The following is a 139,331-nucleotide window of genomic DNA, read 5'->3' as shown; positions in this document are numbered from 1 at the left end:
GCAGGCATGTGGGAAGCTGAAGTACCAGGCCCTTGACTCAGCTGAAGAATTTCAAATAATCATCTGGGGATTAGGATGGAAATACTGGAAAGATGACGGAGAGGGCATCCGCCCTGCAAGGAGTGGAGTTACATGAGGATGTAGCTAGAGGGCTGTCACAGAAGCGAGTTCTCCAACAGTTCTGGGAAACAGGTCTCTGATCCAGGAATCCCTGTGTTATTGGTTGGCCTATGCAAAGATACTGCATTGACCATAGAATCAGCAGAGGGCAAAGCAAGGGAGATAGGGATGGGAGAAGAAAGAGCTGTCTGGAACTGAGCAGGCAAACAGAGCAGTTTTCACCTGCTGGACGTTTTCCTGAAGAAGGTTCCCCAGTATCTCCACAAGGTCGGAGAAAGTCGGTCTCTCCTTGGGATCACCATGCCAGCAGCTCAGCATTATGCGGTAGCTGCCAAGGAGAGATGCTGGTTTTATGCCACAGCAACCCTCTCCTACCCAACTCCACAGCTCCCAACCATGTGGTTCCCACTGGGACAGCCAGTACCTACACTGTGGAGGAAAGCTTGGCACCCCCAGCCAGGTGGACCTAATGGAAGGGTGTTGGTTTGTTATGCACTGAATGCAGCAGGGCACAAGGAGCTTATTCAGATCCCTCTGATACCCTTAAAAGCAGGAAAGCACATTGCCCACTTACAGACCCATCCCAGCATAGGCATGCAAAGGTAACTAGAGAGCTCTGACCCGAACCTATCTGGGTCGCTTTCCAGGCAGCTGCCTAGAGGGAGGGATGTGTTAGTTCATTCCCCACCCTGGTGGAAAGGTCTGCATCCCACAGAGGGGCCTGGCCTACCCTAGGCTGGGATCTGGGAGATTTCTGCCCTCCCACAGAGGGCTTTGCTCTGACCAATGCCAGGATCTGTGAGGTTTCTGACTCACATTTCTGCTGTGGCATACTCTGGGGCTCTCATCCTGGTACCGTCTTTGAGCCTCTGGCAGAACTCCTCATTGATCTGGACTCCAGGATATGGAGATGCCCCTAAAGAAAGTTCAGAGAAGAGTGGGAACATGAAATGTGCCATCAGAAATGAGTCCTTCTGAGACTGCCCTTCCTCTCAAAACACCAGGAGATGTGGTCATTTCTCATACACAGCCCAAATCCTTGGTGCTACCCAAATCAGGATTCTGTGCCTCAGTGAGCTGGAGGGCACTTCTCTGCATGTCCTGCATGCCTGTGTCCCCATCACTGTTCATGGGTGGATATGGCCTCCATATTTTTTTTTTGCCTACATTGATGGAACTTCCCATCAGTCTCTAGGCATGTTTCAGAATGTCAGGGCCTCCGGGACAGACTCACCCACCAAACTGCTACGTGGGTAGAGATGTTCCCCTCAGCAGCATGAGTCCCTCATTAGCACTCACCTAGTGAGAAGATTTCCCAGAGAAGGACCCCAAAGGACCAGACATCACTCTGTGTAGTGTAGACCTTGTCAAAGATGCTTTCTGGAGCCATCCACTTCAGTGGGAGACGGGCCTGCAGGAGGGAGCGGCAAGGCACATATATTTGGTCAGGGATATGACCCTGAACAGCCCTTCTTGTTGCAGTGGGATGAAAGGGATGAAAGGAAATCAGAGCTGATAGCCCTGCTCCTCTCTCCATGGAGGAATGGAGGCTTGGTTAGGTCAGAGAGGGATGGAGACACTGAAAGGGCAATGAAAGAGTATAAAGAAGAGTAAGTTAACGACAGGCTGAGGGGGCAGAGGGAAGGAGACAGAGGTCTGCTGGTGGAGGAGAACAGGACATGCGTCATCAGGCCAACGGCTTCTGGTCCCAGCCATGCAAGTCCACTCCTCATTTTTCATCTTTTTGTCATGGGGGCCTAATCTGTCAAGGGCTTGAGAAGATGGCACTCACACTGCCTTTCCTGACATAGTCAGGGTCCTTGTAGATGTCCCTGGCCAGGCCGAAGTCACAGATCTTCACCACGTTGTTCTCCGACAGCAGGATATTGCGAGCTGCCAGGTCTCTGTGGATGCACTGAGGGCACACGAAGAGGAAGGGGCAAAATCAGAGGGACAGGAATGACCACTAGAAAATGCAGAGCACCCCTCTCCCCATGAGCCTGACCTGGGAAAACGGTGGAAGTGGGAAGGAGCTGAAGATAAATATTTCAAAAGGGGTTAAGGAGAGGTTGAAATACAAGAGGACTAATTTCCCATCTTTGTGTACACTCAGATTTCCTGAGAAGTGTGAGGTAGAACATGGAATCTCTCTCAGTATGTCACCTGTAAAGTGGCTGTAGCCAGGTGTTCTCTCATCAGGCACACAAAGCAGATCAGGTGAGCAAAGGAAAGGCTGAACTCACCTTCCGGGATGCCAGGAACTCCATGCCACGTGCTACCTGGAAGCTGTAGCAGATCAGGTCTTCCATTGTCAAGGGACTTTGCCACAAGTCATCCACTGTTCAGGAGTACAAGAAAATGATAGACAGTGAATGATCTGTTGTCCTGCTTGCCTCTCTCCAGGACTGTGGGGTAAAGCTAGTCTCTTAGTTAGATAGAGCTAGTCCTCAGTGCTAACTGGAGTGATCAGCTCCCTTCTAAGATTTTCTGCTTAGGTGGCAGAAGGCAAATGGCAGGAGCCTGCTCAGGTGTGAGGAGAATGAGTCCAGTCTCCAGCACGTGTCAGTCAGAGAGAATTGTGGGAAATAGGACTGGAAGGGGCTTTAAGCATCAGCTTATCATTCCCATCCTAGAGATGACCCACTGAAATCCCCCTCTATTCTCCTTTCTTTAGGCTGAAAATCCCAAAGGGATTTAATCCTCCCTTCTGGGTTTCTAGAGTCTGTTACAAGAGACAAGAGATGATGTAACAGCCTTGTTCAGGGAATTGCTATGCAATAGTGGTCACCTTCGAGGCTGGGTCCCAGCTGCCCTCTGACATTCCCTACCCATTCCCCAAGCTAGCCAAGTCTGGCATTTTCTTGGTGGTTCAGATGAGGAGCTGCTACCAAGGCTGGAGTATTACCTTCCTGGATTGGCTGTGCTGTCTGGCTCTTGTGCATCAGGAACCGGTGGAAGATGGCGCTGTCGCTGGTCCCAGAACGGCTCCTCCTGTCTGCTCTCACTGCCTCCACGATGGACTGCACCTGAATACGTAGCCTGGGAGACTTCTCCTGGCAAAGGGGACCAAATCACAACCCTCAGCAGGCAACACATGTAACACCCACACCCACGTGCTGCAGTCTTTTCCTGTTTTAAACTGCAATTCTGGCCTGGAAGAACCTCTCTTCCATTGCAGAAAGGAGGACAGAGGGTGTCTTTGTCACACTGTCAGATCATGTGTCAGGCTGCACATCTTCCTTCCCTAGACATGGGACAGGTCCCCAGGGGCAAAGGAAGCTCCTTACCCTGTAAGGACTGAATCCTTCCCGCTTGGTCCGCAGGTAGTTGGAGAGGTTTCCATACTTGCAGAACTCCACAATAACCATGAGTGGACCTGATGAGCAGACACAAAAGGTCGGGGCAAAAGGTAAGGGCTCAAGCTGGTTAGAATTGACCCCAACACACCTCATGTGCAGCTCCACTGAGCTGTGACCCCTGTCGCAAGTGCACACAAACACTGATAACCTCCCCACATGTCCCTGTGATCACACATGTGGCCAGCAAAAAGGACACGGGACAAGCACTGATCCCTGTGAGCAGGCACAGCCTGTTGCCCTGGGATATTTACCATTGGGTTTGGTACAGGCACCCAGCAAATTCACAACGTTGAGGTGATTCCCAATGTGAATGAGGATCTTCAGCTCTGACATCAGCGCCTTGTGCTCGCTCGCGGTAGCTCCCTCTGGAAACACACAGACCATGTCATGACACCTCCTCACAGCTTTTCACTCCCCCTCACCACCCTCCTCTTAGCAGCATGTTCATATGAGTCTTACTGAGGAGGCTGTGACCTCAAAGCCTTGGCACATTTTGTTATTGCATGTTCCCACATGAAATGTCGAGCCTTGCCTGGAGATCCCAGGATCCCTGCTCCAACACGCAGGGTGCTCTCTGCAGGTGCAGGGACCCAGAACAAAGCACAACACAATCTGTGCCCAACAGACTTTTCCTTGTGATCATTGTGCAGTGAAAAAGATCACTTGAGGCTTACAGACAGATGCACTTGTTAGAATTCCTGCCCTTTCAGCCTCCAAACAGAAATAATGAGCCATAAAACAATTTGAAAGAAAATTAGGAACAAAAGACATCTGATTCTTTTTATCACAATTGAAGATAGGAGCTGTCTTAACTCAAACCCAGGTATCTTTTTATGATTCCAACAGCAAAAACAGTGTCATGCCCCTGCCATCTCTCTGTACTGCATCTTCTCTCAAGTGCCCAATTCGCATCAATTCTTGACCCTCTGTTTTACCCTCAGGGTGTGTTCTCTGGTTTTGTGTGCCCTTCCATACTTCTCAACTTCCCTGTATGCATTTTGTCTGACTTGAGAGTTTGTAAATTTAGCTTGAGAGACAGAAGCATCCTTTTGAGCTGCAGCTGATGGGCCAGATGACAGTCATGCCTCAAAGGACTGTAAGGCAATTTTGCATGCCAGGCTTCCCTCTGCATGGCTGTGCAGATCATCTGTACACTTGCAGTGGTAAATACTGCTCAGATGAGCTGTGACTCAGTGTCCATATACAGGCTGCTTCTGACCAGAGACTGCCTCAGAGTTTTGTTTGGTGCCAAATTACGGTATAATGTTTTGGATGCCTGATTGAAAGAATGGCTATAAAATCTTAAAATCTCACTTTGGAGTGACCATGTTTTGGGTGCAAAGACAATTTAATCCTCAGAGCCGGGTAAGAGCTGCAGTCTGCTTCTATATCCAGCTCTGAATCTGACCCATAAACACAAAATACAGGCACATTTGGAAGAAGGCAACTGGGAGCAACACTTTCTTTAGTGACCTGCCAAAGAGAGGCTCTAGATTTTTGTTTGTTCTTCCAGACAAATTTCATTCTTTGCCTTTGCAGACAGATAAATTTCTTTGAAAGCTGAGTTCCCCAAGTCCCTGCTGTCTGTTTTGCCACTTGCTTCCCAGTGCAGCTGAATGGAGCCAGAGCATCCATGAGGGGAAGACAAGAGGATCAACTGTGTTGAGAACAAGAAGCTATTAATTAAACGACAGGCATCTACAGGATGGACATTTCCTGGCAAGTGTTTCATTTGTTGCTGTCTACACATGTTGCATGTTTTGCTTTACTGTCCACGTACCTTTCAGCATTTTGACTGCTACAGTCTCACAGCTGTTACTTTTATTGATCCCAAATGCTGATGCTTCCACCACCTTCCCAAAGGCACCGTGACCCAGGACTTTACCTATGGACAAGGAAAGAGGCAGTGTGAAGAAAGGCAGGTGCGGAACAGGCAGAATAGAATGAAAGAAAACAAAAATCCCAACAGGAAACTCTGGAAAGAAGAAAGAAAAAATATCATAAAGGAAAAGGAAGGAGCAGAACAGGTGCCCTTTCAGGTGGCTGCTTGCTGTGTTGGTGAGAATAAGAGAAAGGATGATGGGAGGAACCGAGACAGAGTTGGCATAGACAAAGCAAAGGAAGGAAATGGCCCTGCAGAAGTAAGGGGCTGTTTGTTGCCCTTCAGCAACAGGTTGTTGTGTGTGGGAAAGGTAAACATGACCCTTTGCAGTAGAGCAGCCAGGACTAATGTCACTGCTCTGTGCCTCAGAGGTAGTCTGCTGCCCTTTAAACTCTGCCAGACAGAGGGAAGAGGCTGCATGTGGGTGTTGAAGCATGAGGATGATAATGCATGCAGCCCTGGTCCTGAACTCGGGGTACCTGCTGTGAACTAGACTGCTCTGTCCAGACTGCCATTTGGAGAATCTGGGGATGTGTTTTAAAGCATGCCCAGGGGTCTCCTGGCCTCAGTGATGCCTGTGTGGGTACACTGAGAGAGTCTGAGCTTGCAGTTGGCTCAGACCTGCCCACAGTCAGACCCAAAGGGATTTCCCAGGCATAGCTGGGCTTTAGGGAAATTGGGGAAGATGGTAAGCCTGAGGCAGAGAGAAAGCATTAAATACACAGAGGTGTGTAAGAAACCTGGAGGGTGAGTTTGAAGGGCTCATGGGAAGTCCTGAGCACAACATGCAGTGGCAGGAAGGGGGTCTGGCTCACCTAGGCGCAGGCGGTCTCGTGGGAACTCCCACTTGCTGGAATCATAGGGCAGGTACTCGCACTGCTCCTCCAAGGGCACCTCACCGGGGTCCATGATGATGGAGAGGTAGCCTGTCTTGATGTCTGCATGGGCAGGCTGCAGGAATTGGCCAACACAAAGGGTGAGGAGGTGCCCTCCCTGCCCTGGGTTCTGAATCCCAGAGTATGTTTGGATTCTTTGCCTGCCTTGACCTGCTTCCCCCTAGCAAAGGCCTGTCACCTTTACCACCGCCCTTATGCACACTGCCCTTGGTAGTGAGAACACTTGAAGCATCACTCAATGACCTCTTCTTTTTAGTGGGTGATGTCTTACAGCTTCACATCACAGCAACCACGTTGCCCCAAGCCCTGCTACGCCACCTCCCCTGCCTGGGACAGTCACGTACCCTTTTGATGTTGCAGAAAATGAGAATAAGGAGGATCCAGAAGAAAACAGCAATAACCCCAGTCCCAATCAGGATGACAATCTCCACATTGGTCCTGTCATCAGAGCCTGTGGGATGGGAGTGAAATTGTAGCCTCAGAGATTCCCATTCTGTGCCCCAGCTCAGCCACCCCTTGTGGTGACTGAGGACCTGTTTGCCTGAGCTAAACATGCTCTGGACTACAGATCCTCGTGTGGGAGCACCACGCTACCATCAAGGCCAAGGGGTTTTCATGGCCTCCCACTGTCACAGGGAAGAGGTGCAGGATCTTGCCCACAACTCCTACTCCATCCCATCACTCCCAGGTGTGCTTTGTCTGTGGTACCTTCCACCGAGACACTGGCCGAGGAGTTCACACAGCCCTTAGCATTGCAGACGCTGCACAGGTAGAGCCCAGCATCCTCCTCCCTCACCCTCTGAATGCTCAGCCTCTGGTTGAAGTCCGCCAGGTCAATCCCTGTAAGGCAAGGAGGGTTGTGGTGGTCACTCACAGGGAGGGAAGACTAGTGCACTGGACTCACTCAGGCTCAAAATAAGACTCCTATTTTTTGGCTGATTCATTTGAGATGTCAGAATGAAATTGCAGCAGCTGGTAGAGGCTCTTTTATGGCCTGATGGCCTCAGAAATACTCCAGAGGGGCCTTCCCCAGGCAATGTATGGAGGGGACAAATCTCCCACCAAGCATGCTGGATAGGAGCAGTGCTCAGGCAGTCCAGCTGGTGTGTCAAGTTCTGCTTCAGCTTCAGGACCGGTTCCTTTCCCTCTGCAACACTCCTGGACCTTTTCCATGTTCCTTCCATGAAATCTTGCTTGGTCCCTGCTTAAGCAGAGATGCCAGGCACTGGGCTGAGAGTAAGAATATGAATGATTTATCTATCTCTGCTCTCTAGCTGAATGTGCACATGAACAGACAGTGCTGAGCCAAGCCCTAGGGCATAGACTTGGCCAGTGAGACTGCATCAAACTGGGACAGAGTGTGATTAAAACAAGAATTTGCCCAATTTAGAGAACGAGTGCTTTTGTCTGGGTACAGCAACTCCCAGAACTCAGCAGCGTTCAGCTCTCCAATGGCTGTACATGATGCCCTGTCTTTGATTCACCCCCCAGTCCACTGTACCTGACACTTCTTCCACCAGTTTCTCATCTTTGTACCAGCTGATTTCAGGAACATGGTTGCCGTCCACCTTACAGCGCATCTCTATGGAGTCGCTGACGTTCACCCAAATGTCTGTCAGGTTCTGCTTGAGGCGAGGGATCTCCAAGGCTGGAGGAGCAGCATAAAGAGGAGGAGGGGAAAACGGGAAACTGATTGATCAAAAGAATATCTGTGTTTTTCCTGGTGGGCTTTGGGTCTCAGACTCCTGCTGAAGGGTGTCTTGAGAACCCAGGTGCCCTGCCTTTGCCACCTTGAGTTTAACTTCCTTGCGTGGCTTCCCCTGGGGGTGGACTGGGAAACTGATGGCAGCAAGAGCACGAGCTCTCCTCTGTCACTCCCGCCAGCCCTGTGGACCCTCACCCTGCACAGAGATGTATTTCTTGTGGCAGTGTTTCTCCCGGGTCTTCCTGTTCTGCACCTCACACACGTAGTCTCCCTCCTCGTTCAGGGAGATGTTGGGGATGGTGAGCAGCAAGGTCGCATCATTGGAGTCGGGCTGGAAGCGCAGCTCCCCCTGCATCTTGGTGGCATAGTGGTGGACGTTCTTACAGTCCAGCACAAGGGGATTGCCCTCTTCATCGTGGAGCTTGGAGAGGTTCAGCCGATACCACTGCAGGTTCTCATAGGTGTAGTTGTCTGCGTTGCAGCTCAACTGTAGGTCCTGCCCCTCTATGGGCTCTTCCGAGGGCTGAGACTCAATCTCAAACCCATCTGGAATGGCTTTCAGGAAGGAAATGAATATGTGAATGAGTTTTCATGGCTGAGCTGCCAGGCACAATGAAATTGACTCCTTGGACTCAGTTCTCTGAGATCTGTCTGTCCTTAGCCAAGGTAAAAAAAAACACTGAAGGGCAGACCTGTGACATGCAAAGTTCTGGCAAGCACAGCTAAGGACAAGGGAGTGTCAAGGGATATGCTAAAGTCCCAGGGTCAAATTAAGATGTGTTCACAAGTGAGCAAGCTAGGGAGGTCTGATTTGGGCTGTTACTGCTCTCAGCTCAGCTGCAGTGTTCTGGTTTGCACACATGCCTGCTTTTACCTGTGCAGGCAGTGACACAGCAGCAGCCTCGACAACTGCACACACAGAGCATTCCTGGAGCAGCAACTGAAGATGTTCATCTGGGTCCACAACAGCTGGTGGATCTGACAGCACAGGTACCACCACGAGGGTCATGAGCCCAGCCTTCTGGAGTCTGTCCAGAAGGTAAACCCCTGCTGTGTTCTGCCAAGTGGACAGGGACAGACTCCTGCCAGCATAGGGTACTGCTGACAGGAGGCTTATGCAGCTCCATATGGGCCACGACTCCAGTCACACCACTGGCTCTGGCTTCTACAGACTCATATCTCTCCCACTACCAAAATCTCATGGGGACCGGTGGGGATTCAGGCCAGCGGGACCCAGCCTGGGAGCGGGTCGGGTGGTGCCACTAGAGGATGCTCTTGGACCAGGCACATCCCCAGCCCAGGGAGCTGCCTGGGCCTGAGCCAGCAGGATGTCCCCAGCCCAGGACCTGCTCAGGCTGCTCCAGGACCTCGGCACAGGCAGCCCCAGCTCACTCCCCACTCTGCCTACCAAACTCAGCCTGTGCTAGTCGCTGCCAGGGCTTCAGGCTTTTACCACCCAGCAGAACTCTGGGGTAGCACTGCTTTCTCTCTGGCTTCCCAGTCACTATTGAAGGTCCTAACTGTGAATGGCAGGACCCAGCAGCTCTGGGGACCTGCCTCTTTCAAGCAGAGAGCTCGGCTGGTGCAGGTGGAGGGGAGGTTTGCAAGTACTCACTGGTCACGTAGAAGTAGATCAGCCGCTCATCTCGACCCACTTTATTAGAGGCAATACACTTGTACATGGCTGAGACATTGGCCTCCTGGATGGCCAGTTTGCTGACTGTCTGATGGGGGAAGAGATCATAAGGAAGAGTTAGGAGGAGAAAGAGGGAAGAGAAGTAGGATCACTGCTGCTCTCTGGTAGACAGTGAAACCCACAGCAAGTCTGGCCCCAGGCACCAGCTGTACCTGGGAAAGAGTTGTGCAAAAATAGCCCCTTATTCAATAGCCCTTTGTGCATTTCAAGCCTTACTGTTGGCTCTAGGAACAACAACAAGACGTTATTCCCAATATTGTCTCCTTTTTATGGAGACCAGTCAGCATAGATGCCTTTTCACAGGAGGAAAGTTCTTGTTAAACCCCTCAGGTCACCATGGGGACAGTTACTGTCCCCCTTGCTGTGCTCAGCAAGGGGGACAGTAACATGATGCAGGTCTGAAGGGATGGCTAAGTTCCTGCCAAGCTTTATTTATAACAGTGGGGAGAAAGGGAAAGGACATAAGGGCTTTGATTCCTCAAGCCCTCTGCAGTTAAGTGACTACTTAGTGTCCCGCATGTTCAGTGGAATTTACGGGTACTTATAGACGTGCCAGCACTCCTTTTATCCACAAAGAGAAATCAAACCTGTGAAAGCATCCCAGCTTTCACCAATTCAGGAAGAGCTGTAATCTTCTTGTTTTAAATTCCAAGTGTACATAGACATGGTCCTAAAATCTTCCTTCACCATCCTTCCAGCAGGACATGACTAAGATTGGGCAAACAGCCAGGCTGCCATCCTGGGAGCATGGACTCAAGAGATGCTGCTCCCAACTAAGCCAAGAAAAGCAGCTGGGGAATAAGGCTGCTCTCCTCCTCCTCCTGACTCACACTGCACATGTGTGAGCTGCTGAATATGTTACAAGCACTCCCCTTAGAGGAGACCTGCAGTTTGAAACTCCAGTTTAAATGACAATCACGTGCAGAAATCCCTCTAATGAGACAATGTTTCAAATGCATAAAAAAACGTGTTCCTGCAGGGAAACTGCTTTGACTCTACTGTTCATCCCATAGACTTTGGAAAGTATTTCCGTTGTAAGTGGCAATGCATTAGCGGTATTAACCAGAAGGAACAGTCGTTCATTCAGTGCATACTCAATGCAGCTGAAGTGACTTTATTACTGGGACTTTTGTGCATTGCCTTTTCCGTTTCTTGGGGTTATTCAGAACAGCTGAAGCACAGCTATTGCTGGCACTTTTGTGTGCTGCCTTTCCTGTTTCTTGGGGATTTTCCTTCTAATCTGCAGTGTTACGTTTGAGTTGGGGCTTCTGGATCTGACATCATCCTGTTGCCTGTAGTGCATGGCTGTGCACTGCACACCCTGTAGGTCATTCCGGCCTTACCAGATACAATAAAAATAAGAAGGATGGTAAGAGAAGACAGACAGAAAGGAGCAGACTGAGTGAAAGATTTGAGAATGTACCATCCCACTGCAAGTGCAAGAGCTCTTTTCTCTTAGAGCTTCTGCACATCCCTGCGACACACATCCTAATTTGAAGCTTTGCAACCAAACAGATGGAATGAGAAGGACACAGTTGAGGAATAGGAGGAAGACGATGAGGAAAACAGGGAAAAATTAAAAAAGGACCAAGATGAGTGTCACATCCAGAGAGCTACACAAGGGCTTCTCACCCAGGACCTTCCACCACCTCTGCTTTCCTCCCTGGGGGACATCAACCCCTGCCTCTCCCTTCGGTTGCCTTGGGAGAAGCATCTGCCCTTGCCACTCTTTTGGCAGAGTGATGAACTCCGTCCAGGCCAGGGGACGGGAAGTGCCTTTAGAGGTGTGTAGGAAAACAGGAAGTGACTTTCGGAAACAGGGGCCCATTTGTTTGTTCTGCATCCCCCTGTGAGCGGCTGGTGCCCGACACCAGTGGGAACAGGAACCCCGTCACGGCGCAGACCTGACACAGCTACCAGAGGCACAGAAGGAGACAGGCAGCAAGCAGGTCATACACTACAGACTGCAGCGAGGGAGAGATGTTCCTTGCAGAAAGGAAATGCTGCGATGGAGAAGGAGGCTCTGTAGGGCACATGTGCTCCCACTCACTGCAGTGGATGGAAGTCACCATCTCCATACCACCCTCACCCCACTGAGTTGAGGACGGCTGGATGAAATGCCCCACCAGAAAACATGCACATTCCCAAGGCCAGAGATTTCCTGGCTGGACTGTGAGCCCTGCTCTCCTGGCCGTGCTGCTCTGTAGGGTTTGGGTCTGCCAAAACAGCCCTTGCTTATGCTCAGAACGGAAGCCCTCACAGCACACCTTCCCCAATGCCCTCGCTAGCTGGATGCCCTGTGTTCAACAGCAATCCATGTAATCCCTCCTGTGCAGCCTGCCCCAGTGGGAGCCTCTCTGGCCACAGTGTCCTTTCTCAGCGATGACAGCACTCCCTTGCCCTGGGGATGCCTTGTACTGGGGAGCCCCAGGGCTGGGAATGGCTGCTGATGGTTCACTGTAGAAGCAGAGGGGTGAAGGCCTCCCCAAATTTGTCTCTGCCAGGCTCCTTTCCAGCTCACTTTTTCTGGCTGATTTCAAAGGACCCCTGTGCCCGTCTCCACCTCCCTGCCCCAGGATGGGTTTGGGATACAGCCTCACCTTGTTCCGTCCCTCCACGAACTCCACCCAGGTGTCAATGCTCTCGATGGGGTTCACTGCATCCTGCTGGGTCACATCTTTCCAATCCTTGCACTCGGGCATCCGGTCCCGCTGATGGCGCCTTGCTGCCCGGTGCCTGCTATTGCTAAACCAGCAGCCGGGGAGAAGCAGGATAAAGAGGAGAGAGATGGACAGGTCAGCTGGGAAAACAAGCAGCAAAAGTAGCTTTATGTCTGAGGACTGATGCTCCTGTCCTATAACTCTGCATAATTTCCTGGGTCTTTCAGTTACACAGTTTTGGTGTGCTTTATGGGGTGCTCTGCAATCACTAGTGAGGCAAAAATCTGTAAACATGAAAATTGAGGCAGGGAACAGATACAGGTGTCCCAGGCAGAGTCTTCACCCCTGGGCAAGGGGCTTCATCTTTCCTTGCTAATGGTGAAGAAAGGCAGAGATGAAATCAGTTGATGTGTGCCTAGGGCAGGTCTTGATGCCACTTTGCTCAACACCAAGGTCTTAAAGCCCTCCTGGGACTGAGAGTCAGGGATGTCACTGACTGGCTGGGTCTGGCCTGGAGAGCAGATGACGCCCAAGGGTGCAGCACCCAGGGATGCTCCTGCTGCCCCTGATTCAACAAAATCCGGAGGGACATATCCCAAGTATAGGTGCTGCTGGTGTCTCACAAGGGGATGGTGGTATCTCTTTGGGCTGAGACAGGTGAGTGGGGAGAAGTGCCCATATCTCTGTGACCCAGGGTGCTGCAGCCTGCAGGGTGCTTCTGGAACGTGGGTCAGGGAGGGAGATGCCAGGGTCTGCCCAAAATCCAGGGTGGAAGGTGTAGAGGGAGAGCTTAGGGTAACAGGGAAGGAAGGGGGAGCTGGGTGCCCAGGAGCAGTGGCAAGGGAGTGTGTGGGGCAGAGCTTGGCAGGGCAAACACACCGGTGAGCTGTGTAAACAACAGGAAGCTAGAAAGAAGCCTCCTGCATCCTCTGGAGCTATGCTAGACAGAAATACGGTGGCCTTGGGAGACAGTGCTCATAATTCATGGGCCCTTCTGCTTCCTGACAGGGCCACAGTGTAATTGCATGCAATGGAAAGCTCTCTGGTGTCCCTAGTTTGGCAATAGCCTGCACAGGGCTGTGGGACTTGGCTTCCTCCAGGCACCCTGACGTCCTCCACCCTGACTGCTCTGGCTACAACTCCCCAGCATCCCTTTTCCTTCTTCCTGTGAGGCTGTCACTAAAAAATGCCACTGAAGCCCTGCTTGGTGCTGCCCCAGAATTCCAGGGCACAGGCAGTGGGCACACACCCTTTGTGCCTACCTATTGGTGCTGCTGGCACAAACACCTCCTGGAAAATCATCCCAGCATCCCAGGTAGAGATCTGGCATTTCCCTAGGATTCAGCAATTCTTCCCCACAAGCAGCAGCTTCCTATGAGCACTTTTGCTTCCATCATTACCCAGGAAAAGACAAAGAACAGAAAAACCACAGGCACTTCATGGCAGGAATGGGGTGAGTCCCAGCTATTGCCTTGGGATCTCACCAAGGGGCAAGTGACAGTTTCTCCTGCAGCCTGCCTCAGTTTGCCCATTAGCACAATGATCACTGGTTTCATTGCAGATACTGTGAGGTGTGGGTGGGCTATGGACATCCAGGGATGTAGATGGCTAAGAGTGCAGAGGACACTGTGGTGTTGGAGTTTGGGACCACCCAGGCTGGGCAAAACTCCCACACGGAGAACAGATGTCTGCACTCTGCCTCCCCATGAGGTGAGCGGGGATACAGGGCTCTGAATCAGTCAGTGCTGTCCTTCTCGTGCCATGTGGTGGCTGGGACAGCAGAAAGGAGATGGGGTCTGGAACACAGCCACAGTCACAAGAAGCCCACAATGCCAAGCTGGTGGCCTGGTGAGACACAGATGTCAGAAGAAATGGCACTTACAGGCTGCGTCGGGAGAACATCCGACAGGGCATCCATGGCCTCCACTGCCACTGGATCACCTCTGGCGCTGGGATGCCATAGACAGTGCAGGTGAGTGCCTGGGGGCTCTTCTTGGAGTAGATGCTTGGAGAAGAGGCTTCCTTCTCATGGATGCGTGGAGGAACTGCAAGGATCAGAGTGACATTGTGAGTGGCTGTGGACTCAGCCATTGCATCCACCAGCACAGCCCTCCCTAGGCCTGTCAATAGAAAGTCTGGGCAATACAGCTCTCCAGCACTCAGGCAGCTTAGGTCTGCAAGGAACAGCAGGTTATACTTTGGCAGATTCAAGTGATATAATTTCTCCTTCCTCTGTGTGGACGTTGCAGGGCTCAAAGCACTGTCTGGCAGCTCCCAGCACAGGGCCACAGAGCTGTGGAGACACATCTCCAAGCAGCAGTGCCCTTCCACCACTTTTTGTTCTGGCATCTGGTTCCTGTATGACAGGGACCAGTTTCTGCTGTGGAAAAATTCCCTAGGAGTTTCCCACCGGAGGAACTACACCAGGTCAAGACTTCATGTATGTGGCAGCTGCCCTGCCCTCAAGTTCACATCATTCAGGATCAGTCTTAGCAACATCTCCAGGTAGAGTCTAGAAGTGGCCCCTGAGCAAGGTCTACCCTGCCCAAAGTGATGGAGCCAGGAACAAAACTGTGCCGTGTCACTCAAGCCAGAAGGAACCAGCTTCACTGTAACCAGAGCATCTCTCAGCAATGGGAGTGGAAGAGATGGTGTAGGTACCAACTGCTTCAGGACAGAAGTAGGGACCTGGTCTTGAAGCACCCCAAAGGCTGGGGCCGTGAGGTCAGGTCTGTCCCCCCAGCCCCAGCCCTGGCCCCCCCTTACCATTGACGATTAACTGGAGGCTGATGTGCTTCTCCAGCCCTGCCAGCCTGTTCCGCAGAACCAGTGTGTATGTCCCAGCATGCTGCTCCGACACATCCTTGATCTGCATTGAAGATTGAGATTGCTTGGGAATTAGCTTTCCATCCTTGTACCTGCGGGGAGGCAGAGAGAAAATGCAGCCATGGGGAGGAAGTGTCCCTGTGGCAGCTGGGCAGGGGTTTACTGGTCCCCATGACAGCACAGTCAAGGCGCCCCTTGTAGCACTGAGGACCTCTCTGGGGAGGCCCCTGGGCCTTCCCTGGACCTGAGTTATGGGTCTGTGTATTGTGTCATATGGATGTGTGTGGGATTGGGGATGCTGTAGCTCTGCCCTGAGCAGTGAGTGGGTGCAAAGCTCCCAGTACCAGCAAGCTCTGGTGGAAGTGCAGCACCATGTTGTGCACAGTCCATCCCACTACCTTGCTCCTCTGGGCAGCAGAGGGACAAGAGGGACACCTCCTGTGGGTGCTCTATTTGGCTATTCCAGACACTGCAGAACTGCCAAGCCAGGCTGTGCAGCTGAGGGCCAGGGCATTTGGGGGAAATTACTCCCATGGATGGAAAAAAGTGACATTTGTGACAATCTTGACCACAGAGGGACATAGTAAGGGGGCCAGGCTAGGCTTTCCCATTTGGCAGAGGAAAGGAGGAGAGGAAAAAGTGGTTCAGGCTAAGAAAGGTGAGTTACCACTGGAAGTCTGGTGGGGGGTAAGCCACGACTTTCACTGGCAGTTTCACAGCTTCGTCTCCTGCAGTGGCTTCTATCACTGGGCCCTTCCTCCACTCCACGTTGATAAAGGGCTTTTCTGCAAGAAAAAAAGTGAGCATGGAGGAAAACACAAAGGGAGGCTGTCACCAAGCTCTGCTGCTCTCCACACAGCCCAACAGCAAGGATCAAGGACAAGGCAGAGTGCTGTGGCAGGGCAGTTGAGGTCCTGACAGATGAAGAGCTGCCTGTGCCTCCCTCTTGGAAGGCACTGTGGGCACAGAGAGACTGGGCTGCCCCATGACTTTCTGCTCTCAGGGAACAACCATCCAGTGGTGATGGTGCTCTGTGCACTCACAGCTGGTGCCTCTCAGACCAGACACACCACAGGGGCCCTGCATCTGCAGCAGGGCCACAGGACCTGTGTGCCCTTCATCCCACTGCATTTGGGTCAATTTGGTGTTGGCACCTCTCTGTCTTGGCACCTTGCTGAATGTGACTGGGTTCCCAGTGTGGTGCTGGGGGGCAGAAGGGCTGAGGGACTGGAGGAAGGCTGGGTCTTACTAAAGCAAAGTGAATGGAGGTGAGCCTTGGGCCAAGCACTGCCCAGGTGGTCTGGGGATGGCTTTGCTGCAGCTTGGCCCTGGTTGTGGCTCTGTGAGGCAGAGGAAGGAGCCGTACCATGCACAATGACATCAGTGCTCTCCTCCAGCATCTGGGCACCATTGGTGGCAGTGCATTTGTACTCTCCCAGGTCCTGCTGGCTGACATTGTGGAGGGTCAGGATGCTGGAGAGCTCCGTGTGTGTCTGCAGGGACCGGCGCTCGGGCTCCACCACGGCTCGCTGTGTCTGTGGGAGACAACAGAGGGAATGGGATGAAAGACTTCAGTGGGATGTGGCTGTGATTCTTGCTGCCCAGCGCTTGCCTCTATCTGAACAGGTTTCTCCACAACTGACTGCCATCCTTAGCTTTGGAATAGCAGCATGTCCTGTGTACTGACTGCCCGAGGCCAGGGTCAGGGCTTAGGAGATGTTTTACTCTTATCTGCAGCCTGGGAAACAGGCTGGGAGCCCTATAGGTATGTGAACAAAGTGATGCCATCAGGAGACTCCCCTGTCTCACCATTCACAAGAGCCAGAGGTTACAAAAGGGGGAAAACACAGTGGGGAAGGGACCACCTCACAGGCTTTTGGTAATGAGGGTTGTGTGACTAGAGTAGCTCCTCTTAAGCCAATTATGTTTGCTCTGTATTTGCACTGGTGGAATGGGAGCCAGTGTTTTCCCAGGAGAGCCCCAGAGCAATAACAGCTTAGCAAGGAGGGAGCTTTCTGCCAGGAAGAGGGGTCTTCCCTCTGTCTGCCTTCTGCTGCAGGAGAGAAAAATGGGAAAACACTCTGACCAAGATGTCCAGGACACAGCATGAGGAGGATCATATAGCAGAGCCCTGTGAATGATGCAAAGAACAATGAAGGGGCAGGAGGGGATGACTCAGAAGGGAATGGTTCAGAGCACAGGGAGCTGCTCTGTTTGCTGGTACCTGTTTGCCAGGGTAAGTCCACTGGAAGCGGACGCCAGAGTTGAACTCAGCCCACACTGTGCAGTTCAAGACCAGCTTCTCTCCCACTAGCAGCTCCATGGCTTTCTTGGGATACAGCTGGATGTCGTACAGCTCACTCCCTGACGCAGAGGAGGCAACAAAAAGACATTTCTGACCTGTTAACTCTTTGACTCAGACTGCAGTTACAGGAGGTTTGAGTATGACCTCCTGCTGTTTGGTGTATGTGTCTGACACACAATAGAGCAGATATAAGCACCATGCAGAGTCTGTGTGGCTAGAGAGGACCATAACAACCCCATGTGCTACACTGATGGACTTCAGAGCCACCCAAACTGCTCCCCTGCACCTTCACAAATATTCACCTGCTATATGGATGATGAAGAAATTGGACTTGAAGACCTTCTTGTCGATGACAGTCTCACACTGAACAAACAAGAAGTCCCTGATCATGTGTGTTGGCACCTGCATTCCTCTCTTGTTGTCCCAGAAAGTGCTTTTCCCGTCAGGATGGATATAGAAATTTTGCTGGAAAAATCAAGATTTTGCCAACTGAAATAAGAGGGTAACAACATCCCCACCCCACTCCTTCCAGGCTTTATACTGGCTAACACATTCCATTTGTGGGAAGGAATGATGCAGCATCTGTGCTGGCCTCCTGCCCTCTCCCCCTGAGGGTTTGTCATCTAGGAATTGCCTCCCCTCTACTCTGAGCAGCCGCATCCTGCGCCACGAGCCTCTCCATCTGCAGAGCAGGCCAGAGACTTCCAGGAATGGAAACTTCTAGAGATAGCTAAGGAAACTGATGCTGATGCCCCAAACATGAGCCCCACTGGGATGAGTGCTGACCTTGGGTAGTGTCCTTCCCGGGCAAGGGAAAGGCCCCTGGCCCCCAGAGTGTCCCTGGAGGCCTTTGTACAATAGTAACACTCATCCTGGAAGGATGTATTTGCATTGTAAAAAAAAAAAAAAAAAAGGGAAAAAAAGGCAAAAGCAAACTGATAACAGAGCTGTTTTTAGTCCCGAGCCCCAGGGCTGCAGCCTCCTCCCTTGTGGGGATGCTGACCACCTAGAGGGGTTGTAGATCACAGAGACCAGGCAAACAGGGGATGCTATGGGGAAATGGGTTTAAAACAAAGTCTTGTTTTGTTTCAGAGCTCCAGGGAGGAGCAGCAAGGTTGGCAGGAAACCTGTGGGGTCTGCCCAAGGGAACTGGACATCACAGCTTCAACCAGCAAATAAAACAAGGAAGCCAGTGGCTTGTACTTTCCATGGAAAATGTATCCCATGCATTTTCCTTTCCTGGCAGTGCCTGTCCTGCTTCCACTCAGGCAACTACAAATGCACTACGTCTCTGTCCAGAGTCTCCCACTGGCCGAGCTCTCACCGAGATCAGTGTGACGTTAAGATCTGGGATGGACACAAGGCATGGTACCCAAGTGTTCTCCTTCTTGCTGATGAGGAGGGTCTCTGGCTTGTTGATAAATGGCTGTTCAAAATCTGAAAGAGAGATTCAAGGAGAACAACTAAACAGAGGCAAGAAAAAACTGGGAAAAGAGATCAACCAGTGGAAAAGGAGGCTTTCTGACTTTCTTTAACACAGCATGAGCTTGCAGAGGGAGTGATGTGGAGCTGGATGGCCCCATCTGCCACATGTGACATTCAGAGGAGACACCTGGAGCTTGGGAATGCAGAGGGAGCCTGGCAGTTCCTCCACATCAGACACGGCACCGGTGCAGTGGCATTTATGTGACGTGTGGGCAGTGCTGGAAATGGCCTCCCCTATCCTGGTCCCCTCAAGGTCTCTGCCTGGGTCTGACCCTTTATGAAATGAGTGCCTCGTGTCCTGGGCTCAGTGCCTGCCCAGCTGGTGAGTGTGGCTGCACAGCAGGGACAGTGTGGGGCTGTGCCGCCCTGGTGCAGCGCGACCTTCCAGGCTGAGGAAGTGATCCCCAGCGGAATGGTATGCAGATGTCATCCTGCAGCCACCCCGGCCGGCAGATAAACAGATGGGCTGAGCTTTCCAGGGCTGCCACCCCACTGCCGCCCAACTGCTGCAGGCACAAATATTGACAGGAAGAGCAAAACCACCCAAAAATAATCACTGAAATGACTTAGCAAGGCCAGGGATGTTACACTGAATTCCGTGCGGAACTAGCATAGAATCACCAGTGACCCAGGCTGACTAAATGGGATGAGGACAAAATTGGAAGAGACAAGGAATTGTGAGGCTGCTTGGTGTACTCCAGCAGAGCCTCCGTGACAGATGATGTAGTATGAGCCCCTGTTTGCCCTTTTCCACAGGGACTTACACCTTGTGGGATGTTCTGAATAGAGGCTGGTCCCTAGTGTCTCCAAGACCTGCTGTTGCCAGCATCTCTCCTCTGTAAGAGTCATGTCTCTGCAAATATTCACCCAGCACAATGTCATTATTGGCTTTATTCATAGAAATTGTCCTCTGGGTGAAGCGGGCTCTATAAGAAGGTAGTGGCCCTCCATCTGGGAAATATGGGGCAGCCCCAGGGACTATCTAGGGGAGATTTTATGGCTTCTGGTATGCTGGAATCAGACTAAATGATCCCAGTGGCCTTTATGTATTTAAAGACTATATTTAGTCTTTATTTGCCTGGCTTTCATCTAAACCATTGATTTCAAAGGACTGTAGCATGAGGACATCTGTTTGTCCAACCCAAGACTTTTCGCCTCTGTTTCTCAACCCTTAAAGATGCCCTCTAAAAGGACAAGTCAAAGATGAACTTGGAAATTATCCCCCTTTGAGGATCATGTTGTTCAAATTACATTGGGCCCAACCCAATCCAACCCAGTGCTCCTGTTGTTAAGTGCATAAAGGAACAGCTTTATTTTATAAAGCTGTTGCTTCAGTGATAGACATGCTACAAAGACCTACTCTGTGTGAAGTTCTTGTTTCTACAGCTTAGGTGAAACCATGGTCCGAAAACTGTACTGGTCAGCTCTTACGAAAACACAGATTGCCCAGAGAGTTCTTATCTGTGTTTCTTGGGTTTTTATGCTACCACAGAATTGATGACTTCTGAAATCACAGATTTGTTTCCCAGTGTGAACATGCTCCTCATTCCTCTTCGGAGCCCTGGGCACCTGAGAGGGAGGAGGTGCACAGCTGCCAGAGGTGAAAGACTATGAAGTCCCCTTCAAGCTTAGATAGCAGCCAAGAACTAACTGATTTACTGGGCTGGTCCTGCTGCCAATGACCTTGTAATTCATGCACTAACTCCCCTCTCTGACCACATTACAAATTTCCTTAAGACTGTCTTAATGGGTCAGATGGGAATAATTTAACATCTTCTTCATTAATATATGCTAAACTTTATGAAATGTGGGCTGTACATATCCTGTTCTATCCTACACTGATGAGGCATTCTGTATGTCTACAGAGCTATCTGTAGTTGTAATAAAATACGCACCTAACCAGACACATGGGAAGGAGAGGCTTGTGTGCAGAGTTCATTTAAGTACTGAGCTGCAGGTAAAATACAGAAGAACCCATTTTTCCAGCCAAGCACAGATATTTAGCTCCTGGCAATTACACCAAGTTCATAACATGAGAAATGAGGTTGATGGATAAAGCTGTGGTCTGATCATGCTGTCTCCAAACATCCCTGACACTTACATCAGCCCTTCCAAGCTCTCCAGGGACAGTTTCACATTGCAGCCCAGTTCAGCAGGAACAGGCAGGGTTTTATCTGGACGTTTTTCAATGGCTGTGGTTACCGTATGCCTGGATTTTCCTGACATGTCCCTTCTCTTGCCTGAAAACCTGTCCTGTCTTGAAAGGCAGATTCTGAGGTTTCCTACATGTTTGATAGCCATAACAGGGGACAGACTGATTGGAATGAGTATGAACATGTGCTGTGTAGCCATGTGCACAGCAATGCTGCGAGGTGCTGGAAGGGTCTGGTGCACACCCACTGTCCACAGGCAGTGAGAGTCCCACGGGCTCTGACAGCATGGGATTTATTGCCCCTAAGCTGCACCATGTGCACACTTATTGCTCTCTGGTAAACAGGAGCTGCAGAGAGGCTGAAGGTGAAAGAAAGTGGATCAAGGGGTAAAGTGGCATTTTCTGGATCACAATGAAAGCCAGGTTCTTGCCAAAGCACTCAAAAGCATGTGCGTTTGATAGGTTGTATTCATGTTCAGTGTGTATAAGAAGCTCTCTGCCTCCATCCTGTTACAGTGCTCTAGGGTGTCTGAACACTCCTGTCCAACTCACAGAGGTCTGCAATCCAGGGAGGGATCCTGTTTTAGTGTGGCAGCAGAGCCCATGAGGAGAGGAGGTAATTGCCCAAACAGAACTCAATTCCTTTCCAGCAGCTGTCCAGCTTTTCTTATTTGCCCCTGCATTTTTCTCTGCATAGTTGCAGAGGCAGATTTGGCATTGCCCTGGGACTTCTGAAAAATGCATCTTATATGTCATGACCTGCCTGGCTCATGACAACTGCACCAACTAATAAATGGGGGCGGAAAGAGGAATAGCTCAGCCAACTGTTTCCAGGGGACAGTGCTCGTTTATCTTGCTGTGAGCAGTGGGGAAGACAGCAGAGGAGGAACCCCTGGGGCACAGAGAGGCTGAGCACTGGCCTCACACTCACTTGCTGAGCTGGGGTTCGAGCCCCAAGCCTGGTGAACATCCCTCCTCCTCCAAAATACATCTCACAGCCCTTCCTGCAGGGACATCCCCTGCACAGTGTGGAGAGGAGTGGATCTGCCACTTTGGAGTGGCTCAGGCCATCAAGCCCAGGGACAGGAGGAGGCTGTGAATGGTGTGTTTGTACCACTCACCTTCTCAGTCTCAACTTTATGGAACACTATTATCTGTAACCACTGGCATCTTAGGGAGCCCCCAGCTGCCCAAAAGATAACTCCTTTTCTTTATTTAGTGGTGAAGCCTCTATGAGACCAGGCTCTCACTCCTTAAATTCCTGCATTCCAGCCTGGCTGGAGCAATGCCCCCAGGATGGGGTGTAATTGAATCCCAGGCGCTGCTGCCATGGACAGATATTGGTTCCCTGGAAATGCAGGGAAGCAGCCTTTGGCCCCCTCCCCAAGCCTGCAGCAGCCACACTCTGCCCTGGGAGGCACGTTGGGATTTTTAATCTTTCGGATATTATGCTGGTGCACTGGCTGCCCCCAACCCTCCTGCCTGCAGGTGCACACTGCTGATGGCTCTTACCTCGCACAAACACGTAGGTGCCAACTGCTGTGGTGCCCTCGATTTTGGCATCAATGTACTTGTAGTAGCAGCGGTAGTAGCCCGTGTCGTTCGCCTGTGTCTCCGTCAGCACCAGGACTTTGCAGTATGGCTTCGTGCCGGTCCCCTCACAGTCTTCCTCCCGGATGGCCCGGCCACTGTTGGGGGCTGCTGAGGTCACCAACTCGGTCTCCTCCTTCCCAGCAGGGTCCACCTTGCCCCCAGGCCACGACCACTCCAAGGGGTGCTGACCCCTAGACATGGGCAAAGAGGAGCATTAGTTTTGAGCCGAGTGTGGTGAAGGTGGTGGTGATTTCATTGCCCTGTGTGACTCTGTGCACTCTTGGGCTGAGGCACAGAGGAACAGCCATCCTCCAAGGGAAAAAACAGGCACAGGGAAATGGCAAGCAGCTTCCCTAATCACTGGGCAAGCAGAGGCTTATCCCCTTCCCCAGGCCAGCTCTCTGGCCATGCTATGCTATGAGATAACAGTCCACTCACAAGTAAGCCCCTCTGTCCCATGACACTGTCCTACTGGTATGAATACCAGGACAGGGAAACACACAGGGCCCTAAGGGAAAGGCTCCATTTATTCTCTGTTCCCTCTCATTATTAAAAGGGTCCAGAGCTATTAGGGAAACACATGGATGTGATGATTTCCCTTGGCTCAGTGTAGCTGCTGGCTGGGGCGCGTGGTGTGATGAATGGAGTGGGAAGGGGAATGAGGGAAGGAGAGCAGACTGGGGAGAAAATGAGAAAGAGAAAGGCAGAAGGGAGTCAGGGATAAAAGACAGCACGGGGAAAACAAGGGGAGGCTCAGCTGACTGCCTTCTGGCCAGCTGCCAGCTGTTTCCTTCCCTGCTGCTGTGGGAAGGGGTTCCCCTGCTCTGCACAGCACTCTGCAGCCCCTCAAAACCACAGCTGGACTCGTGCTGCCACCCCTTCCCACCTCTGCAGACACTGAGCTGCAGACACCTCTTTGAGGGCACGACCACAGAGCCTGTTCAGCAGCCCAAAGACAGACAGACAGACAGAAAAGTCCAGGAACACAAGAAACCCCCGGACAGACTGTGCACGTGCGTATTTATATATAGCCGAGGATCTCCAGAGTCGGAGCTTGCATGTGCACACACGTGCCAGCGTAGCTTGTTATAACTGCACTTGTTTACTACAAACAAAACAAGCTTTTATTCCATGCTGGAAGTTTCCTTCTGTGGAATCAGAGTCCCTTTCAGAGGAAGGCCTAGTCCCCACTTGAAATTTTGCCAGTATAGCTGGAAGTCACTTCAGTACGTGCAAGAAGAAAGAAACGGGAAAAAAGAAGCCATCGTAAGGGACAGCTGTGGGGTAAAAATGGCCTTTTGTCAGCGCCGTTGGTTCTATGAGGGGAAACTGGGTTCATCTATTATGCAAGCTGGGAATAGACAAGCTGGCACACACAGCTCCTCTGCCAGGGCTCTGCTAGGGCAGCTCTGTTGGCAGATGCTTTTAAGCACAGTCAGACTGTGACTGTCACCAATAGCTGGATCCAGACAGCAAGTGACAGCGAGGAGGAAGCAAGATAAGGTGTCATTGGAGGGCACAATGGCTCAGATGCAATAAGGATGGGATTTCTGTCCAAGCATGAGGTAAAGACCTGCCCTTTTGTGTTTGTCTTCAGCAGCTGATTTATCATCCTGCAGACTTTGCTCTTTTCCAGCTCGCTGCAGATGATTTTGGAGACAGTGTGCTACACTCTCCCTGTGTCACCAGGCACAGAAGCTCAGGAGGCAGTGACAAGCCCTTGGGGACAACTCACAGCCCCTCTGACCCAGCTCAAACTTGTGCACTCACTAAAAATGCCACCAGTGCCTGAGGCAGGACTGTAAGTACAGCTCCAAGCAGCTTGTGTCTGTGAAGCACGGGCAGGCTTTCCCAAAGCACCAGAGTCTCATGAACACTTCAATAAAAATAAGAACTGAATTTTGAGTTTTTCCCATCCTGTGCATGCACAGGGAAAATAATAGTAAAGCACTAAACCAGCAACACCCAGTGGCCTCTGCCATGACCATTGCTGCTGTGCCCACAGTCCCTCTGCATCGGCGCAGACCATGGGGCTGCTCTCAGCCCAGAACTGAGAGCTTCAGACCCCAATTGTGCAAAGAAACCCCAAAATCTTTTGCATTTGCTCGGGCATTTTTGGCACTCCACATGATGGAGGGTAATTGTAAAAGTCTCCAGTGTTTCCGCTTTCTGTTTGTTTATCCACTGGGATTTTCACACGTTATCAGATCCGCTTGTCTCATTAACCATGGAGGCTTGCAGTAGCCAAGTGACACTATTTATATAAACATGGATGGGCCAGTGCAAACAGACGTGCCATCCAGCCTGTGGGCAGCTCTATCCAGGCATTCTTTGCATATGTGCTGCTCAGCCAGGCTCAGTGGGGACACAGAGGTGTGGGCATTACTGCGAGTCCAAGTTAGCAACACTGGTGTGTTAAGAGGACCAGAAAAAGGCTGAAATGAGGACAGACAAGGACTGACTTCTTTACCAACCCTCTGCATTTGTGGAAAGGTCCAAGCAGCAGTTTTGGATGATCCCCTCCCTCTTATCTGTCACCTTCAAAGATTTATTCCCAAGTTGTTTTCTTTCATCTTCGTGATAATGTGCCTCTTGGCGGTGGAGCTGGCAGATGCCAGCTGGAAAAAGATGCAGTGTAGGTTTCTCCACAGCTGTTTTCCTCAATCTTTTCAGGGTAAATGCTCTTCAAGGAAGATGTTGCAATTGGCACCACTTTTCTTCAACCCTCTTTGAAGCTCCCATGTGTGGTATGATGGGCAAAGCTGGCTATGGCTTTGTGGCTTAGCTGGGATAAACCCGATCCTCAGCACCACAGAGGATGTTCACAGCAGTCACACACATGTAGGAAAGAGCAGCAGGTGTTGTGTGTCCCTGGACACTGCTCCAGAGCAGTGGTTGTGGGGCACTCCCTCATCCTCAGACTCCTTCGGCCCTGCCACAGTGCTCATTTCCTCCACGGGAGCCAAGAGGGCTCCGGGGTCAAATACTTCCTCTGCCACAGACGAGTTTGTGCATCTGTGAGTTGGCTCTGGTAACAGGTCACTCACTGGGCAGCAAAGGACAACCTTGCACTTCTTTTTCTTGGTTCACTCTCCACCTCAGTGCCCAGCACCTGCAGGATGGGATGGGATGGCACAGTCAGGACACAGATGATCCCTCCAGAGTTTCTTCTGTTGTGCATCTGGCTTCTGTGGGCTCTGCTCCAATATTCATGAGCTGGAACAGCACAAGATCTCTGCTTTTCTCCCTGCACAGGCTGCTGAGGACTTGAATGCAGAGATTTATGATATTCTTTCCTTCCTTCTCAGGATGGGAGCAAATAAAAGCTGCACTGTCCATGTGGGCATCAGACCCTTCCCTGGTTCTGCCACATGCTTAGATCAAAACATCTCTGGGGCTCTCAGCCAGCCCTGGCATGATCTGTATTTTGGGGAATGTTCCTGCACTGGTCCCCTGCTCTGTCTGGGCCTCTCAAGGGTGCATTGTGCTGGGTGACAAGGGAACATGACTGCATGTGATGACATTTGCAAAAGCAAAACCCCAGCATCTGGTGCCTTCTTGTGTGTGTGTTGTGACTTTGGGTCTCTGTTGAGGTTGCCCAGCTCCAGAGACATCGCTCATCCTATGGCCTGGAATGTACTCTGGTCACTGATGAGGCCTGGTGGGCTGTGGAGCAGGAGGGGGGCTGCAGAGCTGTGGATGTCTGAGATCCAGGTTGCTGGGAGGGAGCCTGGGAGCACAGTTGGCTGTGGAACTCTCACGCTCAGTGGGAGAAGCCCGAAAGGTCTCCAGGGAGTCTCACACGGGGGTTTTGAGCTCATCTTTCTGTTGGAGCACTGCTTCAAGCAGGCCTGTACTCCTGGCTCCAGGGCAGCTCGAAGAGCAGCCAGAGGACATTGGTCTCAAGGGAAGGCCAGGGTCAAACCGAAGTCACCTCCAACACGATGCTCAGCAAGAAATCCCTGGATCCTGGATTTGATTTTGTATTTGTTTCTGCCCTACCCTGCCCCACCACCCTCTCTTTTGCCTGTTCTCTTGGTGGTCTGTATGTTTTTCCCTTCAGTTCCCATTAACCCAAGCCAGGTCTTCCCAGGGTGGGCCACAGTCCAGAGAAGAGGTTGGAGAAGCAGCTGGGTGTAATTAGAGATCCAGGGACCAGGAAAGATTTACTTTTGATTCAAATGAAGTAACAGTGTCCCACAGTCAAAGTCCTCTCCTCAAGACAGACAAACACAGGCTTGGAGAACTCAGAGGGAAAAGGGGAGACATTCAGGAGATACCGAGACTTATCTACCTGCAGAAGGTGTGAAGGACACTGCACAGCCCCAAGGAGCACATCTGGGACAGGGGGATACAGAGGGCAGCCAAGGAGCAACACGGGCAGAGGGTTGAATGGGTTTTAGTGCTGCTTGCAGATGGCTTTGCTGCCATTTGTCTGGCCAGTTCAGTCCTGTACAGCACCGGGAGCCAGGGGTAGGGATCTTCTTAGCTCAGCTCTGTCCCTGCCAGTGCACTGTATGGATGTTGTCTAGTGATCCTGAAAGATGAGCCTTGGCTCTGCAGCAGGGAACAGGGAGCTTGTTGCCACTTGGAGTGACTCTGCCGCTTGTATGATGCTCCCTGGAAGGCCAGGCCATGCACAGTCTGCACTGGAAATCAAAGCATTTCTTTTCCACTTCAGTGATTTTCCTTCATATTAACTGATACCTAACGAGTGACCAAGGAAAGGGCAATCCAGGTCCAGGAGGGATACCTGAAAAGAAATGCTTTCCACTTCATGGTATTAAGCAGCTGTGTTCATGCTTGACTGCAGAAGACGCTTTCTTTTACCACACCTCTAGCTACAGCATGTTCTTTAGCCTTGGCTCAATCTACAGATAACAGACTCTTGAAATAACTTTCTGAGTCCCTCCCTGGGCCACTGCTGAGAAAGGCTCTGCCCTGATTATAAGCTTAATCAGAATAACTGCACTGAATCTCCCCTCTTCCGAGGTTTTAACAGAGTGTGTCAGTTCCCACATCCCTCTGTAGAGAGAAGTACTACAGCAGAGCACTGGAGTCCCCAAACTCCCTCCTTTTCATTTATGCCCCAATCAGCAGCTATATGGCTGACCAGTCCTCCAACCTACACATTTCCTACATCCCAGCACACACCACGGCTCCTCAGATCACCAGATGAATGAGCCCACAACCACTCAGCTTCCCAGACCGGCTGAAGTCAGTTCAGTATTGCCATCAACAACCTTTCCTCCATCCCTCTGCCTTGGCTACGAACTGATTCACAAAGGAAAGGCAATGCCATCTGTTCCAGGAAAAGTTAAAAATGTTTGTGACAAGACATGAACACAATGCCAGCCAAGTGTTTGCAGTAATTGCTCCGTGGTTATATATAACACTGAGAAACACCCATTTGAGGCCCACGCTGAATTTAGACCCCCATTGGGCCAGCACTCAGATCCCAAGCAGTGATCTGCTTTCAGCTGCTGAAGGGAAACTCCAGGGGATTTGACCTTGGGCAATTCTCCCACTTGTTTATTTTTTTTACTTTCCTAGATAGGAGGTAGTGCTGAAAACATGTACAGCCAAGTGTCCCAGCATGGATAAATCAGTTCGAGCACATCACCTTCTCAGAGCCAGTCTCCAAAACAAACCAGAGATTCTCCAGCTCCTCTCACAGGATTTTCACCTGGTCTGACTGGGGCTTCTCTTCACCCCAATGAGTACAAGGCAAAGCATTAAATCCCAGTTTCCAATAAAAGCTGGAAGCCTTTCACAGCTACCACTAAGTGCAGCCTTGCCTTCTCCCATGGATATTTCTCAAATATGCCACTAGATTTCGAAACCAGAACTCCAATCCTAGCAGTCCCGAGGAGATGAGAAAAAGCAATGTCAGAGGAAGACAAGGAGAGTCAGGAAGGCCAGTTTCCCCGAAGAGCTTACAACAAAGCTATCAGATCATGCTAATATTTCTCTGTCTTCCTTCTGCCTGCAGGACTGCAGCAGAGGTTGTCCCTGTCTCCTCTGAGATGTCTTCTGCTTCTTTTTCAATTAATTAATTAGATGAATTCACCCCAGGTGAATGTGAAGTATTTCTAGGCAGACATGCTAATCTGCAGGTGTACTGCAGCCAAGGCATCCCTGGAGGGCTCTCCTTGCCTGGTCCTCCAACACTCACCAGGTAAGTGCAGTCTAGACAGAGCCAGGCTTGTTCATGCCTTACCTGCAGGTGATGGTCAGTGTGTCCTTGACGTTGATGACGTGTTCCTCCTCGGTGATGCTGAGAGTAGGGGGGGTCATAGAATAGCTGCTCACCAGATCTGTGGAGGGAAAGGAGAGAGGGGATGATGCAGACATCAATTAGCCTGGCCCCACCACCGTGGGCAGCAACTATCCTGGTATGATAAACTCAGAGAGGGGCAAAGCCTCTTGAAGGAAAAAAGGGTCTGTTCCTACAAGATAATTTAATGCTGGGTCACCAGGACACAAGTCCTTTGTCTGCAGCCCTCCTGGGTCCAGTGAGCAGCTCTTTAGCAACTTTAGGCCCAGGGCGCTGATAGACAGACTAGCACAGATGAGGGCCAGAAAAAGAACGGAAGACCAGAAAGGGGGGAATCCAAGTGTGGCCGTTCCTTACCAGGTGGACGAGACTGAGTTTGCTTGGACTAAGGCTCTGAAAAGGTCCCTTCTGCTAAGGGGAGTGAGTCTGGCAGTAGATTTTTCTAGATACATGTAGTTTTCTGTAATCAGGGGGACAAGTTAGGGATGCCCAGATACGAGAAATGCAAAACCCTTGTGTTTGTACAGAGATGCTCTACGAAGCCAGCAGGCATCCATGGAATGCCCTTCTCCTTTGGTGCACTCTCAGGTACTGTCACCTGAACAGGACCAAACCTTTAGGGATTGCAGCAGCCCTTTTCCCTGCACTACCAGACAGGCATTCCAGGACTGAAATTATCCAGGCTCAAGGACAGGCAGTTAAACATTATCATGCTCTTCTTCCAGCTTTTTTCAGGGAGAGTCCCACTTTTTGTGTGCTTGCATCTCTGGCACGCCAGACACGCACCCTAAGTGAGCTCCTCATGGGCAAAACATCTCGAAGTACCGGTTACCCCCAGAGACTACTGTTGTTTTTCATTAGCACAGTGTTGCTGACTGTCATTACTTCATGATCTTTATCTTAAAACTCCAGCTTCTGGAGATGTGAGATAATTCAAAAGAAAAGTCTCACTGACTGCAAAAACAAGCAAACTAACCAGAAATAGAGGGGGGAAAAATTTAGGAAATGTGAAGTTGTGGCTCAGATAGGTGCTAAATGCTAAGGAAGAAAAGAAGGCAAAAATACATTGCTAGCTTGACTTTCTATAAAAACACCAAGTTTTTCACAACTGTGTTCTGTCCATGTCTGTTTCCTTCCCTTGTAACATTCAAATCCAGGTATGAGAGAGATCTGGCAGGGACAGAGAGGTGTCAAGGACATAAGAGTTTCCACAGGTTTCACAAGCAGAAGGAGTGCTGTGTGACACCTCTTCTCCAAAACTGACCTGAGGAACACGGGTCTCAGAAGCACCATGGTAGAGCCATGTGAGCCTAGGACAGGAGGAAATGGCCTCAGGCTGTGCCAGGGGAGGTTTGGATTGGATATGAGGAAAACATTGTACACTGAAAGGGTGCTCATGCATCGAAACAGGCTGCCCAGAGGAGTGGTGGAGTCACCATCCCTGGTAGTGTTCAAAAGACATGTAGGTGTGGCACCTGGGGACATGGCTTAGTGGTGAACAAGGTGGTACTGGGTTAGCAGCTGGACTTGATGATCTTAGAAGTCTTTTCCAACCTTAAGGATTCAATGATTCTAGGAATGCTTCTCTATGGGGAAACCTGAACCAGGAGACATCAAATGGCCACCAGTCTCTCCAACACCAGCATCTATGGGGTGGCATACGGTGCCAGGCTGGTGGAGAACTGGGGAGCCCAGAGCTCACTGCCACCAGGAGAGGCTGCTGAGGTGCACACGGCAGTGGCAGGACGTGCCGAGCAGCACCACCGGCACTGCCAGGCCAGGGCTGCCGGCCTTCTTCTCCCTGATTGTTCTCCATTTCCTTCCCGCCTGCACGTGGCTCCGAGGGGGTGTCTCCGTGCCTGCCCCCATGGCAACAGCGGGGTGCCAGCCATCTCCCCCATCATTCCTGCCTCCTCTTCCCAGCTGCCCCAGTCCACCTCCTCCTGCAAATATGTCCTGCTGCCCATGGTCTGTCCTACAGACACATCTCTCTCAACAACAACGACAACAGCAGCCACCACTTGTCTCTCAACACGTGGGTCAGTGTCACCATAGTCCCGCTTGGTTCTCGGCCCCATGGAGAACACCCCACCCTGCACCTCCAACCTCCACTTCCCTGCGGAGGGGATCACAGACATCACACACAAAAATGTGTGCCCCCGGGCTGTGAAAATAAATGGCCACATTTTTGTAAAATCCCTTCAAAATATAACAAGGTTTATTAAAAAAAGAACGTGGGGGAGGGAATCTGTCTGCTAAGCTGCATTTCCTATTAATGCCGGACATGGTTATCCCAGTGCAAACACTGTTCTCCAGATGGCCACAGCGTGCCAGTCCATCGCCCCAAGGGGAGTCCAGGGGTGCCTGCCACCCCCTAAGAGCTCAGCCCAAAATTCAGAAGATAATGGCTTGCACAGGGCTGGCTGGGGACAGCAGACCCTCTCATCCTGTCTGTGCTCTGGGGCAGCAAGCAGACAGGTAATCTCCCAAACCCTGGCATAGCCAGCTCCAGAGCTGACTGTGACAGGCACCAAATTAAGTCTCAAAACTCGAGTGGTCCCCTCACTTGAACCGCTAAGTAGTCCAGGGTAACAGGAGCCTCTTGGCTGATGCTGTGCCCCACCACGGGGCCTGGGGGGAGCAGGATAGCAGTCTGCCTCCCTTCATGCACTGCCTGGTGACCTGTTAGCAAAGAACGCCAGGGGGTGGAGGGGAAGAAAGGAAAAGTACGATCTGTGCAGGTTGAGGCTGTGGGATTCCTGCAGATGCATCCTGTCCATGGCCCTCCGTGAGTACAACAGGAAAAGGAACAGTGCACTGCTCACTCCGAAAGCACCGTGGCGCGGGGCTGGGGACGCTCCTGCTGCTGGCAGCCAGTGCTGGGCCAGCACTCATGGCCATCCAGTTTCCTCACCAGCCCTGCATTGCCAGGAATTTTGGGGACTCCCTGCATCAGGCACTGGCTCACACTGGGGACCCACCACTCACCCCAGTGCCCCACACTAAGGCTGGCATCTTGGGATGCCAATGCCCAGAGCCAACTATGCCATCCAGGACAGGCAAAAGGATACATGGACCTATTCCCAGGCTGCAAAACTGTCTTCAAAGCAATCGGCTTTCCCTCCCCAAATTCTCTGTCACTCTCTGTGCTTTACAGACAGACCCAACCCATTGCTGCCCTTGCCCTTTCCCTCCCTGGGGGAGCATGTGCCTTGCCATGACTCTCTCCTGTGTCTTGCTCTCCCAGTACTGAACTTGGTGCAGGGTTTGGCCATTAAATCTCTGCTAACCGACACACAGATGGTTTGTGTCTCTGGCAAATCCCAGGGTGCAAGGGAGACGTCTCCAGAGCATGGAGTGTCTCCTCTTCTCCGAGTCCCTCCTTCCCCACCTCCAACCCCAACCATGCTTTATCTCCTTAGCCCTCTGAGCAGATCCCACTCTCTCCCGCACACCCAACTGTGCCCTTGCACGGGGAGAGCATTAATGTAATTAAAAAGGCATGCAGCAGCCCCGGCAAGCTTTGTTTTTTCAAGATGGTTTCCAAGCAAGTTGGCAGCAGGATATTAAAATAAACAGAGAGGGATTGATGGGATGCAGCAAAAGGAAGCAGGATCCCACAGCCACTCACACCTTGTCTATTTCCAGAGAAGCACATTTCCCAGCGGTTTTCCTAGCCTTGATCTTGCAGCACATGGCTCTGAAAGAGGCCAGGCTGCACCCAGGGCCTTCTCCTTATCACTGGCAGCTCCTTCATTTTCGGGCCCCTCTGCCTCTTTCTGCACTTACATCACTGCTGCTCTCAGCATGGGGGCAGGGGTGCCCACATCATCCTGCATCCAGGGCTCTCCTTGCCTGGTGGGAAAGCCACGCTCACCCTGGAAAGTGCTACCCACCCACCCATCCACCCCAGGGCATCTCACAGCCTCCAGACCTCATCTCTCCACCCTTGGGCATGTTGTGGGAAAGCCTTGCATGGGGCCTGGTTTTCCCTTGCAATGCTGCAGACACTAAATCCCTGCAGAAAAGCGTCTGTGCTGGAGCTGGCACAGTGAGCGATTGCTTTGGGAACACAGCAAAGGCTGCACATGGGAGAAGGTGCAGGTATAGAATGGTACAGTGTGGCACAACACAGGTCCTGCTCTCTGTCTTCTTCCACTCACAGGAAGCCCTGCACCGGATCCTCCCTCTGAGCCCCACACACCACCTCAGCCCCTCTCTGTTTCCCCTTCCCTCCCTCTCTGCTGAGTCGGCCCCGCTGACTGATTAACGGGGCTCTTTTCCTGAGAGGGATTTGTTCACACTCTGTCCTTCTCGCTGACTTCCTTCCCTGGCACTGGGCTGGATCGCTCTGGCACAGCCACTGCTTGTCCCCAGCTAACCGGCACAGCTCACACTCTGCCACCAAACTTACTGCTTTGGAGTTCTGTGACCAGAGCTTCAAGATAACACATGCAAAGGTGCTGCTCCATATGAGGCTGTGTGCTCCTGCTTGTCTCCTTGCACCCAGCCCAACTCAGCCTGCCTATCCCGTGCTATACTGGGGAAAAAGATAGGGTGGAAGGGAAAAAAGAGCATTCTTTCCCCCAACAAAACTCCCTTGACTCTGCTCCTGCCCCATCTGTGCTGTTTTCAGGAAAAAATTCCCAGTCAATGGGGATCTGTCCAACAAAGCACGGCAGGAACCCGAGATATGGATATTTTCTGAAAATGGGAGATTTGTTTGCACCAGTTACTATGTAAGAAAAGCTCTGCTCCTGGACAGGCAACAGTAAAATTCCAGTACCTTTCTGGCCAACAGGGACTGAGCAACCCTTTCTGATGCAGAAGAGCAGCAGTAGCTGGCTCTGGGGGAGAGGAAGGAGAAACCTTGCTCTGCTCTTTCTGCAATCATCTCCTCCAACTTTCCAGGCTGGACCTGTCCAAATTAGCAGCAATTGTTGGTGAAATTGTATGTGCCCCACAAGAACTAACCCCAGCAGTTCAGGTGCCATTTTCCCCCTCTGCTCCAGTTACTCTTCTCCACCTGCCCTGTATTGGTATAACTCCCTGCCCTGGCTGCCCACAGACATGTGAGAAGTCCACGTGCCAGAGGCAGAACTGGGCCAATTCCCGACCTACAGGGCTGAAGTTCCCTTGTAGAGCAACTCCTTGTCATGCACAGGGCAAGCATCCAGCTGTGGGTTGGAGCAGCAAAGCATGAGTGTCACGTCATGCAAGGAGCAGGCAGCTGGCACAGCAGCAGGAGAAATGTGAACAGAGGGTTGTCAGCTCCTCCTCTTCCTCCACCCAGTGCTTGCTAGCAGGGAGGAAGGCTTGTTTCACAGACAGGCGAGATATTGCATGAGGCTGAGAAATAAACAGGCTTCATGAGGAAGGTGTTTTCTCTCCAGCTTCACAGTGGGCAGAGCAAGCCCCAAACCACGGCGGGAATTGACATCAACAAGGTGCAGGTTCTGTCCAGCAGCCCATGTCCAAGGACTGTGAGGGCAGGGTGACAGCCACCCATGGTGAGGCAGGGAGGAAAATGGAGATGGGAACAGGCTGAGGTGTAAACAATGAACAAATGAAAAATTATAATCATAGAAAACTGAAACTGCCCCTCCCCCTCCAAGCTATCCATGCACACAAGATCAAAACAAGCAAGTCCCTTCTTTTATGGATTCATGAAAGATGTTCTCTGTTCTGCAACCCAGGGTTGACCATTGCTTTAGACCTGCCCCAGAAGGGGTTAAACAGAGAGGTTGTGCTCCTCAGTGCAGAATCAGCCCCACTGTGGCCAGTGTTGTGCTACAGCAGCCACACCACCAAACCCACACCAGGTCTGGGACAGCAACTTTCCATTTCTTATAGTGGGCAATGCCAATGGCAAGACAATGCTCCTTTGGTCAAGAAATTTTCATCCATGGACCTCAAAGCCCTGAAACAGCATCAAATCAAAGTGGTGGATCTGCATCCTCACCAGTTTGTGAGGATATTCCCAAAGCACCAAATGTTTTTTTGCTTCAACTAGGACAGGCTGTCCTTTTTCAGGGGACACAAGGGATAAATAATTATAGAAACTCAGTCAATACAAACACAGACGTGACCATCATTACTGGATGTCTGATCCTCCCTGTCCAACACCAGAAGTATAATGAGACATTGTCTTTGCCCTGAAATACCTATAGGCAAGTTGGTGTGGGGAGTCAGGAGCTCCCTGAGCAGGGACCAACATGAGGGCTGAGGAAGAGGCCACAGAGCACCACCTGAGCTGGTGAAAATGCTTTTCTCTTGGCACCAGGCTCAGAGATGCTCCAAGCACCCTGGGCCTGCAGTGATGCCAGATGAGGAGGAAGGATGTGTGTCCAAACAGACAGGGCATCTGGGGAGTGAAGAAACAGAGCCTTTCTCCAGCTCAGCACCTGCAGCCAGGGGAGACCCCAGTAAAAACATCCCCTGCCTGACAACCAAGGCTGGAGTGGGATGGGGTGGGCAGAGATGTGAGACATGAGCAACATATTACATGACAGCAGCAGCAGGTTACTACGCCAGGCAAAGCCACAGCCAGAACAGCAGCACCACAGGCTGGGCATTCCATTCTGCTTCCCTAGCCCCTGGCCCTCCAGGGCTGCACATCCAGTGCCCACAGGTCTGGCCAAACAGCCCCATGGCCTCAGTCCAAAAGGCTGCCTGGCTTCAGTGCATGCACCCCAACGGGTCTGTTTAGCCACTCATGGCTGATAAACTTCAATTAACTGGTTCTTTTCTGACATCTCATAACCACCTGCACTGATGGGGAATGAGGCAAAGAAAGTCAGAAGCTCTCTGAGCTCCTTCAACTTTTCGACTTCCAAGCTGGAAGTCCATCAGGGGACAGAAGCAGAGGACCTCAAAAGAGGGAGCCATCGTCAAGAGAGACAGGCTGTCCCCAGGAGCAAAATTATCTATGTATCTTCATTCTTAGTCCCCTGGTGCCTCCAGGCAGGTATTTATATCAGGGTTCTTCCCAAGTCAGCTGCCCTGGACAACAGAGCATGGCTACACCCAGTGCCTGACCATCCTCTCACCTGTTTTTAGGACTCTGCTCTGCCCCAGGGACCTGCCACCATGTCATCCCAAAGCATCCCAAGGAGGGGTCAGTGAGTGCCTGTCTGGGAGTGTTTATCTGTCTGCCTTTCTCCCTCGGCAGGAAGCACTATCTCACCATCGCCCTGCTCGCTCCAGCCTGGTTTCCTGCTCCATCCTGCCAGGTTTACCCTGCTTTTTCCTCCTCCCCTCCCCCTGCCCCACGGCTGTCAGGCCATGTTTGCATTTCTGTCTCCTGCCGTCTTTCCTCTCCCTACTCACTCCCCCCGCGCTCACTCCCTACTCCATCCTCCCCGAGAGGCTCCGTCCTGAGCCAAAGTTAGCCTGTGTCAGGTAGCCACATGTCCGGCCTGGGGCAGGGGGTCAGCCGGGGCCACCCTGCAGACCTCCTCCAGGATCTCTGCTGTCAGCAGCCTCCCCAGGCCCCAGGGGAGCGGCTGTTTGCTGCCCTCGCTCCGGCGAGGGATGCTCGGCACATCAGAGAGCTGGTTTCCCCTCGGTGGCCGCCGGCCCACCCCTTTCTGCAGCGGGCCAGGGCTGGCCAGACACCGTTTTGTTTGGTCCCCCATTCCCCGAACCGCTCCGGGTTTGCTGGCTGCCTGCTCTTGCCCGGAGAATCCTTTTCCTGCCTTTGAGATAGAGGATGCTCGAGCCATCTGTGTGTTTTATTTCCTTGTAGAAACTAACAAGCCAAGGATTGCTTCCTCTCCCTGACATTTCAGAGGGCAGCTCCAGCTCAGCGGGATGCGCAGGGAGGGGAGAGGGAGCCCAGGACAGGACCTACTCTGTCCACAGGGTTCACTCCCTAAGGGGCAGAAATCCTCAGACCTGCCCAACTGCAGTGGCTCTGCAGTGGCCCAGGGAGAGCTGTCCTGCTCAGCATACACAGCCAGCCCTCTTCCAGTGGCCCCTATTAACTGCATGGCTAAACCCTTGCAAAACTCAATTAAAATTATCCTCCCACATCTTAAGGATTGTCAGGTTGCTTCTCTGACTGTTTTAATTTACTTCTTTCAAAACCTTGCCCTGCTCACATTCTCTGACCCCGCAGGATGTGATTAACAGGGTGTAGAAAGAGCAGAGGGATCAAGTGGCTTTAGGGGACTGATAAGAGCAATTAGCACTGTTCATTACATCCCTAACCTGAACGGATGAAAGGGATGGTCCACAGCTCCTGTGAAATGAGTGTTGGTCCAAGTCTGGTACCTGGCATACAGGCACTGCCAGCACAAGTGGATGGACAGCATGGGCCAGCGACATCCCCCTGTGGCCCAGGAGGTCTGGGACTTTTGGGTAAGTGGCTTGGGAAAGGCTTGTACTGCTGCTCTCTCCAGTTCACCTATTTGGGATTGCTCAGGAGTTGCCTGACCATTGCAGGATTCAGAGGTTAATTCCACCCCATGACTATCCAGGTAAAACCCCAGGGGCCTTGCTGGGCTGAGGTAACTCTGACAGCAGTGGGTACAAAGCCATTTGGCCACTGAGAAGAAATGGCAGCCCATCAGTGGCAAAGGAAACTTCTATCCACTGCTTTTCACACCATACCTGAGGGTATGAGGCATAAAACAAAGTACCTTTTCATGCAACTCACCTAAACTGTGGATTTGGCCACTGTGGGATTCCTTCATGGAGATTCCAAAGGAGAGATAAGCTCCAAGAAGATAAGTCACTATCTGCTCTTACATGCAGTGATCCAGGTGAGACATTCAGGTCCAGGAGTCCCTAAATCATCTGTTGCCATAACAGATTGGGTACGTTAAGGCAGGATCCCACTGCCCTCAACAGGACATTGTCCCCTTTCCTGGAGTCACAGTTGCCCACACTGAGACTGGTGACAGCCTAGGCAGAGCCAGGACCAGTTCCAGGACCTGGGCAGGGGCTTCCACCCACAGCACCAGGACACTGGAACAGAGGAAGGGAAAAGTCGGCAAAACAGCAAAGACCCTTAGATTCAACATCATCAACCACAGCTCCATCATGAGCCATTCCCAGAGGCTCAAATGAACTCCTGTTGAAGAAAACTGCAGGTGTGATGTTGGAGGAAGATGGAGTTCAAGCTATGCAAGGCCTCTGCAGGTCCCACTGGCGTGGGATATCTCCCACTCTTGCTCGGAGATGAGGAGGCAGAGGCAGCTGACTGGGAAGTCAGATGGAGCCTGAGGGTCGGCACTCAGCATGGAGAGAAAAGGGCAGCAGCATTTGGAAAGAAAAAAGCAAGTCACAGGTTTGTTTTTCCCTTGATGTGTGTGTGGGCTAAATTGCTGGCCTTTGAAGTTTAACCCTTCCCAAGACTTTTGGCTTGTGGACAGGCTAAGCAGGACACTGAAGAAACCCCTGTACCCCACTCAGGGCAAGTTTCCCTCATGTGAGCAAGGCATGGGGCCCTACCCGCCTCCTGCCCAGCCTGCTGTGCCAGGCTGACTGTGTTGGGTTTTTTCAGGGGTCTGCAAGCCATGCAGCTGGGCTGGGTGGCACTGCACCAAGTGGAGAAGACTTGCTCCTCCATCTTCTTGTCCCTGGAGTCCACATCCAGATGTTTGCTACTTAGCTATGAACTGAAATCAACTCGGGGCCTTCAAACCAAACAGCTGCCCTGGAGCTGGCAGTGCCTGTACTCTGCATCACAACCCACCCTCAAGCTAATCTCCAGCTGTGGAGTGCAAGAGAAGCTGATTGATGAACAGGGTAAGAGGGGAAAAATAGTTTTGCCATTAGATGATTATGTTGGCCTTGGAAAACCTGGACTCAACTTCCCATTTGCTCCAGGGTCCCTGCAAGTCCATCTTGCAGCTTCCTTTTACCTTCATCCCTGCCTGAGCCACAGGGGTGCTTTCACTTGGAAAAACACACACTTGTGCAAGAAAAGTGGAATCCTTATTCCTTCTAATAAAGATAACAGGCAACAAAGAAAATTATTTTGTCCCAGAGTCAATGCAACATGAAAAAGCTACATTAGACTTGGGTGAGTCCAGAAAGTAGGAAGCACAATCAAAATGCAGGAGGAATTTAAACTTCCTGATTACCGAAATGGGGGTTTCAAGCACCAAGCATAACCTAAAAATAATAATAAAGCACAGGGAGGAGTGGTCACAGGCATAGAGAGCGAGCTCCTGCCTGGGGAGCACGAGCCCTCCTCCAGCTTCTCACATGCACACCTGCACGTGCACACACAGAGTCTGCACGACCCCTCTGTCGGCCCTGACGAAGTGGGCACGAGGGGAGGCAGGAAGATCACAGGCACATGCTCTTCAAAGGAGCATTAGTCATCAGAGGTAGCGGCAGAGGAAGGAAGGCTCAGGTACAAGGTCAGATGTGCACAAGCAGAGAGAGTTGACGGAAGAGTTCTGAGCATTCACTGCAGATCTAAGAGCCCTCCTGGCATCTGCATGAGCAGGACAGGAGGCGGAATCCCTGGAGTAAAAGCACCTACAGCACGTAGGAGATAAAAAATTTCAACCCTCCTGGAAAACACTGCACAGCTTGGCTTTCTGCCATTCTTGAAAGCAGCTGAGCTGCCCAAACCCAGAGCCTTCCCTAATGTGGTTGATAAAAATCTTACTCTGTTCTCTGAAGAATCCCCAAGAGGGATGGGCTCTGAAGAGCACAGCAAAGCTCTCCCCCCACATAGGGCTTTGCTCCTCACCCCCAGGTCAGCAATCCCATCCGCTCCCTGCTAGGCAAAGACACTTGAAGACGGAGAGACTCTGGGCAGTGGGAAAAGATCTGGCCCTGTGGGGCTGTCCAAGGCATTGACGGCAAGTTACAGATGCATATGCTCTCAGTTTCTCTTGGCACAGAGCTGTGACCACAAGCCAGGACCCGCTGCAGCAGGAGATGATAATCATCATCTCTGAGAGCCAAAGTGTATCGGGGCATTCGCGTCACTTGAGATTAGCTGGCTGTTTAACATCTGCACCGATTTGTCTCTCCACCTCCACATAACACCCCTTGTGCAGCTATGAAACTAATTTAATTCCCTTCCAAGAAAGGCTGAGTTGGAAATGTCACACTTTGTATATCATAGCACAATTCCTACAATGAAACGCCCAGCCTAAATGGCAGTGTTGGACTCTGGCACTATTTGAAGGCCAGTAAGCTAAACCTCCTTCTGCTGCTTTTTAAAAATAGCTTACAACAAGTTTCATAAACACCCAGTTACTCTTGTGAGTACGCAGAGAGTGACTGTTTTTTCCCGTTCAAAGGTGCTTCCCTTGCCACGCAGCGCAGTGGGAAGAGCACGCAAGCGGACGCGAGGGGAAGGAAGCGTTTACACATGCTAATGACTTCCACCCAAGGAGCACAAGTACCAACAGGGAAATGGTGCTAAAGAAACAACACGCCACTTCCTCGGCTGTCCCTATTTGGTCACCATGAGGTAGCTGGTGCTCAGAGCCATGGGGTGAGGCTGGGGATGGCCTTCCCAGCCCAATGGGAATCCAAGGTGCGAGTGAAGGGAAAACATGTTGGCTTGGACCACGAAGGCCAGAGAAGCTGTTTGGCAGTGGGGCTGTTTTGGCACCACACTGGACCAAGGAGCTGGGGACAGATACTGACCCTTTCCTGCTCTCAGCAATGTGAGTCCAGAGATCAGAGTCCTTCCAGGTGCCATTCAGGTAGGTCATTTCACCATGTGCATCTCTCTTCATGCCAGAACAGGTTTCCTAAGTTCATGTGGGGCCCTGTTTATTTTTCTTTTTTTTTTTCCTTTTTTTCTTTTTTTTTAATCCACTATTGTATTAACAGTGTTTTTCTTTTGGCAAAGGTTACCATGGGGCCAGTGCTGTGTGGAGTCTCCTGCCTTCCATCACCGCAATAACCCCTTGAGCCAGAGCTCAGCCCGGCCAGCGTCACTTATCTCCAATGAAGGCAGGCTTGGATTTCCCCTGCTGTATAAAAAATAGATCCAGGCACTCCCCCTCTCCCTCAGTGCATTCTTTGAAATGCCACCCAGGCCTTGTTATTGCTGGGAGGCTGAAAAGCCAGGGATTAACTGCCTCAAGCTGCACCAGGCTTTATTTGTCTAAGCAGCAGAGGGTGAGGAGCAGCCATAAATACTGTGAATTGCTGATCAGTGTGGAAGGGCAACACTGGGCAATGCAGACACCTTGGCAGCAGGGACTGCATCTTGGGCTGAGTGAAATCCTGGTGTAGTTGGAAAGGTTCCTGCCTCCCTACAACACAGGGCCTTTGAGGAATATCAAACTCCATCATCATGTGTTCAAACTGGGGGTGCCAAGCTACCCCCAGTATAGCACTAACAGTGGTGCCTCTGTGAGTCTTTGTAGCACAGGAGTAACTAAACAAGGTGGTGAAAATCCCACTGCAATACTCTAACCCAAGGGGACACATACTGGGTGTGAGCCTGATTGTCCTGAACAGCCAGGTCCCCTTCTCTTGCACACTGGGATGTCATAGCACAGAGGGAAGATGAAGACCAGGACATGCCCTGATCCCATCCCAGCACTAGAAGTACTGCCAGAGCCAGCACTTACAGCTCAGGAACTGTCAATTCTGGTGTTATGGCAAGAGCCAACAAACCCAAGGAGGAGCCATCAGGCCCAGACATACACTCCGTCAGCTAAACCACTTCACAAGGCATTGCTGGGTAACTCCATTTGGAAGCAAGGGAGTTGCTTCCCCCATGCATCATCCCAGCACAAGGACCGTGCACCACCTGCCCAGTGGTGCTGGGATTTGCTTGGAGTGAACATGTGCATATCCTGTGGGAGCATCCCACTCTACAGCTGGCTGCCACACTTCTGGGACATGCCATTAAACCTCTGCCCTTTGCTTCCCAAGGGCCAGAGCCTGCAGTATGGTGAAGGGATGATGGCCACTTAGACCCAATTACATCTCACTGGGGACTCTGCTCCGGCTGGGACAGCCCACTGCAGCAGTGATGGATTTCTGCAGGCGCTGGATGCCGTCACCTCTGCTGGGTGTGATTTCGCTCGCTGCCATCACTCTGAGCTGGCAGTTTCCAAATCTGAATATAAACCACAATTTGTGCCCAGCGTTCTTAGCTCAGTAAATGTCAGGATTTACTGTCATTCATGGAAAACACCGACTTGACCTGCACTTCTGTCAGTATTTATTTTTTTAGGTCACTACATCTACCATCTATCTCAGTGGATGCCAGTATTTCAGAAATGGGGAAAACAAGTCACAGATGGAGGGCCAAGCCTGGAGTTGAACCTCGCTGTCAGCATACATGTGTGTGTCTATGCAGACATGTACACACTGCCCCCAGCCAACATGTGACCTTCCATATACAGGGAAACCAGTGGAGAGGTTTCCAGACTCTGCTACACAGCCTTGTACTTTTTGAAGCAAATAAATGAAACCAGTAAACTTTTTACAGGTGTTCCTGCAGCATGGAGAGCTCATGCGCCTCCATAACTCAAAAAGATGATAGAGGACCCCAAAACCCTCCACGGGTCTTCTGGGTCTTGTGAAGGTGCAGACAGACCTATACAAACCTGTGGAGCCACTGCCCAATTCAGGACACTTGGCTGTGTCCCATGGGATCTCTCAAGCCCCGGTAAGCCTGGCCAGCAGCTGAAATGGTGAACCCACTGCAGGATGGGGAAGGATCCCAGAGAGGAAGGGGACAGTGACCTATGGGGGAGGCCTGGCTGCCAGGGTTGCTGGCTACTGCTATCCACTCAGCAAAGCCATCATGAGCTTGCAAATTCTGTGTAAACTTCCCATGAGACACAATTACTCAGGGGCCAGATCCTGGAGCCCTTTCTTCTCTCTTTATTCAGACTGGTCTCCACTGAAGTCATTGAGCCATTGGCCTAAATACAACTGAAGGAGCTCAGGATTTGGCCCAGTAATAAAAACTTCCTTCCTTTGTCTACTGCTCATTCCACATGATCCCACTACCTCCCAGTCTCCTCCTGGCCATGTCTCCTGAGGCTGGGGCTGTCAGTTTTTGGGTTGATGCTGCTCTTCTGTTTTACCTTCAGCCAGACAGTGCCTGTGCCCTCAGGCAGCTGTGAGCTGTTGAGGTGGGGGGAGCCAGGGTGGCCAGGGAGGAAGAGGATGGATTATGGGGTTACATGCAACTTGGCAGAGGGACAGTGCCAGTCCTCGGGACATGGATGCATGAGGACACTGTGCAGGCTGGGAGCAGTCGCAGCCTTCGCATCCCCAAAGGCAAATCCTTCAGCAGCTCACTGAGGATGGGTTGGATCATCTCCAAAAAAACCTTTCTCCTGCCCTGCTGAACATAGAGCAAGTGCCTTGGGCTCCACACCAAACTTGTATGAGAGGGGCTGGGTGAGATGACTCCTCTCCAGGAAGGGGTAGCAGGAAGTTAACTCATCTCGCGCAATGGCATCTGTACATCACACTAGGAAGTGACACCATAAGAAACACATATAATTTTTAACAACTAGCAATATGAATCTTGCTGCTTTTTCTGCCTCAGAATAGCCAGGAGGATGCAAAGCCCTGTCATCTCCCACAGGTGCCTCATCCACAAGCACAACTACCTGAAACACGTACTGAGGTTTGGGGCAGGAGCTCCTGCATCCTTCCCATGTTCACCAGCCCTGCACACAGCTGTGACACAGACAGAGCAGTAAATGACCACACATGAACTGATACAGCAATTTCCTTCACACCAGTCTCCCTCCTTATGCTGCTTGATGACAGAAAGCAAACACAAAAGGAAATTGAACTTGGCTGAAGGGAGAAGCATTTGGTCCAGAAGTACCAGCACATTTGGATGGCCTAAACCTCCAACTCACAGATGCTTATGTGGGTGACCTGGTCACATTGTGGATCACCCAGAGAGCACCAAAATAACCCCTGTGAGTTTCTGCTGAGGTCTTACATCTTGCAATGAGACTTTTAACACATCTCAGCTAAAACTGAAATGGTCAGAGATGCGCTTTGAAGCATGAAACTCTAATCACCCCAGGGAACACATAGCTCTGAGCAGCAGAGGACTGGTGATCTCAGAGTGCAAGGCTGTGGAGCTGCCTTTGCCCAAGTCTGACGGAGTCCTGTGCCTTCCATCCCAGATGAGCCAGCTCACCATGTCCTGTATCCCAACATAGAGCACAGCAATGACAACCTGGGCATTCCACAGACCAAGAGTCCAATGCCCTGTCCAGTGACAAGGGCTGCTTTGCTTAGGGCTTGTTCTTGAAAAAATACAGCCTCACTGTAGATTCTGCCCTTTTTAAATACATTAACTGCCATGGAAACAATGCTGGTTTTGGTATGGGAGCAGCCTGGTGGCCTCCACAGATGCAAGATAAAAATCAATGGATACATTGACATACGAGCTGTATTTCAAGACCTTTTGTGGTTTTGAGGCTGGTCACCATGGGCACATATGAAAGAATGGCTCAGACACTAACAGGATGCCATCTTCCATAGAGAGAAAGCTGGGGACAATAAAATATACAGCAACATCTCCTTTGCAGTGTTTATCTGCTTGGGCAGACCACTCTTGTATGGGAGCTGCTCCCAGTGCTGAGGTGTATGCTCAGCTCTTGGCGCTGGTCACCACTCCCAGCTCCTGCTGAAGCATCACAGCCCTGGCTGCCCTTCACATCCTTGCTGCCAGTGAGAAAAAAGTCTCACCTGGTCTCAGACCTTTGTAGGGTGGCTTTGCTCCATGCCTCCTCTCTCTCCACCCATGGCCCTTCCCACCAGTTTAGATGTCTCTCCAAAAAAGAAGAAAAAAGAAAGAAAAGCCAATTAAATAGCACAGAGGGGGTTTGTATACAAATCAACACAAAGGGAAAGGCTGTGAGTGCCCTTCCTGCCCTGCCCACAGCTGCCCCCAAGAACCTGGTGGAAAGGGCAGCCCTGGCTGTCCCCTCCTGGCAAGGGGAGTGCTGCCCTGTTCCCTGCCGTGCCGCCCATCATAAAGGGGTCCCTGAGCTGTTATCAGGCAGTGACAGTTTCCGCCATCAGATTCCTCCTGTCCGTCAGGAAAGCTAAATAAGGAACATCGTTCAGGCGGCTGCAGGAAGAGGGGAAATGCAGGGACATCCGGCCCAGCTGCCAATTTTTCCTTTCCCATGAACCACCACTGACCTCCACCAAGGGAGAACCTGGACACCCAGCCTGGCATCGGCACTGCTCCTCTTTGCTTAACCCTTCCCTAAGGGAAGCCCTGATCCCTGGAGCCTTGCCGTGCCGGGCGGTGTGGCCATGGTGTGATGGTGCCTGGATGCTGCGTCACCAGCACTGGCACCACAGAGTGAGGCGAGCAGACCTGGTGCATGGGCTGGCATTTGCCCATCCAACTGGAGCCATAGTCAGGAGAAGGCTTAACCCCTCCACATCTGCACTTAGGTAGGCAGCTACACCTTGCATGGCAGCATCAGGTCCCAAAAGTATCACTGAGCTACTTGACCACTTCCCTTTTTACATGCACTGAGACCAGGAGCAGAGTTGAGCTTATTCTCTTGCTTATGCCTCTGAAACAGAACTGTGGTTTTCCAGGCTTTCCCAAGAGTTGCAATCAGCTCTGGGCTGGCTGCTGTAAACAGGTAAAATCTCATCTCTTTCTCTGTGCTCACTCTAAGGCTCTGCCCCTCAGTAACAGGGACCAGGACAGTCTGCAATCCATTCATCCCTTTCTCATGATCCATCCTGAGGACAGCCCTGGGCTCCACGCTGCCTTTCACTGCAGGGGAGGAGGAGCAGGGGCCTGGTTATTATGGGCTTAGATAAGGGGAGACCACAACACTTGCTTGGAGTATCTCCTGCCTTTCCCCACCACTCTGTTCACTGTTTGCCCAGTTTGAAGTCTTTTCCTGACCCCCTAAACTGATCCTCCCTCATTAGCACATGACGTCCGTCCCACGGCACCTCCAGGCTTGGCCGCAAAGCCTGTGAGAGGAACCCTTGCCCTGGATGGAGGGCGCAGAAACACAGCAAGAAAAACAATTCACATGTGGGAGAAGTTGTAAGGTGAAATACAAGTCACTAGCTGAAACCTGTTTCTGCTACCTCAGCAGGGAAACAACTCCAGGAGAGACTCCAAGACTCCCCGCTTAATATCCTCAGCTTGTAAAACTTAGTGGGAGTTTCAGCACTGGCTGCTGCAGGGCCGGATTTTCACTCTCCTTCTGCTGAACTTGCACCTAGAGATGGAGTGCTCTGCCCTCGGCCACTCAACAAGATGAGTGGCCACACTGGGCTCGAGGGCTCGCGCCCCATCGCCGACTTGACCACTGGCCATCTCCGCTTCCACTGTTCTGTGTTAACAATGAGGCACCGCAGATGGGCAATAACGCTGTGTGCCGAAAACATCACAACCATTCTGACCAGAGAGAAAAAGCTCCCCTGGGACCTGGCTAACCCCCTCTTTTAACAACGTGTAACAAGAAACAAAGGTCTGGGATAGCCAGAGGCAATAAAAACCCTGGAATTCATTTAACCAGTCACTAGATGCCAGTGCAGCTGCAGCAGTATTTCTTTTCCTAAAGAAGGACAAAACATAATACCAGCTCTGGCCCAGGGCAAGGTTCAGCTCTGGTCCCCCCAGCAGACCCTGGCATGCACCAGGTAGTCATGGTCCTCCCATGGGACCCAGCTGGTGTAAGACCCAGCTGGTCTAGGACATGTACCTGGCTGCCTGCTGCCCCTCACCAAGCTGGAGATTTGCAGGAGCTGCAGGGGTATCTGGGGCAGGTCAAGGTGAAACAGTCCAGGGTGGGAAAGGGGGCTTTCAGCTTTAACTAACCACCTGTGGAATTTTTCCTTGCAAACTCATCTGTTTTTCCATGCACAACAGCCCATGGACCCAGATAAACCTTTCACATCTACAAGGTCCCATGGTGATGGGCTCCATTGCTGTGCTGTGTGCAACAAGCCACCAACCTCCCACCACACCCCACATCCTCCCAGCACGGGAACCCACCAGGAACTGCCTTCTCCAGGCAAGCTGTGATTTTGCAGCCCTCAGTCGCAACGCCCCAGCCTGTCTTTCCCAGCGGAAGAGCCCTGTGACGTTTAGTCATTCCTCACACGGAAACCACCACGACTGCTGGCTCCCCACCCTCTGTGGGCAGCGCAGCCTGTGGGGTCCAGCCATTGCAGAGCTTTATCCCTCTCCCCACAACTGCAGGACCTCCTGGGATCCCCATCACTACTGGCTGAATGCAGTTTCCCCCCTGCCACTGGTTTAAATACACAGTTCTCCCAAACTGGGAGTGACGCAGCGTCCCCACCTTGCCCTCATTACTTGAGACTGTTTCAGTCCAGCAGGCTGAATGTGGAGATGCCCTGTTTATTTGGAAATGCCTCTGCTGTGCCAGCTGGAGGGGCAGGGAAGAAGGTGGGGGAAGTGGGTGCTATCTCCATGGCTCACCTTGATCCCCAAAAGCTGAACTGGGCAGACTTAGGGACCCACTGAGAGCCCTCTCCTGCTCTACAAGGCAACCTCCTGAGTGCTGTGGATGTCCCATACGGCATTGGAGAAACTGCTGTCTGGCCATGGCCTTGTCCTGATGCCGTTCCCGTGGGATCCCACTCTCCCTTTCCCTCCCCAGGAACTGCCTTGGGACTCTGGGAACAGCCTGTTCCCTCCTGGCCGGCTGGGAGCACCTGCCCTTCCCACGCCTGCCCTGGAAAACACCGCACCAACACGGGGCCAAGGGAAACCCTGGGGACAGTAAGCCTGCATGGAGCAAGCCCATAGGAGAGAGGCAACAGAGAGGAATGGGACATGCTGGAGGAGGCCCCCTCCGCACTGCCTGCACTGGCTGGGGACATTGTGCTGCTGGGGGAGTGTCCCCCTGACCAGAAGTCAATTAGAGCTCTGTAACTAACACCCCGGTGGGTGTGTGTGCAGGCAGTGATCTGTGGGCTCGCGTGCCCATGCCAAATCCCAGGATGCTGCTTGCAGCCCACTCTTCCAAAATCATCCTTAAGCAGACAGCAGAGCACAAGAGCTGTGCCTGCCCCCTCCCTGGCAGCCCCCCGGGGGCCATTGGCTGCATCCCTCCCATCACCCACCTCCCCTTGGAGGCCCTGGCTCTGCCTCTTCACTGACAGCGGCTGTGTTGAGCCCGAGCAGGCTCTCCTGTGCACTCGTGGCTGTTGCATGAAAGGGTGTCGTTGAAACAGCCCATGTTTATTACTTGCAGTTAAGCGACTGCTTCAAATCCCAGCTGCACAGGCAACTATTGCTGCTGGCACGGTCAGCGCGGGGCTGTCCGAGCTCCCGGCCGGGGGGTCTGTGTGATCCTAGAGGGGGGCAGGCAGCTGCAGCCAACGCAGTCGGCTCAGGTCCTACACAAGCACAGGCCCTTCCCTCGTGCAAAGGGCATACGCTCTTGAAGAGGCAAGACAGTGTCCCCAGTGGGATTATTTGGCTGTGGGGTGCTCAGCACTGCTCTGTGTCCAGAGGATGCTGGCTCAAGAAACACACACTCATCACCATCCACAAAAGTGTTACCCCAAGATGCCTTCGGATGTTTAGGCTGAACCCCCACTTGCTCCCCACATCTCACTGCCTGCACAGGGCACATCCCCAGCTCCACTCTATCCTGGGAGCACTGTGGAGCTGGAATGTGTAAGAGCTGTGTGCTCTTGCTGGAGCACTTAACCAGGCACTGGGGTGCAGGAAAAGCAGGACACAGTGCCAGAACAGACCTTTCATGATCCCAAGATGAGTATTTCATCATTTCCAGGTGGAACAGTCTCACACCTCCATCCCTGCTTTCAAGGCGTGCAAATATTTGCACCCACTTAGGACTATGGTTAATGAGGAATTTGTGGGTTCTTTACACGCTGACAAATTGATCTTGGATAGAATGGAGAAAGAGGAAGAAAATTCCCAGGGCACAATCCCCCAGCTGAGCTTCACATTGCCCTTCGTTGCTGCACTAATCAGGCAGCACCGAGAGCTTCAAAGCTCTGCACAGCCCTGCACTGACGAGGCCACACAGCACGCAGCCAGGCTGGCCAGAGCCTTCCAGGCACTGTTCCCGCACCTCCAGGAGATGAAAGGACCCCGGAACAGCTACACGATGCTTTACAAATTACTAGCAGGAAGGCTTTGAATAGTTGCAGCTCCCACTGTGACGCCACCAGGAGCAGGTCCTTTTCTGTCCTGCCTCCTGGAGCTCCTGCTGAGCTCCAGAAGCCCGCTGGGTCGTTCAGCCCCATGGTACCAGAGCTATCAACAGCATTTTGGGCAGAGCAGGTTGATAGTGACGCTGCTAGTGATGCTGTCCATGCAGCACCTCTGCAGTCAAACCTGGAGCCCTCCCGTGAGTTCACAGCAGCAAATGCCACCAGTGACAGTGAGTCACTGAGCTGAGGCTACAGAAAATTCTATTTACGCTCCCAATATTCATCTCCCTATGCTGGACGCTTCCACCGTTACTAAATTCCTTTTGGTCTTGCTCTGATCTGTACTTTAAATGGTTTACTCGTGCAAGCAGGAGTTCCTCTGAGGGTAGATGTTGGGGTGCCCTGTCCCTGCTGCCCTGGCAGTGCCCATCCAGCTCTGCCCTGTCCCACAGTCTCTGCTCTCTGGAAGGGTGTTGCAGCCTCATCCCTCCAATGGTCTGACACCCACATGGCCCAAGCCACGACCCAGGGTTTGAGTCTCTGCCGAACAGCCTTTTGCCCCAGCAGCGCTATGGGAAGGGGAAGCATTTTGCTGAGATCTGCCTTGGGTCACTTCCCAGGTGGACTAGAACTGGGACAGGCAGGCTGAACAGCATTGCAAGGACCACCCGTCTCCTCGCGCCTTCCTCCCCAAGGCTGCTGCCCGACACACACAAATTAATGACTCTATGCGTGAAAAAATAAATAAACAGAGCCCGGACTGGCCTCCAGCCTGTCCTCTGACCGGGCACGTCCCCGCGCAGGGACATCCCTTCCGCGAGGTTCGCTTGGGGTTTCTTCCCTACTCGCAGCGAGATATCCGCGGCACAGGCACGGCGTGGGCTCCCCGCGGCCCCGGATCCCGCGGGGACCGCAGCAGGGTCCTCCCGTCCCGTCCTCTGGCTGCGGGCACGCTGTCACCATCATCGGAGACACTTGGGTGGGCACCGCGGCGCGCCTCGGTCGAGTATGGGCGACCCCGCGGCGGGCAGCGCCAGTCAGGAATGGGGAACCCCGGGACGGATTGTGCCGGTCCCCGTCTGGGATGGGAGAGCCCGGAAAGGGCAGCGCCCGTCTCCGTCGGGGATAGGAGACGCCGGGGTCGGGCGGAGCATCGGTCCCTGCCGGGGATGGGGGAGCCCGGGACGGCAAGCGCCGGGGCACGGCACATCCCAGTCTGGGGTGAGGGACGCCGTGGCGGACAGTGCAGGTCCCTGTGGGGTCTGGGAACACGCGAGCGGCAGCGCCGAGTCCCGTTCCGTCCTGCCGGAGCAGCCCCGTCCCCAGCGTGCCCGCAGGTGAGGGGCGGGTAGCAGAGCGGGCAGGGCAGCCCGCAGCCCCGGCAGCTCACCTGCCTCCGAGACAATGCCGAGCCAGAGCCAGAGGGGCAGCGTGCAAACTCTCCTCATCTCCGGGGCTGCCGGCAGGTCCGTGCGATGCGGAGCGGTGCGAGCGCCCCGCGCCCGAGCTCTGCTCCCGCCGCGCCCCAGCTGCGGCGACGCGCGGCGGCGGCGGGCGGGGAGCACCGGGGCAGCTTCCTTTTCCTCCGCCCGCCCGGGCCACCCGCCGCCCTCCGCCGAGCCTCGGGGCGCTGGGCGGGCGGGGCGGGACGGGGAGGGGCGGCCGGGGGCGCAGAGAGAGTTGCGGAGTGGGCGCACCTGCGGCTCCGGGTATCGGCAGGGGGTGTGTGCATCCCTTCGCACTTGGGTGTCCCCACATGTGTGCGTTGGTCTGCCTCCCCTGCAGCTGGCGGCAAGTGTGTCACCCACCTGCGTGTGTGAGTCTGTATCATCTCTGCCCCATGGGCACATGAGCACCCCTACACCTGCGTCTGTATTCACACCTGTGTGCATCCCTGTGTGTGCCCCTGCACCTGTGTGTGAGTGCCTGCACATAGCCTGCTTTCTTGTCTTTTCCTCCGTGCACATCCCGGCCTCTCAGAGCAGAGGGAATGCACACTAACACCCTCTCACCACACTGCACACACACATCGTGAACGAACACATCTCACACCTGCCCGCACACACACCTTCATGCCTGTGCAGCCCTTCAGTTCCACACCTCACACCTGTACGCACATTCCCAGGCACACAGTACTGCACACAGCACTTGAGTCCCCTTCCTCCTGCACCCCCGAGACACAACAAGACGCACACGCACTTGGTGTGAGCACACTTGCACCCCTATTAATTGGGGCCCTCACCCGTGCCATCCGCCCGTGCACAGTGCCAGCAGCGTGGGGCAGGCGCGTGGCCCCCAGCACCGCTCCATGTGGCACGCGCACCCTCTCTGGCAGGTGTGCACCGAAACCCACACACACGACTGTGGTTTTGGCAGCCGAGTGGTGCCGCCCCACCCGTGCCAGCGGCGCTGCCCCCGCACCGCTGTCCCTGCCAGCGACAGCGGCTCCGGCTCGGAGCGAACCGGCTGCGAACGGAAGCGATGGCAGAGCTTTGGGAGCACAGCCCTGGCCAGTTGCCTGTGCACCCAAGGAGTGCTGAACGGATAAATTAACACGGCCCGGCGCTGCGCCCCAGGGGTTATTAATTTTGCTCGCTTGTAGTCAGTGAAGAGCGAGCCATGTGCTCACGGCTTTGAAAAGGCATGAAAACTTCTGGTGGGCTCAAGTGCTTGCCCTGTCAAACCTGTGGAAGAAAAACACCCTTTCGCTTTCCTGGAGCCCTCAGACAGACATCAAGCCACAGAAAATTTTTTAACCAACTCACCCCATCCCAATTAGTGACTTTTTAATGCTGACAGTGCTGGCTGCATCACTCTTCAGCAAATTCAGTTTGGATCACCTCCCTCCTTGATGCCAATGGAGCAGAAAATAGTGGTGTCTCTTCATCCCAGGTGGGTATCCAAACCTCTGCAAATTTCTGGAGATAGATTTTTAAAACTCTCAACGATGGGGAGAGCTGCGGACAGCACAGAGGCAGCACTGCTCACCATTGCAGAGTGAAGAGCTGAGATTGCGGGATCCGACCACTTTCCACTGCCGGGGACCGTGATCAGAGACAGGACAGCCATGGGGCTCCCCGTCATCGCAGTGTCGCCGTGCGTGCATCAGGTGTCATTGTGCCCCTGAGAGATGAGCAGGGAGGTGGTAAGGTGTGGACAGTGATGAGGGGATGAATCACATCGCACTGCCGCTGGACAAAACGCACAGTCAGAGAGGGTTGCCTGGAGAGGCTGAGAATGAGAGGAGCAGAGGGTCTGACCCAGAACTGAGGAGAGGGGAATCCTCTGGCACTCCAAAAATCAAGGCATTTTGGTATCCTCCATCCATTGCAGTTCAAAGGTGGCACCGTACAGGCGGCGGTGGCAAGGACCAGCCCGTCCGTGCTGCCATCTAACGGCAGGACACTGGGGAGGGCTCGCCCTCGCGACGGCGGGGAATTTTCCATCACAAACACTGGGCGACTGTGGGACCGATGGGACCTTTCCATTGTTGCCGCCCTGGGAAACAAAAGGATCTTATTTTAAAATCTTGTCCCCCTTCCAGCACGTGCGGGGACCCGAGGAAGCAAAGGCTTTCCCAAAGCACATGATAAAGAAGCAGAGAGGTCACAGCAGCAGTACCAGGGCAGAAGCTGCTGGACACTGCCCAGCCTCAGCATAGGTATGGGAGAGGTACACTGGGGTAGCTCTGGGGACACCCAGAGAAAAAGTAAAGAGGTGACCCACAAGGAAAAGACAACCTGGAGGCAAGAGCCAACCCTGGCAGATGCCGAATGTGAATGCTGCAGCAGAGGGGTGCTTCACCCCCATGATGCCCACTCTCCCATTCCCAAGTTGAAATCAGGTCCAGGCCCAGCTGGTCACTGTATTCAGGCCTGTAGTTCTGACTCCACGTTGCTCTGGTTTGTCAGTGAAATGAGTTTTTCAGCAGCATTTAGTGGCGGGCAGCACTTCCTCACTGGGCTAACTGCACAGCAGCTCCAAACACTATTTTTCCCAGCATGTAGGAGCCACCATACGCTCTGCCCACCCCACCCCTGACCTGCCAGCAGGGCCAGGCAAGGTCATTGTATTCCAAAATGTGGCTCTGCCTGGGTGCAGCACACCATGGCCACCACGCACAGCCCAGCAGAAGGAGAACGAAGGATGTGCTTCTGTAGGAGCCTGCTCAGCCCAGGGGGTTTGGGAGAAGCAGGTTTGGCTGCTCTCCAGCTCTGCCTTTGGTATGAGGGAGGTGTGGGAGGTGGCAGCGATGGCAGTGGCACACATCGCAGCCTGTGCCACACTGGCCCACGTGGCAGACAGCGGAGCGGGAGCTGGCGGACAACAAAGCCTGGCTGTGCTCACCGCCTGCCACTGCCTGGGGCATCTGCTTCCCCTCACACCTTGGGGATGCTGCCTGCTACTGCCCAGCCTTACCTGCTTGCAGGCTGGGGGCAGGTGGGGAGCCAACAGCTCTTTCTTCTCCACTCTTACTTCAGCTCAGGCCACGGGGCAGGGAGAGGAGGAAGCAGGAGCTGGGAGAGGAGGCTTAGTCCAGCCCAGGGGCTCAGCAGGGAAGGAGCAATCTCACTCACTGGCTGAAGGCCTACCGAGGGCCAAGATGGGCCATAAACCCCTGGCATGCTCTCCAAGCACACCTGACTCCTAAGCAAGCCTGCATGGAGCAGTGGCTTTCCAATAACTGGGTTCCTTCTGCACCCACCTGCACCCCACGTGAAAGAGGCCCAGATGCTCAGTGTTCCTGCACAGGAGGACACATCTGTCTGCACCCTGCATGGAACATCATCCTCTCTGGCTTCTTCTCCTGCCCTGGCACAGGCATTAAGGCACCCCCCACCGTGGCACACTGCAGCAGGGGTGCACATGAATGTGAATGTTCCCTGTGGCACCATGGGGGGACAGGGTCCCTGTGCCATCTCCCCTGGACAGGTAGATGGCCACCAAAGGACTTGCTTTGGCAAGTGCCCCTTTGCCCAGTTGTGGGAGCTGGAAAGCCTCACACCTGACCCTTCCCATACTGCAAAGCCAAGTCTCTGCCAGAGGTGGCTGAAGGCTCCAGCCAGCACTGGGGGCTACACAGGATTGGGGGAGCTTTTGCTTCTGCTTTGATGCTGGAATGCACTTGGGTGGGATAAACATGGCATTTTCACCCATCCCAGGCACTGCCATCCTCCCTCCCACCCATCACTTCCGCCAGCCAGGCTTGGACTAACCCCAGCACCTTCACTGAGTCATGAGTGAAGCTGTGACTCTGTCAGCACCCCCTGGGCACAAACTGCAGCTGCCAAACCCCCTTGACTTGCCCCCACAGAAGCCCCAGGCTACCCTGCTGTGGGGCCACGGGAGATTGAAACGCAAAGGGGGACTGGCCAGTGAATTTGGCACAAAATGCGACTTTGCATTTTTCATATGCATAAATCCTTAAGACCCAGCCAGGCCAGAAGTGGCCAAAACTTAAAACTCTGTAGCCCAAGGCCAGGGGTGTGTTCTGAAGATCTCCCTCCCTTGTTCTCAAATAAGCAAATAATGAAGAGCCACTGCAAGATGTGCAGGGAGTACGCCAAGGCAAGAGAGTGAAAGCAGACACAGAGTGCAGCCAGCACTGGAGCAGGTGTCAAGGAGTTGCTGTGTCCCCAGTCTGTTCTACACCCCAGTGCAGGACATGTCCCCCAGCACGAAATTTCCGACCCCGAGCAGGCTCAGCAGACACCAGTGTCTCTCTAACGAGCTTTAATAGTGATCGAGTGGAGGAGAACCAGCGCCGTATTCCCCGGGCTGCAGCAGGTCCCACGCTGGGCACGGAGCTCCCTCTGCTGCCGGCCCTAAGCCCTTCCCGGGAAGCTTTTCCAGCAGGGGAAGCCCAAGGCCAGAATGCGGAGTGTCAAGGGCCATCCGATAGTGCTCTGGGACTGCGACCCTCCTCCATGGGGCATATGGGTGGGCATGAGGGGGCAGAAGGTGCCAGAAGCCACTACAGACCCCTGGTTGCTGCTACTGTACTGTGCTATGCTCAGGCATGGGAGATTGTTCTTTCAATGGGTGCCAGGAACCTCCGGGAATGCCTCATGGCAGCCAAAGCCCAGGCAGAAGGAAGAGATGGCCAATGTGAGCTGCAAAGAGACTCATTCCTCTCCTTCCTCCCAAAAGGGAAACCAAAACAGCCCCTTCAACACCCATCACACTATCCAACAGGTCTGTGTGTGCAGAACTGGCCTCCAGCACAGCCCCAGGCAGGAGCCAGGCTGGTGCCTCGTCCCTTACAGGGCCAGGTGGCAGAGACGCATGGGCTCCATATTGTCCCTCCCATCGCTGAAGCAGGTGCTGAAGAAGGGGCAGTATCTCTCTGCAGAGACCTGGTGGAAGGTGAAGAGGTGGGACATGTCCCCAGCATTGAAGAAGGCCACAGTGCCCTCCTCACAGTCCAGGAAGACTCCCACTTTCCGAGGGGGCTGGCGGGGAGTCAGGCGGACCCAGGGCGTGGCGGTGGCCCAGTATTCTGTCCTGTTCCGCAGGCGGAGTGTCCAGTAGCCGTTCTCTGGGCACAGCTTGACCTTCACTGCCCGGTCTACAGTCTCAGCAGCCACCCCCAGGTCCCACTTGGTTTTGCTGCCCACCCAGACCTCCCAGTAGTGCCGGCCGCTGTCGAAGGCCTGCGAGCCCAGGACGTTGACACACTGACGAAAGCGCCGGGGGCTGCTGGGGACAGGCTGGGCTTGATTCCTCTCTGTCACTGCTGTCAGGTCTCTGGAGAAGATGAGGTTGGGGTGGGCTGACTCAGGGTCAAAGGTGAGTGGGGCAGGAGCTGTGGAGACATCAACCATGGCATTTATCAGCTGCACATTCTCTCTGCAGAGCATCCCTGGCCCACCACCATCCACGACACCCATCCCTCACACCTATGCTCACCGGGGCAGATGGAGCGCAGCATCTGTCTCCAGAAGATGTACTGCAAGGGGCCACTGTGGGTGTCCCTGTAAAGCTGCAGGTCCAAGGCAGGTTGGGGCTCCACACGCACAGAGGGCCTGAGGCAGAGAGTAGCAGTCAGCCCCTCTGCTGAACTGCTGCTGAGGCACATGGGGAGAGCATGGGCAGGGCTGCTGCACGGGACAGATTTGGTAAAGATGGGACACAAACCTCCCTGGCAGCTGCTTGCTCTGTCCAATGCAGCTCTGCCTCCACCACAGGAAGTGGCTCAGGACAGAGGTGTTGGACACAGACCTGGCAGCACTGCTCATGGAGCAGTGATTCCCAACAGACCCTCACCCAGCACACCCAACGGGACTCCTGCATGGGTGAACAGGCCAGGCCAGCAGAGCTGGGCTGCATCCCAGGGAGGGAGGGAGGGAACAGGGACACGCTCCACTATGGCAGTTCTGGTCCTCAGCTACTCCCAGCCTCAAACAAAAAGGTCAGTTTTGCAGCCTTGTGAGTAGTAAGAAGCACAGAAAGGGCAGGGAGAAGCTGAAGCACCCAAAGTCTGTTGCATCAGCCTTGTTCCCTCTTGCAACACACTTGGCTCTCGCACCCATTCCAAACCAACATATCTCCTCTACGTACTCTTCCAGCCCAACCATCTCAACACACATGGCGTTCCCTGGGAGGAGCATCCAATGTGTGCTGGGGACCAGTCTCCACCTTGCACAGTACCAGTAGCTTCCTGAGCAATGTGTGATGCTTTAAAAACTTGAGATAAGATACCTCTCCCATTTGGTCCCAGCCAGGGACAGATAAGCTCCCGAAAATGGAATCAGCTTCTTTCATGCCAGACACGTACCTGATATCCAGGCTCTCCACCTGCAGTGAGAAGCACAGAGAATTAGCAGTCACTGTCTGTAATTCATGCAGCTGCACAAATAAGCTTCCTGTCCTCCCTCCTGCTGTCACACCGCACAGACAGAGAGGAAACCAAACCACTAGGACCCCCACTCTTGGGAAAACTGACAGGTATTATGATAGAGAAGGAATAAGGCTTCTAAGAGCCCACCACATCAGTGAACACCACATCCCTTGTGCTTAAAGCCTCCAGACTCCAAGGGATTGGGTAGATAATCCAGAGGGATGGCAGTGAGAATGACTCCCAGGTACAACTTAATGCTGTCATTTAGGACTTTCTCCATCCCAAATTCAGATCCTGAAACATCCCTCAGCCTCCTGCCAGGGTCGGCCAAGTATTCTCACCTCCAGCAATGACACTTCTTCCATCTTGCTCAGGGTCTGCTCAACGTGCTCGATGTCCCTCCGCAGCACTGACATCCCCTCCTCCAGCTGCCTGACGTGCCCCTGCAGCCGTGCCAGCAACTGCTCCTCCTTCTCGCCCAGCTCTGCCAGCACAGCTCTCTCCTCTTCCTCCAGGATCTGATGAAGGCGAGCAAACTCGGCCCGAATCTTGAAGTTCAGCTCCCCAGACACCTTCTGAGCAGTGGGAAGAGGCAGAAGATAAGCCCAAAAGCTAAAACACAACTAGGGGCACAGGATGGCTCGGCCTGTCACTCTGCTTACAGAGCCCTGGAAATCTGAGTGTCTTAGACAGAGCCACAACTTTTTTGGATAGAGAACAGGACACAAGGAGAAGTTTCAAGGCTGCAGAGCCAAAGGGAAAAAAATCCCCAAAACTAACCCAAAAAACCAGCTCTTGCCAAAGGCTTAGTCACTTTAACTAGCCTGCACACAGCCACAGCCCTCCCCCTCACCACCAGGAATTTGCCTGTGGGCAAGACTGGAGCTCTTTAACTTTTCTGGAGCCGCAGACTCAGCTGTTCAGGTTAGTTTGGATTTATTCCATATCATTTGACTGTGGGCAGAGGTGCCTGACACTGGTAACTTGCTCTTTTTCCCCATGGCTCTGTCTCTCAGGGCTCCAGTGAGACTGGGGAGCTGCACAAACTAATCTCAGTCATTAAGGCTGATAAAATCTCATTTGGCTATTTTCAGAGGTCACTTTTTTCCAGTTGTTTACTCAGTCAGCCAACCTTATGGTGCTTTTGCTGCCTCCCTGATTGTTTACAAGAGACAGCCAATGACTTTTTATTTTCCCAATCTTTAAGCTTTTAATCTCCACGTACAACCTTAGCCCTCATTTTCTCAAGGAGCGCTTCCTGAAACGTACATCCCTTTGTCCCCACAGGAAGCCCATCTCACTCAAAATACATCTGAAGCTTCAGCAGACTCCCTTTGCTCCAGCAGGTGCTTGTGTTGACACATCAGAACCAAAGTGGATGTGCAGGGTCTCCCTGTTCAGATCAGCAATTCGCTCCTTTACTCAAGACACCTCTTAGTTTGCGTGGCAATGGGACAACACATGAGTATTTGCTAATCCTTCTTCACTAACTTCAAAGGTCTATTCCACATCTGGCAAGTGGGACAGAGGGATGAAACGGTGAGGGCTGGGGGTTCAGAGGCTCCAAGCAGAGGACAGTCTCCCATCAGTTTTATCTCACCTCTAAACTACATCCTTTTTCCTTAAACTCACCTTCTTTGGCTTTTAATGCTTTTATGCCACCAAAGAAGGAAGCACTGTCAGCCTGTGGCTGTTCTTGCATCACTGATCTGTACAAGAGCACTCAGGCTCCTCGCATCACCTCAGAGCTTCGAAGTGAATCCAAACACAGTCCTTGGGACAAGGCCACCACTTGTGCAGTGCCAACACTGCCACTGACCCAGCTCCTTCAGCTTTGCTGCTAGCCCTTCAGACACACAAGAGGATTCTAAAGCTGCCAAGAATTAACACTCTCCCAACGTGGCACTGCTGCAGGGCCAGAACAGGCTGCTCAGCCCACAGCTCTGATCTCAGCTATGCTGCACCGTGCACTTTGTAAACACTGCACTAATGAGGGCTTAATGCCCTTTCCAAAGCCTCTGCTGAATATACAGCAGTGATGGGCTTTGGGCTGTGTGCAGGGGAGTTTGTGCAGATTCCCACTAGTTACTGATCTAGATTTTTACAGAAAGCTGAGCTAAACCCAGATCCTCTATGAACACTGACTCAGAGGCTCCCACAGGGCACTACCGTCAGGCCACAGATCTCCTCCTGCACCACACGCTTCCTCTGCAAGAAGTTCTCCATCTCCTTCTGACGAGCTTGCAAAGCATCTTCCAGGTGCTTCTGCAGGAGGAAAAGAAGGTAAGGAGGCCATTTCATTACTCTGCTGTGAATGAGGAGCAATCCCAATTCCTAAGGTCAGCATTAGGAGGCTGCAATAGGATTTCATATAAAGGATGTAAGGAGAAGCAGGCACCTGATGCACAGGGTTGAGAATTATGTATGTGTGCATGTAATGAATCCCATTTGTTTTTAAGACTGGGAGCTCCAGCCTGGGAAACCTGTTTGTAGAAGCTTTAAATCCTCTGTAATGTGAATTGAGTTGTGCAGGGACTGTTCCCTCAAGCAGTGCACCTGGCACAAGTGGCCTTCACCCCTTGCTGAGAAACAAGGCTGTGGTGGGAATCAGGCACAGCAGTGATGGAAACAAATGCAAGAGTAGGAAGCGTTGTTCAAAAGGCAGACTGCTAAAAGGAAACAGGGAGAGGGAATGAATGAGGAAGAGACACAAATGTCATTGCACTTGGGTCAAGTAAAGCATCACAGTGAGGGAACTGCCTGTGGGAGGAGGGTGTGGTGGGCTTGTGGCAGCTGCACAGGAAGGCTCATGTGGTACCTGCCCCCTGCTCCCCAGCCTGGCAGGAACCACTCACCTGCATCTTGCGCTGGTGCTCTGCGGAGCCGCAGCGCCGCACCTTCTCCACCAGCCCCGCGAGCAGGTAGTGCGAGCGGAATGCCCGTCCGGGGAACTCGCGGCGGCACTGGGGGCAGGAGGGGACGCGGGCACAGCTGTCCCAGTAGCCCTGGATGCAGCCCTTGCAGAAGTGGTGCATGCAGTCCAGCATGACGGGCTCGCTGAAGAGCTCGCAGCAGATGGCACATGTCAGCTCCTCCCGCAGGCTCCGGTCCTGGCTCCTGCCCGCCATTCCTGCTGGCACACAGGTCCCACCCTGACTTTCCTGCCACCACCCCCGCCAAAGCCCCTTCCCTTTGGGCTGGAGAGGACTTCTGCCTCCCCTGCGCTCCGGGGTAGGGTTTGGCCACCAGCCCTGGGGTGGGAGGCACAGGACCTGCCAAGGCGTCGCACTGGGTGTATCCAGCGCCGGAAAGCCTAACTGTGGGAATTAAGAGAGCAGCCCTGGCCGAGTTCAGTCCCTTTGCAGAGGAACAACTTTCTGTTTCCCGTCACTTCAGCCAAAGTTCTCACAGCGCCTGACAGAGCCCGACTGCGTGTCCCCACAGGGCCTCAGGGAAGGGGTCACCCGGCCCTCACCCACACCGCGGGGAGCGCCGGGGCCAGCTCCGCACCGGCACTGCCGTGTGTCGCACCCTCGCAGCCCGAGTCCCGCAGCGCGCCCCAGCCGCTCTCCTGGGCCCTCCGCGATCCCGGGGACCCGATCCTGCCCCGCTCACACCGTCCCGTCCCGTCCCGTCCCGTCCCGTCCCGTCCCGCCGTTCCCGCAGCACCTCCGAGCTTCCAACTTGCAATCTCCGCCCCGCCCCGCGCGCGGATTGACGTCCCACTCGACCAATCACCGCGAGGAAGAGCAGAGTGTCCGCCCGCTCATTGGGTGGAATCTGTAGAGGGGGCGGGACGTGGCATGTGATGCGGTCACGTGCGCGCGTTCCGGGGCTGGGGTTTCACGCGCCGCCCGCGGGAAGGAACGCGCGGGATGAGACGGGACCGGAATGGATTGGATTGGACAGGGATGGCAGGCAATGCAATGCCCTGCAGTGCCCCTTCATTGCCCCCGCACTGCACAGCTCCTGCCCCACTGCCCCATTCAACCCATTGAGACCAGAAATGAGCTCCAGGCAAACGCCTCTCCCTCTCTGCCCTGCTCACAGCTCCAGCCAACGCTTTGGAGTCGCAGCTTTGGGTCAGCTCAGAAATCACAAGGGCTTGGGGAAACAGAAAGAAGGAACAGCTTTCACCCTTGTGTGGTCACCTGATGATGGGCCCTGGGAAGTTGTAGAAAGTGGCAGACACTGGTGGACATGTGAGAAACGTCACAAGAACTTTTAATACTGAAACTGAAAGCAAATAAAGCTGAAAAGAGGGGGGCACAGGGACTCGAAAGAGTTGTGCTCACCACTTGTCTCCTATCCACTGTTATGATCAGAGCATGTCCACAAAAGAGCGATGTCCACAAAAGATGCTGTCCATCCACTGCCCTCCTCCTCCTGGTGCTCTGCCTTCTCATCATTAGAGCAGTGGAATTAGTGCACAAAATACTCTGCCCATCTTCATTTGCTTGTCAGAGTGATTTTCCCAGGCTTTCTCTTACACTGGGCGTGCTTGGTCACTGGCATGTGGCCACAGCAGCCCTGCCTGCAGGGATTGGCCTCTCCCTTGTCCTCAGCAGCCCCTCAGGGTCGCACTCAGCCACAGTCCTGCACTGATGTTTGGACTTTGAGCGTCGCTGAGCGCAGGAGGAGCAATCACTCCCTGGGGATGCTGGCCATGGGCAAGCAAGGTGCACCCCTTGCCCTCTGGGTGGCCAAGCAAGTGGCATCCACAGACAGCAACAAGGTCAGGCCATGGCCAAAAAGGTTTTGAGCTCACACAGAGTTATTCTGAGGGCTCAGGACCTGCTCCAGCTCCCTGAGTGAAGTGAGGGTTGGCTGCACCCTCCTGCTCCAGTACCTGTGTTGGCAGTGGGACAGGAGTACTCAATCTCTGCTGCTCACAGGGCACTGGAGGACAAGAAGCACTCACTGGGCAGAAATTGTTTCCAGCAGGCTGAACCTGCTCCCATTGCAGCCCTTTTACCCTTTCCCCTGCCCAACTCGGCAGAGTCCCCTGGGAATATCACTAGGATGGTGACACTGAGATCCAGGGATGCCTGAACCACCTCCTTTTGGCTGTGACAATGCAGCAAAACATCACTCTCCGCATTTACACTTCTGTGCTTCCACTAGGCTGCCTCTCACCATGTGAACAGGCCAGGGCTTGCAGGGAGCAGTGCCAGTGCCAGCCCAACACAGTGGGACAGCGGCGGGCATTACACCCCATCCTCCTGCCATGTGCCAGCAATCCTGAGGAACAGCTGGCTTTGAACTCATGGATTTTGGATGGGACCTGAATCATCTTAGATGCATGCTTTTGAGAGGGAAATGGCTTTGTCTTCTGTGTCCAGCCTCCAATCTCCTGGCTTTGCCACCGTTCCTCCAGCAGGTATTACAGACTGTGCACAGACACACAGATGATCAGATAAGATGCCAGCACAGGACAAGCAGCCCTGTGTGAGCCAGGATGCTGCTCCCTGACCTGCTGCAGCACCATGGTCTGTTATTTGTGTGGCTCTGCATAGGGGTCAAATCATCAATAACTGCTTTTCAGGAGAAATCTGGAATGTGTTGTGAAGTGTTGTTTTCCTGCAGCCTGGGAGATGCCTCTATGAATCAGTATCTGTGCTCTGTTCAGAGAGCTCATCCCTCTCCCTGGGGATGGTTATGGAGCCCAGGGAGGTGACTGCATGCCTGGGGCAGCTGTAGACCCATTGTTTGGAGACATGAGTCTTTCTGTAGCCAGATAACTGAAACTTCATCCGAAAAGAGCAGAATTTGGGATAGCTCAGCTGATGTTGAGCTTCCCTGTGAGCTGCCCTATTAGCCCAGGTGGAGCCTAGTCCTGGTCCCTCTGTGCAGTGTGAACAGCAGGAGCATCCCCTTGGCATGGCACTGGTGCCAGTGGATACCCTCCCTCAGGGGCTGGCACAGGACTGTGGGATGCTGCTCTCATGGAAGCGATGCTCTGCACCAGGCCATGCACCTGCCAGCTTGGATTCAGGTTCTGCAAGACATTCTGCAACACCCAACAGAGTCCTGGACCCCCCTGATGTCTTGGCTTTCCCAAATAATTCCCCTTGCTGCTGACAGGACCTATTGCCCCTGTAAAATCACTTATTTCCATCTTTGTATGTTTGAGCTGCAAGCGCAGATTTCGGAGCCAAAAGAGGAGTGGCACCATTTTAGCATGCACTGCACTAATCCATCAATCCAAAAAGAAAGTTTAATACAGATGAGATGTCCTCGTCATGGCCATTTCACTTTCTGGGACATCAACTACGAGGTGTAAAACTAGCAGTGAGTGTCAGTCATTTCCCAGTGAACACGTCTCCCCTCTGTGGATTGAAAACACACACCCGAGCGTCCCCCAGTCTCGGATTCCTGTTTAAGTGCTCCTGGCATCTCTTTCCTTTCAGCACTCGCTTCAGTTGGCAATGTAATGTTTTTCTTTCTTTTTTTAGCATATCCCTCTCGGGAGGCTCCAAGCTCTGGGCTGGGACCTGAGAACGCTGTGTTTGGAGAGTTTGATTATGCACTGGGGAGATGAAGGATAACATGGATTGGGAAGGGTTTGGCTGAAAGTACATGGATTGAGTCCAAAACCCTTTACCATTCTCTGCTCCATGCAGTAAACATGTATTCTTGGAGATGGGTGTCAGAGGAATTGTTTGGCCTTGCAGAAGGAGGGGATAAAGTGGGAAGTGCAGAGGGCATCACTGGGCTCTCAGTGATAACACAAGTGGAAGGGGAAAAAAACTGCTGGTGCACAGTGTCAGTCTCCAAACACAAGCAGGGAAGTTACACACGGGACAAGAAGCTTTGCATTTTGATTTCCCTGTTTCACTTTGGTTTCAGTACAAATACACACTGAGGACTTTGATTCCTCTGGATCATGCTCTCCCCTGTGGCTCTGCCTGAGCAGTGCCCAGCTGTGGGGCAGGGGAGGGACAGAGGGGTGAATTGGGCCTTATCTTTTCCATGTGCTGACCTGGACAAGCCCCAGGGGAAGGACTCTGTTTTGATGAGGATGGGGAAGGGTGTGAGGGTGGGGCAGCCTGGAGCCAGCCCTTCCCACTGCCCATGGAATCTCTGGCCAGGAGGAAATGGGGTGCTGCCAGACAAGGAGAAATCCCCAGAGTGCCCATGTCCCCAGAATCAGGCTGCATGCCAGGAGGCTTTGCTTCTGAGAGCTTCTGCCAGTTTTCCCGCTCTGAGACCAGGAGGGGGAAGAAATGGAAAGAAAGGGATTACTGCAAACAGAAATAAGATTGAAAGAAGAAGGGATGAGGTGAATCAAGGTAAGAGCTGCATCACCGTTAATGGATATTACCCATCCCTCCGTGAGCTCAGCTGCAGGAACATGATTTAAAGGCTTCGGTTAGAAAAGTGAGCAGGAAATGAAGCAATGCTCCGAGATATGGTATCTTTGGATAAATAGCTGCAGAAGGAAGGTGACCAAAGGGTAGGCCATTATTTGCCAATATTTTCTTCCAAGGGCCAAATGACACAGCTGTTTTGCTAAAGCCAGAGCCTTGAAGGCTCTGGAGCCTCTGAAGGTGTCTGACCAGCCCCAAATACCTCCATGAACTGGCAGCCATGGTCCAGGCAAGAGACTGGTGAAGGTGGCAAGAGGTGTTAAGTTCAAGCCATGCCAAATATGCAATGAAAGGACCCAGGTCAACTAAGAGCAGGAGTTTAAATGTTTATGTCATTTTGTCTCTCATGTGTCCAGGAGAAGGATTGAGGATCAGCATGGATAAATCCATCTCCTACTGCATGGACTGAGGGAGCTTGTACCAGGGGCCTGAGGCTCTTCTGAGCCCTTGGATGCTGCATATCTCTGGGGGCACTGGGGCTGTGGGAGATGACTGATGCTGGCATGTAGGAAACAGGTTCTGGAACAGGCACAGCAGGATGACCACTGCTTAATCATGACTTTTTTTTTCCCCACAGGGATGCTCAGATAACTCAGTGCCAAGAGACCAGTTTCATTTACTGCTGAACTTCTCAGCCCAGTTTCCCTCCCAAGGATTCCTGGTGTAAAGCACCAAGAGCAGGCCTGTCAGGCAGTCTGTCATGCTGACATGTGAGATTCTCCATGCTGGTCCTCCGTGCAGCCAGGAATCCACCACGTTTGCATTCCACCAGCATCCTTCAGCGCCCCACACCCAGGCGCCAAAACCAGGAGATTTCTGCAAATATTAACATTTCTGGCTGCTGCTTGTTTGCCTGTTTACTCTGAGCTGTGCATGAAACCACTGTGATACTTCACACACAGCGTGGGCTTGGCCAGAACAGCTTTGTCCTCTCAGCTTTCCATGGGTCATGAGTCAGTCTCCAGCCAACTCACTGGGTGCAGAATGCCCTGGAACATTCTTCTCCTGCACTTGGATGTCTCGTTCATGATGAGGCTGCTGAGCATTCACAGATGTGTTGAGCTGCCTGTGCAGAGCCTGAAACATGTGAGGGATTTGGTTTCTATGTATTTTTATATATCTCACCTCAGCTCTATGGGTAAGGTCTTCATGAACTCATCTTACAAAAATGGGCTGGACAGGCTTGGCTGCTCAAGGTGCTGGAGTCCTGTGCATGAGCATCTCTATATATTCCTTGGTCAGAATACAGAAGCCATGAAATACAGGCATGTGGTCGCATCACATCCCCAGATTGCTTTCTCCTGGCTGGTGTGAGGCTGTTTGCTATATTCATTACTTGCATTAAAGACAGGTACAGATCCCAGTTCTCTGCAGGATGCCACATATAAAAGTCTTTGGTGGAGATGGAGAGAATTCATTTACCATCATGCAGCCTTCAAAAGCTAAGGGATGTTTCTGAAGAAGATTCCACAAGTGTCTCAGTGTATCATTTCATGCACAGCACAGGTTATTGGTCATAAATGTCCCTCCTTGCTGTTTACTTTGCACTTTGCTATCTGAGAAAGATGCAGATGTGCCCCACAGTCTCATTCATTTTGGAGAAACTCAGACTCCACACTGCCTGCACCTTGGCAGCCTCAGCCTGGAGGTGCCTCCTGTGACTCCCAGCAGGATTCAAAAGCATCTCTTTGCACCTGGCTCTACTTCTCCCCCTTCAAATTTCTTACAACCACACAGTAAAAGCCAGATCCTGAGCAATATCAAAGTGGTCACCAGAAACAAAATGAAAGAAATTCAGTTGCCATTGAGCAAGATAACCATCTCCCTTAGAGAAAATAATTAAGGTGGCTATACCTTTGTTAAAAACTCAGAAAGATCCTCAAAAAGATTTTTCTTCTGGAGTTGTCACCATAACAACGAAAGTTTGCAAAGGATGCAATGGGGAGGGAGGGAGGAGAGATGTGCCCTCAGTAAGCACACAATGCCATGCCCAGCCACACAGCCCATGGCCACAGGAGATGCCAAACGTAAGGGTCAGGCCAGCCCAGGAGGAGGAATGCTGTGGGCATGAAGGATGCTACTGGTGATGGGGTGGAGAAATCCTTTAGCCCCGAGGAGGTGGAAGGATGGGTGATCAAACCATCATGGTCCTGGGAACACTGGACAAACCTTTTGAGTTGTTCCTGGTGTCTGTATTGGTGAGGTTGTGGCAGTGTGTGGTTGGGCAGGTTGCTGCTGCCCAAACCCTGAGCCAGAGCTACACTGAGCTCCCAGAGCCCTGGGAGGCAGCCAGGCTGAAGCCAGGGCCAAGGACAGGTGGTGGCCTTCAGGAGGCTGCAGTTTCTGCCTCCAGTTTTGACAGGAAATGCTGAGAGTGATATTACCATGCGGATGAATTGATCTTTTTCAAAGCCCTGCCCTTTGTTCCCCATCCAAAGCTCACAAACTGATTTATTTGTAATAAGAGCTAGGGAGGCTTCTTCCCTCTCCTTTTTCAGGGGGATAAGCCAGGGCATGGCCTTGCCCAGAATAGCTGTCAAAAGAGGGAATAACCCATCCTGGACACAGAGTGACAGAGCCCCTGCCACCTTTCCCCTTTCTCTGGCTACCTGGGCTGGCTTCTCTGCTTCACCCTGCAAAATGACAGTGCACACCCTCTGGTCCTGGAATGAAGGTGTCATGGAAGGCTGCACATCTTCTGCCCAGAGTGAATGTCACCCTGAAGGAATGTGGCTTTCCCCATGGGAAGCTGAGCACCATAAGCTGCACCATTTGGAAGCCATGAGCACTCCCAAAGGTAACAGCTGTGCAAAGCCTTATTTCCCCTGGTACCTTAAGTCCCTTAAATGCCTGGGGAGAAATAAGTCTCATTTCCCTCCAGCACAAAGTGGCTCTCAAAGTGGATTTGTAGGCTCCAGACACACCTCCCTCATGTGTCTGGTCTGAGCTCTTCAGTGAAGGCAGAGAGGAAACTCTGCTCATCAAATAATAAATTGCAGGCACGCGCTCCCCTGAGCAGTTGTTTGGAAAGTGTCCCATATGCCTCGTGCCAAATTTGCTGGCCAGGAAAGCTCAGTGGTATTAGCATGTTCCAGTTAATTAGGACTGTGAGTTGTCCTTTTCATCGCCTGCAAGAGCTGAGAGAAGGACAAACCTGGGGCACTGCCTTTATAAGGCTTTGTGCTTTCCAGTGCTGTCTCCACTCAGCTTGTGCATGCTCTGCTCATACCCTGGGCATGCTGTTCTTTCCCATGGACCACTCAGTGTCCTACCTAGCTCTCGCTGTCAGACAGTGGCTTGTCAGTCATGTTTCTGAGGAACACAGAGCCAAATGGATTCCCAGCCAAATCCCTGGGTTTGTATCAGGAGTGGATCTGACCCTTCTGTCCCGGTGTGTCAGACACTGCTGCTGTCCTGGCACCACAGAACTGAGCATGGCTGGGGTACACTGCTCCCTGCTGATGGCTGATGTGGGTCCCCACAGGACTAGGAAAGACGGAGAGAGGTAGTGAGGCTGCAAACACAATCCTGGTGCTGCTGTGGTGGTGCTGAGCAATGGATCTCAGCTCCTGGGAATCTGGTGCCTTTTGGCAGCACCAAGCCCACAGGAGACATGCCATGCCCTGAGTTTTCCAGCAACTTGCATTGCCTTCAGTCTTGACATGTTGGTAGGGTTTAGGCCGGGGCTGCCCATCCAGCTCTGCCTGCTCCCATCACACAATCCAGCATTTACAGTGCTGTTTCTTATCTCAGGAGTGACAGACTGGGCACAGATTTGTAACTTGTTTGCGGGACTATGAAACAGGAGTATCCAGCCTGGGAGAGGAAGTCCCTGGTTGCAGAACACTCTGCCTAAATGAGATTGACAACTTAGAAAGAAATCTTGTAGTGCAAAATGGGAAAGCAGCTGCCACTGCTACACATCCAAGCACCATGTCCCTTGTAGTGCATGTAGCCCACTGATCCAGGCATAAGTTTGCCAGAGCTAAGCATTTTTATCACCTTTTTTATGTACAGAGAATTGAGACACATCAAGTGATTTGCCCAAAGGCAGATGAGGAGGCTGTGGTAGATGGGGAGACATGCTCAGACCCAAAAAATCATCCATGTTTCCAGTTTACCCAGACAACTGCTGTCTACAACATATTGTATTTTTGCAATCCTGGCTCTGAAGAGCTTATCTGACTGCAATTATCCTCTTCTGCAGAAGCTGTTTTCTACCTGGCTTGGTACACAAACAACAAGCAACAACCCTCTAATAAATTAGCAAAGCTTTGAGTGCAGTGACTTGCAGAAACGGCAGCTAAATCCAGGGGCCAGTTCTGGGCTCAGCAGCGCTGATGTCTGCCCAGAGCAACCCTGCTGAGCTGCCTGGAGCACTTGTGCCCTGGTGTGAGGATGATCGTGGGGATTTTGTGTGTCAGAGGGAGATCCAGGGTGGGAAGGGAATGGAAGGAGTAAAGCCTCCTTGGCATTTATCAAATGAGCCCTGTGGGTTTGCATCCAGTGGGGCAGGAGCTGAAGTGTGGTGATGTGTGTCCTCTTCAGCAGGACACAAACCCTTTAAATCTTTTTCCATATGATTTTCTCCTTTCTGGCTCACTGACCCTCATCCTGCAGACACATTCAGCATCCTTGACTTCTGCCTGCCCTGAAGGAAAGCAGAGCTGTGGCAGTCCCAGGGCAACCCTCACAGTTGGTCTCTCCTCCTGCTTCTCCAGTGCTTCTCATTTTGATGTCAGATCTCTCAGGTATTTTAGCAAAACCTGGTCCCTGATGCTGTCTCTGCTCCTTCACTAATTCCAGACAAAAAGCTGTTAAAAAATGAGAACCTGCTTTTAAATTCAGAGAGGGTGAAGACAGCTTTCTATCCGCCTTCCCACCCCTGAGTCTCTTTGTGGCTAATTTAGTTCCCAAGTGCATCAGACTCCCAAATCCACTGCATCCGTGAACTCCGGGGCTCAAATGGAAATGGGGCTTTTGTGTTACCACAACTTGCTGATGCTTTGGAGGCTGCTCAGGAAAACACAGGCTTGACACTGCAGGAAGGAGCAGTGGAAATATTTTCATTACATGCAGGTGGAATTAAACAGATGTTCAAAAAATGAAAAACTGCTTTTTAAAGTATGCCAGCATTGCTGCTCCAGATGAAGCAGGATGAACTAGAGCAACTGGAAGCCTTGGTAACAATTTTCTTAGAGATTCCTCCCAGGGAGTGAACAGATAATCCACCTTCCTTTTCTGACAGAAGCTGAGCTACAGTGGATGGTTTACAGCTGTGAGGTGATCAAACTGAGGACCTGCCTGCTCTCTGAGGCAGAGCTGATCATGGGCCTGAAGGCAGCCCTCTCTTCTGCCCCATTTCTCAGCCTTTTGACACCATTTTTGCCCCCCAGAGCACAAAATTCATTGTTGTATTCTCAGAAGCACGGTTGAGCAGACTCGCTTTTGCCTAATCAAAGCCCAACCACTGGGAAAGGCTTTAGAACTGTGAGATCCTTTGAACGATCCCATCGTGTTTGAAAGGACACGAGGCTCCCGGGAAACACGTGCAGGCATTTGTGTGTATCCAACCTGTGTGTGCAAACACCCCAGGGTTTGAGGTTACAAAGGTGCATTCAGTGGGCCCTGGCACCTCTGCTCGGGGCTTCACAGCCTTCCACACCCCAGCACAATGCAAGGCACCAGCTTCATATTTCCCCATCCTCCTCCTTCAGGGTGTAGTTGCAGGTTGAGACTTGGAAAGACCCTCAGCTGCTTTGGGATCTCTCAGCTGTGTGGGAAGGTAGTTTTGCAGCTTAGTGTTCAGGCTGCCATAGCTGGAACCATGACTGCTCCTCTGGACCCACCAGGAGTGTGGGAGCTCTGGCACCACAGCCCCCGGTGTCCCTTCCCTGTGGAGGAGCCGAGGGCCAGGCAGCATCAGGGCTGTGCTGCACTCGCTGCAGCCACTAATTGTGTTGTAGCTCGGTGAGATTAGGCAGACTGGCAGGCAGCCCTTGTCTGTGGTGCTGTGAGAAGAGCTCTGCTCCCTGGGAGAGGGCTGGCGAGTGGGGGGGAACAGGGTCAAACCCTGGCTTGGTGGCTGCCAGTTGGGGTGACAGGCGTGCTGAGAGCTCAACTGTACCTCACTGCATTGCTCTGTCTGGTTGAAGAGATGAGCTGATATTTCAGAGCTCAGCAGGTTTTGGTGCTATTCTCTCTGCTGGACCCCTGAGATCGTGGGAGAGGATTCCTGGGGACTTGCACTGACTAATCCATGATTTAAGTTTGCATTTGCTGTCATCCAGCAAACACCACATGCCAAAAATGACTGGAATTCACCCCATGGTCCTGATGAAGGTTCACAGCTTCACAAATTTCCCTTCTGTCAATCATTGCCTTCTCCCCAGGCATCTTATTCCAGCCCTGGGAAGAGAGGAGTCCAGAGCTGTAGCAAAGGAATCTGGGGAGTGGGCAAGACAAACCTTACAAAGAAGAGAAAGGAGGATAAAATGACTCACTTAAGCAGAAATCAACCATCCTCTGATGAGGACCCTGGAGAGGAGGGGTATCCATCCACCAGGAACAGGGGGAATAGTGTGCACTGCTTACTGCCCATTAGCTGCTCTTTGCCTCTCTCTGCAGACCACTGGGAGAAAACAACGGCTCCTTCCAAGTGGCTTTGTCTTGTCCTGTTTCCCTCCACTCTAGGCTTTCCTGTGCAGCTAAATCAACAGCCTTAGGGTAAATGAAGGGGCAGAAGGCACAAAACTCCCACAATAATCCAGCTAGCACAGCTGATGGATTTCATGCCGGTTCCTTTCCTTTCTGAAGAGAGATGGAGAGAGGAGGGGAAAGAATGGGACTCATGAGGACTCTTGTCCAAGCCTTGGGTTCGAGTGTCACTTTCTATGTGATTTCAGGAATGTTCTCATTTGCCTTTTTCTGCAGAGCCATTCTTTTTCCTGGTGTATTGTGACTTTTGTGGCACAAAATGTTAATTGAAAACCTTCCTTGTTTCTGTTCTCACAAACACAAGAAAACTAAAGTCCATTGTGGGGGTAAAGAGCAAACTTCTCTGATAAAAGTCTACCTGTAGATACTTGAATCTGAGGAGAGGTGTCCTCCTCCTCAGTCTTTGGGAACATGTAGCCCAGGTGAGCTGCAAACTCACACATTGCCTTAGGTGGAAGTCCTATCCTAGGAACACACAAGAATTCTCTTTGAAGGTAAAACCTTTGGACAGGTACAGAGCTGTGCTTCTCTGCTTCCACGTGTTTCTTTCCATGTGTTGTCCTTAGGGTGCTTTCCTGGGCTACAGCGAGCTTGGATTTTGCAGATTTGGACATGAGGATGCTTCTTTCGTGTCTCTCTCTCTTTCTTCCTCCAGGTATGTGGACAGCACCCTAAAACTGAACCTCACTTAAATTCCTTGTCAACACTGAATCTTGCTCTGGAGCAGACTGAGCCATTGCCAAGTGGCTAAAACTTTTCAGCATTACTTTTTTTTGCATCTCAAGAGTACCCAAACGCCTGTCCCAGAGCAGCAGATTGCTCTGTGCAGGGTACTGTGCAAATGCTGAGGCAGAGGAGGATGGAGGCAGTCGGTGGTGGCTCTGTTGAGCTGCAGGACCTGCAGACCTCTTGCTGCAGTGAACGTCCACCTCTGCACATCACCATGCCAGTCCCAAAAAATTTAAAGCCTGAGATGGGACAGCTATGGAGTAAGGGCAGACAAACACTTGCCCAGGTCAGTGGCATGGATGAGGAGCCTGCAGATCTCCAGTTCTCACCAGTTCTCCCTGGAGAGGAAACTGGATGTGGTGGAAAAGCTTCTCTCTGCTCGATGCAAGAAGCCCCTCAGTGGCTGAACACTGTATAAACAGCAGCAGCAGGCTCCCTCCCCCTTTCCATTCCTGTTTGTTAAACACACGCTCTCTGCCTTTCTCTCATTCAGGAGCGAACACAGCATCCAGCTTCGTGAGACAGTGGCTGTCAGTCACTGTGCGAGACGGGGCTCTACTGATGCTCAGAGTGGAGTTCCAAAGCTACCCCCAGTGATGAAGCACCCTCTGGCAGCCCACATCCTTGCCTGACTTCCACACTTCTCCGAGGACAGTTGCAGAAAAGTGCCTTTCACCCCTTTACCACAGGTTGACTTTCAGAGAGTGGAGAGGACCAAGTGCTCCATCCTGGCCAGCGATGAGACAGTAACTGGAGGTGAGCAGCTCGTTTCCTGAAGGAGGAGGACACTCTGGCCTTTGCAGGTAGGTTGGAGAGGGCTCATCTGAGCAGCAGGGCTGAAATGGGGCCAGGTCTTGGCCATCCCCCATAATTCAGGCAAGAAAGGTCCAAGCATCTTTGGGAAACTGGATTTGGGGACTGACAGCCCTGGGAGCTGGAATAGAAAAAGTGAACAAGAAATACTGGCAGGAGAGTTTCAAAAGGTTCCTGAGAAGAAGCAGGGAATCTGGGAAGCAGGATGCTGAGTGAGAGCAGTCAGGAGAGCAGGCTGCTCCAGGGGGCTGCAGAACCCAGGCATTTACAGCTCCAGAGCAGTGTGCTGCAGGTTTGGGGCTGAGTGCGTCGATGTCTGAGAAATCCTGATCTCTCCTACAATTTGCCTCCTCGTGGCTTGGTACAAACCTTCTGTCGGCTCCTCCGTGCTGGGACTGCACATGCTGCTGGCACCTGGTGCTGCCACAGATCAGTGCCCTCAGAGAGGGAGATGCAGAGGGAGATAGGGAACTGCGGGAGGAAAAGCGGTGCTTGCTTTCCCTTTGCACTCATTGCATATTAATCGTGGAACAGAGAAATCCTCTTTAGGAGAAATCCTTTCTAGGAGAAAAACTCCTTATAGTCCCGTTGCAGCTGCATTTCACCTACAGCGTTTCTGATCTGACCCAAAGCAGGATACTGGGTTTTCTCCATGTTAATGAGATGTTATTTCCCTCTGCTCCCTTGTCTCATCTAAATATCAGGGGGTAACACGCTCACTAGGTTAACAAGTCTCCACCACCAAGCTGCCTCTTCCTTTCAGCAGCCCCACCTACTGGTGTGACTCCATCGCAGTGTCACCCCTGAGCCTTGTCTCCCAGCCAGCCTTCATCTGCTCTCATGTCATGTCCCGCAGGGCAGAGGGCCCTGCACTGTTTCCCCTGCTTTCTGTAGGATGAATTCCCATGAGAAACCATCTATCCCTGCCAAACTGATCTCTTCTCACCACCTTTTTCATCCTGCCCTGAGCTGCATGACAAAGGTATCCTCAGTGCCTCATCCCCTTCAGAGTCTTCCAGGGCTCCAGCCTAGGCAGGGGTGTGAAAATATTTAGTGTGAGGAACCACAAGAAATCCTTGGTGGATCCTCTCCTCTTTGCACTTTGTTTCCCAGTGCCAGTTCTGTGCTGGGGTTCCCCCGGAGCAGTTCCAGGTGGCAATGAGTGTCTGATGCCATGAGGTTTCTGCCCCAGTGGACATGAGCTGTATAGATAATTTACAAAGCTTCAGCAGATGATGTGCAGGTCAGAGGGTCTTCCATTCTGCTGTAGTGTCATAGCAGGACAATCACCCCTTCACTGGAGATGGAAGGACCTGGTACAATTTCTATCTGCCCTTTGGCTTCAGGAAATCATCCCAGAGCTGCTGTTTGTCCTGAAACCTGGCCATTATGTACAGAAGGCAAAACTCACTCCCCTCCATCAGTCACATTTTGCATTTTCATGCAGTTCCTGAAAACTGTGTTCAGGTTTTATGCTGAGAGATGCAGAGTCTTCTCTGGTGGTGAATGCAGGAGGCTGGAGTTAGAAAACTTGGGCTCTGTTCCCAGCCCTGCCGTGGATGTGCTGTGTGGTCTCTGGCAGGCTGGTTAAACTCCATATCTCAGTTTATTGTGTTCTCCCTTAAGTACTGTGGGGTGCAGAGCTGAACTCTGCTGCCTCCCAAGTGCTGGAGGGGAATGTGAAAGTGGTTGAAGGTGGGTTGTCCCAGGGTGACCACTGGTTCTGCTGGTGAGGGATGGTCTCAGAACTCCTTGCCACCAACACCTATCTGAATATGGGTTTGGGTTTGAGATGGGTCAGTGCTTCTGACTGGGATGTTGGAGATTGATGGATTTCATGGAGTTTAGCTGCTTTGGAGGAAGGACACAGCGTGGAATAAACCAGTGAGCCAAGTGATGGAAATAGCCACCAGCCTCAGCCCTTGCACTCCAGCACTGCTGTAGAAGGAGCTTGTAGCTGTTACTAGCCAGGGAGCAGAGGCTGGCCTAAGTCACTCCACTCCCTTCTTTCAAACCAAACCAATCAGTCTTGCTGCTTGGACAAGAAGAGAAATTCTAATTAACCAGCTCTGTTTTATCCAGCCCTCTGCCCACCCCTCCAGCCCTGCTTTCTGAAGCCTGCCAGGCTTTGCAGATGGCTCTTCCAGACCTGGATGTGCCCTGACAGATCTGCACCAGGCTGACTGTGTGCCTGGGGCTCAGCAGGGACACAGGGGGAGCTGGGGTGTCCCCAGGAAGCAAAAGTGCACAAGTCCCAGGGTACCTAGCCTAGGCCCTCCATAGGAATGGGTTTGGGACCTGTCACACTGGTCATTATCCCTCCAAGTCACTGACAGCAGCATGCTGAGTGAATGGCTCCTCTGTGCTTCCCAAACCCTGAAGCCTGCTGGCACAGGGAACAGCTCTCTGCCTCACTGGGAGCCATCCCTGGGTCCCAGCCCTGTCTCAGGCTGAGCCTCAGCTGGAGGAGAGGGTGAGGATTAGGGTTCCCCTCATACAGGCAGTGCCCTGTTCCTGCAGACCTCGTGGCACAGAGGAAAGGACTTAGGGTAGTATTTCTGCCTCCTTCTGGTCTGTCCTGCTGCTTTGTTGTCCCAAAAGCAATTGGCTCTCAGCTCCAAGGATTTTTCCATCTAGCCTGGCAGGCCTGGCAGGAGAGTGTGTGCCTGACAGCAGCCTACACATATGCCAGGACTTCCATTACTTGCTGGAACAGACCTCAGTCCACTCCTAGCAGTATCCCAGCGACCTCCAGGCAGCCCCTGGAGTGGGAACATTTATTATGACCATTTTGTCTCTTAATTAAAATGTCTTAATTGATTTGTAATAGTTCCCCTTTGGAAAAAAAAACAAAACAAAACAAATCAAATAGTAACTCCATTAAGGCCATTTTGTTAGGAAGCGAAACAGCTCCAATAGTCATCATGTTCCTGGCTCCTCTCAGATTGTGGGTAGCTGCCAGTCTCCAGTGAAAGGAAATAGGCTGAGATGTGAGCATGGGAACTGGCAGTGGTGGGTGAGATGGGGAAAAAGGGAAGGGAGCGTCCACTGGTGTAGTGCCAGGACTTGGGTACTGAAGACAAATGGGATGGGCAAGCCACAGATGAGGGGATAACAAGTGATAAAGTAATGCTGGACAATCCAGAAGGTACAAAATCCAAACAGAGAGCAAGCAGGGAAAGCACAGCCACTGAAAGTGTGCCCAGCACCGTTTCCTTCACTGACCTTGCTATCCTGGCAGTAGGGTTTGCTCTGGCCCAGCTGCAGCACAGGTCTCTGACAGCTGCTGCTGCTGGGGGTTGGGCTCTGATGAAAAGGCTGTGGCTGTGCCACCTTCCCAGGGCTCTGTCTGCTCCCTGGCTCCCCTTTCCACTCCATCCACTGCATGGCATGGCTTTGAACACCTCTCTCCTGTCTTAGAAGTTGGGACCTCCCTTTGGTCATTGGGGTTCCCTTCCCAGGGCTGTGGCAGTGATGTTGTGGAGATCTGAGATCAGCCTTAAGCAAACCTTCACCCCAGCAGATCCATGTATTTCCACCCCCCCCTGCTTTCTGCCTTCCTAGTGGTCTTCACTATCATGGTATCTGAGCCCAACATTTACAGGAACCACTGGCATAAATTAGTCTGCAGAGTGAGATGATAGGCAAGCAATGAGACACACAGCGGGGGCAGGAGAAAGGGTGCAAGCAGGGGTGGTTTTATTGCAGACAGCTCTTCTGCTGAGTCTCTGCAGGGTCTTGGCTTTGCAGCCAGCTGGGCAGATTCCTGGAAGCAGCTCCTGAGGGGGAATCACAACCCATGCTCTGAGAAGCACTGACAGAACAAGCAGCCATTTATTTTTGATTGCAATGTAATTGCTGCCACCTCCACCACCTCACCACCATTATTTTAGGCTATTTGTTTAAGGAACCAGCTGAAATGCATGTGCTCTGCACAGAAAGTGTTCTCCCTTCCCAAGGACAGGCTGTCCTTAAAACTTTGGCTTGCAGGGCACGAGACTTGCAGGAAGCTCATCAGCACCCAGTCAGCAGTGCTTCTGTCTCTCCTGGTACAGGAGAGGCTGAGAAGGTATCGAACAGTCTGCCTCTAACTCCTATTTCATTTAGGCTCTCTGCCCTGTTTCTGCAGGTCAGAGAAAACATGATGCTCTGCAAACCTTCCTGTTTGGGCACGGTGGTGACTTTTGCTCACTTTTGTTCAAGTCTGCAGTGAGAATGGGGGCTTCACTTATAGTGCTGAGGAGAGGGGATATGTGAGGGGCCATTTCCACCCTTCTCCACATACCCCAGGAGCAGTTTGAGCCACAGAGGCTGAGGAGGAGCCAGTAACAAAGCTGGCTTTTCTCCTGCTGTGTTTGGCTTCAATGAAAACCCAGCCGTGACAACACTCTGCTGTTCCAATGGCACCAAATTCCAGCCAGGGCGTCCAGGCTGAGTCAGTTCTGGATCCTCAGCCTCCCTGCTCTCAAAGCCACCTCATGCAGGCATTTGGGCACCATGTGGCAGGAGGCTGACGGACACTGGGGCTCTGGGTTTTGGGCCTGTCTGTGCCTGAATGCTCAGCAAGAGATCCACTGGAGGCTTGTTCACAGCTTCAGTGGTTTGTGCCTTGCACATGCATGTCCCTGCAGGAGCTGCCTCCTCTGTAAAGCCAGCAGATGCCTGGGTGTCACCGACAGTGAGGGGACAGAGAGGTTCTTTCAGGGATCCTTGGCAGAATGATAATGGCACTAAATCGTGGTTAGAACTAAAGCTTTATTTCCTTACCAGGCTATTATGACTAGTATAGCACAGATTTCATGACTGGAACAGCACAGGATTTCTACAAGCAGAATCAAGACAGAAGTCTACAAGTAGTGAAATATAGAATTTATAAACACCTTAACATGGTTTCTAATCACCTAAGTAATACAGAATTTATAACACAACTTAAAATTTATAATTATCTGGACCCTCTTCAGATTGGGTCAAATACTAATACCTGGTTTGTTGTATCAATATAACAATTATAATCTAGACTCAAAAATCCTATAAAGGAATATGAGTCACTCACTGAATCCACAGAGGAAGCAGAAGATTGTGGAGATGTCCTTGGCCACAGGGTTCATGGATCTCACTGTCCAGTAGTTCCCTACATAGGACTTGTAACTGTGCTCTGTGTGCTGTCACACTTGTCTGTTCTGTGACGGGGACATCAACAACACCTGCCTGGCCAGATGCCTGAGACCTTTAAGGACAGCGAGGGAGGGAATAATTGCCTGGTGCCCGGGAACCTTGAGACTGGCAGGGAAAGGAAGAAGAAAACTGGTATGCTTAGTTGGTTCACAGGACCTTGAAAGCCTGATAATGAGGGTCAGGGAATGTGACACATTTGGTCACAGAGAGTGGCTCATAGAATGGTGTTAGATATGCTGTCCATATTACCAGGGGTGGAGAGCAGGTGGTGCTGGGCTGATTGGGTGGTAGCATCACTATCAGGAGCAGTGGCAGAGACTCATGCAGAGACAGGAGGACAGATATTTTCACCTGGAGAGGTGAGAAATAAGAAACTGAAAAAAACCCTGGTGCACAATCTGGAAATAAATTTCTATAGGGAGTTGTGGAGAAGAACACCTTGAGTTTGAGAGTGCCTTGTTTTTCTCCTTTCCTAGTTCCTAAAGAGTTAGAACTCAGGGCATTTTTGTAGGCAAGTAAGTCTCATCAAAGATGAGTGACACCATCATTCAGTTTTTCTGCCAGCCCAAGAGGTTCCAAATTTTTAGCTTTTCTGAAGAGACTTTCCTGTTTTGCAAGGCCCAGCCTGAAGAAGAGGAAAGGCAGTGTGAAAGGGGGCTCCATAAAGGCAATGTTTTCAGGACCTTCCAGTTTGTCTCTGGCTGGTTGAGGGTTTTTTCCCTGTCCAGTTCAAACAAACAGAATCTCAGAAATTTTTGTGAAAAGTTGCATTTTTCACTGACTTTTCCTTGGGGAACTGGCATTCAGCTGATCATAGGCTCTGATAGGAGATGTAAGGGAACTGAAGGGCCATTCAGTGTGAAGGGAGAAGGAGGGAGGATGCCACTGTTGCTGCTGTTTAGCCCAAAACGCCCTGTAGGACATGCCCTTTGAGTCTCATTTTTTTTGCAGATGCTCTGCTGTCTCCTGTGCTCTCACTTCTGCTGTGTCTGTGTTCCAGACCTCCTTCTCCTCCTGATGAAAAGTCTCAGGCCAAGCATGGGACCATCTGAGGGAGCCAACAGCACTTTCACCTTGGAGAAGACAGCAGTAGACGAGAAGCTGCCACAGGGCTGGCATGCCCAGGATTTTGTCACTCCTACCCAGGATCTCTCTGGGTCCCGCAGTGTTATGATGGACAGCACCAAGATCCTGGGGGTCCAGGTTGTCCTGATTGCTGCCTACTCCCTCATCATTCTGCTGGGGTTCATCGGGAACTCCCTGGTCATCTACATCATAGTGAAGTACAAGACCATGAGGACCGTCACCAACTTCTTCATTGCTAACCTGGCCCTGGCAGACCTGATGGTGGACACACTCTGTCTGCCCTTCACTCTGGTGTACACGCTGCTGGATGAGTGGAAGTTTGGAGCTGTTCTTTGTCACCTGGTCCCTTATGCTCAAGCTCTGAGTGTCCATGTGTCCACTCTCACCCTAACTGTGATTGCCCTGGATAGGTATCGGTGTATTGTTTTCCACCTGGACAGCAGGATTTCCAAGAGGCTCAGCTTCACCATCATAGCTGTCATGTGGCTGGCAGCAGCTGTCCTGGCAGGCCCTCTGGCCATCTTCAGAGAGTACAGATACGAGGAAATCCCATCTATCAACCTCAAAATGGCTGTGTGCTCAGAGAAATGGCCCTCTGGTAACAACAGAGATGCCACCATCTACAGTCTGTCCATGCTCCTCCTGCAGTATGTTCTTCCTCTTGCAATAATTTGTTATGCCTACACTAGGATCTGGTTCAAGCTGAAAAACCATGTCAGTCCCACTTCTAGGAATGAAAACCAGTGCCGGAGGAGGAAGACCACCAAAATGCTAGTGATGGTAGTTGTGGTGTTTGCCGTCTGTTGGCTCCCCTTCCACATATTCCAGCTTGCCATTGATCTTGACCTGGTTCTTATCTTCCATGAGTATAAACTCCTCTACACTGTCTTCCATGTTGGGGCCATGTGCTCTACATTTGTAAACCCCCTGCTCTATGGATGGATGAACAAGAACTACCGGAATGGCTTCCTTATGTTCTTCCGTTGCCAGGACAAACCAGAAAGCATCCACACTGAAGGCTCAGTTAGAGGGAGGTCATACATCTTCAGGGCCAACACCCTAAATGGGAGCATCAAACAGACTCCTGGCAATGGATCACTGCCCACAGAGGTTTAGGGGTGGGACACCCACCTCCAGGACTGAGGACTGAGGTTCCAAGACTGAGCCTTTTTTTGACAGAATATTGTGCTGCCACTTATACCTACCACAGCCACATAGAAATACCCCCTGTATCTCTCAAAACAATAAATCTGAAGTATGTCTGTCTGACCAAACAAATGAATTTTTCCTTTCTCTTTGTTCAAGTTATGCACACAGATGCATTAAAAAATAACACACAGAGAAGGCTTTTATTTAGCCAGAAAAATACACCCTTTACGCTATTTCCTCTTGCCAAAGTGGGTTGCTCAACCTTTTACCCCCTGACACATTACACATTACAAATGTGGAATTGTCATTGTGTGTGATTGTTCATCTGCATGTCTCCTACCCAAAAGCCTTTAATGATCCATCTTTAGCTAATGCCTCCAGGGGAAGGGAGACCTGCAAACACCAGCTGGTTAATGCCATCACTCTGCTGGCCTGGGAAGAGAGCAGGGCTGGTGCAGGTTGAAGCTGGGCAATCCATGATCTCTTGCCCAGTATTTGCATGAATCTGCATTTGCAACCCATGGCATGAGCTCTAGTCCTCAGAAAGCCCAGGAGGTGGCAGTGGCACTACTTACCACTGTCTCCTTTACCAGTGCCGAAGCAGGGCTTTGGAAATATCTGACCAGCCAGGGCTTGAGAACCAGTGTCCTGGATTTAGCAGAGAGGAGAGCAGGCAGAGAAGCAGATAGGAAAGGAAGGAGCTGGGGCAGTTGATCAAGAGGACTGAAACTGAACCTGAGGGATTGGCAAAGGCAATCTGCTTCAGACCTCAAAATGTGGCTCCTGCCATGCAATAACTTGAGAGGTGCCAACATGACCAGAGAGGTAAAACTGCCAATGACACCACTCTCCAAGGCACTTGGAGGGTTTCAAGCTTTCCTCTTGCTGAGGCTGTAGGTTTTATGGGACTGTACATGGCTGCTGCAGTTCAGAAGACAGATGTAACCAGCTTGCACGGTTGTTACAGATGTAGTGTTGTCTGGCAGAAGGCATGGAGACAAAGGTTTTCTTTCAGACCAAACTATATGTTCTCCTCCTGAAGGCTGTGTCAGCTGGGGAGTGTATTTTTAGCTCTCCCATCAAAGGAGCCTTGATTGCTACTGTGATCTCGGCAGACAGTTGTTGGTGTCATCTCTGAAAGTCAGTGTTCATCAGATGGGAAAGTAACTCCCAGATGCAGGAAAGAGACTCAACAGACTTCCTCATTAAAAATAAAAAGAAAATAAAAACTTTGATTTTTGGGTCTTCATTGGAGCGAGGACAAGAGGTAAGAGGACCTGCAGTTCTGAGTACACCAGCCTGGATCAGGCCACTGGGGCTGTCACGTTTAGGTCCTGAAGAGATCAATTGCCAAAGTGCTTATTTGAAAATCAGCTCTCCTGCCTCCTTGACCTGCCTCTGGCCCTCATTCTCCAGCTCAGCTTCCAACTGCCACACTAGATTTTAATCTCTGTTTATTTCTGCTCTCTGATCCTCTGCTTCATTTTCCTAAATAGGTACAAGAAAGTGGTTTCTGCTCCCTTCCTGAGAGATGTCAATGCCAGGCAGGGGCTGCAGACCCCACTCCACACTTGGAAGCATGGGGACTCTGATTCCTAATAACCTCCTGAGCACCTAATCCTGCAGATCACAGCCTGTCTTTCTTTTCAGGGAGCTTCAGGATCTACGAAGATCTTGTCAGGAAGTCACTGATGTTCCAGTAAAAGTGTGATCAGCTTCCTGACAGGCACAAGTTAACCTTCTTTGTGTGAGTGCTGTGGAGTGGCAGTGGGAGTTTGCTGTTTCATCCTCCACAACACTGGTAAATTCTGTCCCTACTTAATGAGCTGGTCAAAGTTCCTGAGGAACCTTCCCCACCTTTCCATCAAGATCCAAGGAAATGTTTATGTTTCAAAAGCAGCTTAAATGGGTGGAAAGAATTCAACTATTACCAATAAACACTTCAGAAAATGATTTAACACTCAATAATATATGTCAGAGTAAAACAACAAATTTAGCAGTGCAAGCTTGGAAGCCAATCATGCTGCCAGCCAAGATGGATGAGGAGCTAAATTGCTCTTCTAGAGCCTTTGCCAAAGGTTTTGTCCTGTGACACGACACACAGTATCTGACTGCAGAGCAAGGCAGATAATGACATTATGAATGACTGTTTAATTTTGAGCCCAGACTTTTAAAGTAAATATGGATAAATAAATAAACAGATCCAAGCTCTTTACAAATAAATACTGGCAGTGGCATTTACAGGGCAGAGGGAGCAAACTGAGAAGGAGAAACTATTTACTTGAAGTGTTACAACAAAGTTCTTGTTTGCTCTGTTTAACATACTTGTGCAGCTTCACTGATAGATTTGTGCCTGTGAGCTTGCTGTTTTTCCCTTGCCATTGGAAAAAGTTACAACGTCCCACACCCACTGCTGGCAAGGAAACCAGCTCTCAGTTGTGTATACATGTCCCTGTGGAAAACCATGAAGCCTCTATTGAGGGAAAGTGTCACTAGTGTCCAGTGCCAAGCAGAACAAGAGAATGTGGAGAGCAAGGAAGCAAAGCTTCATACCAGAGGGGGATCAGAGCAAATAAATAGTATGATATTGACTGTTGTGACTACATAGAAGACAGGAATTAATTTGTTTCCATGAAACAGAAATCTGTTGGAGATGAATGTTCCCCAAATATTAACACTGCACTAAAGGTGGCCTTACTGCCATGATCAGATCCATGAAACCAAAGACCAGCAGCATTTTAAGTTTTTGAACTATTTAGAGGTCAGGACAGGGTATGACCCCATTCTTTGGGTGTCAAGGGCAGATCCTTTAGTAGTTACAGATAACCCTGGAGTCACCTTCCCACTGCCTGCTCCTTGCCAGTGGTGCATCAGGGAATTCCTGCCAGGTTGGGCTCCTCTCTGCAGGGCTGGCCCTGGTGTTACCAACGTGGGACGAATGACTCCTGTCACTGGCACAACAGCTGACAGGGAGAAGTTATTTCATTACAGTGACAGAAATTAAAATTAACAAGTGTTTCATTAAAGCTGTTCTGGAAGACAGTTTTGTTCCTGGTGGCCAAGTGAATTTCCTCTAGGGCTCTTCCTGATTCTTGCTAACATTGTTATCAAAATGCTGCCTCACTGAACTGACCTGAAGATATTTCACAGCTTTTAGGAGAGATTCTGAATTCCCTTAGAAACATCCTATTTCTTATCCTAGCACACTCCTTCTGGTCACATCATATAAACCTTGTATTATAAAATGTACCACTAAACAGTTCTTAATTGCCAAATGACCCCTAGCAAATTATCAGCTTTGAGGAGATGCCAGAGGTGGGGATGCCTCTAGCTGGTCCATGCAGCCATTCCTCACATGTCAGTCAAACACAAGAACTGCTGAGATGTGACAACTTCATAGTTTAAAACCAGCAGCTTCAATAACTATTGTTTCCTACCACAGGCTGCTCTGAGAGCTCTCAAGACTCCAAGAGTCTCTTACCAAACTTCCGGGCTTGACAAAGCACATGGAAATTTGCAGAGCACGGGCTGTGCTTTGGACACAGGAGCCTCTCTGAGCACTACAAATGTTGCCTCTAAAAACCACTTAGTTTGCTCTGAAAAGCCTTCTCCATTTGATTTCCAAAGCCTACTCATCTATAACAAGGTAATGCATGTACAGAGAAAAAAGGTTTGGGCTTTTTAATTTCCTTGTTTTAGGGCAATAAATACAGCTGGCACTCAGCTCAATGCAAGCTGAGCTGGGTCCTTCGTTCAAGGCTCAGTCAGAATCAAAGACATGACACACTCCTGCATTTGTCTGTGCTTCATCCTGCACCTATAAAGGCCAGAGCCAGCCTCTTGTGGCTCTCTACCCTGCAGTAACAGGTGCCCTCTCCCATTATCCATGGCAGCACAGACAAACAATGTCAAGTGGCACATGTTTTATTTAATATACCCACAGATGTATCGGCAGAAACACTGCTCTGAGTTTTGCACAAAGGCTCTGTAGGGAAAGACATACTAGTCCAGGAAAGAAACTGTTCCTCCAACATATGCTAATATGCCAGAGGGGCTGTTCTGAAGGAGGTCACAGACAGCTCAGCCTTTCCCTTGATATCAGGTGTTAATCTTATAATTGTTACAGCTAACATGGTTTGAAACCAAATCAGCCTTTGGGCAGGAGCTTTGGAGCTGGCACTGTCTTTGTACGCCTTTGTCTTTCAGCTCTGTTATTGTGTGATTTCACCAGGGTCTCTGAATGTGCTGGGTTTTAAATAAGGCCTCAGGACCAGCTACTCCAGTGAACATCCGGAATTACTCCAATAATCAAGAAAAAAAGAAAGGATTGTGGGTTCATATGGGTGAGCAGAATTTGGTCTCTTGCACTTGAAAAAAACAGAGCTTTGTATTCCTTTCAGTTTTCCCTTATCTAGCCTGAGATTCTTTGAGTGCCAAAAATAATATTGCATATTACTGCCAGAACATTTATCTTCTCTCTGAGCTCATTTCAGAGATGGGATTTGTTCAGGAGGGCCTGGGAGGGGACCAAGGCTAGAGTTTTAAAGCACATCCTTATCTCTAGCCTCAGTGTTTTGTAAGTTAAAAGACAAATCAGAAAAAGACAAAGTCACTCACGCCAAGGGAGGTACCAATTTATCTTCAGACAACACAACCTCTATTTAATTTTCCATCCAGACACCCCAGCACCCTTTGCCAAAGTGTTGTATGTATACAGGCCTGGATGAGGTCAGGGGAGGGAGGCATTTTTCTGCTGCTAATAGCAATACCTTAGTGTCACTCATGATTTATAGCCAGCAAAGAATGCTTTTTTCTGGGCTATGTTCTGCTGAGTGTAATGAGTGCAGAAGGAATAGTGCAGATGCCTCATGGAGCTCACAGGAGGAGATCTTCATTAGTCCAGTCCTCTCCAGTGTGGTAGCAAAGACTGGGAACATTAGAACAGAATCCCTCTTGTTTATAACTAGCTTATTGAAGTGCACAAGCATGGAGTTGTCACTGTGTTACCTGTTAATGTGTCACAAACTTTCAGGCACTGTTTGTCTTCAAGATTCACAGGCAGCTCAGCTACAAGATGCTTCTTGCTGCTGCATGGAAGGAAGAAGGAAAGTAGGACATAGAACTAAATTTCAAGAAATTCAAGGGAGGATGAGCCCCTGAATGAAATTTGAAGGTTAATATAGTTCTTTATGGAACGGGAGGTAGAATGTTGGCTCAGTTGGGACCAGGATGAGTCACATCAAAAGGGGAATGAACTCTGCCATGGTGCAGGAAGAACAGGGCCTCTATTGAACTAGAGCCAAGTAAGAAATAACAGATAACCTGAATCTATCATGTCCAGTATTCTGTCATAGATCAAGGCAATAAAAGATGCTACTTAGGCAAAGGACACTTTCTTGGTCACTTCAGTGATCCATTCCCCTTCTAGCAGCAGCAACAACTCTTTTATTGAAGATGTTAGAGATATCCCTGCCCAGGCCATTTAGTGTCCAGGTCTAGACTTTTTGTTTGTGATTTTGTCTAACTGTTCCCTGACTCTGACAATTCTGTCTGCTTCCATAGCCTCCTGTGGCAGCCAGTTCCAGAAGTTCACTCCCACAGTGTAAAAAGGCACTTTCTTACACCTGCTAAAACCAATGCACTGTTAGATTTGGTAACTGCTATCTGGTTCCAGTACTATGGGACTTTCTGAATCAGAGCTTACCTAGGGCCTTCTTCATTTTGTAAATCTTTCTCCTCTCCTGGGTCAAGTCACATCTCCTAAGGCAGCTTCGTCATCCCTCATCATCTTGTTTGTCCTTCTTTGGGCCTCCTTTAGTTCCACAAATACCACAAGGAGCTGAATTTTGCTCATAATTCCTGTGAAAAAGAGTGGGATCTATCAGCTTTGTTCTAACCTTGCTTGAGATCAACCATATGAGTGCTTTTTAGTATGTGAGGGGGAAGGACACCTCTTGAAAAAATGTCAGGCTAACTCTCCCTGCCTGCAGCATCAGTGTATTCTTAAAGAAATCTCACTACACTGGTCACTGAATCAGTTCAGTGAATCATGAAATGCATCCTCAGTTTTGTTTTTGAAGACAACAGACAAAAGTGCAGTGACCTTGAACTCTGTATCCAAAAGATTAATTCAAGGGCAAGACTGGACTCTAAGTGATCCTGATCCCAGACAGGTGTCCTAAATCACAGCTTCATTTGTCCATTCCACAAAATAGAAAAAGGAGGAATTATGCATTTCAGGAAAAGAGTGATGAGGTTTTGTTACTTGGCAACTGTAGCTCCCACATATTTTGGAAAAATCTGAGAACATCCTGTACCTCGGAGAAATGAACCAGTTTAGGTGAGGAGGAAGGGAGCTGGCAGCAGATCCTCAAAACTTTGAGTTGGGAAGATCTCTTGGGGCTTCTGGAAGCAAAAATTGCTTTATGTCTGCATGTTCCTCAGCTTGTCTCCTCAACGTGACTGTCTGCATCAGCTTTTGGGCTCTTCATGGTGAAATAATCCATTGTTCTGCCATTTCTGTCTCGCAGAGGCATTTCACAGCCATCTGAATGGGCTCTAATCCACCTGCCAGCTGCAATCAGCACACAGCAAGGCTGCAATCCTGTCAGCCAAGATTTGGGCACCAGAAACAAAAACCTTCAAAACAGGAATCAGCAAGAGATTTGCATGTGAAAACTGGAGAGGGGGCAGTCAAACCTGAGGGTTTGGCAAGTGTACCTACAGTGACAGCAAACCCACAAGATCAGGCCAGAGTAAAGTTTGACTTGCTTCTGCACTGGCTGTTGATTTCAGTCAAGAATTCAGACATGATTATTAAAATAATAATAATTCAGAGCTTCAGTTGCTGAGAGCATCTCCAAGGTTGAGGTCAGCAGATGGTTGTCTCAGTGGACCCCAGATAATGCATTTATGCAGGGGTTCAGCATTTTTGGTCCAGTTCTGTTACTGACAACTTTACTGTGTGAAATCCTGTTTCTCTTTCCTAGGTTGGATTTAAGAATCTAAAGGTTTCAAAGTGCAGATCTCAACTCTCCACGGCAACCCTGCAGTAAACAATTAAGTAAAGGTAAGATAGCAAATCTAGCATGGCAAGAACTGAGTGAAATTGCCTGTTGCTTCAAGGAGTGCAATAACATGAGATTGCTACAGTGGCAAAGAGGTCTCATTAGAAAGTGGGGGTTCATCAGTCTTTGTAAGGTCTGCCTGGCACGGCAGTCTGTTGTGTGAAATTCCAATTGACTTCATGTAAAATCAGTGAGAGTTGGGTTGTTAACACCCAATATCTTGTTCGGAATCCTGGGTTTTCTAATTATGTCATTAAAAAACATAAGGTGATCTCCCTGTGCCATCCCCACCTCCCTCTGCAGCCCCCTCCAGCCCTGGCAGCCCCACAGGCGCAGCCCCGTGGCCAAAGAGGAGGATGCTGGTGCTCAGGGACAGAAGTCTTGAATGAGTCTTGAATGAGTCTTGAATTGGCTTGAATGAAGACAAGGAAAAGCCCAGTTCCCCCAGTGATATGGTGTGCTGCAGCAACCACAGTGACATGCTGGAAGTGGAGCCCCATTCCTGCTTGGAATCCATTTGCAGTGGACTGGAAGATCCAGTGGCTGGGAGCTCCTGTGGTGATGGGGAGTAGCTAGCTGTGTGTGGCTCTTTGGAGAGTCCTGCCTGTGGGGGACACGTGTCAGATACGTGGGCTGTGAGTGCTTCACCCTTTCAACCAGGAACAGAACAGAGGAAGGGACATGAAATGATGCGCATGGAGACATTTGAGCATGACATGGAGAAGCCTTCACCCTTCAGGCCAGGCTGGATGAGATGTGAAGCATCTACATGGAAGTGGTGTATGAGCAACCATCAGCCTCAGAGATTTGGGATCCTTCCCAAGGGCAACCATAGGTATTGCTTGTCCTGCATCTGGCAATGGGGATGTGCCAAGCAGTTCAAGAAACCCATCATCAAGTCCTACCCAGAGTGTCATGTGATATCCAAGTTTGTCATTCCCAGTGTGTGCCGGGTAGAAAAAGACGAGAAGAAAAACAAACTGATTAAACCTTTACATAGGGATAAAGCTTTGAAAGTACTTTGAACAAGGGAAAGGAAAGGAAGTGTCTTTGGAAGGAAGTTTTGCAGGGAACAAAAGGGCTGAAGGAGGTAAGAAGGTTCTGTAGAAATGTTAGATTCTCTGAGCTATCACTGTATACTGGAATGCACAATTGGAACTATTTTTTTCCAAACACAGTAACTGCCTCTACACTATGGCAGGAGACCGGGGTCTTTGTTTCACTGCCAGTGGAGCTATTTCCATGTTCTCACTCATCGAAGGCTGTTTCTGCACAGGTTAAAGCAGCAGCACTTTGCAGCATTGTTCAAGCCCTCACAGGTGAAAACAATTACAAGGCGAAGTTTCCCTACAAGTTGCATCAGTCAGGTGGAGTTTTTCACTTTGTGGGTGTTGTCTTGTGTGTGCAGCTCTGGGTATGTTCACAGCATGACCATTCCTGTTGCACTGTTCTCTAGGACACAGGAACACATGCGATTGGAGGCCACAGTCATCGTGTTCAAACTTGCCTTTCCCTGGGAACCTGATGCCTTACAAATTATCTCTTTCTGAGGTAATCTCAGGACTATTTCTTGTGCTGCCTGGCATGTTTCTGCCCTCCCCATTGTGAGTGCAGAAGTCACTTCCTCACTGCCTTTAATTTACCAACAGGGTCAGGAAACCTTCAGGCTGTGGTTGGATGCCCTCTCTTGGATCCAGTGGCGCTGTTGGAAGAGGTCGCAGTCTACAGTCCCTCTGAGGTGCCTGAGCAAACAGCTCTGCCAGCAGATCAGCAACACGGGCAGTCCTCCCTTTTCACTGGTACCCTATGTTCAGGCAAACTTTAATTGCTACTTCTTTCACTTTGCCTTGAAGAACAGCACTTATATTTCCTTCTGGATAAAAGGTATAGCTCTTTTCAGCAGGTTCTTTCTTCCAGCTTTGTCAAATCCTAGTTGAGCTGACCTTAAACTGCTGGGCTTTCCTTTCCTCTTCTGCAAGACAGGACAAGTGCAGCACCCAGAGGCTTGTAAAGCATGTCCTCTGTGCCAGCTGAACAGCACTGCTGCAGCAAAAAAAGTATTGTCATTAAACACATCTTACAATAATTGTGTTGTCATTGGCTGTGTATTGAGGAGACAGACTTTAACTTAGAAAGTGCTCAGAGAACAGCAAATTTTGAATTCTCAGGGGTAAATATTTATTCCAGACTCTCAAATTTAAGTAATGATTTGTGAATCCAGGTGTGGGAGGTTTTTTAATGGTGACAGTGCCTGGAATTCTTCAGCAGCTCCTACTGTTTACAGTGTGGAGTATGAGTGTTGACTGCAGGATGACCACAGGCTTTACTTCACTGCTTGTAAGCATGCCTGAGTTGTTTGGAAAAGAATGATTCTGAAGAAATATTAACACGGTTGTTTTCTGCCCCAAGGAAGCTAATTAAAAATAAACAGTATTTAGCCAGTTTTTATTGTTGCCTTGTGCTTCCCTCCCTGATGATTGCTAAGACGTGAAAAGAAGGAGCTTCCTTTGCTAACTTCACTTTGGAAGAGGACAAGCTTGGGGCTGCAGCATCAGTGAACAGCCTGAAGAGAAGTTTGGGACACTCTGGGTGCAGGGCAAATTTACAACATTGTGCACAAACCCTGGCAAGCAGCAAGACAAAAATACAAATTTAGGAGCGATGCAGAAGTGACCTCCTGAGGCAGAACAGCCATCACAGCCAGATTAGGGAGTTAGAACACAACCTCCTGTCATGGATTTTATGATCAAGTCATGTCTTCAGTAATTTGTGATCCACATTGCATTGAATTATAAGTGGAGTAGTTTATTTTAATTTTTTTAAACAAAATTCTTCCTCCACACACTTGTGACTCCTGTATTCAAGGGTCTAGAAGCAGCTCCTGTTCCTCAGAGGTTGGAGTCTTTCCTGGGAAGTGTTTGAACTGCTCCTTGTGGAAGGGTGTTTTGCAGCTCATAGCAAACATATTGGAAATAGTTCAGTGGGCCACAGAATGAGGACAGCCACGGTTCCTCATGGCCATACTCCACCTGCTGGGTCCTTGCACAAAACTTTTCAAATCTTGACCACTCTGACGAATTTTGCTGAAATTCATCAAGTGGTTTAAAAGTTCAGTAGGGCTTTCTATCCCACTGGCACTTTGTAGATTCTAGAGCCAGGGGGCATGAGGTTAATTGCTTTTCTAGGAAACTGTATCTTAAAGTTACCCTTTACCACAAGACATCCCAAAAGATGTCAGTTCTTAATGTGTGTGTTAGTAGCCCCTTTTTCCTTAGATGCTCCTATGCATCTGGAATTTTTAACCCACTTCTTCACTATTAAAGACAAATCACAAGTCTGCTGAGACTCAACATTAACAAGCAGTAACAGCCATGGCACCAGCCCCAAGGGTGTCCTGTCAAATGGAGGGGCTGGGGCAGAATCTTGTGCCCGCCAGGGCACTCATTACTGTTTTGTCTCTGCAAGTTTTGTTTCAAGTCACAGACTTCCTTTGGATCCTTATGAGACCATTCCACACATGAATGAACAGCTGCTTTCTGTTTCTCAGCACATATTTCCCCTCTGTTACAGTGTTCTCATCAGATCTGGTCATGCCCCTCTGTGTTCTGGTATTTCTGGTGCCCTGCACGGTCTTATGGGAAATAAAGGAATAATCTCCTTCCTTGTGTGCACACCTTTCTCTGTGCCCATTCAAAAACAGTTCCATGGCAAAAATTCTTCAGCTCTGCAACCAGATAACTGGTGATCTATGACAATAAATTAAAAATGAGGTTCATAAGCAGACTGTAATATAACATTGTTGTTGCAGTGGCTGCAGTGCAGTGCAAATGTGATGTTTCCAATTCAGATTTCCAAGGGTGTGCCCTCCTTTATCGGTCTATTTTGTTTTTAAAATCCTTGCCTCTCTCTCTCTTGTATTGCAGACATTGGGGTAGCTCAGCCTACTGGGTTAATAAACGGGCCCTTGGGTATCTGCAGCGCCTTTGTAACATCCAGGATTTCTTGAGTTTCATGGTTAGCACAGTGCTATACAGAGCTTATTCCTTCTATTCCTGGGTCATTGTGCTAATAACTATGAGTGAAATGCCTTTTGGCATTAACAAACAGGTGCAGCCCTACCAACAAGGAAATTATTTTGGCTGGGACTTTCCAGCAGTACTTATCAGAGGGCACTGTGGAAACAAGTCAGCACTTGTTAGAAGAAAGCATGGGAATGTGACTTCATTCCTGGTTGTCATCCTACTTTATAGTCCACAAAACCTCTCTAAGACAGTGGAGCTCTGAAAGCTGGAGGCAGCTTGACTGTGTCTATCCACACAAACTGTGCTGCTACGGGTCTGTTCAGGGACCCTCCAGAGTGATGAATATGCCAAGTCACTCAGGTATTATATGAAAAGAGACCCTTGCACTGAGTTTTGCTTGCCAGAGACTTGCAGACATTTAGAAATGCTGTCACATGGCTTCAAGTTCTTTTAATTCTTGCAATCAGCAAGCAATCTTGCTGAATGTGATAAGGCAAGGATTTCAACTCAAAATGGACTAGGGAACAGGGGGGAGAGCAGAGAGACAGTAGATAGACACCAGGTAGGAGGTGCAAATGGTAAAGCTTTGATGTTTTCCCCTTCAGCGGAAGAAGTGGAGATGAGATTAGCAGCATTGTGCTCAGTAATGGCATTATCCTGCTCAAAACACCAGGAGATGCAGTTGTTCTGAATGTCCCTGAAAAACAGGAACTGCTGGGGTACTTGATTCTCCACTCACTTGCTCTGTTTGAAACCAGATCAACATCTGAGACCAGGATTGCACCTTTTGTACTTGACAGGTGGAGCTGGTTTTTGTTTTCAAGCAAAGTGCCTCCTTGCTGGGGTGGCATTTCAGCACTTGTCCCAGAGCAGCAGTGTGGTGTAAGCCAGCAGCTCCCACTGCAGGGGAAGCTGCAGGATTTCTCTCACAGCCAGGCTTGAAGTCCAGCAGTGATGCAATGCTGTCAGCATCCCAGATGTAGCTCAGGCATGACATGGGACAGCACACCTGAACCTCCTTGATTTCACATGCACTGCAGAGCAGAAGAATCAACAAAACTCTGGAGGGACTCATCTATTCTGTATATCCCAGAACAGCTGTAGCAGTATCTGAGCTCTTTCCAACATAGCACTAAGTGATTCACATCTCTCCTGTTGCTCGTTGTATCCACAGGGGAAGATGTGAGCGCAAGGAATGGCTTGTTCTGGTGGTTATCTCTAAAAAAATATGTATTTAATTATCCTGTAGGAGGCAAGATTAAAAAAAACAGTCTCGCTGCTTTGGGACCAGAAATTAATGGAATTTATCCTGGATCTCAGGTCCTGAGGGAGCTCATTTTGCATTCCCACCTCAGCTTTGAGAAGACACTGCTGTCTCCTGCCTAGTTTATTGAGGAGACCAGCTGTGCTGTGCCAGGAGAGAAGCTGTTGGCTTGATGCTCTCACTCCTGGCACTGTGTTGCCCTTTGCTGTATGTCCACACTGGAGGTTAAAGTGAATCTATAACTTCTGTCGGCCTTTCTGAGGAAGCTTTAACAAGGCAGGGGTGAGGAGCAGCACTGCTGGGAGCTGGTGAGGCTCAGTCTTCCTGAGGAATCTTACCCAACTCTCTCAGAGGAGCTTTCTGCTGCAGCTATACAGACACCAAATCCCCCACGCTGGCTGATGTACAGCCATGTGCGTGACATGTTGGTCTCCTGTCTGCACTACAGGCAGAGACTTGAGATAGTCTCAGGCAGAGAATATGGGCTGAGACCTTGATAGGAAGATTCACTTTCCTTGCTGGCTCTGCATTCCTAAAAAAATCAAGTTACGGTGTGGGGCCACCCTGCAGTCCTGCTGGTTTGGGGACAGCTGTGGGGTGGCTGTGCTGAAAGGAGCAGCTTCACAGTGACAGGAATAGATGTTTATCTGGAACCACTTCACTGGTCTTGGGTTGAGAATATTTTAGGGTACCCCAGAAGTCATGCATAATTGTTCTGAACTCTCAAGGACGAAGGTGTTCAGAAAACTGTAGGTGGAGAAAAATCTTTACAAATTTCACAGTTGCATGGTCATTCCCTAGCCATTAACCTGAAACTGCTTCCCTGCCCTCCCCAGCCCCAAGCTGACTGAGGTGGGATCAGATTTCATCTGTATAGAACAGTGAGTGACTTCACTGGGTTTGTGAGACATCCATCTTCAGGTATTCCTTTTAATCTCTTTGCACTTCAGATTTTTCATCATTCAAACAGGGAGTGAGAAGCCATGATTTCAGGAAAACATCATGAGTGTGCCACAGACAGACCAGACAGCACCTCAGGGCTCCACTGGGGCTTGTGACAGCAAATAGCGAACAAAACTTACAGGCAGTGGGAGAAAATTCAGAATGTGTTTCTTGAGGCATTTTTCTGGCCCACTGGGGAGACCTCCAGCTAAACTAGGCACAATGCCACATTATTCCTGACGTTTCTGAGAAAAGTAATGAGTAGGACAGAAATGTCTAGTTAAAGGAAATATATTCAGAACACTATAAAGTGTAGACTTCAACAAGACTTTGCCTTTAATACCCACCAGCACTATTCAATCCTCTCTAACAGACTCTTACAGTGACATAGTGCCTCGGGGAACTTTTCCTAGTCCTTTAGAGAGTGGTGAGTTTATTCTTTAAACAGAAATTGTTTAGCTCCTTTTCTTTTTATCTTGACATGGTTTTCCAGATGGATGCATTATCCATGGGAAGTTCTAGTGGGCTTTGGATACTTGCTGATACCCCAGGCTGCTCTGTGATCAGCTGGCAGCAAAGCTGGAGGTATTTCTTCCTGTGAGCTTTGAATGGTTATGTTTCCATTTCACTTTCCAGACCTGAACGAAATTAGAATTTCCAGTTTCAAAAGCTCTCCCCTTTCCTTTATCAGTAATAAAGAAGAAATGAGAACGCTTGCCTGGCCTGTTCTGTACTGTTCATTATTTTACACAAATGTATCACTAGGTTTCTCTTCTCCTTCATGAAGTCTCTACAGACAGGCTTTTTAACTGTGCCTCCTTGCATAGCTTTCATTATTTTCAGTACCCAACATATAATACTTTTATGACTCGTTTAGTGGAAAACCGTGTAAAGATCAAATTTCAGTTTAAAATATGAAGGTCACCTCCAAGCCTTGTTAACAATTGCATTGAAATAACTAGAATGGAGAATAATATGAATCATTGCTCCTCTTTTATTGTTCAGGGAAAAAAAATGAGTAAATGTCCAGAAAATATTTTCTAAAACCTTTGAAAAAGAAATATATTTTACTTACTGACTGTAAAACATGTGCTTGTTTGACTGCTGAGGAACAGATTGCTTGGACAGCAATTCAGGAGCCAAAGTAATTTCAAAGAGAGATGGGCTCTGTTTTATAAACACAAGAAATCCCAAGTGCTGTGTATGGCTAGAACAGCCTCACAGAGAAACTGAAATTTTTATGATCCTAGAAGATTAAATGAGAGGTTGGCGCACTAACTCTATAGGTTTAACATATGCTTTGTTTTGGATAAAACAAGAAGAGACCTTTTGCTGCCTAAATGAAGTATTTCACTTTTGGCCCCTTTTCTTGTTGATTTTGTGCTGTGAGTTACCTGTTTGAACTCAGTCACATTTAAGAGCCCAAGTTTTTTGTAACTCCAACCTCTCCAAAACCTGTGTATATAACTAGAAACACAGAAAATGTTAACATTTCTGAGATCCCAGATGTTTTTTTCTTGCAAACAGTTCCCAAACAGGCCAGAATTCATCAGAAATATAACAAAGCCTGTTTTGCTTTTCCCCAGTGCCATTTTAAAAATAGTAACATCTTTATTCCAGCATTTCTGAGAGAAAGGGGCTCCTTTACGCTTTGACAGACAGAAAAATGCTCCTTCTCTGCCTGCAGTCCTCCAGCTCCTGGTCCCTCACGCTGCTGCAGTTACTGTCAGCACAAAGCCCATGGGCGGCAGGGTGACCTGGGAGCTGCAGCAGGTGTGTACAGAGACACAGGGGGTTCAGTGTGGCTTTACTCTCAAAGGAAAGCAAGACCCCAGAGTCACCAGTGCAGTGTCCGAGAAAATCACAGAATCATAGAAATGACTGGGTTGGAAAAGACCTCCAGGATCATCAAGTCCAACCCTTGGTCCAACTCCAGTCCCTTTACCAGATCATGGCACTCAGTGCCATGGCCAAGCTAAGTTTTAAAACCTCCTGGGATGGGGAATCCACCCCCTCTCTGGGCAGCCCATTCCAATGCCTGAGCACTCTCTCTGCAAAGAATTCCTTTCTGCTCTCCAACTTCAATTTCCCCTGGCAGAGCTTGAGCCCATCGTGCCCCCTTGTCCTACTGCTGAGTGCCTGGGAGAAGAGACCAACCCCCACCTGGCCAGAACTTCCCTCCAGGGAGTTCCAGACAGTGCTGAGGTCACCTCTGAGCCTCCTTTTCTCCAGGCTAAACACCCCCAGCTTCCTCAGCCTCTCCCCACAGCACTTGTGCTCCAGTCCCTTCCCCAGCCTTGTTGCTCTTCTCTGGCCCTGCTCCAGCCCCTCAATATTTTTTCTGAACTGAGGGGCCCAGAACTGAACACAACACTCAATACACAATACTCAAAATCTCTGGGAGGTTTAAATTGGCTTAGAAGGACTAATGGAAACTCTCCCTGATGCCTGTAGGTTCACAGCAGGTCCACCTGCACACCTCCCTCAGCACAGCAGGTCCCATGGGGGTTTAAGCCCTCCCCCTCCATGGTGAACATCACCCATCAAAGCCCTTGGCAGTGTTTTCTTCCTCACTGCTGTGCTGTCTCAATCTCACATTGCTTTTGTTTCAGGGGATGGAGCCATGAAACCTCCTGGAAACTGGTGCTGTTTGAGGGCTGACATGGAGATAGTGTCAAATTGCTCTCTGAAGCAGCACCTCAGACCCACAGCATGCACACACAGCATTGTGCTGATTGAATATGAGCAGAAATGGAGCCTTGGAAAGCTTTGCAGATGAGGGAGCAGGAGCTGGATGAAACTAATGATAATCTGTTACAATTTCTTGTCTATTTAAGCAGGCTCTGAAGTCAACCCCTCAGAAGTAAAGGCTCGTATTGCTGCAGTCTTGTGTGCTTGCCTGTCTTTGAACTCCTTGTATTTTATCAGGGAAATGAAGAGGGAGATCCCTGAGTAATGCCCATCATTACCTTTCATTTCCTGAGGGAAAGATGCATAAAGAGTCCTGGGGGGAGAGCACCTTTCCCCTCCTGACACAGCGAGGGCTCCTCTGTGTCTTACAAGACACCCCTACACAGCAGCTTCCCTTGCTCCTCAAAGTACTATTACAGCACAGTTAAAACAATTTACATGCTGGTAATACAATTTTTTTCTGAGACAAAGTCCTATATGTCTTCATGGAAGAGTCAAAATGCCCAATTTAGGAAAGAGTTTGATTTTCTAACACCATTGACAACATGCACGTCTTCAGAAACTCCTCCATGCACGACAGGGGAAACACGTCTCCTTTCCTTCAACCATTTTTCTCTTATTATTTTCTGTTGTTCATTAGCCTTGTAAAGCCACAGCCATTTTGACCCAAATATTTGGCTAGATATTAACTCCAATCAAATTCTAGTGGTTGTGTATTGATATGAATAAAGGCGTGGAGCTTCATAAAAGTACAGGGGTTGGTTGGAGCTGTGCAGTGTTTGATGCAGAACAGAGAGTTTGCCACCAATTATCACACATAAACACTAACAGAGCACATAAATGGCTACAGGGCTTTAGGAGAATAAATAACCGCTTGCAGATTTAGTACTGCCTGTCGTATCTCTGCTTTGTGGGGTTTATTAATGACTTACTAAGCAAGAGGAGCCCTTGTTCTGCTCCCCTGCGATTGGAGAAGGCACAGAAGAGATGTGGTTTACATTTCTCTAAACTTAGAAGTCATGATGTAAAACTCAGAAATAGACATGAATACAGAAAAAAAGCCAAAGTGTGTAATTTGAAAAACGTGTTCAAGCAAAAGCTGCACAATATCCTGTGTTCTGAAAGGTTTAAAGGAGGAGGGTTACAGGTAGAGAGATCAGTGGGGCTGCTTGTTCCCTGGGGAGCAAAGCACTTAAATTTGTGTATGGAAACTTTTAGCCTTCAAAACTGTGAGGAAAGTGCTGAAAAAGAAATGCTGGAACCCTAAGGTTCCTGTGAACACTTGGAGTGGCTGCAGCACCCAGGGTGACCCCCTTTTCCTGACAGGAAGATCTCTGGGAGCTTTCACGACACAGTGGGGGCACAGCACTGGCTGTTCACCCTCAGCTGGGTGGCACTGAGTAGCACTGAGCTCCCCTGGACTTCCAGCAGGATTCCTGGCTGTCCCTCCACCTGCCTCATCACCAGGATCAGGAAGCTGAACTGACTGTATTGTTGACTACAAAGGACTGACTTCTGGGCCCCTCAATTTGGGGACATTGAGAGGTTGGAGCAGGTCCAGAGAAGGGAAGTGAGCTGGTAAAGTGTTTGGAGCTCAAGTCTGATGTGGAGCAGCTGAGGGAGCTGTGGTTGTTCAGCCTGGAGAATCATAGAGTCAGTTGGGTTGAAAAAGACCTCCAAGATCATCGAGTCCAACCCTTGGTCCAACTCCAGTCCCTTTACCAGATCATGGCACTCAGTGCCACAGCCAAGCTCAGCTGAAAAACCTCCAGGGATGGGGAATCCACCCCCTCTCTGGGCAGCCCATTCCAATGCCTGAGCACTCTCTCTGCAAAGAATTTTTTTCTGATCTCCAATTTCAATTTCCCCTGGCAGAGCTTGAGCCCATCGTGCCCCCTTGTCCTATTCTGAGTGCCTGAGGAGGCTCAGGGGTGACCTTGTCACTCTACAACTCCCTGACACGAGGCTGTTCCCAGGGGCGGGGCGGGCTCTGCCACCAGCGACAGATCAGAGCGAGTGGTCTTAAGCTGCGCCAGGGCAGGTTTAGGTTCGCACTAGGGAGACTCTTCACAGACAGAGGGATTAAACATTGGAAGGGGCTGCCCAGGGAGGCGGCGGAGCCTCCGCGCCTGGAGGTGTTTAAGGAAAGGCTGGACGTGGCACTGAGAGCCATGGTCTGGCTGACAAGGCAGTGTTTGACCACATGTTGGGCTCGGTGACCTCAGAGGTCTTTTCCAATCTAATTAATCCTGTGATTGTTGGGATGACATCACTGAGGCTCGAGCAGAGCTTCGCCCCGGCCGCCTCCGCGCTCCATGCGGGGAACAGCCAGTCCTGAGGACCTGCTGCGAGGAAAAAACGACACCGGCGAACCCCGCAGCGCTGCGCCACTCCCACAGACGGCACTGCCACCAGCAGCAGCCGAGCCCTTCGCTAATTAAGCGCTAATTGCGCCGCCCTCACGGGAAACGGTGGGAAGCGACAAGCGCGCATTGCGCCCCGCCCACTGCGCAGGCGCGGGAGGTGTGACCCCTCCCGGCCGCCGTCCCGCCCCGCCCCGCCCCGGACGCCGTTCCAGTCGCCACTTCCGGCGGCGGCCCCGGCGCGGAGGCCCCGGCGGAGCCGCGTTCGGCCGGCCCGGCCCGGCCCCGGCCCGGCCCGCAGGCGGCACGGCACGGCACGGCACAGCACAGCATGCCGGGGCTGCCCGCCCGCCGCTCTCCCCCGCCACCGCCTTCTCCGCGCCGCCGTGCCCCGGCGGGCACGTGAGAGCAACTCGCCGCCCGCGCGGCCCCGGCGCTGCCCGGTGAGTGCGGACGCCTGAGAGGGGACCGGGAGGGCTTCAGCAGGTCCCGGAGCGGGGGGTGGTTCCCGGCGCTCCGCTTTGCCCCCGGCCGTGCCGGGGGGACGGGGCTCGGAGCACCGGGGCGCGGGTTCAGTCCCTTCTGTGGGCCAGTGACTTGAGTTGGACTCGATGGTCCTTGTGGGTCCCTTCCAGCTCAGAATAGTCTGTGATTCTGTGATTGCTCTGCACTGCTCAGAGCAACTCCTCTGATTACTCAACGTTACACACCGGGCTGCGGCTCCCCCGGGGGCGGCGGGGCCGAGGTGCGGGCCGTGCCCGCGCTGCCCCTGGCACTGGGGATGCCTTTGTCTCCCGAGCCTCCCGTGCCCTCCCGGAGGCTGGAGCCGCTGTCCAGGGGCCCCGGGAATCTGCCGGTGGCCGAGAGGACCCTGAGGCTTCCTGCGGGTCCGGCGTGGGCTGGATGTGACCCCTCCTTGCCGGGCGTGCACGGCTCGTTCTGGGCCACCAAAATCACCCGAGAGTCCCCTGTGGAATTACAGCTTGGGAAGTGCAGGTGCAGCAAGCCTTGGTATTGAGGTTATGAGAAAGGAAATGTTTTCTTCTAGAAGTAGATAAATAGCTGACACGTAGTTATCTCGGTTTGACCGAAGTCAAAATCAGGTGCTGTGAGTTTACTGAGGTGATGAAAAGAAGCCTTTGTTGGTAACAACGTTGTGTGTAACTTGGCACGAGTGTAACACAGAACGTGTTGTTTTAGCCATGGAGGCTCCCTATGATGGCACTGAAGTGACTGTGGTGATGGAGGAGATTGAGGGCACTTACACTTACACGTCACCAGTGCCATGCAAGAAGAAGAAGAAACATAAAAGTGCTGGTGATCAGGGAGAAAAAGCCAAGAAGCCTCGGTGAGTTCTTTCTGCCTTCATTTTGGTGTATTCTTTTCTGTGACAGGAGTGAACTCTGCTGTGCACTTGGAACACTTCATGGTGTGAAACATCAGCTTGATGCTTTGGGCCTGCTCTGACGTTCTCTACATATGCCACTGTTGTTCAATTTGTGCACCCCAGAACAGTTTGGCTTAGGCTCTTTCTCAAAAGTTCTCTTTTTTCATTCAGAGGTTCTCCTCAAAGTCTCACTTATTATTCTTGGTTAAAAAATGCATTTACAAGTAGAATTGAATAAAACACACTTGTCACATGACCTTGAGACAAACATAAACCTTGTGGATTTATTTTTCCCTAAGCATTTTATGTAGAATGACCTTACTGTTCAATTTCTGGTTGTGTTTCAGGTCTGCTTACCTTCTCTACTATTATGACATTTACTTGAAAGTCCAGCAAGAGCTCCCACACCTCCCTCAGTCTGAAATCAACAAAAAGATCAGTGAGAGTTGGAGGCTGCTCAGTGTGACTGAAAAAAGCTACTACTTGGAGAAAGCCAAGCTAGAGAAAGAGGGATTGGACCCAGTAAGTTGTCTTTGTGGCAGCTGAAGAGAGAGGCACTTAAGTGCTCACAGAGCACTGTGTGTGGGAGAGTCACTTAACTGCAGATTCCAGTTTGTATTCCTGCCTGTCAGGAAGCTGTGTGAGGCCCCTGCCTCTTGCCTTTTCCTTCTGTTCAGTCAAGGGAGAATGTTGGGAAGTTCAAGAAGGATATGTCTAGTACCTGCTAATGATAGTTGTTTTTGTGGTGGGTCATCTGAGTGAGTGATGGTAAAGTGAGTGATAAAACCAGGGCTGAGAGGGATTCTGCAGCCTCTGTCATGGAGAGAAATTCCCAACAGATTCCTTCAGGAAACCTTGTGACTTTAGGCACTAAAATAGTGGTATTGAGAGCTGTATTCTCTCCTTTTCTCATAATCATTTTTTTCCTCTGATTTTCCCAACAGAACTCCAAGGCCTCCACCCGAACAGCAGTAGTTCCAGACATTCCAGGCTTCCGCAAGATTCTGCCTCGCTCTGAGTACATAATTATTCCCAAACCCACCCTTCAGGAGGACAGGAGCAGGCAGTCGGTGGAACTGTGCGTGGCACAGAGCCCGGCAGCACCCAAGGGGTTAACAGCTCCCAGGAACATCTCCAGTGTGTCCCGTGAGCCTGTGCAGAGCATGCTCTCCGTGGACTCGGGCCAGGAGCAGTGCATTGCCATCGAGGGGCTGGCAGAGGAGGCTGCAGCCTTTGGCCAGCCCGAGGCTGCTGAGGAAGCTGTTGCCTCAGAGATTCTCTCTCACTATGTTGGCCCTGTGACAGAGAAGGCAGGTGGAGAGATCCTCTTGGATGAGGCTTCTTTGGAAATAGAGGGACAGCCGTATCAGACGGCCCGGGTGGTTATTGAGGAGACTCTGGTTGGCAGCTCCACGGACATCTCCAATGGCAGCATCGCTGTGGCCCGGCCCCAGGTGCCTGATGGGGTGTCTGTGGTGACCGTGGTGACTGGGAGGGTGAGTTTTTCTAGGGATTCTCAGACTCCTGACAGACACCTGAAATGTCTGAGGGCTGTTTGTTACATTTTACATGAGATCATAGAATGGATTGGGTTGGGAAAGACCTCTGAGATCAGCAAGTCCAACCCTTGATCCAACCCCACTGTGATCACCAGCCCATGGCACGGAGTCACAGAATCACAGAATCAATTGTGTTGGAAAAGACCTCCGAGATCATCAAGTCCAACCCTTGGTCCAACTCCAGTCCCTTTACCAGATCATGGCACTCAGTGCCACTTCCAATCTCAGTTTAAGAACCTCCAGGGATGGGGAATCCACCATCTGCTGTGGGTGGAAGAGATCCCGTATTGTCCGGTGTGCTGGCGCTTAGTGCTGAGGGAAACAGCAACTTTTGTAATCAGTGATACAAAATAACTTGGTGGCGATATTGTCTCTGCTTGCAGATTGAATCAGCCATATGCTACTGTTCGCTTGTGTCCCAGATGACTGCTTGAGATTTTTTGTTTCTTACAACAATACTTGGGGTATTGCAGTGCCAGTAATTGGGTTCTGCAGTTGGATTACAAGATTCTGGGGAGAAAAAACGCTGCCTCTATGCTCCTGATAGCTGTTTTCTTGGCTGCAGAGAGGCAGAAGGGAGTCCTTTTAAGCTGAAGTGTTAGGGATAATTTATAGAAAACCTTAGTCTGTGAAGAGTTAATTTGCTGTTTTCAATTTCAAGGTGTGAAGAGTTTAGTAATTTCCAGAGTAGACCTGGTAAGGCCCTTTCTGAAATGGTCACTGCTCTGTCCTGCTTTCAGTCATTAGGACATAAGTTCCTTGGTAATGTTCATGAGAGAGAGGGATATGGGTCAGCATGTCTGTTATTTTCTGCATGTATTTTCCCCTTGACTTCGTTTTAGGATACTGAAGAGAGTAGCTCCTCCACACCTGCAACACAGTTCATCATGTTACCTGTGCCAGCTCATTCTGTGGTGGAGAACCCAGCATCAGTTAAATTGGTAAGAAGTTCAGAGTCTTGTTATGGTATTTTAAGGTTTGGATGTATTGCCATAGGTTTGTCTTAAAGATATTAGAATGGAAGGGGTTTGATCCTGGTTCAGTTCTTACAGATAATCTGATTTGAAGTCATCATATTAATTGATATATTTCTTTGTCCCTGGTTTTATGTCTTGGTGTAGGCTAATGGGGGTCTCTGGCTTCCTAGAGTGTCTTATAGGGGCCTGTTTCTTGCTGCCTGTGTCCTCAAAGAGGTTCTTGGAAACAGATGGAGTAGATAAAGCTATCACAAAACATCTGGCCAACAGCAGTGTGTGTGTAGCCATCTACATGCTGTACTGAGTGCATATTTGCTTTCATCCCTTCATCCCAGCCAGTGTCTGTCCCTTTAAGGGCAGGATATTTCCTTGTGACAGGAAAACAAGAACTCCTCAGTCTTATGGATGGCTGTCACTTTGGCCATGTGGCAAGAGAGGAGCAGCTACCTAAGGTTTTGAAGCCCAGTAAAAGATTGTGTGGCCTGTTGCATGAGGAGGAATAGTATTATTTCTCTTATCTAACCACTCCAGCCACCTGTGTTTCTCTAGTCATTTGTGGCCTTCATTGTACACTCAGAACTGCAGCTCTTGTGTTGTATAAACTGGCATTAAATCCTGTTTTCCAGGTTCTCTGTACTTCCAGCTGGTGGAACACTGCAGATGTTTATAGTGGTAAAAAGTGTGATACTCTTCCAGGTGTCTTGGGGAGAATGGAAGTACCTCAGTTTTTTGTTCCTGAGAAGTATCAGGCTTAAATCAGCTCATTTCTTTGACAGCAGCGCTTGCATTTCTAGAAAAATCCGTACCTAGTTCAGGAATTACAGTACAGCAGCTCCCTTGGGAATGTTGAGAACAGGATGTTGAGAAGTGCTGTGCTGACAAAACCCCCCATGTATTGATGCAATTGTCCTGACAAAGATGACAGGTTCTGCTTTAGTTGTTTTTATAATTCGTGCCTAGTGGTGCTGCTGGTGTTTCAGTAGCTCATAGCAAGTTACAGTGAAGCACCAGGGAGGATTTGACCACTACATACAACAATTTCTGAAAAAAACTGCCTCTGCATCATGAGTGCCTGTCTTCAAGTCTTGTTGTCCCATTGGCATGAGTATTAATCACAGCTCATCTCACTGTGGACTGGTGTTTGAATCATTTTATATCATCTTACTGTGACTTTTCCATGTTCAGAGTGAACTGTTGTATCACTGTATGTGCAAGATTAACCTCTCCAGGAGGTTATGTGCATTCACAGACTGTTCTGAGTTGGAAGGGACCATTGCTCATCTGTGCTCTGTGGTTTGATCTAAATTCTGGTAGTACCAGAGGCTCTTGTGTAGACTGAGAGTTTAGGCTGGGAGTAGTTGTGGTGCTGACTCACCCTGATCCAGCTGTGTGGTGGCTGTTCAGTGAAAGGAATGATAGTGCAAAGATGGTGATTTGCTGAATGACATTTGTAAAGTGCTTACAAGGAAAAAGAGTGATGAGCACAACTTTGTAGTTTTCAGGTCTGTACGGAAATTCTTGACAATTCTTGTTTCAGACAACCACCTATACACGCAGGGGACATGGAAATTGCACCACTCCTGGCTGTTCCTTCACTTATGTCACCAGGCATAAGCCATCAAAATGCCCGACATGTGGGAACTTCCTGGGAGGGAAATGGATCCCAAAGGTAAATTTGTCTTTCCTTTCTATTTTCAGACAAAAAGTGCTGTTTTTCTGAGTGCCTGTGATATTTCTAGACCTGTAGATCTAGGACAGGAAGTTAGATATTCTGGAATTGATCCCTGCACTTGTGTTCCAGTGCATATGCTGTAGAAAGTCACCATTGCAGAGGACACTTGGGCAAGGTGAGACTGACCTGAAATCTCCACACCTTGGGTAAAGATGCTGCTTGTAATGGCATCAGAATAGATGGGGCTTCATTTGGTAACACTCTCATGGAGAGGATACACCTTCTGGCCTTCTGCCTGCACAGTTCCTGTGACTGGAAGGCATTGCCTGTTCTTCCTGATACAGCCCCAGCTAAGCTCAGGAATTTGGTTGAACAGTTTGTTTTGTGGTGATTTATTCTCTGCATTTGAAGTTCTTCTACAAGTTTAGGTTTTCTGTGGTTTTTCAACATCGGGTTTTTTCAGCAGAAAGGAAGAACAGTTGTCAGGTGAATGATCCTTTGGGATTTGTTAATAAGGTTGATCTAGAGGAAGCTGAAGTGCTGTTGAGTACTATCTCATGGCTGTGTGTCTGATCCTTCGTGATGTTCTGACCTTTGGCTGGAAGGAAATTCCCAGGTGTTTGTGCAGTTGAGAAGCTTGTCTGAGTGGAAACGCCTTTTTCCAGATACCTACTCTGCTTAAGTTCCTGGCTTCTCTATTAACTGTGTACAGCAAAACCCACTTACTGCTTAAACCTTGGCACTGTCATGGTAATTAGTCAGCTCTGAACAGATGTGCGTTCATTAAGTCAATTTCTGTCTGAAACAAGGCTCCTCAGGCACAATTTAAAGGATGTTCTTAGTGTAAAAATTGGTATTGAAATTCAGTGGCTTTGTGTGGATTTGTTCTGAACCTCCTTTGTTTTGTGTCTGGATCCATTAAACATTCAGGTGCAAGAATTCTTTTAGGCAGCTTACAGACCGTGTTGGCTGAGCTTCCTGTATGGTAGGATAGCAAATAGTGATGGTGGTGTCTTGGTTTCTGTTTGGTAAACCTGCTGAAGCAGAGATGGCTGCCTGAACATGGCATGTCTGCTCCTGTTCAATCCTACGTTGATTAAAACTGAAACATTTTAGAGGGAGTTTTCTTTCTGTCATTCACTCTTACCCTGCTCTGCTGGGAACACATTCGCATAAACAGGACCACTTGTTTTTCTTGTCATTGGAAAAACGTGCACCAGCAGTTTCTTTTTAACTGGTAATAGTATCAGTAGAACTGAAATTAAGTATAAACATATCTTCCTGTTCCTTAGAAAGGTTGTATCATTGTTTAAAAACCTGGTTTATCCTTCCCAATATGAACTCTGTAGTGAGTTTAGAATTAATTTGTTTGTCATTCGAAAAACTCTGGATTCCATTTCTGGTATGTTTGTGCATATTACCAATTCAGTGTTCACTGTACCTTCGTTGGTCTCAGTACAATGATTTCTGTGGCCTTAGTCTTGGAAGTAACATTTTTCTTAAAGTCAGAAAACCTTCCAAAGTAATCTCATGTTTCCCGACTTGCTCAAATATTTGCTCTTCTGAATGCACATATCCAAAAGGTGCAAATTCTCTATCTAGCTCCCTTTGATTTCTCGGTTATGTGGAAGAACACACAGCCTGGGAGAGCTGAAGCCATGAAAGGGGAGCGTGGGAGGTGGGCCCTTGATGGAGAAGGTGGTGGGTGACTTTGTGATGTTGATGCGAATGGTGATATTTGAGGGAGTTTAAGTAAGATTGATTCTTCAAAGTAAACAGTACCTAAAAATAATATGTGAAAGGCCAACAGGCCAGATAAAGTGTTACCAGGACCTCTGCTGTTGTAGGAGATGCTGTCTGTCTGCTCCCATACAATTCACAGCTTAAACACTTAGGATTTGGCTGTTTTGATCCAGCATTAAATAGGCCATGGGAAACACAGCATATGTGCAGGGAACTTACTTATCTGTGAAAGCCTCAAGTTCTGAAATGGGACTAACTCTTTGTTTCCAGGAAAAGCAACCAAAAGCCAAATCTGAGCCAAATTCAGGCACTTCCCTTAAAACTCCAGCAGCTAAAAGGGCTCAGCAGCCAGTCCTCACAGAACTGACAGCCATTGGTGAGAGTTCCTGCAAGTCCACCTTGGAGAGCTCTGAGGCTGTCAGCCAGCTGCTGAACGCCATGCCTGCCGGAGGGCAGATGCCAGAGATGGAGTGGGAGGAAGTGATCATCTCTGAGGCTCATGTTCTTCCAAACAACATGCTTGCTGAAGATGGGCAGAGTGCTGTTGAAGTGGTGGTGGGTCAGGAGAGCCAACAGCAAGGAGACACTTCCTGGGAGCTGATGGAAAACGAGAGTGCAGGGCTGGGGATGCCGCCGTCCTCTGAGGTGCTGAGTCCAAGTGTGAAAAAGCCAGTGAGGTGAGTCAGTTTTCCTTGTTATGGGGACGTATCATGTCCATTGTGTGCTGATGGGATTAGTCCAAGAAACTGAAGGCAGTTGGCAGTGCTTCCTGTAAGACCTGTTCTGTTTGCTGTGTGTTTTGCGCTGGTTCAGGATTGTTCCTTGGAGACTTTGTCTATCACAGCTAGGATTTTTTTGAAGTGATAAATTGTAGTCACAGGGCAGATGTATCCTTAGCACTCTCTCTCCTTCTGTTGCAATAGCTGTGATTAGTGTGCTAATAAAGCACAGTTAGAGGAAAAGAAGAAAGCTGAAGCTGAGGGGGAATCGATGGAATTTTTTTACACTTGTAGGTCTTGTCTTTCAGAATCGATGCACCAGCTGCTATGCACAAAGGACAAGAAGTAAAGAATAAACCAAGACCCAAGCCTTCCTTACTGGCTGCAGCCAGACCCATGAGAGCCATTCTGCCTGCACCAGCCAGCGTGGGGAGAGAGGCCAGCACTGAGCAGCCGAGCAGCAGGCAGGCCTTTGCCAGTACTGGTAAAAGCAGCATTCTCTGGTGTGCTTTGGGAGCTGTTGTCTTTCCTCTCCACACTGAACTGGTCTCTGTCAAATAATGAGATAGGTCTGAAGGGAGGTGGTGACCTATGCTAGAAAAAAACACTTTCTTTCTGCCTGAGAGTACAGTAAATGGGCCATGAAACACCTGTTTGGGTCATTTCAGGTTCAGAGGAAGGATCTCACATGACTATGGTGGCATTTACCAAAGATGTCAGAATGAAACAGTGCCTGTTTTCTCACATTTAACCTACTGCATCCCTTTCCTCCTTCTAGACAAACATTCTCCTGTGAGAACATCAGGCTTGAAGCCCAGTACACTGAAACAATTGGGCCAGTCAGTTCTGCAGCCACCAAGTGCTGAGGAGCAAAAGGTAGGTATGGGTTATTCTTTAAATGCAAATTATTCTCCTGGACTTTTTGGAGCAGGGAGGGTTTTGTCCATGGTGTGCTTTTTTTTCTCCCAGGTGAGTGATATGATCTGAGTGTAAAATAGAATATAAAAGTGTAGCAGCCTTATGATGATGAGGTGTGTGACTGGCAGATTTTGTGGTATGGCTGGGAAGCAGCATGAATGCTTGTTGGCTGAGTGTGGGAACTGAGCTGAGAGGTGCTTTTGGACAATCCTGCTGTTGGCTGCTTTGAGAACCTCCCGCTACATCTAGAAGATGTTTTGAGGATCTGCTGGTTCTTTGATAATCTGACATGCAGTGTTGAATACTGAACTCTTCACCTGTAAAATATGACTGGATATGCCAAGATGCTGGAATAAATCTGTGTGAATTGTAATGCTTTAGCATGCAAAACAGTGTCTAGTAGTAGTCTGATGTTAAATGAACATTATTTAATTTCTCTAGGAGCTGGAATGCTATTAGATATTAATTACAGGATGTATGTATGTATTCAGCAGTAGGTGTCTCATGGGTGTTTTTTCTGCTTTCCATCTCTAGCTCCACAGTGCTGTGACCAACAGAGCATCTCAGGTTAAAGTAGTGGAGGTCAAACCAGACATATTCCCTTCCTACAAGTACAGCTGCACCGTAACTTTGGTGAGAATTTTTCAAATGGTGTGACTTCTGCCATGTAGGGGCATGTCCTGTCTGGGGTGAGAATGTTCTGTGACTTTTGTTGTACTGACTTGCAGAAATATATCTCATTTTTAACATGAAACAGTCTGTACTTTGTGTGTCATCTCTGGACCTAAATCCAGGTGACTGTGTTCTGTTTTGCAGTCATGTTTGGGACCTTGTTAAGAGCTGGATTTTGATTTATGTTTTAGCATAATCCCCATCCCCTCCTTTAGCTCAGCAGGGAGGATCAGGGGTTTCTGAATGAATTTAATGTGCTTGTGATCTCTGGAACTGGCCTCAAAATGTTTAAACGCCAGTTAAAGTACTCTGTGCAAAGAGAGAGGGCTTGCTGTCTGACCTTTAAACAAGGTACTGTAAAGTGGAGGAAAAATGTATGATAATATTTTCTAGACTTGTTCTAGAATCTTTGTGGCATAGAATCATTTAGGTTGGAAAGGACCTTTAAGATCCTCAAGTCCAACTGTTAAAAGTCAAAGTCAGCAAACGTCTCTTTTGTGTCATTCAGGATTTGGGATTGGCAACATCACGTGGCAGAGGAAAATGCAAGAACCCCTCTTGCAGTTACGTGTATACAAATAGGCACAAGCCACGCATTTGTCCAAGCTGTGGCTACAACCTTGCCAAAGACAGGACTGAGAAAACAGCAAAATCCCTGGTAAGATTCAGACTGGGGGGTTTTTATCAAATGTCTATTGTGGGTTGGGCAGGGAAGTACCTTAGTTTGCAAGTGCCCATGGAAACATGGTTTGGGTTTTTTCATTATGGTAATCTTTTCTAACAGAACAATATCCTATTTAAAATACCTGTGATGATGTTTGGGCTGTCCAACTCCTGTAGCAGTGGGTGCTGCAGGCTGAGGATGAGCCTGAGCACACTCAGTGCTACCACTGGGTGTCTCCTTAGCTTAAAAATGCTTCTGGTTTGTTGGTGTATGGTGGGGAAATCACCCCATATCACACTTGTTATGTCAGCTTTGCTGAACTCACAACTTCATCAAGAAACTTACAACTTCATCAAGAATTCCCAGACTTCATCAAGAAACTGTGCTCTGGTTTGGGGCTAGTGTCAGTTGAGTACATCTTGTATTAGAGCTTCCTATTTTTAAGGGTTTGTAGTGCAGCTTTACTTCCTGCCTGAATTTATTTCTGGATGTAGGTTGTTTTTTTCCTGATGCAGAAACACGTTTTTCAGTTGTTTATTGTTCTACATGGGTGTAAATAATTAATTCTGCATTTTGTTTTGGTTTTTTGCCTTTGTAGTTTCAAAGAATAGCTTTTCTCATACATAATTGTCATGTTTTAAGAAAATAAATGAAGAAAAAGGAGCTGTCCTGTTCCTAGCTGAAATGCCCACTCAGCATATGGACTGAATTTTAGTCTGTGTGGTAGTATGACTCTTCCACTTGCCTTTTTTATTTTGAAGAACATAACTTTGTTTAGTGGTTTTGTTTTTTCTTTAAGAACACATACAAACAGAGATGGCCTGTGTGAAACTGGCACACAAGCAGCTGTGTAAGGAACAGCAGTGTGCTTAGCTCAGCTTGCATTTTGAGAGGCATGTGGCTTGTCTCTTCCTCATTTAGTTTTTTTCTTTTATTCTGGTTCTAGATGTGTTTACCATTCCTGTCACACATTTCCATGTTGTCTCTAGGCTCTGGATTAATTGTTTCTCTCATTGCTAGACTAGTCAGAAAACCAGGCTGAAACGCTGGCAGGAGAGTTTCAGTGTGTTGGAGAGCAAAGTGTCTGAGGACTGTAGTTGATCAATTGTAATTGATAAGTGTGTTCTGTATATCAGAGCTCCCAATTCTCATTTAGTGTTTGTCTCCTCCAGCTTCTAGAGAAGGCAAAGGCTCTCATGGCTAGCTGAGCACACTGTGACTGATAACCTGTGGAGAATGGCAGTGTGATGATTGCCAGGCTTCTTGAAGTGTTTATGTACCTGTTGGTGGTTATTCTCGCCCTGTCCCCAATCCCTGCATTGGCACTCCAGCTTAATGGCAAATCTGTGATGGTTTAGCAGCGTAAGAGTTCCTGAAAGGCTGGGCTGTAATAAAGTATTTCTGGTGAAGTACCTCGAGCTTGAAGCTCCAGTCTAGAGTCAATGACTGAGCTAGTAGAGTAGAAGTCAAGTTTACTGGGTGCAAAGGTTACTGGGTTTCTACTACCTTTTATGACTTCTTTGGTTTTCTTTATTTTATCCCCATGCTTGCTTAGTTGGATATTTGTTTTGCTTGCTTTTTAGGAGGTCAGTCCAGGTCAGTCTGATGTGCTGAACACCAGCGAGCCCCTAACCCCATCCCAAAAAGAGATCCAGCGCCAGTCCACCCTGCAGCTGCTGCGCAAGGTGATGCAGATCCCTGAGAATGAAGCGGAGCTGGCCGAGATCTTCACGCTCATCCAGGAACTCAACAGCTCTCGGCTCATCCTGTCCAACGTGAGCGAGGAGACAGTCACCATTGAGCAGACCTCCTGGTCCAACTACTACGAGTCTCCATGTGCACAGTGCCTGCTCTGTAACAGCCCCTTGTTCAAAGGGGGACAGAAGTAAGAATGTTTTAGACTTGTGACTCTTTCAACCTCGTGCTGATTTTCCATGTTACAAGTGTGCCTGAAACAATATTTGCTTTAGCCCTTGTAGTGAAGTAGGTGAAAGTGACACTGACTAAGATACAAGTGCATGGAAAGGGTTTAGCAGGATCAAAGAGTGACTGCTAAGTCTAGATGTAACTTTTTATTTTAATTGAAAGAGTAGTTTTGTTAGTCATCCCCTCTTTGTTTTCCAGTATGATGTTTTGAAACTGACAGAGGAAACCCTGTCAGATTATTATACTGCCTTATGTAATTTCCCTTTTCTCTCTTCTCCTGATCTGAATATTTCCTATGTGGATCTTTTTGCCTGTGATGTTTTCATTCTTTTCATGACTTAGTGTGGGCTTGAGTGAATCCTTTTTTGTAACAAATATCCACATTGAAATCTGAAGGACTTTCAGAAACTCCCAGTGCATTGGCTAGATTACCTTAAATAGGTTTGTGTAAAAGCCAATAGAGTGTCTCCCCACTGAGTCTGCCAGACATTTCCCACAGCAAAATGGGGGGGAGTTTAAGATTGTGTTTCTTTATTCCACAAAAAATACTTTCTTGATACTAATGATGTGTGTTTGCTTTGGTCAGCCTAGAACTAATTGAGCTATTTCCAACAGAGATACTTTTTATGCTCAGTAGTTTTTTTCAGAACAGAGCTATCTTGCACCCTGTCCTCACCCTGTGACTTACCAGCCTGTGCATTGTACATCCTTGTCTGTGTTGGGCTTCTTTGCAGTGCTCTGCATGTGGGACTCTCACATGTGCCTGCTCAGGCTCTAATTGAAGCCCTGCCAGTGGGAGGGCGCTGGCTTTGACTTTGATTCCTATTTTCTCAGGTGGACAGCTATATTTCTGCCACTGGCATTCTGCTGTGTGAACTTCCCCCTCAGCAGCAGCACTGAAGCTCTGTGTGTGCAGGGGCTGTTGGGTAGAATGAAATGATCATCATTTGTTGTCCCACAGCAGTGGGACAGACACTTCTCCCAGGGCAGCTGGGGTTGTAGATTTTCTCTTCCTCTCAAATACTATGCCCAGCATATGGAATTGGAGGGACACTGTAGTGCTGTTAAAAGAATGTGAGCAGTGACCTGACTCTACCACGGGAATCTGTTTTAAAATGTAACTTTTTTTTTCTGGTGTGAAATGATGTGAACTGGCTTAGACTGACATATTAATGAACTCATCTCAAATAGAATGCTTTAAATTACTGCAGGGCTGCACTGAAAAGTCCATAGGCTTGACTCAGAGTGGTCTTTTGTTGTCTGTTACAGTTCCCTTGCTGGTCCTCAGGAGTGCTGGCTGCTGACAGCCAATCGATTACAGGTGGTTACAGCTCAGGTCAAAGTGTGCTTGAACCCGCAGTGTCTGGCCCTCCATAGCTTCACTGATATTTACACAGGTAGGAAAGATGTGAGCCTACCAACCTACAACATGATTACAGTCTGAAGCCTTAGGACTGCATCAGGGCACTGTCTTTGCACTAAAGAGCTTGTTCCCATCCTCAGTGTACTAAACTTGAATTATTTTTGGCTTGTACTATACTTCTGCTTCTTCTGCAAATAAATATCTGTATTTGTGAGGAAAAACACGTATAAATACACAGATGAGGAAGGTGGTGCATTGATTTACTGATGTAGGTCTCCTCTGTGGGCATGGTGAATGTTGAGTTCTGCAAGGCAATCCCTGACATCATAAGTCAGACATCCTTGGAGAGTGATGTTTCTCAGCATTGGCTAGTGAGGAGATGGATTGACTGCTGTTCCTTGTAGCTTTTTAAATTTAAAGGTAAGTCTGTGAAAGGAGCTAATCTTGTAGCAGGGAACTCTCCACTTCAGAAGTACAGAAGCATTATCCATGCTTCCACTATTCTCTGAACAGTACTTGTTTGACTGTGTTGTGTATCAGTAAGGAATACATTTCTTAATGAGGAAGATCTGGACCCCTACAGACAATAACTGTCCTGTTTTAACTGCAGGCCTTTTCAATGTGGGTAACAAGTTGCTGGTGAGCTTGGATCTTCTGTTTGCAATCCGAAACCACATTAAACTTGGAGAGGATCCCCGAGTGGCTGTGAGCAATATTCTCGACTCTGTTCAAGAGCAAACTGGTGGGTTTTCCTTCTTGTTTTTTACCATAACACAGAAAACTGTGGTCTGATGATGATTGTTAGGTTATAAAAAGGGAAACCTCACCTAGTCTAGTGTAGTATGTTTCTATGAAATCACTTCCTAAATCAAGCAGTACCTCTATGACCAGTTCTTTGTAACAATTCTCTGGAGGACAGGTTTGGTTTTATTTTGCACAGGAGTTCTACTACCTCTCCACTGACTTTAGGAAGTGAAAGCTGTAACAGTGGCATGTTTTTTTTTTCAGAAAAAAACCTGAGCACTGATGAGCAGGTTCAGGTCCAGGAATTGCTATGCAATGGCTACTGGGCTTTTGAATGCCTTACAGTCCGGGATTACAATGATATGATCTGTGGAATCTGTGGCATAGCCCCCAAGGTGGAAATAGCCCAGAGGAATGTGGAAAATGTCCTGGCACTGAAAAACATAGAGGTAGGCTTTTCCCACGCTTCACATCCTGTTCTTGTTCAAAGCAAATCATGATGCCTTTTTGCTGACTCTGGCCTTCATGATACAATAAGTACACGAGACCTTTGTGAGTGGTTTTCTGCTGATGCCTGACAAGAGGATGTGGCTGGAGTGGTGATGCCTGAGCTTCCTCTTGGAGGTGTTGATGAATAGTTTATGGAAAACAAGATCCTCTCGCCCTGGACCGCAGCTTTTGTCCAGCAGCCTTGGACAGTAGGGACCTTGGATGAAAGTGATTTGACATGAAGGCATTCTTTTTTTTTCCCCCAGTAACAGTTTCCTTGAGATGCTGTCTTCTCTAATGGGGAAAAAAGCCCTAGTAGGAGTACACAGCATGTCTGGCTTTTCCAGTGAAAAACGATTTGTAGGAAACTTTAGGAGACTGAAATCATCTTGTTGCATTTGGGCTGCGCACTCTCCTGAGTTGTCTTCATGTCTTGAGTGAGGCTGACACAAAACTGTCAAATGAGCTGTGGTTATTTGTATTTGACCACTGTGTTTCTTGCTCTTTCTAGTTTACATGGCCAGAATACTTGCCATCAGGTGAAGTGAATGTAGAAGACTTCTGGTCCACCATGGAGGCAGAGGTGATTGAGCAGGTGGCTTTTCCTTCTAGCATCCCCATCACAAAGTTTGATGCCTCTATTGTTGCTCCTTTCTTCCCTCCACTAATGAGAGGAGCGATGGTGATCAATACGGAGAAGGACAAGAACCTGGATGCACAGCCAGTGCCAGGTAGTGGCTCAGGTTATGCTTAATAAGGGAGCCTTTTGGTCATGTTTAGAATTGATGATTGCATGTCTCTGTAAAAGTTATGTCTGCCAAGAGACGTCAAGAATGCTGGATTGGCTTCTCAGGCTACTTTGCTGCTTGAGCATTGGCTTGTCCTGTAAAGTTTGAGATCACTGGTGTGTTCTGATGCATTTGAGACAGGGGGGACATGAGAGCACTGCACCCCAAATGAGATAGGGTTGCAGAGGGATACTTGCACGTCTTGAATGCCAGTCAGTGTTTGTTTCATATTGTTTCATGATACTTGGATTGTGAAAGTTACAGGTACTACTTGGTATCTCAATGTTACAATCTCAGTAAAGGGTAAATAAGTTTTTACAGAATTTGAGAATTTGAGAGGAATGTGCTAGTCCTGATCAATATTATCAACACTCAGTGTATCTGCTACACATTGACTGCATATAACAAGAAACCATGAAAGGAATAACTCAGATGTATGAGAGCTAAGTTTAGTTAGCACCTGGTACCCCTAAAAATTTTGATATTGGGTGTTAGAAGGAAAACTGGCTATGCAAGCTTTAAAAGTGTATTGGTTGGCTTTGCTGACAAGGCTGCAGCTCTTCTAGGGAGTTTAGCTGCAGAAAGGGTGTGTGGGCTTTTGTGGAACTGGAGCTTCAGAGAAAGGACCAGGGAGGAGATGTAGAGGGTTAGCTTGGAGCTTCTCAGTCTGAAGGCTGCAGTCACATTTCTGTGTGCTCTCCTGTCCCTTATTTATGCTCATGTCAGTCACTTAAATGTTACAAATGACAGGATAGACAAGTGCTTATGGAGTCTGCAGCTCTGCTGGGCTCAGTCTGGTGACCTCACCAGTGAATGGCTCGAGACAAATGTGGGCTGAGATGTGCTTTGGAAGTAGGATTGTTCACAGCTTTCTCTTCCTGGCAGTGGGTTCTACAATCTCTGCTTCTGTAGTCTTCATAAGAAATTATTTTGGTGACTTCCCTTCCTGAGAATGAGTCCTGAGACTTGTTTCCTGCCTTTGCAGGTAATGGGAGTGCCTTGGTGAGGCTCCTTCAGGAAGAAGTCTTCAGGCCTGAGCTGATAAACACTTACAGTGAGGAAGAGCTGCAGCGCTTTTTGACACAGTGTGGCATCCCCTGGGAGGTTTCAGATAGAAAGGTAATGGCCTGTTTGCTCACATGCAAGCCTGTGGGAGTGGAGCTGTTCTTCACTGTCTTTCCCTCATCCACTCTTGCCATCCTAGGAAAGTAACTTCTCATCTGACTGCACTAAGGGCAGGGGTGGGTGCCAGCAGATTATAGGATAATTTACACATGGTGAAGTAAATTGAACCTTTGTGGGCTAGAAGAAGGGAAGCCTGTAATTACCTTGTCACTGGCTCAGTGTTGTGTAATTGCTTGTCATCCTTACGATACTGAGTGTGTGATTAGGAAGTTACTGGATGAAGTGCAAATTAGGATTTGGGAGACCTTGACTGCAGCCTTCTCCTTCTGTGGAGGAGTCCATTAATTGTAGCCACATACAGACTTTCTCTGGGGCCTGTCTTGTCTAGGACCAGCTGTGCTACTCCCTCCTGGCTCTCTATGACTTTATACAGAATGGGACAAACATCACACCACCCCCTGCTCATCACACAGGAGGGAAAATCTACAAAGTGTGCCCACATCAGGTAAGGAAGGCTGGAGTCAGCAATGTTTTTTTCTTACCTTGGTGTTCACTGTTTGACTTACCAGTGTGGAACTCTCTCATTAAGTAGAAACAGTGGAATGGGCTTCTGTGAGCCGTGGGAATGAAACATACTGCCTCAGGACTTGGAGTAGTCCTGCAGGCGCTTTCATGATCTGAAGCCTGGCCTTAATGTTGCTGCTGAGGTGGAGTTTAAAACTATCTCCTCCTCAACGAGATAGAATGAATATGTATGAGGAAGAAGCAGAGTATCTTTAGAGAAAGTAACTGGTTACTGTATAGTCTGGAATACCTGAAAGGAAGTTTAATGTTTTTAAGACTAAATTTTTTTCTCTATGTTTTCAGTTTTATTGTGCTGATGGTGTTAATCTTTTTCTTTCCTTCGAGGTTGTGTGTGGCTCAAAGTACATAGTAAGAGGGGAAAATGCCCGGGATCATGTGGACTTGTTGGTTTCGTCACGTCACTGGCCTCCAGTGTATGTTGTTGATTCAGCTTCTTCAGTAGCACTGTGTGCAGACCTCTGCTGTCCTGGCCTGACTTCCCAAATGTGGGGGAAAAACCAGGGCTGCTTCTCTGACCCCATGGATCCTCCAATGGTTAGTTATTTGCTGTTACCTTTGCTCTCTGCTATGAAATCCAGTATGGAAAAGTTTCAAGTGAGATTTAAAATTTAAAAAAAAAAGAAGCATATGTAACCTTCATTGAACCTCAAGATAATTTTATAGAAGCATATAATGGTTTGGGTTGGAAGGGCCCTTAAAGATCATCCAGTTTCATCCCCCTGCCATGGGACACCTTCAGCTAGAGCAGGTTGCTTAGAGCCCTGTCCAACCTGGTCTTGAACACTGATAGGGATGAATTTGACCTAATAAATATCTTCTGACTTAAGCTTTGCCAGGTGCATCCCTTTTGAGCATAGCAGAACACATTGCATGTTGCTTGGGTTATGGTGTTAATAGGAAGAGCTGTGCTGGGAATGCATTGTAACAGTTCAGATCATGAACTGTGCAAGCATGTCACTTATTTTGACACAGTGACTCAGTTGTCTCAAAGCTGCTATTTCTTGAGAAATGGGAGAGGAAGAGGGTTGCTAGTGCCTTGGCATTATCTCTGAGGGCATACAAGTGAGGAGGGAGTGTACAGACCACCTTTGTGGCATTTAGGGTCAGCCTGGGTCATTTAGCCTTCCCCCGTCCTGGGTTGCAGTGCTGGTTGAGTTCGGCCAACCAGTAGTTTTGTTGTCTTAGCTGTGGCCAAGTTGTTTCTTGTTCATTCTGGTGTGTGTGTGTGTGTCCCCACAGTACGTGTCCTGCCCTGAGCTGCTAGACCAGCACTACAGCGTGGACATGACAGTGGCCGAGCACTCCGTTCAGCACCCCATCACCAAGTCCTCGGCACGTCGGATCGCTCACATGGGGTCGGAGCAGGACAGCCCCCAGGATCCCACAGCTCGGCATCACTGCATCTCCCTGTGCCAGGAGCTGGAGCCTTACAGTGCCATCATCGCCGCCATCAGCGACAGCAAAACGAGCAACATCCGCCAAAGGCCCATCACCTTTGAGAACCCCACTCACTATTACCTCTACAACCGCCTCATGGACTTCCTCACCAGCAGGGAGATCGTGAACCGGCAGATCCAGGAGGTGGTGCAGAGCTGCCAGCCGGGGGAGGTGGTGATCCGCGATGCGCTCTACCGGCTCGGAGTGGCCCAGATCAAAACAGAAACGGACGAGGAGGAGGAGGGCAAGCAGGAGGATGATAGAGGTTGCTGAGTAACAAAACAGCTTGTTGGTTGCTCTCTCTGGTCGTGAGGAGGGGTGGGCTCAGTCAGGTTCTGCAGCTGTCTGTCTTGAGAGTTTATTTTTACAGGTTGGAAGTGTGATGCCAGTGTCTTTGACCGCTGTTACTGACCAAAGAGCTCTGTGCTTCCGTAGTGTTGTGATGGCTGCTGTGAGCGTGGGTCTGTCAGCCCCCTTGCTGAAGGCTGTGACTGCCCCCGAGGCGTGCAATGGACCTGCTGTTCTGGGCTGTGGGATGTGTCCCTCCCTGCAGCTGGAGAAGGGAGAGGCGTTGCTGGGAGCAGGGAGTGTGCACGGTGAAGCACACAGGTTTTTTAATTCTGAATCTCGCTTGCTAACTTCTTTGTGCATATTGGTGGCAGGGCTGGGGGTGTGGGAGCAGGCATGAAAGGCAGATGGCTACACAGATTTCCCACCCAAAACATTCTCAATAGATTAATTTAGGACACTGACTCCTGCTTGGAAATTTTGCAGAGCTCTCATATGCATTGGCTGCAAAGAGTGAGTTGAGGAGGAGAAGGAACCATGCTGCTTTAACATTCTGTGTCTGGGGAGTCTCCCTGGGGACTGCACTTGTGAATCCAGGATTGTGGCTGCTTCAGCTGCAGAAAGTTTCTAGAATTGTTTGCTGCTTCACATGAGCACTAATAATTTAGAAGCCAAAACATACAGTGAGTGAAATGTGTTCTGTGTGGTAAGGTAAGAACTGACAGGATGGGCCCCAGGGGAGCTGAGCTGGTTGAAGGACAGTATGAGTGCTGTGCAAGGGGGTGGTTGTAGAAAGGGCAAGTACACTCACAGACTCTGTGGGATCAAGGAGGAACAATGAATTCAGTGTCACCAGAGCAAGCAGGGTTCCATATTCCACCCTCACGGATGCACTGGGAGAGCTGCACACACGTGTGCAATCTCGGCACTGTCGGGTGTCAAACCTGCCCTGCCTGTGCCCTCCCAGTGCTCTGGGGGTTAGAGGAGTCTCCTGCTGCCCAGGTTGCCTTGTTAGCTCCTTGAGAGGAGTCAGGCTGAGACCTCTGCTCCTGTAGCAGACTTGAAGAACACCTTGGGCTGCAGTTGCAAATCTGTGCGTGTCATCTGCTGCAGCTCCCTTTGGCCATTGCTGGTGGTGAAGGAGGGTGGATGTTTGCTGGGACCCCCAGAGGAGGGAAGCAGAATGCCAGAGTGCTAAGGTGCTATCTTGGGAGTTCATTTTGCCTGAGTGAGCAGTGGGGAAGATTCCGAGGCTTGCGGTGTAGATAAAAACTCCCTTCTGTGAAGGGGAACCAATCAAGTACCGTACTGTTAAAGTAAATGTATGAAGTCTGAGCAAATGCAGTAATCATGGCTTGGGGTTTTTCTTTTAAGAACATTAACTTATTATAAGAGATGTTAGTGACTTTTTTCAGTCAGTGATAAAATTTAATAAATTATCTCCAATTTTTGGGGTGAAACTGTGGTTAAGACTTGGGGTTTTTGTGTACATGACCGAGAAGGCTGCAGTGGGAAAGGGCACAAACACTGTCAAGACTCCTGCATTTACCCTGCCCTCAGTGTTGCACTTTCCCACAGAGGCTGCTGCCATGTGCCACAAAGGGATCATTGTCAGATTTCTCATCATCACAATTGCAATTACATCCCATTATATTCATGAACAGGGACTACTTAAGAGCAAAGTGCTTTAAAACCTTTATTTTAATAAGTTTTTGCATTACACAAGAATGAGTGGTTTTGAGAACTGGTAAATGAGCTGGAGGAGAGTTGCAGGGTGAGTGTAGGGGGCCAGTGCATCACCCATGCTCTGAGTCGTTCCTCTCTGAGAACAGTTCTTAGAGCCCTGGAAGGGACTCATTTTGTTAAACACCTTATTTCTTATAATGCTGACACATAGAACTATGATTAGCTTTTCATTTAGTAAGGAGGAATGAATCACTTGTTGTTAGCATAAAACCAGGTTTAATATAGTCAGAAGTGGTCCACAGTGTAATTGCCCACAGTGTGACAAAGGCCACCTGCAATGCAGTTGTAGTTTGCCTGAGCTCTGTCAGTGCTTGTACCTGGAATATGGATCCTTTACCCACTGAGTCAGGTGAAGCTAAGAAGGTTCTTTGGCTACTTCTGGTAGCTACACAGGACTTAGGTGGCTGGGGCCATAGTAACCCTGAGAAAGAGCTAGCTGAGAAATAAGTTGAAGGGCATTAGGCCCTAGCTTATGAAAAAAAATCACCTCAGCTGCACTACTAAAAATAGATTTAGGAAATTATATACAAAAGCATGTCTGTAATTTTAACAAAGGCAGTGATTGCTACATGTTCAGTAATTCAGAAGTTCTGTAGGATATGTGTTATGTTGATCATTTTCAGACCTGGTTAAGCTGCCATTCTTTCCTGGATTGGGATTGTTTTCAATGCTCACATGAAAGAGTATTGGTTTCTCCTGTATTGTACCTGAGAAAGAGCTGCCCCTCTGTCCTGTTACTGGGGCACAAGTTCACATAACCCTGGGGTTGGCTCCATTGTTCACTTCACCCAAGCACTCCCTGCAGAAGCATCAGCTGCAGAGAGGTTGATTTCATGAGGAAGTGTAGGGGTTAATGCATATCTAATGCTACATAAAAGCTTTACCTTTATCTAAACACTCACTCTGCAACATCCAGGGTCAGACTGACAAAGGGAAGAGAGGAGGACCACCAAGAAAGACACAGTGTGGAGCAATTCCAGTGTCAGGACTTACTACTTCAAAACTTATAAAACATAACAGTTCAGTGATTAACTTGGCTATAACTGGTATTTTAAACTACAAAACTCCAACTCCCACAGCCCTGTCTGGGGAGTGCGGAGGCAGATGATGGGGACCTCTGTGTACCTCATAGAGATGGAGCCTGTTACCATCCTAACAGCTCTACGCTATATGTAAGGTGAGACCTTAAGGGATCCCATGGTGAGCTGCGGTTTTGAGTCACTCCTTCGCTCTCCTTGTGAGGGAGTCAGTAACACTCACACTTCAGAACGCACAGACAGGGCCAAAGCAGAAGGTATCTGGGTCCTAGGGCAGAGCAGAACTGTAAGCTCTGCAGAACCAGGACAAGGATCAACCCCAGGGGCATGGTCCCAGCTAACAGAACTGGTAGTTGTTGCTCTTCAGGAGGGGCTGCCCACTCTCCTCTTGCTCGCAGGACTCCTCACAGCAGCCAGAGGTATCACAGCCACTGTCTTCCTCAGCAGGGGAGGGGAGGTTGGTGTAGTCCTTGAAAGAAAAGGAAAAAAACACAACACCCCAAGTGTGTTTTGGTCCCTTTGACGGTGTACAACACCTGTTTCCACACAGGTGACTAGCTGTGGAATCCCACTACCCTCTGCTGTGCCCACAGGACCTGATTAGCTGGCAGGGCATGGATGTGCCCATGCTTTTGTGGATAACTAGTCCTGAGGGAGTGCACAGCAAATCTGGGAGAATGGGACAGAGTGCTTTGCTGGCAGTGTATCACTGCCCAGAGAGGTTTCTGCCAAGCAGCTGTGTTTCTATGTCCAGCCCTCTTTGGTCTTGGGGGGGAGTGACTTAACCCTTCAGCAAGAGGAAATCTGAATGCCTTTTTGCACTTCCCACCACTGTTACAACAGTAAGGGACATCACAAATGTTATCCAGGAGCTGTTTTCTTGTAGGGGTAAGGCACATCTCCCCCACTTCTCCTCTCCAAAGGTCCTCACCTGTTCCTTATGCACTTCCAGTTCTTTCTGGATGAAGCAGCTGATCTGGTCAAAGGTTGGTCTCCGTGTGGGCTCCAGGCTCCAGCAGGCCTGCATGATGCTGTACCTGCAGGGCCAGACAGGGACAGAGCAGTTGCATATGGTGCTGCTGCAGGGTCTGCACCCCCAGGCTCTTCCCTGCAGCACTCTGTGTGTCAGGGACACAGTACTGAGCAGTCCCTTGTCCACTCACATTTCCAAGGGAGCGAAGTCAGGCCTGGCCATCTGGTATCCCTGCTTCACCATACTGTAGAACTTGCTGTTCACCACCATGCCAGGATATGGGCTTTTCCCTGTGGCATTAACAGAAGCAGAGGTGGCTTTGAGACCAGAGGTTTTAACACTCCAGCCTTGAGGAGTGGGAATAGGAAGCCTGAACCATCACTTGGGCAGGTGCTATGCAGGGAGTCCTCAGTTAGAGCAGATGATCCAGGATCCATTGTTTTTAATGGTCCCTCTGGAAGCATAACAGTGTTTAATAGCCCTGATACACCTAGACTTTTGGCAACCTTCCTCCTTTCTTGGAAATTTTTTTTCAGAGACATTAGTACAGTAGTGAGCCACAGAAAACAAAACAGGTTTGCAACTTTGCTTCTTTCTTACCAAGGGAGAAGATCTCCCAGAGTAGGATGCCATAAGACCACACATCACTCTGCACTGTGTAAATGCAGTCAAAGATGCTCTCCGGGGCCATCCATTTCACGGGCAGGCGGGCCTGGAAGAGCAGAGAGTCCTGTAGTCTGGGACAAGCTGGCAGCTTATGCTGTACCCTGTTTGTCTTTCATGGTCCAGCCCCACCCTACTATTGCACCTTCTCTTGCGCCCATTTTGATCACTTACATTGCCTTTTACAACATAGTTTGAGTCATTCATGATGTCCCGGGCCAGGCCGAAGTCACAGATCTTGGCAACCCGTCCATCTGAAATGAGCACATTCCTGGCTGCCAAGTCACGGTGGATGCACTGGGGAGAAAAAAGCACATCTGAGACCCAGACAGCAGTCCCAAACAACTCCCTACAGCCCATGCCTGTCACCAAAACAACACCTGTAGGGGTAAGGGGAACAGGTACTGCTTTAAAAGCCCTTGTCAGAGACACCAAGTACAGACTATGGGCTCTGTTTCAAGCACTTCATTTGCAAAGTTTAGATCCTATGACATTTCATTAACTGTCCTTTAATCACTCATGGGGCTGTTATCTTCCCCAAAGGAGGAGGCTCAGAACCAGGGGCTGTTGACACTATGTCCTTATCTCTGGAACAGTCACACGGTGACTCTGACACTCTGAGCCAGCTCTGGCAGACAGCGCCACGGCCACTTTCAGTTCCTTGTCCCTGGGGCAGCAGGGATGCTGCCAAAGCAAGAAAGCTTCACAACCAAGTTCCTGACCTCATGTAAAAGCAGGGGAGAAAATGTTGAGACTAGCATGATACACAGCCCTGGGTTCCCCCCTATAACGCTGCCCTGCTGTGAGGGCCAGGGGAGACAGAACTCTGCAGGGAACACCAATCAGAATGGCCCAGGCTGTCTGAAACCAGTGAACAGAGCAGAGAGGCCCATTCACATCTGCAGCTTGCTTGAGCTTGGCCACCCCATCCAAAGACATCCCAAGCCTCCTGCAGACAGGGTGGCTGGCTCCTGCTTGGCTGGACTGGTGTTTCCCAGGTGGGGTGCTGAGGATGGTTGTCCTCTTGCCACTCACGTTCTTTGAGGCAAGGAATGCCATGCCCTGGGCCACCTGGCTGGAGAACTGTAGCAGGTCGGAGAGATTGAGGGGGCGGAGATCCTCCCTGGCTTCATCTTCTTCCTCCAAGCTTCTTCCTGAAATTCAAAGCAGAGATTTAGACTCACGGCAAACCTGGTGAGTAACACAAGCTGGGGTGTGTTGTGGTTCCCAGAGCTAAACCAGACAGGATAGGCAAAAGAAAGAAATCATGAAATCTCAGAAATGAGCCTTTGACTCACCCCTGCCTTGCGCAGAATCTGATGCTACTGAAGATGATGATGACGACACAGGTCTCATTTCAACATATGTTTCCAAACCCTGGCTGGAAAAGCCACTGTCGCTGAATGAGAAGCAACAGAGATGGGGGCAGGCTGTTAGCACCCTCCAGCAGTACCTTCTGCCTGCTCCACATCACTGAGAGGATAAACCACATCCCTGACTGCAGGAGTTAACTTACCCAGAGGCTTAAAATCAAAGGGAAATTTGGAGGTCACTCAGAAAGAGACCCATGTGCCCTTTGTTATGGGGCTGCAAGTACTGCTCCCCTTTTGTTAAGATCTTGGCTGATGGGGACCACTCAGCTTCATCCTAGCCCTGTGCCCCCCAGTGCAGGTAGCCAGAAAGTTTTGGTTCTGGTTTGTGAGAGAAGAGCCTGGACAAACTCTTGTATTTATTGTGAGATGTTCAATGACTGCTGTCAAATACTATGAAAAACTCAGAACTAGAACCAGGTGCAACCTCACTGCCTTTTGCATCCTGGTATCCTGCCAGTCCCCAGACCTTTGACCTCAATCTCTGCCTAGCATAGTGCTCTGCACACTTCTCCCAGCAAGTACCCAGGCCCTGTATTGCTCAGCTCTGCAGTCACCCGAGTTCTGCTCTTACCTGCGGATGTATTTTTTCTCTAGTTCAATGTTTTTGTAATCAGCAGCACTGTCTAGAGAGGTGTCCAGGGCAGAATCCTGGATAATTATGGATTCAGCCTTCCGCAGGAAATTCAGCAGATCTCCATAGCGACAGTACTCAGTGATGACAAGGATTGGGCCTGGGAGAGTGGCAGAATGGGTTCATTAAAAAATGATCCTGCTGTCACCTGTCCTGAGGATTGCTCTTCCTGGGAGGGCAGCAGACCCCACAGAGCTCATCAGCTCGCTCTGTGGTGTGACAGGACAGGTAAGAGCCTCAAAGGAGCAGGCCCTGGTAGGGGTCCATGGGGGAAGCAGGGCTGTGGGATGCTACCTCCATAGGTACAGGCTCCCAGCAGGTTAACAATGTTCTTGTGGTGTCCCAAGTGACTCATGATCTTCAGCTCAGACATGAGAGCCTCCTGCTCATCTGTGTCTGCTGATGCTGCAAGGTGAGAGAAGGACTTTGTGAAGGAGTGAGGGAGGGACAAGGAAGAGATGAAGGGGGAGGACAGAAAAAGGTGTAGACAGATATTTGGAACACAGAGAGGAAACTGTGTCCTCTGTGCCTCTGGCCTCCCACGTCCACAACAAAGACAGTAATGTGATTCTAGCACCTGGTACTTGTCACAGAAACATATTTAACAAGTAGGTGTTGCAGCCTGGGAGCACCAACACACTCCATCCCGCCCAAGGTTGCCAGGGCATTTCAACCTTCACAAATTGCTCTGTACTTACACTTCAGCATCTTCACAGCCACTTTGAGGACCGAATCTTCTTTGCCCAGCCCAATAGCAGTGGCTTCTACCACTTTTCCAAAGGCTCCTGCTCCAAGAGTTTTTCCTGCAGAGAGAAAAAACCAAGAAAAAGTTTGTAAGAGGCTTTATAGAAAAAGATTGAGCAGTTGTCCTGCATGCAGCCTTGAGGAGGATGTCTGGTGGGTGGGGATTCCTGCTGGGCTCAGAGAAGATGACACATCTCTCAGTCAGGAGCTGGCCAACATCCATGGGGAACTCTGCTGTGAGCAAAAGTGGTGGGGAAAGGCCATCTCCAAACATGCCTCCTCACCAGCTCTATGCCTTAGGAATGACCCCATATGCAAGAGAAGAGAAATGACCCTCAAAGCTTCCTTGGAGCAAGGGAAGATGCAGGGAGGTCAGACTCTACCATTTGCCACCCTGTGGGAAAAAGGGCAGCCAGGCCTGGTTAAGGATGCTGCTCTAAAGTCTGGGTGCATCTCTGGTCATTTGCCAGAGCTTTGGCTCTGACCCTTGGAGCATTTCAGCTCTATAAGGAGCTTCATGCCCCCAGGCAAGCAGCAAACAAGGTTTCTTACCAAACTGGAGGTTATTCCTGGGAAACTCCCATTTTTCATTGTATGGCAGCTGAGTGGGATCAATAAAGATGTAGTTATTCCCTTCACAGGCCTCAATGATCTTCCACCGCACCTGGTACTTGGGTTTCTGTAAGGAAGATACTCCAATTATTCAGTGTTCCTGTGGTTCTGAGGGTTCCTCAGCCCCAGCATTCACTCTAGCTCTTGCTCCACAGGCACAGAGGGAAGATACAGATTTCAGACCATCAAATATCTCTTGCCTTGAACCTTGACTGAGTGAAAGAGGCTTTGTGTGGACACACTGGTCCTTTTGCTGTTATGAAGTCCCCCCAAGTGATCACTTATGACTGAGGGAGGTTCTCTTGCCTCTTTCACTGAAAGCATTCCATTTGGAATGGCAGAGCTGGGAGAGCCAGCACATCCCACCAGAGCAGTGGCTGACAGTGTCCAGCTGGTGGTGGAGGGAGATGTCTCCACTGTGTCTCCTTCCTTGGTAGCCTGGTTGCTGAGCACAGCAGAACAGTGGAGCTGGTCCAGCCCCACTTCCCTTACAGGGAAAAAAAAAAAAGAAATGGAGAAAGAGAAGTAAAAATTTCTTCTCTTTTCCAAGAATCTCATGGCAGAAGTAAGCAGAAAAGGCAGATAGAAGCAGTGCTGGAGCAGAGAAGCTTCTTGAGCCCATGCCTGAAATAGGTAACCATGTTATTTATAACCATGTCCTGCTTCTCTTTGGCTTGCAAGCCCTTTCTTAAAGGTATTTTTTTCAGATATGTGCTTATACACTGATAGATTGTTTTCTGTCTCGGGACCAGTGGCCAAAGGCAGCTCTGCCTGCAAAGCTGTAGGTGCCTGTCTGAGAGGGATCCGATGGATCTTCTGACAACCAGCACCAGAACTTTGTTGCAAAATTTGCAGCCTTGATATGCTGTCAAAGGAAGGGTGCCAAAAGGGAGAGCTGAAACCCAGGAGATTTTCACCCACTGATGAAGCAGAGGTGGCTACTGATTGGTTCGGTTTATGGAAACAACAGAGAAGAAATCCAATTGCTGAAAATTAGTCTTGCAGAGAAAATGGGCCAAGTTCTTATATAAAAATAGTGACCAAGGCTTCCTGGAGACCAACTCCTTCTAACATCATCCTGTTTCCCCACAAAGACAGTTTTTATAAAGCAGGGAGGAGAATAAAAAGTAGATGCAAGCTGCAAGCTGCTTTTTTTCTTCCTTAATTCAGTCTGTGGATTCACAGTGACCAAAGCAAAACCAGCTGCAACTGACAGCACAGAGTAAGCAGCTTTGTCTGACACAAAACAATAACCCCACTGATCTCTGGGCTACATGACTGAGGGATCAGGGCAGGAGAGGTGTCGACACACTGGGTTTGGTGCATGAGCTTTGCTCTGCAGCAGGAAACTCCTGGGGGAAGCTGGGAGGGAGTGGAGGTATGGGAGGTGCCTTGCCTGGTACCTCCAAAGTGAATGATCCCTGCCTGTGGCTGCCAGTGGAGGCTGTGTGGCCTCTAAAGCTGAATAGACCTTACTATGCAACAGGGAATCTGACCTGGTTGTACTTGTAGAGGAGGAAGAGGAGTAGGAGGAGCAGCAGCACCACTGCGCCTATGCAGGTGGAGAGAATGGGGCTGAACAGCTTGTTTGGGGGAGCCATGACACTTCCTGGAAGAGGAAAAAAAAGGAGAATAACACTCTTATTTCAATCCCATCTCTGGTAGCATTTTGCCCTGCTATTCACTTCAGCTTCCCCTGTATGCAACACCCTCCAGCACTGGCCTCAGAGACAGCCTTTTAGGAGCTGTTGGCAACTGAGGGAAGTTCTTGATGCCAAACTCAAGGCTGCAACGGTTCCCCCAGTGCACCCCAATTTCCACACAAACAGCAGCAGGTCAGGCTGACTGGGGACCAAGATTTGTGCACCAAGAACAGACCCATCAAAAGATGCAACCCCTGTACTCCAGTGGGCTGAGCAGCTGCTGTCTGCACCATGCCCTGGAGCGAGTCCTGCAGTTCTAAGATGTTCATGGTGTGGTTGAGACTTTGGTCCCAGGCTACAACCCAGCCAGAAATTCCCACTTAGCTCCTAGGACTGGCAAATAATAAAGCCTCACACCACCTGTGAGGGCACAGGGCTTGTGGAATCTATTCCACCTCTCTTGCAAGACGGTGCAGATATACATGTAGGACAATGGGCCCTCAAAGCCCCCAAATTCTTCCCCACTCTGCCAAGCTACCAGTTTGTATCTTACTGGTGATGGTGACGGAGTGAAACATGTCAGAAGCGTTCCCTTCTCCGTTAATGGCCACACAGCAGAAAGTGAAATTGGCACCCAGCTCCGTGAAGGGGATGTTGCTCTCCACCTCCACCTCTTGGAAGGGCAACTTGCTCACCACCTGGGGTCTGGAATCATTCCGTAGCAATGTATAGTCCTCACTGTATCTGCAGAGACAGCAAGCAGGAGAGAATGAGTGTCCTGCTGCAGCACAGGATCTCACAGGTGAATTGCTGCCTGTGTCAAACTAAAGAGGAGACACGAGGAATTAGGACTGCAGCTCTATGAGACACACTACTCTCTGCCCAGTTAAATTCCATCCTCTCAGCAGCACATCTCTGGACAGACAGAGCCTTAGCTGCCTTTCTGTGGCTCAGCAGCGTTCTGCCAGCAGTCTCTTCAGTGGGGCTGGTACTGAGACACCATAGCCCTGTCCAGGCTGCTGCAGTTGTCTCCCATGATGCTGTAGCTCAGCAAACTTGTGCTCTGCAGAGCCTCAGAGCCCTGGAGGGGTCCCAGAAAGATGACTAGATAAGTCAGGGCACAGCTCTACAGCAATGGACACCAGAGCACTTGCCTAAGGAATCCACATGTTCCTTGGAAAAGCATGGAGAACATAAATCACAGGTGGCCAGTCTCTTCAAGCTCAGAGCTTCAGGTATAGAATGTTCTCTCTCTTCTCAGGTAGTCCCCAAGAAATTCTTCTTTTAGCAGGGCAACATCCCTGTTGCTGTTACTGAATAGGCTGTTCTATACTCTCCATTCGTTGTGGTGCTGCCCAGCAAATGCCAGCATGGCAAAGGCACCTTGGAGGGGCTCAGGCTCCTGGGCTTGTCTTACCTGTCAGAGTTCACAGGACACTGGTACCACTCAATGCGTGGGGCAGGGTAGCCAAGGGCAATGCACTGAAGGATGCTGGAGTCATTGGCTGGCACTTTGATTTTGCAGAATGATGGAGAAGCTGTAGGGGAAGTCATATAAGCAGTGACTGCTGTGACCAGAGGAAGAGCACATCCCCTGTGCTCTAGTTTACTTTTCACATGTGCTACAATAAAACATCAGCAATCCCCGAGTTACTCATTGGCAGGTTTGGACTGGGGCTTTGTGTCCTGTGGGTGCTGAGCTGGAAGCACCTCAGTTCCCCACCAAACTTGCTTCCAGCTGGGAAGCAGCTCCAGGGGCAAGCAGGGCTAAAGAATGGGCAAGCACTCACATTTCAGAGAGATACTGAAGGTAACTGATGCATTGGTCTCATTGTTGATGGCATGAAATGTGTAAAGGCCTCCCTCTCCCTCCTTCATGCGATTCAGGAAGAGCGTGTTGTTGTACCTGCTCACAGAGAGATAATAAAACCAGTGAAGAACACACAAATTTCCTCAGGGAAGCAGGGAGGGACTGATCTTCCTCAGAGGAAATGCTTTTTGCAGTTCAGCGCTTCTGAGAGGCTACAGGTGGGTGAATTTTCAGAAATAATTTAACATCCAAATCATCACCTTTGAAGGGTCAGGGGATGCTGGTCCTTCTGCCTTTGGCAGAGTGAGTTATTCCACAAAGTCATGCTCCCTCAGTGCCCACTCCCTTCTGCCCTCAGTCCATTTCTCAGCCCTCAATACAAGCAAGCGTTCACTCTAAAGCCATCACCCTTGCTAAGTGCCACAGTTCCTCTTGTGGATTATTTTTGGTTTCTAAGAAAATGAAAGGGGAATTGCCAAATCTCCCCAACAAATGGAATAATTTTCTATCAGTCTCCTTTTGGTCTCAGTTGGCTGTAAGCTTTGGAGGAACAGATCTGTGCCCTGCATTAGATCATATTCAAGTAATGCTGTTTCTGGCTTCTCTAAACATGGGGCATACAGTGCTGCTCAGTACACCCTTCAGACCTCAGAGCATGGGACAGGTCCAAGGAGCAGTGAGAGAATTAAAGTTTTCTGTACTGTTCATCCACTCCTGCAATTTCTTCCTGCAAGGAGAATGTGGACTCAAACAATCAGATCACAAATGTGATACTGACTTCCACAAGGTTTTCTAAAGAGAAGACTGCCAAATTAGAGAAGAGTGGTGTCCTCCTTGACCTGATCATAACTCCTTACTGTGGTTTGCTAATGACATTGGAAAGAGAAGACAGAAATGCAGAACAGTTCCTCTCTTTAAAATCAGATAGTTTTCTGTAGAATGGGTCTTGCCTGTCTCAAGGAAAGCATTGTTGGAAACATGCCACAGGCAGTGTAGAAGACAAAGAGCACGTACCAGTTGTTTCCAGAGATCATTTGGCCCTTGATTATGGTGCTCCTAGAGTTCTTCAAGGGGTTTGTGTGTTCCCAGCCCCAGTGGAGAAGTTTTGGGTAAGCTTTAATGTGGACATGCAGACTCAGACTCTCTCCCAGAGCAACCTCCTGGTGGGTGATTTCCCCTGGGGTAAGGATCACGTAACCTCTCTCTGCAGGATGGAGAACATTATGACCATCAGCAGGCATGACCAGAGATCTGGAACAAACTTATACCAGCTCCATAAATGGATCATTATTGGAAAGGGCACCCTCAGCTGGAAGACTGCAGGAGGGAATGAGACATTACACAGGTTATGTTGCCAATGGATTACTTTTAAATTTGCTTCTTTGTCATGGAAGCTTGGTTTATACCACCTGAGGACAGCTAGAACAACTTAGTGAACTCTCATGGGGAGAGAGGTTTTGCATGTTGTATCCTAAGAAGTGATGAGGCAAAAACTGTATCTTCTAATCATTCATAAAAGATGGGCCCTTTTAGCTAAACTTTTGGCTTCTCACTTGGAAACAACTCATTCCAAGCCCTCTTTCTGAGCCATGGTATGCAGCAGCTTTGGATCAGCAAACCCCAGCCTATGAGCCGAGAGGATGAATTTTCCATCTTGAGATACAAACAAGTGTATAATAGAACTGAATCCTCTCATATGGATCTGTGACTGGAAGAGACAAAAGATCCATACTCTGCTCATGTGGCTCACCCTTCCTTTAACCAGCCTTTCCTGGTCTTCAGCATAACCTTGCCTCATTCTCTTTTTGTTGTTTTAAACCTCTTTATAAACATCCAGAACCAGAAATACATACTCCTATCCCTCAAGATGTTAAGGGAACAGCAATTCCTTTCACAGCAGCTCCATGTGAGCCTTCAGACACACATGAGAATTATGTTTCCAACAACAAAACTAGGAATAGGATGGAGGCAGAAGCAGCAAATACTCAAGGTTTGGTGTGATTCAGCCTTCCTGGTCTTTTGGGGAAGCACTCACCTACCACCTGAAGCACTGTCGAGGCATTCCTGAATCCTACTGAATTGTTAGCTATACAGGTGTATTTCCCACTGTCTTCCCTGGTCACAGCTGGAACGGACAGGGTGTCACTGATGAAGTAGTTACCATTTTCAAAGTCAAGCTTTTTATTTCTCACAACCTGTCAGGCAGAGAGGGAACATCAGACATTGGAAGGGCAGAGGATTGAACTGAACATTTAAGACAAGTGCACACACCCGCCCCTGTTCTGGACTAGAGAGCACATCACTGAGAGCAATCTGTGTGGAGACCCATAGGCATATTAAACCCAAGTACCCAGCAGGGCAGATGTTCCACAGCAGTTAGATTATAGCTATTGTCAGCCTTCTGACTGCAACATGGCCTTACACTCTGTGATCTGAACAGCCCTTGCATGTTATTTCAACTCTAGCAAACTTTATCTAACCATCTAGCAGCGGAAATTCAGCATCACAGTGATTTTGAAACCTCTTCCCTTTTTTCACTTGTATCTTTTCTCTGGAGAATTGTGTGTCCTGAACATGTTTGCTGCGTTATAAACTCTGGCAGGGCTGGCTGAAGAAATGTTGCCCTAATATGTCCAATGAACTCAGCTGAAACAGCATATTCTCCTCTTTTGCACCAAGATCCTGATAATGGGCAGGTGTTTCTTAACCCTGTGTCATCCCAAGGAAAATATAGTCAGATTTCTACAGCTTCAATAGCAGCTTTGGTTGGGTAGTTCAAGGCTTTGCTGTGGGTGACATGGATCTGGGCAGTTCTTACCACCCTATGTCCCCCACTTTCCAGGAAAAAAACCAAACCCCACTGAAGCTGCACAACTTACACTCTTTGCTGCTGTCACCCATCTGATGGAATACTTGTGGGAAGGAGCAGTTACTCTGCAAGTGACTTGGAAAGGTTCACCCACGATTCTCACATGGTCTATGGGGTCCATCACCACCAGTACAGGTTGATTTGGTGCTACAGGAAGGTAAGCAGAGGAAAATTCAACATAAGCTGGTCCAGTGATCCTGTGTGCTTTGGACACTCCCCAGGACCTGACTACCTTGGATTGTGAGGCACTGGCACAGGTTGTCCAAAGAACTTGTGGATGTCCCATGCCTGGAAGTGTTCAAGGCCAGGTTAGAAGGGACCCTGAGCAACTGATCTAGTGGGTGGCATCCTTGCTCATGGCAATGAGTATGGAACCAGATGACTTTTAAGGTTTGTTCCCACCCAAACTATTCTATAATTCTATTCTATAATTCTACCTTTTTTCCATCCTCTTTACCCTTGGCCTTATCCTTCCCTAGTGATCACTCCCTTTTGTGCACGTCTGTGAGAAGCAGCACAGGTGGGGGAGAACACAGCAGTCAGAACTGTGGGTTGAAAGGCCAGGGGAAGCTTCTACCATGGTTACAGAGGGAACATCAAGGCCTGAGGACTAGCAGAACATTGGAGAGATTGGTGGCACTTTTCTCTGGTCTGTGATAATGCCTGTAAAGATTTGAAGTCAGCTGAACCTATGGAAAAGCACCTGAAGGAAGGAGTTTGCTGATGGAATTTGGCCTCCATTAGGCACCCTTTGGAAACTGCAGGTTCAGGAGGTCTTTTCTTCCATGGGTAAGGAGGTTTTCTTTAACTATCCACTGTGACCAGCTTAGCTATTGATGGCCCTGAGGACAGGAATAACACCAATCCCTTACCTTCTTCCATAACCAGTCTTATTCTTGGTGAATTCCTTATTTTTCCATTTATCACTGCTTGGCATCTGTAATAACCTTTATGCTTGCTTTGCACATTGTATAATCTTATTCCTTTCTCAGCACTGAAAGAGTAGTTGGTTCCAGGTGGGAGAGGAGAGGCACCATCCATTATCAGAGTCACATTGGATCCATACTCAGGGGCCGTGACGAAACAGGGGAAATCAACATTAGCACCTTCAGTGCCAGCGACCCGGAATTCTGGGGTATACCACACGTTATTGGGATCTGCAGAAGAGAAAACATAGGCTTGGGAACAGGATCAGAAAATGCACTGAAGCTGAGAAACACATTCCAGCAAAGGCAGGTCTCCAGCACTGCTGCCCAGTGGGAGTTTGAGGTTGGGGCAGCCCCGCTCAACGCCTGCCTGACTCAGCCTCCAAACACTCACACAACAAGCCCAATCCCAGCTAAGCCATTTGAGGAGGTCACAACAATCAGCTCACAAATGTACATAGACAGGAGAGGCTGAGAAGTCTGTTTACCTCTAATCAAACTTTTCACCACAGTGTTAGCTTTATCAGACCTCCACCTTCCCTGCCCAGGACAGTACCCTGGTAGAAGGGAAGGGGTGAAGAGGAGCTACCACAGTGTAACTTCTTCTGCAATAAAAGAATACTTGGGGCTCAGGTCATGTCGTGAGGATGTGATCCATGTGACTCTCTCCCTTATTTGAGGCACTGGCAATATGGTTCTCTGATCTGAAGATCTCACTGCTCATTGCAACACTGAACAGACTTTCATCTCTGGTTTTTCACGAAGGGAAGCCACAGCAGGAGGAGGGAGAGATCCAGACCATTCCCACATATGCACGAGATGCAGTTCTGTACTTGAGCCCGGCACTTCAGCCCCATTTTACGTGGACTTACATGGTTGTGGGTGAGTCACTGCCCCACTAGGAGCCTGCACTGCTTCCCAAACACATACACACAACCATGGCTATAGAAAGGACCTGTGTGATGGCTGTGCTCCCTGGAAGGAGGCTGCTCTGGATGTGGGAAGAGAAGCATGGTTACCTCGCACAAACAGGTGGACAGCTGCAATGCCCTGGTCACTGCTGTTGACATAAACACATCTATAGGTGCCAGTATTCTTGTAAGTGGCCTTGGGAATACTGAGTATGCTGATGGTGTGGTTACTGAATGTATTCCTTTGCTTAATCCATTCAACTTCAGACTCTCCTGTGCAGTGCAGGATGACTGGATCACCCGTGTTGACAACCAGAGCAGGGAGGTCAGGGCTGATCACTGGTGATGCTGAGCCTGAATGGGAAAGAGAAAGTGAGGATGCAAAAAGGATCCCTGAAGAGGAGTTCACACCACTGAGTACAGAGTAGCTCAGGAGCAGGCTAAGCTTGGGATTCAGACTGGCTTTTTGTCTCACATCACTCCACCCATTCTCTGTCCCACCAGAACGATATGGTCTGATACTCCAAGGAATGAATTTCAGGGAAGAAACATCCCCCCTGCCCTTCCCCCTTCCCTGCCATGTGAACATTTAGAGCTCTGGGACAGGAAAAATAATCATCTGGAGCTGATTAGGGCAGATGCTAGCTTGGAAATTGTTCCTGTCGGGTTTTGCCTCGTGCAACAGTTTTCCTTTAGTGGCTGAGCTGGAGCTGCTGTGTGAGCTGGGTTAGCACAGAGCACCATTTGGTGGCGTTTAAGTCAAACTTGGTGGGTGGGGCTTTCGGTTGCACTGGTGCTGGAGCAGACCTGGAAAGCTTCTGCAGAGTGGGTGATCAGTGCACGTCCTTTGGGAAGACTTTTTGTTGCCAAGTACTGGATTTTGAAGCGCAACTCCTTACGTGCATCATGGAGTCACACACCGCATTCTCCTTGCAGGTATCATCAAAACAATAAGAAGTGAATCATTGTTGTTCCTATTGGGGAGAGGAAACTGAGGCACAGAAAAGCTAAACAGCTGAGGAAAGCCTATTGCTGCAGTTGTTCATACAGCATACCAGTCCTGCAGACACCAACATCACAACCAGCTGGATTTCTGATGCCATCTCCACTTTGAAGATGGCTCCTCTGCTGGCTGAATAAAGGGGAACCAGGGTCCTATTCCAGCCCTTAGTGTCAGAGGGAAATATTTTTTCCCTGTTTTGCCATGTCAGCGAGTTCTTTGAGTCACCACCTATATTTAGGGTGGGGGAAGTGTGAAATGAATCAGTGTCGTGGGGCTGGGGAAGAAGTGGTGCTGCCACCCCCATGCCTGGCCTTCAGGGAGGACAGGAAACACATTGCAAATGGCTATCTGTGCTCGGGGGGCTCTGCACCCCCCTCAGCCTCTATCCAGGGCTATTCTCCCACTTCTGCTTTCCTTCCTGGTTGGTAACCCGTCCTCAAATCTTAAAGGGACACACACCCTGGTTCAAATTATACTAAACATAAAGGTAGCTGTGCAATTTGTAGAGGTCACTGCAGGCAGTGACTCTCCTGCCATGGACAGTGACCCTGTAACATCCAGCAGAACACACTCCCATCCTCATCCACCCCTGATCATAGCTCAGTTGATGAGGAAGACTATGGACAAAGTACAGATGTGTGTCCTGTGCTACCAGCTGTGCTCAGGGCTCTAACTCCCAGAGCCCACACACTAGAGCCCAAAAAGCATTATTTAAGCTGTCTTGGGCTAGTGACTCCCTCTTGCAACAAAGGATTGAGAATATGAGACTTAAGGCCCTGGAGAGTGTTGCTGGTGTGTGACAATGACACAGTTGCCACAGGGAAACTCAGACAAGGCCTGGATCAAACTCATTGGCCCTCTGGGAAGAAGCAGAGGACATGGATCTTCAGAGCATGGAATATTTGACTGTTTATATATTTTTTTTTAAATGTGATGCTTTTATCTTCCTGTGGAAAGAGGAAAAGCCTCACTTATTCCCAGAGTGGAGAAAAACATACCCCAGAATCATTTGCAAAGCCACATTTTCCACATATCTGTGGCCCAGCATTCCTCCCCTTTTTGCTAAGCTGTGATTTCTACTGGGACTCAACTTTTCTGCTGCTTTAATTTTGTCACTGGATCCTTTTCCCTCACCTGCTCTCCACTTTGGCTCTCTCTCCACATGCAGGGCTTCAGCACCACTTCACAGAGAGCCAAGCTCTTTGACTCACAGCTGCATTCAAACTGGTTAAGGGAAAGACTGTGTTGTAACTGGTGCTTGTTTTGCCCGCAGCAGGAGAAACCAAAACAAACAAGAGTCATCACTCTGCATCCTTTTTGTCATCAGTTTGCAGTTACCACTGAGATGCTACGGCCAGAAAATGCTCTGGGTAGGTGCTCTCCAGAACAGTGAGGATAAAGCCTTCAGGCTGTCACTGGAGACTCCCATCAACAACACAACCACCACACAAGTGGAGTGAGGACGGACAAAGCAGAGACATTAAATGCAGGACAAGGCAAGGTAAAGGTCACCCAAACACCCACTCCTCCATGCGTGCTGGGGGATTGAGTCAGATCAGCGGGTCCTTTTCCAGAATGGGGAAGCAGGGCTGATGGAGGAGGCTCTCTCCCTACTGACCAGTGTGCAATCTTGCACGAAGCCCAGGGATGTCTCCCTGCTGCTCTGCAGCAGCTTCCGCAGCACTGCCAGTAACTGCTGGCCAGAGGTTTTACCACACTCGAGTTGTGTAACCATGATCTCTCCTTACAGCCACAGGCTCTGTGTCTGCCTCTCCCATGTCAGCCAAAACATTGCTTTCCTCTGCTGAGGGTTTGGTGAGGAAGGAGAAGTGAAGGCTGGCAAGACAGAATTTTTACCACAGAAGCCAGTCATCGGGGTGACTTGGTCCTGGGGAATAACTAGGTTGAGGTCTGGCCCTAAGAGGGACCCATACCAGACCTGAGTCCCCTTGTCCCAGCCTCAAAGATGGCAAGGAAAAGTTTGGTTTCTGAGGACCCCTTCCCCATAGTCATTAACAGTATCAGGTGGGTCAGGGGAGAAGAAAAACATGCTCATCACAGCTGTGCTTCTTCTACCTCAGAGTTTAGATCATCCACAGTAAGAAAACAAAAGCCAGTGGTCACACTGCATCAGCCCTGGGTACTCTCAGAAGATGCACTTGCAACCCAAGAGGTAGGAGAAGGAAGCCACGCTCTGACTCCAGCTTGAGGCTATTGCTCTGGAGAATCCTGGCATGCTGCAGATGGCCAGCAGTGCTGGTACTCACACAAATGTGTGTCTAACTCCCTAACATGGCAGACAGTGCCTGATGAAGATGTCACAGCTGGTTATCTGCACTGCCAACTGGCTCAAGGAACCTTCGGAGAGATCCTGACAGCTTTTTGTCATGATCTCTCACAAATCTGTATCAGACCTGCCTAGTTCCTACAATCTTAAAAAAACACTTAAGAAATTAAAAACCCTGCACCCTTCACAGCCCAGCTCCCAGCACAGCAGACCCAGCAAAAGCCTGCTCAGCATGTTGAAGATGGGACTTGAAGTGCAACAACATGCAGTGCAACAGCAAGAGGGATGCAAATTTCCTGGTCTGAAAATGTGAGTGCTGCAGTGGCTCAAGAGGGATACAATGCCTCTCTTTACATGCTGATTGCTTTTCCCCTAGGTTGCCCCCTTTCAGGGAGGACTTCACACCAGTCTCATTGTGTCCCCAGGCAAGCTCAAAAGAAAAATAAGGGAGAGTGGACCTGAGAGGATGCCATCACTTCAAAATGCAAGATTAGTAATACTGGTTTTCACCTGTTTGGCTGCAAACCTCCAAACAGGCTTAGTGACTCTTTCTTGAGCCTGATGGGTTATTACCTCTTGGCCATCTCCACAGACTCAAAAAAACAGGCGTATTCACCTTTTCCTTCTTGGCTGCCTGACTTCTGTTTCCATCACATCCTGGCTCTACAGCCCTGTTGTGTATGCCAGCACCACCACAAAACAGGGATACTCAGACACTCCAACTGGGCACAAGGTGCTTTGGGAGGTGCCACTGCAGCTGACTTTCCCAGATCTTTTACCTGCAGACCAAGCATCTCTAGCCCTTGCCCTGTTTGAGCAAAGAGTTATTTCAGGGACAGCTTCCCTCAGGATACTTTTTGCTGAATTGTTCCTTCATCCTAAACCCTGTTGAGACCCAAACAAAGCAAGGGAAATTTCTCTTTCCCATCTCCCCACTGCCAAGGCTCTTCCTGTGCTACATGCACCTTTCCCTATGGGGAGCACAAGCGCTATGGGGAGGGGCTGAGGGAGCTGGGGGTGTTCAGCCTGGAGAAGAGGAGGCTCAGAGGTGACCTCAGCACTGTCTAGAACTACCTGAAGGGAAGTTCTAGCCAGGTGAGGGCTGGTCTCTTCTCCCAGGCACTCAGCAATAGGACAAGGGGGCACGAGCTTAAGCTCTGCCAGGGGAAATTTAAGTTGGAGATCAGAAAAAAATTCTTTACAGAGAGAGTAATCAGGCACTGGAATGGCCTGCCCAGAGAGGGGGTGGATTCACCATCCCTGGAGATTTTTAAACGCAGATTGGACATGGCACTGAGTGCCATGATCTAGTAAATGTACTAGAGTTGGACCAAGGGTTGGACTCCATCTCAGAGGTCTTTTCCAACCCAATCAATTCTATGATTCTATTCCCCTTGGCCTTACCCTGGCAGTGCTGCAGGCAGCCAAGAGCAAGCCCTCAGCACAGCCAAGGCTCCTGAGCAAACGCAGACCAGCAGCACACCCTCTTTCCACCACTCCCTTCCCTCTGTAATTGCAGCCAGCTCTGGATGGCCTTCAGAAAGCTGCTGCAGCCAAGTCTACATGAAATGCCAAGCTGGTATCTCTTCCCTGCTGTGCCACAGAACAGACATGTTCTCTCTGTCTGTGCTGAGGCTCCTTGAACCTGCCCACAGCAATGGCTTCTTCATGCAGCAGCCTCCAGACTCAGGGACTGTCCCAGCTCACAGCAGTCTTCTGGGAGACACCACAGGCAGCCTGGCCTCACACTCCAGCACCAGGGGCTGAGTACCTGTTAGTCCAGTTTCAGCACTGCCTCATCCCCACCAAGGCTCTCACCCCTCTGCACTTGAGGAGGGTTGGAGCACTCAAACCAGACACCCAGGAAACCCTTGCCACATCCCAAAACACCCTTGGAGTGACATGGAGACACTGCAGGGGCTTTGTGAGTCAGTGTACTTACCATGCCAGAAGCCAGCTGTGGTGAGCAGCAGGAGGAGAGCAGGACACATGTCCCCAGGGACTGTGGCGTCCCCAGCGTGGAGTGGGGATGCAGCTGAAGGATCCTCTCAAGCAGCGGGTGCCTCTCCTCGTGGGCACCGTCCCCAGCACTCCCCTTGCAGGAGCTTCTCCTTTCTGAGTTGACCACAAGTTAACAAATTCCCTATTTTGTTTGTTTTTGAAACAGAAGGGGGAAAAAAAGTAGCAGGCAATGGTTTGATACGTCACAGGTGACACACCCCCCGGCAGAGGTGGGGCCATGCACGCACCCCACTGCGGGGTCCCCCTGCTGCTGGGGCGTCACCCTCCAGCCTCAGAAAGGGGCCCAATCCCAGTCCACTCCCCAGGGCTGGCAGGGGCCATTGGACCTTGCTGGGGTTTGGGACAATCTCAGTGTGCTCTGGCTACTGCCACCCCACAACACAGGACTCTGTACTCTTTCTTCTTGCATAGGAACACAAAGCACCTGGCTGGGACCTGCCTTGAGAGCAGTGGACTTCTTCTAACCTGAGTCCCAGTAGCTCTTGCTGGCTTTGGGATCTGAGGACCTCCATGGAACATGGCAGACTCCCTCACAACAAAGCCACAAATGCAATTCAACCTGGACCAGCTCCCAGGTGGGAAGAGGCCTGTGAATATGCCAAATTATTTTGTGTTAACCAAGAGTGTTATCCCCAGTGCAGACAGGGGTCCTATGGCCCCATGCCTGCTCCACTACCCTCCCCAGCAAGAAGATATAGAATCATAGGATCAGCTGGTTTG

The 139,331-nt window shown here is 49.9% G+C and overlaps 5 protein-coding genes and 1 pseudogene across 9 annotated transcripts in view; 3 read left to right on the top strand and 3 right to left on the bottom strand.

Annotated features, from left to right (window-relative positions):
* FLT4 (fms related receptor tyrosine kinase 4) overlaps nt 1-50,618 on the bottom strand; it is a 58,263-nt gene extending 7,645 nt beyond the window's left edge. For both annotated transcript variants that reach the window (XM_071570242.1, XM_071570243.1), the window contains exons 1-26: nt 50,468-50,618; nt 28,900-28,996; nt 22,599-22,870; nt 18,774-18,886; nt 17,752-17,914; nt 17,369-17,508; nt 16,511-16,679; nt 15,812-15,929; nt 15,085-15,236; nt 14,201-14,363; nt 12,259-12,403; nt 9,578-9,686; nt 8,158-8,517; nt 7,759-7,905; nt 6,966-7,097; nt 6,602-6,708; nt 6,177-6,312; nt 5,260-5,364; nt 3,731-3,844; nt 3,408-3,496; nt 3,026-3,173; nt 2,364-2,458; nt 1,913-2,035; nt 1,420-1,531; nt 937-1,036; nt 343-448 (exon numbers count right to left, since the gene is read on the bottom strand). In XM_071570242.1, coding sequence (XP_071426343.1) covers nt 343-448; nt 937-1,036; nt 1,420-1,531; nt 1,913-2,035; nt 2,364-2,458; nt 3,026-3,173; nt 3,408-3,496; nt 3,731-3,844; nt 5,260-5,364; nt 6,177-6,312; nt 6,602-6,708; nt 6,966-7,097; nt 7,759-7,905; nt 8,158-8,517; nt 9,578-9,686; nt 12,259-12,403; nt 14,201-14,363; nt 15,085-15,236; nt 15,812-15,929; nt 16,511-16,679; nt 17,369-17,508; nt 17,752-17,914; nt 18,774-18,886; nt 22,599-22,870; nt 28,900-28,996; nt 50,468-50,525 — 3,573 coding nt within the window. In that variant the 5' untranslated portion in view covers nt 50,526-50,618. The remainder of the gene's footprint in view (nt 1-342; nt 449-936; nt 1,037-1,419; nt 1,532-1,912; nt 2,036-2,363; nt 2,459-3,025; nt 3,174-3,407; nt 3,497-3,730; nt 3,845-5,259; nt 5,365-6,176; nt 6,313-6,601; nt 6,709-6,965; nt 7,098-7,758; nt 7,906-8,157; nt 8,518-9,577; nt 9,687-12,258; nt 12,404-14,200; nt 14,364-15,084; nt 15,237-15,811; nt 15,930-16,510; nt 16,680-17,368; nt 17,509-17,751; nt 17,915-18,773; nt 18,887-22,598; nt 22,871-28,899; nt 28,997-50,467) is intronic.
* Nucleotides 50,619-54,799: 4,181 nt separating this feature from the next.
* LOC139678825 (nuclear factor 7, brain-like) lies at nt 54,800-60,617 on the bottom strand. 3 transcript variants are annotated; one of them, XM_071570015.1, is made up of 7 exons: nt 60,587-60,617; nt 59,773-60,047; nt 59,087-59,182; nt 57,259-57,492; nt 56,855-56,874; nt 55,987-56,102; nt 54,800-55,882 (listed from the first exon to the last, which is right to left on the bottom strand). In XM_071570015.1, exons 2-7 carry the CDS (start codon nt 60,043-60,045, stop codon nt 55,338-55,340), a joined length of 1,284 nt encoding a protein of 427 aa, XP_071426116.1. In that variant the 5' UTR covers nt 60,046-60,047; nt 60,587-60,617; the 3' UTR covers nt 54,800-55,337. The 3 variants fall into 3 exon arrangements, with proteins under 3 accessions (XP_071426116.1, XP_071426118.1, XP_071426117.1); XM_071570017.1 differs by having other exon boundaries at nt 60,535-60,588; XM_071570016.1 differs by lacking the exon at nt 60,587-60,617 and adding an exon at nt 60,190-60,526.
* An 11,865-nt stretch (nt 60,618-72,482) lies between these two features.
* LOC139678992 (neuropeptide Y receptor type 2-like) lies at nt 72,483-79,923 on the top strand. The gene is made up of 2 exons (XM_071570327.1): nt 72,483-72,536; nt 78,722-79,923. The coding sequence occupies exon 2, from the start codon at nt 78,739-78,741 to the stop codon at nt 79,921-79,923; it is 1,185 nt and encodes a 394-aa protein (XP_071426428.1). The 5' UTR covers nt 72,483-72,536; nt 78,722-78,738.
* Nucleotides 79,924-87,430: 7,507 nt separating this feature from the next.
* On the top strand, nt 87,431-88,454 carry LOC139678827 (E3 ubiquitin-protein ligase makorin-2 pseudogene; annotated as a pseudogene).
* A 10,065-nt stretch (nt 88,455-98,519) lies between these two features.
* HMGXB3 (HMG-box containing 3) lies at nt 98,520-118,826 on the top strand. 2 transcript variants are annotated; one of them, XM_071570206.1, is made up of 20 exons: nt 98,520-98,748; nt 99,506-99,653; nt 100,040-100,214; nt 100,637-101,146; nt 102,094-102,192; nt 103,766-103,897; nt 105,914-106,320; nt 106,671-106,846; nt 107,141-107,238; nt 107,815-107,913; nt 108,461-108,610; nt 110,200-110,501; nt 111,812-111,939; nt 112,516-112,647; nt 112,914-113,098; nt 113,650-113,869; nt 114,912-115,045; nt 115,440-115,556; nt 115,961-116,170; nt 116,876-118,826. In XM_071570206.1, exons 2-20 carry the CDS (start codon nt 99,508-99,510, stop codon nt 117,344-117,346), a joined length of 3,891 nt encoding a protein of 1,296 aa, XP_071426307.1. In that variant the 5' UTR covers nt 98,520-98,748; nt 99,506-99,507; the 3' UTR covers nt 117,347-118,826. The 2 variants fall into 2 exon arrangements, with proteins under 2 accessions (XP_071426307.1, XP_071426305.1); XM_071570204.1 differs by having other exon boundaries at nt 100,637-101,188.
* Nucleotides 118,827-119,044: 218 nt separating this feature from the next.
* Nucleotides 119,045-138,764, bottom strand: CSF1R (colony stimulating factor 1 receptor). Its single transcript, XM_071570388.1, has 21 exons — nt 138,532-138,764; nt 133,408-133,653; nt 132,335-132,619; nt 131,473-131,609; nt 130,629-130,788; nt 129,608-129,797; nt 128,574-128,689; nt 128,201-128,321; nt 127,337-127,527; nt 126,637-126,749; nt 125,081-125,207; nt 124,483-124,587; nt 124,079-124,189; nt 123,725-123,884; nt 123,079-123,179; nt 122,816-122,934; nt 121,955-122,077; nt 121,718-121,829; nt 121,308-121,407; nt 121,076-121,181; nt 119,045-120,613 (listed from the first exon to the last, which is right to left on the bottom strand). Exons 1-21 carry the CDS (start codon nt 138,578-138,580, stop codon nt 120,482-120,484), a joined length of 2,904 nt encoding a protein of 967 aa, XP_071426489.1. The 5' UTR covers nt 138,581-138,764; the 3' UTR covers nt 119,045-120,481.
* Nucleotides 138,765-139,331: the final 567 nt, after the last annotated feature.

This window comes from Pithys albifrons, chromosome 15 (genome assembly GCF_047495875.1).
Source record: "Pithys albifrons albifrons isolate INPA30051 chromosome 15, PitAlb_v1, whole genome shotgun sequence".
Taxonomy (NCBI): domain Eukaryota; kingdom Metazoa; phylum Chordata; class Aves; order Passeriformes; family Thamnophilidae; genus Pithys; species Pithys albifrons.
The sequence above is the reverse complement of the archived record's forward strand: the minus strand, read 5'-3'. Positions and strand labels throughout refer to the sequence as shown.

Excerpts from the sequence above, each read along its gene's own strand:
- LOC139678825 (XM_071570015.1), bottom strand. The coding sequence starts at position 60,045 with ATGGCGGGCAGGAGCCAGGACCGGAGCCTGCGGGAGGAGCTGACATGT. Across the intron at positions 59,183-59,772 it reads AGCACCAGCGCAAGATGCAG|AAGCACCTGGAAGATGCTTT; the intron begins GTGAGTGGTTCC and ends TTCCTCCTGCAG. Across the intron at positions 56,103-56,854 it reads GTGGAGAGCCTGGATATCAG|GCCCTCTGTGCGTGTGGAGC; the intron begins GTACGTGTCTGG and ends TCTCTGCCTCAG.
- LOC139678992 (XM_071570327.1), top strand. The coding sequence starts at position 78,739 with ATGAAAAGTCTCAGGCCAAGCATGGGACCATCTGAGGGAGCCAACAGC.
- HMGXB3 (XM_071570204.1), top strand. The coding sequence starts at position 99,508 with ATGGAGGCTCCCTATGATGGCACTGAAGTGACTGTGGTGATGGAGGAG. Across the intron at positions 102,193-103,765 it reads ACCCAGCATCAGTTAAATTG|ACAACCACCTATACACGCAG; the intron begins GTAAGAAGTTCA and ends TTCTTGTTTCAG. Across the intron at positions 108,611-110,199 it reads AGAAAACAGCAAAATCCCTG|GAGGTCAGTCCAGGTCAGTC; the intron begins GTAAGATTCAGA and ends CTTGCTTTTTAG.
- CSF1R (XM_071570388.1), bottom strand. The coding sequence starts at position 138,580 with ATGTGTCCTGCTCTCCTCCTGCTGCTCACCACAGCTGGCTTCTGGCAT. Across the intron at positions 127,528-128,200 it reads TGTCCTGTGAACTCTGACAG|ATACAGTGAGGACTATACAT; the intron begins GTAAGACAAGCC and ends CTGTCTCTGCAG. Across the intron at positions 125,208-126,636 it reads TCCTCTACAAGTACAACCAG|AAACCCAAGTACCAGGTGCG; the intron begins GTCAGATTCCCT and ends TCTTCCTTACAG.